Genomic DNA, 144,179 nt, shown 5'->3' with positions numbered 1-144,179 from the left:
AGCGCCGAGCTGATCACTCGGTGCTCGACTGGTCGGTCTGTCGGTCATGTGAGGCTGGCCATGTCACATGACCCTCACTCCCCACTATAAATACAGGCAGCCTGCTGGCCACAGGTTGCCTGTTAATTTTAGGTATCTGGTGATTGTTTTGTTCCTGCATACTTACCTGATCCTGTGTTCCTTGACGATTCTCTGCCTGCTGCTCCTGTACTGCGCATCTCTCCTGGTATCCTGACCTCGGCTTCCACCTGACGATTCTTTGCGGACTCCTGTTGTACTTCGTTTCTCTCCTGGTATTTGACCTCGGCTTTTCCTGACTATTCTTTGCTCATTCTTTAGTACTGCATAGCTCTCTAGGTATTGACCCGGTCCGTTCACGTTCCGTTATTTGTCTTGTCGGTCTTCCCAGCACGTATCCTAAGTTAGGGACTGCCGTCTAGTTGTCCCCTGTCATTAGGACTTGCGAGACAAGTAGGCAGGGCCAGGGGTGAGGGTGGAGCGCAGTGGTCACTATCCTCCCCCCTGTGTGTAGTGTATGTTACCGTCACAGTTACTGGACGCTCATGCGCAATGCCTGTAGGCTCATGCGTCCTTTTGAGGAGGTGACAAACCTAGTCAGTTGCACCGAAGGCACCATCAGCGACATCATCCCATTTGTTTTCTTCCTGGAGCGTGCCCTGCGAAGAGTGCTGGATCAGGCCGCAGATGAGCGTGAAGAGGAAGAGGAAGAGTTGTGGTCACCATCACTACCAGAAACAGCCTTATCAGCATCGTTTGCTGGACCTGCGGCAACGCTGGAAGAGGAGTCTGAGGAAGAGGAGTCAGAGGAGGAATGTGGCTTTGAGGAGGAGGAAGACCAACCACAGCAGGCATCCCAGGGTGCTCGTTGTCACTTATCTGGTACCCATGGTGTTGTACGTGACTGGGGGGAAGAACAGACCTTCAATGAGATCAGTGAGGACGAGGAACGGGACATGAGTACCTCGGCATCCAACCTTGTGCAAATGGGGTCTTTCATGCTGTCATGCCTGTTGAGGGACCCTCGTATAAAAAGGCTGAAGGAGAACGACCTGTACTGTGTGGCCATGCTACTAGACCCCCGGTATAAGCAGAAAGTGGCTGAAATGTTACCGAATTACCGGAAGTCGGAAAGGATACAGCAGTTCCAAAACAATTTAAAAAGTATGCTTTACACAGCGTATAAGGGTGATGTCACAGCACAGCGGGAATCTACCAGGGGAAGAGGTGAAAGTAATCCTCCTCCTACCACAACCACGCCGGCAAGGACAGGACTCTTTACAGACGTGTTGTTGATGGAGGACATGCAGAGCTTTTTAAGTCCTACGCATCGCAACAGCCCTTCGGGGTCCACCCTCAGAGAACGACTCGACCGACAGGTAGCAGACTACCTTGTTTTAACTGCAGATATCGACACTCTGAGGAGCGATGAACCCCTTGACTACTGGGTGTGCAGGCTTGACCTGTGGCCTGAGCTATCCCAATTTGCGATAGAACTTCTGGCCTGCCCCGCTTCAAGTGTCCTTTCAGAAAGGACCTTCAGTGCAGCAGGAGGTATTGTCACTGAGAAGAGAAGTCGCCTAAGTCAAAAAAGTCTAGATTACCTCACCTTTATTAAGATGAATGAGTCAAGGATCCCGAAGGGACTGACAGTGGGGGATGCATTTGACTAAAAAAGGCCTGATGAGCTGCCTTGGGCTAAAAATGGTCCACACGCTGCTGTATTTAATCTCTGCATGCTGGATGACTTGCGTGACTTATCCGCCACCAACTAGGGTTCAAGCAGCAATGTTTTAGTGCACTTTTTGCCTGGAAAACATCAATTTTTCCGGTTGCTGCTACAGCAGCGGCTGCAACAATACCTAGTTTTTCAGGCATGTGTACATGCCTAATTTTTCTGGCCTCTGGTGCTGCACTGTGGCTGCAAAAACAAAACAAAAAAAAAGGCACATACATGTGTCAATTGGCTTGCGTATCACAATGAAGCGATCACCTCTATGAGTGTGTTGGCAATGGCAATGTTGGCACACCCCAGATGATAGGGTCGTTGCTTCATTGTGATCAGGCCAAAAGCGATCGGCTGGATAATTTTGCATAGAAAAAACATTAATTTTCTTTGTGATCATTTAAGGTGATCATTAAAGCCTACTAGGCCAACAATGGGCCCACACTGCAGAATCATTGTTTTCTGGGTCACTTAACTGTCACTGAACTACCTCAGCACGACCATAGGCTTTGAAAATCCGCCATCTTCTGCAATCTCCCAAACGTGCGCACGAGCACAGTCATCACTACACCAAGATTGACGCATAGAGGAATAAAATTTATGCTATGAGTGTGTCAACTATTGACAACTCTTTGCTGTTGTCTAAACTCTATTCGATACACATCCCCTGATAGGGGACGTAACAGGGATTAAACTGATAGGAATAGTACTACTTAACATACCACTCATAGGGTCCTTAAGACACTAGAGGAAATGGGGCTTAGTATAGAGCTAGATACCCTTACACGATTTAGATATTATCGATTAAAGCACGCATTTGACTCAACTGAGAATAAAGAATACTTAATCACAAAACACTCAGAATTTGCAGAATTCTGTTATCACAGTAATGGGACTAAAATATCAATCTCACAGATATATAAAAAAATCAAGAGGGGGCTAGGGGGTGTGATTAAATTTAAAAGTGAAAGTAAATGGGCACAAGAAGCGGAGTCTAATACTTTAGATTGGGGTTGTATCTATAAAAGTATAAAGAGGAGTACTATATCGAGTAATTTCCGGTTGATACCGTTTTTTATTCTCCACCGAACCTACATAACTCCTTGGGTGGTGAGTAGGATGTACAAAACAAAGGACTCTAGATGTTGGAAGTGTAGAATGGACAATGCAGATTTTATTCATATGATCTGGTATTGTCCTCCTATGCAGTTTTATTGGACCCAGGTATTTCAGGAGCTTACCAGAGCAACTGGGTGTACTGTGCCACTGGAGATCTCGATAGCGGTGCTCGGGTATATTAGAGAAATTGGATTGGATAGAAAAAGGGAAATTAAATGGGAAAAAGGGGGGGGGGGGTTATATATCTTCTTCATATATTTTTTCTTTTATGGGAAATGAAACAAGACAAGGATAGAATTTTGATGTTATTAACGATAATTATGTACCAAATACGTGTGCATATTTTTGCACCTTTATTGTCTATCCCTTTTGTGCTTTTGTATTTTTATATGTTGAAAATGAATTATATATAAAAAACAAAAAATAAAAAACATACCACTCATATCGGGTGGCACAGTACATTGCACGGCGCAAATTGGAAGTAAGAGGACCAACCAAGCATCTTTTTCCATCTCCCGGTTCCTAAAATCTATTCAATACACGTCCCCTGATAGGGGACGTAACAGGGATTAAACTGATAGGAATAGTACTACTTAACATACCACTCATATCGGGTAGCACAGTACATTGCACGGCGCACGCGCAGTGCCCCAGAATGGAAGTAAGAGGACCAACCAAGAATCTTTTTCCATCTCCCATTTCCTAAAATCTATTCCATACACGTCCCCTAATAGGGGACATTACAGGGATTAACCTGATAGGAATAGTACTACTTAACATACCACTCATATCGGGTAGCACAGTACATTGCACGGCGCATGCGCCGTGCCCCAAATTAGTAGTAAGAGGACCGTCCAAGCATCTTTTTCCATCTCCCGGCTCCTAAAATCTATTCCATACACGTCCCTTGATAGGGGAAGTAACAGGGATTAGACTGATAGGAATAGTACTACTTAACATACCACTCATATCGGGTAGGACAGTACATTGCACGGCGCACGCGCAGTGCCCCAAATTGGAAGTAAGAGGACCAACCGAGCATCTGTTTCCATCTCCCGGTTCCTAAAATCTATTCCATACACCACACCGGCCCCTGATAGGGGACAAAACAGAGATTAAACTGGATTTTTTTAATAAAAAAAAAAAAAAGAGGACAGCCACTGCGGAGCTGGGTATTTTTTTGCCGCGTTACTGAACGCTCATGCACAATGGCTGTAGGCTCATGCGTCCTTTTCCGGAGGTGACAAACCTGGTCAGTCAAACCCAAGGCAACATCATCGACCTCATCCCATATGCGTTTTTTCTGGAGCGTGGCCTGCGAAGAGTGCTGCATCAGGCCGTAGATGAGCATGAAGAGCAAGAGTTGTGGTCACCATCACCACCAGAAGCAGCCTTGTCGTAGTCGATTGCTGGACCTGCGGCAACGCAGAGAGAGGAGTCTGAAGAAGAGGAGTCAGAGGAGGAAGGTGGCTTTGAGGAGGTGGAAGACCAACCACAGCAGGCGTCCCAGGGGGCTTGTTGTCACCTTTCGGGGACCCTTGGTGTTGTACGTGGCTGGGTGGAGAAAGAGACCTTCAATGACGTCAGTGAGGACAAGGAACGAGACATGGCTAGCTTGGTATCCAACCTTGTGCAAATGGGTTTGCGGTTGTGCAAATGGACTGTTTGCGGTGCGTTAAACAGGGAGTTTGGTCTGTCAGAGTTTGGTCTGTCACTGTGAAGCGGGCGTAACCCTTACACTACCTGATTGATACAACATCATACCTGATGTTTTAAAGCACGTTATTCCAAACAATTTACGAATGTTAGGTGATTTATGCCCTTTATGGATTAAAACCAGACTCTGCGTCAACTACGTAATTTTCCATGGGAGTTTTGCCATGGATCCCCCTCCGGCATGCCACAGTCCAGGTGTTAGTCCCCTTGAAACAACTTTTCCATCACTATTGTGGCCAGAAAGAGTCCCTGTGGGTTTTAAAATTCGCCTGTCTATTGAAGTCTATGGCGGTTCGTCCGATTCGCCCGTTCGCAAACATTTGCGGAAATTCGCGTTCACCGTTCGCGAACGGAAAATTTTATGTTTGCGACATCTCTAATGATAAGCAAATTTATAAGATTAGGCAGAGAGAGGCCAAACGAGTTATAAGAGCTTCTAAAGCACAGGCAGAAGAGAAATTAGCTCAGTCGGTGAAAAAAGGCGATAAGACATTCTTCAGATACATAAATGATAAAAGGAAACTTAAACAACAAATTACCAAATTAAAAACAAAAGGAGGAAGGTATATGGAAGAAGATAAAGAACTAGCTGACTGCCTCAATGAATACTTCTGTTCAGTTTTTACAAAGGAAAATGAAGGAAAATGACCTCAGTTAGGAAAGAAGACTAATGAATCTTTTGATGCATGTGTCTTTACAGAGGAAGAGGTTCTAAGTCAGCTGTCTAAAATTAATGCAAATAAGTCACAGGGGCCTGATGGGATACACCCAAAGCTATTAAAAGACCTCAGTGGAGAACTAGCAAAACCATTAACAGATTTATTTAACCAATCACTGGCAACAGGTGTCACGAATGTTGTAGGGAAGAACACCAAAAGACAACAAGAAGGAAGGGAAAAGACACTAGGCCTCACTGCTAGGGAAGGAAAAGGGTCACCACCTATAAAACCCTGCTCTTGGCCCTAACTCCTATCCGTATGGGCACCTCTCGATGGTAGAGATGCCCGTACACAGGAACCTAGAAAACCCTGGTGGCCCTCAGATGCCCTAATAGTAATGACAGGGCAGAGACAACCCGCTCCTTCCCTGGTGAAGGAACCAGCGGCGCGCTGAGGCCTAGTAAACAACAAAGGTTGGGGGAAATACAAAACACAACAAGCGGAACACTTAACTTCTGAGGCTGATGGATGATGGATGATGGACGACCAGGACTTCACCACGAACCACACTCCAGCTCTTCCAAAAACCAAATGAAGCTGTCAGATAACTAATGTGTAAATAATCTTTCAGACCTTCTCAAACCTGTCACCGGTGTAACAGTACCCCTTCTTCTACGAGTGACCTCCGGGCACCCAGGACCGACCTTATCAGGATGAGCTCTGTGAAATGTTCTCACTAGACGGCTAGCATTAACATCGGTCGCTGGAACCCACATCCTCTCCACTGGTCCGTACCCTCTCCAATGAACGAGATACTGGAGGGATCTCCGGAGAACTCGGGAGTCCACAATCCTGCTTATCTGAAATTCTAAATTGCCGTCCAGAATGACAGGAGCAGGTGGCAAGGAGGACGGATCAACAGGTTCAACACATTTCTTTAACAACGATTTATGAAATACGTTATAAATTTTCAATGCCTGAGGAAGTTCAAGATGGAAGGCTACAGGGTTAACAATGGCAGTGATCTTATATGGACCAATAAATCTTGGTCTCAACTTCCAAGAAGGTACCTTAAGTTTAATGTTTCTTGTAGACAGCCACACAGAATCACCCACTCTCAGGTCCGGACCACTCATACGTCTCCTGTCAGCCGCATGCTTATATCTGTTGCCCATCTTTTCCAGGTTATTTTGGATTTTCCGCCAAATAGAAGACAAAGAAGAGGAAAATTGTTCCTCCTCAGGAATGCCGGAATTATGAGCACCAGAACATGTACCAAACTGTGGACGGAACCCATATGCCCCAAAAAACGGCGACTTATCAGTGGATTCCTACTAGTCTATGGTTATTTATAGCAAACTCAGCTAACGACAAAAATGAAGACCACTGTTCCTGATTCTCTGAAACAAAACATCTCAAGTAAGTCTCCAGATTCTGATTAGTGCGCTCCGTCTGTCCATTCGACTGAGGATGAAAAGCCAAAGAGAAGGACAATTGTACACCCAGATGAGTACAGAATGCTCTCCAGAATCTGGAAACAAACTGAGTCCCTCTATCGGACACCACATTAGAGGGAATGCCATGTAGTTTTACGATGTTGTCGACAAACACCTGCGCAAGAGTTTTAGCATTGGGTAGACTAGGTAATGCAATAAAGTGTGCCATTTTACTAAAACGATCGACAACCACCAGAATCACGGTCTTTCCCGAAGAATTCAGTAAATCCGTGATAAAATCCATGGACAAATGGGTCCAAGGTCTGGACAGGATGGGCAATGGAAGCAGAGATCCGGAAGGCCGAGTATGTGTCACCTTAGCACGTGCACAGGTACCACAGGCTGACACATAGTCCTCAAAACACTTACGCAACCCCGGCCATCAGAATCTGCGAGAGATGAGATCGACAGTCGATCTACTCCCAGGGTGCTCAGCAAGCACCGTATCGTGATGTTCCTCGAACACCTTGTGACGTAATTTGGAGGGAACAAACAATTTCCCCTGAGGACAAGAGTCCGGAGCATCCTCCTGTGCCTCCAACACCCTGGCCTCGAGATCAGGATAAATAGCGGATATAACTACCCCTTCAGATAAATTGGGACTAGGCTCATTAGACTCACCCCCCCCCCCCCCAGAAAAGCTACATGACAAAGCATCCGCCTTGACGTTCTTAACCCCAGGTCGATAAGTGACGATGAAGTTAAATCTGGTGAAAAACAATGACCATCTGGCCTGCCTTGGGTTCAGTCGCTTAGCCGACTCCAAGTAGGCCAGATTCTTGTGATCCGTAATTATCGTAATAGGATGAATTGCTCCTTCCAACAAATGCTGCCATTCCTCGAACGCCAACTTAATGGCCAGCAATTCCCTATTCCCCACATCATAATTCCTTTCAGCAGTTGAGAGTTTTTTAGAAAAAAAAATGCACATGGGCGGCATTTACTAGGTGAAGGACCCTGCGACAATATTGCTCCTACCCCAACCTCAGACGCGTCAACCTCAACAATAAATGGCTGAGACACGTCCGGTTGCACCAGAATAGGGTCCGAAGCAAAACATTCTTTCACAGCAGAAAAGGCCTGTAATGCCGCATCAGACCAGATAGAAATATCAGCACCCTTCCTGGTCATGTCTGTTAAAGGTTTAACCACCGATGAATAGTTCAAGATAAATTTACGGCAGTAGTTGTTAAATCCCAACAACCGCATAAGCGCTTTCAGATTTTCGGGTCGATCCCAGTCCAACACGACACGGACCTTCTCGGGATCCATACGAAAACCTGAGGATGAGAGCAGGTAACCCAGAAATTGCACTTCCTGTACAGCAAATACACACTTTTCCATCTTAGCATACAACTTATTCTCTCTTAGAATCTGTAACACCTGTCTCACATGATCCTGATGAGTCTCCATATTAGGCGAATAAATTAGTATGTCATCAAGGTATACAACGACAAACCTCCCCACCAGATGATGAAAGATGTCATTGACAAAGTGTTGAAAAACCGCAGGAGCATTGGTTAACCCAAAGGGCATGACCAGGTTTTCCAAATGGACTTCAGGGGTATTAAATGCGGTCTTCCACTCATCCCCCTCCTTGATCCTTACCAGATTATATGCCCCCCCTCAGATCCAATTTAGAGAACACCTTGGCACCGACAATCTGACTAAACAAATCCGGAATCAAAGGAAGGGGGTAAGGATCACGGACGGTAATACGATTGAGCTCACGAAAGTCCAGACATGGTCTCAGGGTACCATCCTTTTTCTTTACAAAGAAAAATCCAGCAGCCACTAGGGACTTGGATGGTCTAATATGTCCCTTTGCCAAACTCAGTGATATATTCTCGCATAGCCTTTCTTTCGGGTTCTGAAAGATTATACAACCGAGATTTGGGCTATTTAGCTCCGGGAATAAGATTGACGGGACAGTCATAATCCCGGTGTGGAGGCAAATCCTGATTACCACTCTCAGAGAAAACATCAGAAAATTCAGAAATGAACGAGGGTACAGTTTTAGTGGTAACCATAGAGAACAATGCATTAAGACAGTTGTCCATGCAAAAAGTCTCGCTTGCCAATCGATGTTAGGGCTATGTTTGCTTAACCATGGTAAGCCCAACACCAACGGAGCAGGCAGACCCTACAGCACATAACAGGAGATAGATTCCTTATGCAAATCACCCACTCTTAAATGAATGTCATTCACTACCTGTGACAGGCATTTTTGGGCGAGAGGTGCAGAGTCAATTGCAAAGACAGAAATACTATTCTCTAATGCATTAATAGTCAACCCGTGAATGCGTACAAACTGTCCATCAATCAAGTTAACTCCTGCCCCACTGTCGATAAATGCTTTGATTTTCACAGTTTTGGACTCTAGCGCCACCTCGGCAGACAGGAGAAAACGGGTACTACCAGTAAAAGACAAAAGTAGCTTTTCTTGCGCCCCACCCATACTACCAATAGTAATTTGGGGATTAAACGTTTTTCTCTTTTTGTTTACACCTTGATGCTGCAAGTACAGACAAATATTCATCAAATGTCCTTTCTTGCCACAACAAAAGCAGACTCCTTTCACATGACCCAAGCTTTTGCCAATAGTTCCAGGAGTGTTTCTCCACCATAAGTGTCAAAGGAAGCAGTACCCTTATTGGACAGTACGTCCTGAAGGTGAGGACCTCTAGATCTCTCCCTCAGGCGTCTATCAAGACGTACAGCAAGAGACATAGCTGCTTCCAATGACTCAGGATTTTCATGAAAAGCCAATGCGTCCTGCAGTCTCTCAGAGAGACCCTGGCAGAATTGGCTACGGAGAGCAGAATCGTTCCACTCTGTTTCCGTAGCCCATCTCCTAAATTCTAAGCAATAGGTCTCTGCAGAACGTTCTCCCTGCCGCAAACCCCGTAACTTGGTCTCGGCCTGAGAGATCCGATCTGGGTCATCATAGATAAGACCCAAGGCTCTAAAGAATTCATCTACCGACCGGAGGGAGATTGGGCGTCCTCTTTAAGCAATGAAATAATCATACCCACACGTTGACACTCATCCCCAGAAGAGTATGGACGCAGCCTAAAGTATAATTTACATGACTCCCTGAACCGGATGAAATTTCACTACCCCCAGAAAACCTGTCCGCGAGAACTACCTTCGGTTCAGGGCAGGCCTGGAACCCACCACCGGAACCAGCAGCCTGTGGACTCTGAATCTGCGAAACCATCGCACGGAGGTCTGCTACCTCCAAAGTCAAATTTTGCAGCTGTTTGACCAGCATCCATAGCTGCACAGATCAGAACAAAAAATGGCGGTATTGGCTCTGGATAATGTTACGGATGTTGTAGGGGAGAACACCAAAAGACAACAAGTAGACAACAAGTAGGAAGGGAAAAGACACTAGGCCTCACCGCAAGGGAAGGAAAAGGGTCACCACCCATAAAACTCTGCTCTTGGCCCTAACTCCTATCCGTATGGGCACCTCTCGATGGTAGAGATGCCCATACACTGGAACCTAGAACCTAGTGGCCCTCAGATGCCCTAATAGTAATGACAGGGCAGAGACAACCCGCTCCTTGTCACAACCAGACAGCTGAGAAGCTCTGACAGGAGCCGTCCAGATCCTCCTCCTTGAGTTTCTTTGTTTTGGTTTCTGTTCCTCACCTCGTTAGTCTATCTCAGCTGTCATGCAGTCGGACTGATTACTTCCCTTTAAATTCCTACCCATAAGGCAGTAGTGTGCGGCTGATACAACTTCCTGGAGTGTGTGTGCATGCTGTTCCGAGTTCCCAGTTCCCTGTCCACAGTCGTCTGCAAGATAAGTTCTGTTTATGTATTTATGATTTTCTGTTTTCTGGATCCAGGTGACCCTGACTCCCTCCGTGTCTGTGTAGGGAGCCGGTGGTCGTGTCCCCTCACTATTGTAGGGCCTTCAGGTCTAAGATAGCCGAGGTACGTGGATATGCGCCCATCCACCTTTGGGGTGGTCGCATAGGCTGAGCAATAAGGGAGAGCGGCAGGTCGATTGCAGGGGTCTCCCTTTTGTTCCTTAGTTGTGGGTCCAGTGAGTCATTGTTTGTATTGTATTATCTTGTTTCCTGTACACCATCCGTGACATTATCAGCCGCCAAAACCGTCTCAAGCATGGATCCGGTTACACTTTTGGCTGAACGCTTTCAGGGTCTTTCTTTGGAGGTAGCTGATCTCCGTAAGACTTTTTCTCAGTTTCAAGTGACCGGTTCAGCTTGCGTTCATGGAGTTTGTGCTGAGCCTAAGATTTCGCTCCCGGATACGTTTTCCGGGGGTAGTGAGAATTTTGTACGTTTTAGAGAGGCTTGCAAACTCCATTTTCGCCTTCTTCCCCATTCTTCTGGTGATGAAGAACGAAGAGTGGGTATCATTATATCGCTGCTCAGGGGTAACGCTCAGTCCTGGGCCTTTTCGCTGCCGAAGGGGGCACGGCCCCTCCGTTCAGTGGATGAATTCTTTTTAGCCCTGGGTCAGATATATGATGATCCGGATCGTATTGCTCTGGCTGAGTCTAAACTACGTCTGTTATGCCAGGGTAAACAATCCGCAGAGATTTACTGCTCAGAATTTCGGAGATGGGCAGCAGATACGGGTTGGAATGATGCTGCACTCCGAAGTCAATTTTGCTATGGTCTTTCAGAGGGATTGAGAGATGCATTTGCCTTTCATGAAAGACCTACCTCCTTGAATTCTGCTATGTCTCAGGCTGTTCGTATTGACAGGCGTCTTAGAGAGAGAGGAGAGATCTCTCCTTCCTGTCATACTCAGTCCCGGGACAGTGCAGCGGTCTCATTCTGTGCACAGGGGTCTCAGTCGCTGTCAGCCCCTTCTGAGCAGGAGCCCATGCAGCTGGGGTTGATTGCCTCTGACAATAGAAGATTCAGCCCGCAGGGGAGGGTTTGCTTTTGTTGTGGAGGTATAAATCATCTGGCAAATGTTTGTCCCTCTAGGAGATTCAGGCAGTTTTCTGGGAGTAATAAAGAGACAAAAAGGAAGAAATCTTTTAAGAATGTTCCTTCTGTTACTATTGGCAGGGTTGAGGCGGAAATTGAAGGTTTTCCTTTTGCTTGTAGTTCCCGTTTTGTCCTGCCTGCTAGGGTGGCGCTAGAGAGCAAGAGCATTTTTTGTGAGATTTTTGTGGATAGTGGAGCAGCTGTCAACCTCATTGATAATCAATTTGCAATAACTTATGGTTTCCAGGTATGCACTTTGGGAAGAGATATTCCTGTTTTTGCTATTGATTCAGCTCCACTTTCTCAGAAATCATTAAAGGGCATAGTTCACAATATCCGTTTAATTGTGAATGATGCTCATGTTGAGGATGTGTCATGTTTCGTCCTTAGCGGTTTGCCTACTCCTCTAGTGTTGGGGCTACCCTGGCTCACTAAACATAACCCCACCATTGACTGGCAAGCGAGGCAAATAAATGGTTGGAGTAACTTTTGCAGAGAGAATTGCCTCATAACATCTATTTCTGAGGTTTCTACTAAAACTGTACCACCTTTCCTCTCTGAATTTTTGGATGTCTTCTCTGAGAGTGGAGTTCAGGGTTTACCTCCGCACAGGGAGTATGATTGCCCTATTGATCTCATCCCAGGCGCCAAGCTGCCTAAATCTCGTTTATACAATCTTTCCCAACCTGAGAGGGTCGCTATGCGTGCTTATATCTCTGAGAGTCTGAGAAAAGGACACATACGACCCTCGAAGTCACCTGTTGCCGCTGGTTTTTTCTTTGTTAAGAAAAAAGATGGTTCTTTAAGACCTTGTCTGGATTTCAGGGAGCTGAACAGTATCACTATTCGTGATCCTTATCCGCTTCCTCTGATCCCGGACTTGTTTAACCAGGTTGTTGGGGCGAAAGTCTTTTCCAAATTAGACCTAAGAGGGGCATACAACCTGGTTAGGGTCAGAGAAGGAGATGAATGGAAGACGGCTTTCAATACCCCTGAGGGCCATTTTGAGAATTTAGTTATGCCTTTTGGTTTGATGAATGCCCCAGCCGTTTTTCAGCATTTCGTCAACAGCATTTTTTATCATTTAATGGGAAAATTTGTATTAGTGTATTTGGATAACATTTTGATTTTTTCTCCTGATTTCAAGACTCATAAGGAACACTTATGTCAGGTCTTACTCATCCTGCGGGAGAATAAATTATACGCGAAACTGGAAAAATGTGTGTTTGCGGTTCCAGAGATCCAATTTCTGGGGTTTCTTGTCTCCGCTTCTGGTTTTCGCATGGACCCCGAGAAGGTTCGCGCTGTGCTTGAGTGGGAGCTTCCTGAGAATCAGAAGGCGCTGATGCGTTTTTTGGGCTTTGCCAATTATTACAGGAAATTTATTTTGAATTATTCCTCTGTTGTTAAACCACTCACTAATATGACCAGAAAGGGGGTAGATTTTTCTTCCTGGTCGGTAGAGGCGCGTAAGGCCTTTTCTAATATCAAGGAGAGTTTTGCTTCCGCTCCCATCCTAGTACAACCTGATGTTTCGTTACCCTTCATAGTTGAGGTTGATGCTTCTGAGGTAGGGGTGGGTGCGGTCTTGTCTCAGGGTTCCTCTCCTGCCAAATGGCAACCGTGTGCCTTTTTCTCAAAGAAGCTCTCCTCCGCAGAGAGAAATTATGATGTGGGAGATAGGGAATTGTTGGCCATCAAGTTGGCTTTTGAGGAATGGCGCCATTGGCTAGAGGGAGCCAGACACCCTATTACCGTGTTTACTGACCATAAAAATCTGGCCTACTTGGAGTCAGCCAAGCGTCTGAACCCGAGACAGGCCAGATGGTCTTTGTTCTTTTCAAGGTTTAATTTTGTTGTTACGTTCCGCCCTGGGGTTAAGAATGTGAAGGCAGATGCCCTATCACGTTGTTTCCCGGGAGGTGGGAATTTTGAAGACCCGGGTCCCATTTTGGCTGAAGGTGTGGTGGTCTCTGCTCTTTTTCCTGAATTGGAGGCAGAGGTGCAGGCAGCTCAGTCAGAAGCTCCTGATCTTTGTCCTCCTGGGAGGTTGTTTGTGCCTCTCGCTTTGAGACACAAGATTTTTAAAGAACACCACGATACGGTCCTTGCTGGGCACCCGGGGACAAGAGCCACACTGGATCTCATTGCCCGGAGATTCTGGTGGCCTGCGCTTCGTAAGTCGGTTGAGGGTTTTGTGGCAGCTTGCGAGACTTGCGCTCGTGCCAAGGTCCCTCATTCACGGCCATCAGGTCCTCTCCTTCCTTTGCCCATTCCTTCCCGTCCTTGGACACATCTGTCCATGGACTTCATAACGGACTTGCCTCGTTCCTCGGGGAAGTCTGTGATTCTGGTGGTGGTGGACCGTTTTAGCAAAATGGTGCATTTTATCCCTTTTCCTGGTTTGCCCAATGCTAAGACGCTGGCGCAGGCATTTGTTGACCACATTGTCAAATTGCATGGGATTCCTTCAGACATAGTCTTTGATAGGGGCACGCAGTTTGTTTCCAGATTCTGGAAGGCCTTCTGTTCTCGCTTGGGGGTTCGCTTGTCATTCTCTTCTGCTTTCCATCCACAGTCGAATGGCCAGACAGAGCGTGTCAATCAGAATCTGGAGACATATCTGCGCTGTTTTGTGGCGGAGAATCAGGAGGATTGGTGTTCTTTTTTGTCCCTTGCTGAGTTTGCTTTAAATAACCGTCGTCAGGAGTCCTCTGATAAGTCACCATTTTTTGGTGCAAATGGGTTTCATCCGCAGTTTGGGACTTTCTCTGGAGAGGGCTCTTCTGGTTTGCCTGATGAGGACAGATTCTCCTCGTCTTTGTCATCTATTTGGCAAAAGATTCAGGATAATCTAAAGAACATGAGTGAGAGATATAAGCGTGTGGCGGATAGGAGACGTGTGCCTGGTCCGGACCTGAATGTTGGTGATTTGGTGTGGCTGTCTACCAAGAATATCAAATTGAAGGTTCCCTCCTGGAAGTTGGGTCCTAGGTTTATTGGGCCTTACAAGATCCTGTCTGTCATCAATCCTGTTGCCTACCGTCTTGATCTTCCTCAGACTTGGAAGATTCATAATGTTTTCCATAAGTCCTTATTGAAACCTTATGTTCAACCTATTGTACCCTCGCCTTTGCCTCCTCCTCCGATTATTGTTGATGGAAATCTTGAATTTCAGGTCTCTAGGATTGTGGATTCTCGTCTTGTCCGCGGTTCCCTCCAGTACCTCGTTCATTGGGAGGGTTATGGTCCTGAGGAGAGGATGTGGGTACCAGTGACGGACATTAAGGCCTCTCGTCTCATCAGGGCTTTCCATAGGTCCCATCCTGAGAAGGTGGGCCCTGAGTGTCCGGAGTCCACTCCTAGAGGGAGGGGTACTGTCACAACCAGACAGCTGAGAAGCTCTGACAGGAGCCGTCCAGATCCTCCTCCTTGAGTTTCTTTGTTTTGGTTTCTGTTCCTCACCTCGTTAGTCTATCTCAGCTGTCATGCAGTCGGACTGATTACTTCCCTTTAAATTCCTACCCATAAGGCAGTAGTGTGCGGCTGATACAACTTCCTGGAGTGTGTGTGCATGCTGTTCCCAGTTCCCAGTTCCCTGTCCACAGTCCTCTGCAAGATAAGTTCTGTTTATGTATTTATGATTTTCTGTTTTCTGGATCCAGGTGACCCTGACTCCCTCCGTGTCTGTGTAGGGAGCCGGTGGTCGTGTCCCCTCACTATTGTAGGGCCTTCAGGTCTAAGATAGCCGAGGTACGTGGATATGCGCCCATCCACCTTTGGGGTGGTCGCATAGGCTGAGCAATAAGGGAGAGCGGCAGGTCGATTGCAGGGGTCTCCCTTTTGTTCCTTAGTTGTGGGTCCAGTGAGTCATTGTTTGTATTGTATTATCTTGTTTCCTGTACACCATCCGTGACACTCCTTCCCTGGTGAAGGAACCAGCGTCTCGCTGAGGCCTAGTAAACAAGAAAGGTTGGGGGGATTACAAAACACAACAAGCGGAACACTTAACTTCTGAGGCTGATGGATGATGGATGATAGACGACCAGGACTTCACCACGAACCACACTCTAGCTCTTCCAAAAACCAAATGAAGCTGTCAGATAACTAATTTGTAGACAATTTTCAGACCTTCTCAAACCTGTCACCGGCGTGACAACAGGAGTTGTCCCAGAAGATTGGAAATTGGCAGATGTTGTGCCCAGTCACAAGAAAGGTAGTAGGGAGGAATCGTGAAACTATAGGCCAGTAAGCCTGACATCAATAGTGGGGAAATTAATGGAAACCATACTTAAGGAGAGGATTGTGGAACATCCAAACTCCCATGGATTGAAAGATGAAAAACAGCATGGGTTTACTTCAGGGAGATCATGTCAAACTAATCTTATTGATTTTTTTGATTGGGTGACTAAAATAATAGATGGCGGAGGTGCAGTAGACATCGCTTATCTGGACTTTAGTAAGGCTTTTGATACTGTCCCACATAGAAGGCTTATCAATAAATTGCAGTCTTTGTGCTTGGACTCCCATATTGTTGAATGGATTAGGCAGTGGCTGAGGGACAGACAGCAGAGGGTAGTGGTCAATGGAGTATATTCAGACCATGGTCTTGTTACCAGTGGGGTACCTCAGGGATCTGTTCTGGGATCCATATTGTTGAAGGCCTCAATGGTAAGGTGTGCCTTTTTGCTGATGACACAAAGATTTGTAACAGGGTTGATGTTCCTGGAGGGATACACCAAATGGAAAAGGATTTAGGAAAACTAGAGGAATGGTCAAAAATCTGGCAACTAAAATTTAATAAGTGCAAGATAATGCACCTGGGGTGTAAAAACCCAAGAGCAGAATATAAAATCAGTGATACAGTCCTAACCTCAGTATCTGAGGAAAGGGATTTAGGGGTCATTTTTTCAGAAGACTTAAAGGTAGGCAGACAATGTCATAGAGCAGCAGGAAATGCTAGCAGAATGCTTGGGTGTATAGGGAGAGGCATTACCAGTAAAAAGAGGGAGGTGCTCATGCCACTCTACAGAGCACTAGTGAGACCTCATTTGGAGTATTGTGCTCTGTACTGGAGACCATATCTCCAGAAGGATATTGATACTTTGGAGAGAGTTCAGAGAAGAGCTACTAAACTAGTACATGGATTGCAGGATAAAACTTACCAGGAAAGATTAAAGGACCTTAACATGGAGCTTGGAAGAAAGACGAGACAGAGGGGAAATGATAGAAACTTTTAAATACATAAAGGGAATCAACAAGGTAAAAGAGGAGAGAATATTTAAAAGAAGAAAAACTGCTACTAGAGTACATTGTTTTAAATTAGAGGGGCAAAGATTTAAAAGTAATATCAGGAAGTATTACTTTACTGAGAGAGTAGTGGATGCATGGAATAGCCTTCCTGCAGAAGTGGTAGCTGCAAATACAGTGAAGGAGTTTAAGCATGCATGGAATAGGCATAAGGCCATCCTTCATATAAGATAGGGCCAAGGGCTATTCATAGTATTCAGTATATTGGGCAGACTAGATGGGCCAAATGGTTCTTATCTGCCGACACATTCTATGTTTCTATGTTTCTATGTGGCTGGTGGCCAAGACTGTTGTCTGTGGCTGAGACTGCTGGCACTTTCACTGGTGACTGTGGCTAGTAGCACTGACTGGTGGCTGAGACTGCTGGCACTGTGACTGGTGGCACTGACTGATGTCTGAAATTGCTGGCACTGATTGGTAGTGCTGAGACTGCTGGCAGCGACTGGTGGCGGCTGAGAATGCTGGCACTGACTGGTGGCTGAGACTTCTGGCATTGTGACTGGTGGCTGAGATGGCTGGCACTGACTGGTGGCTAAGACTGCTGGCACTGTGACTGGTGACTGGTGGCACTGACTGATGGCTGAGATGGCTGGCACTGACTGGTGGTGCTGAGACTGCTGGCAGCGACTAATGTCTGAGACTGCTGCCACTGACTGGTGGCTGAGACTACTGGCACTGTGACTGGTGGCTATGATGGCTGGCACTGACTGGTGGCTGAGACTGCTGGCACTGTGACTGGTGGCTTTGACTGGTGGCACTTACTGATCACTGAGACGGCTGGCACTGACTGGTGGTGCTGAGACTGCTGGCACTGTGACTGGTGGCACTGACTGATGGCTGAGACAACTGGCACTGACTGGTGGTGCTGAGACTGCTGGCAGCGACTGGTGGCTGAGACTGCTGGCAGCGACTGCTGTCTGTGGCTGAGAGTACTGGAATTGTGCGGTTGTGTGATGCATGAACGGTAATGGAGGCGCATTGATGTGGAGAGCACACCATAACCTGCAAGCAGCGACGGTGATTGGCCGATGCGCAGGTGTGGGCGGTGCGTGTAGCGCCATGTGATGATTGGTTGGCGAGTCATGCGTGCTGGTGTGTGCAGGGGTGATTGGGTGGCGCGCTGGTGTGTGCGGTGCGGGCAGTGTATGGAGCACCGTGTGTTGATTGGGTTGCTCGCTGCGCATGCGAAGTTCAATTATCGCCACACATGCACAGACGTGAAGCCCTGAGCACACACACCGGGCTTCTATGCTATATACCTCCCTCCTTCCCTATAGTATCTCCTATATAATAAAAGCCCTCTGTGCCTGCCATGTGTCCATGCATGTGTGCCGATGTTAAATGCGCATGCGCAGCACGGCGAATTATCAGCACACACACCGCCCACAATGCGCCAACCAATCAGGACAGGGTGCTCCACACTCCGCCCACACCTGCACGCCGCCCAATCACCTCCGCTGGCGTAGGCGGGATCGGCACTGGAGACCCATCCACATTGGCAGTACACCCAACACAATCTCTGGGCTGGGATCGCACTCTGTGCTGAGGATCTACTGGCTGGGGTGTGCGGCTCCACAGCGGACAGACTCCACCATGAGTACACTACATTGCGGGCTGTCACCCAAGAAGGGGAGGAGCACGCTGTCTGTGGGGACACATTATTAACTGGCAGGCCCTGTACGGGTGCCCAGGGCTGAGTCTCATCTGAGACCGGCTTCCAGCGTGCGGGGCAGCAGCTCCTTACCGACTCATCTCCGCCGTCCTCCTGGTTACACGATGACAGAGCCTGAGGCTCAGAGGAAGGAGGGTCTGTAGCCCGAAACCTCCCCCAGGGCGTGGCCACAATCCCCAGGACACTCCCACAGCGGCATCCAGCGGGCACCAGACCGGGGCTTGAGACCAGGCACTGGGAGTCTCCCACTGTGGCCAACCAATCTCCACCCCTGCAGCTAGCAGGAGAGATCATTAGCTCCACAGCTGGGTACTGGGGGAGCCCTGACAGTGCAGCACACACAACCCCCTCCCCCCAAGTTATGTGGCCCTTTATTTCTGGACAGCTCTACATGCCAGGCGCTCACCCCTGTATACGCTGGGCGTGCAGGTATGGGAAGTGTCTGTGCATGTGTGCAGATTGGCCGGCATGCTGCGCATGCGCATTTAACACATTTAACATGCGCATTTAACGCATTTAACACACATGCACGGACACAGCGCAGGCACAGAGGGCTTTTATTATATAGTATAAGATAGATTATTATGAGGTGTAGATTATAATATGTGATCAGTGCAGGTTCCTCTATGTGATGTCAGCGATCACAGCGCCTATAGATTATTGTATAGAGCGGAGCCACAGTTGGCAGCTGGGCAGTGACAGGGCTGAGGGCGGTGGAGTCATTTAGGTACACTGGAGGGTTGAACAGAGAGGAGGGGTCTCCGGGCTCCACACCCCTTTCCTCAGCAGCCGTTTCCCCCTCATACAGCGCTCACAGGGCCGGTGCAAGGATTTTTGCACACACAAGCGAAGCTACATTTTGGCGCCCCACCCCCCACAACTCGGTGGGCGTGATGTGACATGGAGGGGGATGAGAAATGGGACATGGAGGGGGGATGAGAAATGGGACATGGAGGGGGGATGAGAAATGGGACATGGAGGGGGGATGAGAAATGGGACATGGAGGGGGGGATGAGAAATGGGACATGGAGGGGGGGATGAGAAATGGGACATGGAGGGGGGGATGAGAAATGGGACATGGAGGGGGGATGAGAAATGGGACATGGAGGGGGGATGAGAAATGGGACATGGAGGGGGGATGAGAAATGGGACATGGAGGGGGGATGAGAAATGGGACATGGAGGGGGGATGAGAAATGGGACATGGAGGGGGGATGAGAAATGGGACATGGAGGGGGGATGAGAAATGGGACATGGAGGGGGGATGAGAAATGGGACATGGAGGGGGGATGAGAAATGGGACATGGAGGGGGGATGAGAAATGGGACATGGAGGGGGGATGAGAAATGGGACATGGAGGGGGGATGAGAAATGGGACATGGAGGGGGGATGAGAAATGGGACATGGAGGGGGGATGAGAAATGGGACATGGAGGGGGGATGAGAAATGGGACATGGAGGGGGGATGAAAAATGGGACATGGAGGGGGGATGAAAAATGGGACATGGAGGGGGGATGAAAAATGGGACATGGAGGGGGGATGAGAAATGGGACATGGAGGGAGGATGAGAAATGGGACATGGAGGGGGATGAGAAATGGGACATAGGGGGGTGATGTGACATGGAGGGGGAGAAATGTGACATGAAGTGGGAGAAATGTGACATTTCTCCCCCTCCATGTCACATCACCCCCTGCTTTTTACATTACCCGCTTTGTGTCACATTTCTCCCCCCCATGTCACATTTCAACCCCCTCCATGTCACATTTCTCCCCTTCCATGTCACATTTTTTCCCCCCCTCCATGGGCACAATTTCCCCCCTCTATTAATGTTGTGTAAAAATAAACATTATGCTCCTCACCTGGGCCTGTTGCCGTCTGCAGCAGCTCCCCTTCTCCTCTGTGTGGTCCTGGTATCTTCTCTCTGTGCTCCTGACAAGACTTTGAGGACCTTTACCACTCAGCCAATCAGTGGCTGCAGCTGTGTCATGTTTCAGACCAGTGATTGGCTCAGCGGGAAATCACTGCCCTGACACGTGACACAGCTGCAGCCTCTGATTGGCAGAGTGGGAAAGGTCCTCAAACAACTTCTCAGGACTCGGGCGCCCAGTGAGAAGATATGAGGACCACCACACAGGAGAACAGCGGCAGGAGGCCGTCGGCATGCAAGTGATTAATGAAAAAAAAAAAAAAAGTTTAATTTTTCCGCCCCCCATTATCAGCGCCATAAGGCGGCCGCTTGGTCTGCCTTATTATAGCACCGGGCCTGAGCGCGCACCTCCACACCTTCCATGCAGTGGTGAGTCGTGCGGTGATTACCTGAGCTCGGCTCCCGCAGTGTCATCCTCCTCCTTGGTCCCACTCACCAAATCCTCCATTCCTCTGTCAGCCCTCCGACCTGCTTGCCGACGCAATGCTGTGGGCAGTGTGGCCGCGCGTGGTGTGTAGTGATGAGCGGCAGGTGCCATATTCGATTTTGACGAAATTCGCGAATATTCGATAGAATATTCGTTTTATATTCGTCGAAATCGAATATTCGTCATTATTCTTGTTATCGCGATTAATATGCGATTTAAATAATCGCGTATTGCGATTTTAACTTAAAGGCTACTCTCCTATTGAAATAGCAATGCTATTAATTCAAGTTATAATAATCGAATTTCGATTTTAACTTAACACTGCTATATTCCATATTCGTTAATTCTAGCTTAATATGGAATATAGCAGTGCTAAGTTAAAATCGAAATTTGATTATTATAACTTGAATTAATCGAATTGCGATTTCAACTTGGACCTGGTTTACTATGGTTGGCTTGGTAGAATTAGCGAATATGACGAATGTATTCGTCATATTCCACAAAACGAAGATAACAAAGTATTCTGCATCTTCGTTTTAGCTACCTATTCGTCAACTTCGCTAATTCTATCAATCATATAGGAAAGTTTACTATAGAGACAGCTAAGTTTAATTCGCTATGCGATTATATGACTGCTTTTTTTTTTAAATAAATAGAATAATTATAATACCTGATAATTATTATAATTATTCTATTTATAAATAAAAGCAAAGTAATATAATCGCATAGCGAATTAAACTTAGCTGTCTCTATAGTAAACTTTCCTATATGATTGCTAGAATTAGCGAAGTTGATGAATAGGTAGCTAAAACAAAGATGCAGAATACTTTGTTATCTTCGTTTTGTGGAATATGACGAATACATTCGTTATATTCGTTTTGTGGAATATGACGAATACATTCGTCATATTCGCTAATTCTACCAAGACAACCATAGTAAACCAGGTCCAAGTTGAAATCGCAATTCGATTAATTCAAGTTATAATAATCGAATTTCGATTTTAACTTAGCACTGCTATATTCCATATTAGGCTAGAATTAAATATAGCAGTGCTAAGTTAAAATCGAAATTCGATTATTATAACTTGAAATAATCGAATTGCGATTTTTCACGTAATTCTCAAATCCGACAGTACATTCTAGTATATGGAGACGTTCCCATGGTGATGGGGACGCTCCATGAGCACGGAAGTCGGCAGAAGCGGCAACGGGCACTGACTGGAGCAGCCAGGAAGCCAGAAATTCAAAGGACAGGTAAGAACAACTTTAGGGAAGTGGGAAAGAAAAAAATATAACAATAAACAAAAAATAAAGAATATTCAAAATATCGAATTTATATCACTATATTCAAAATATTTGCGAATTAGCGAAGTGCCGATATTCGCGAAAAATATTCGATATTCGAATATTCGCACTCAACACTAGTGGTGTGCTGCAATTCTAGAGGGATTTTATTATAGAGGATTATATGGTATAAAAGTGGTTTTATTTGAAACTTTATAACTCATAACCAACAATGGCAATACATAACTATATGAAATATAATGAGATGGGAGATCAGGGAGGTAAGGAGAGAAGACAGGGATTGAGAAATTAGGAATTTGAGGAGAAACTGTGTAATGGCATACTATCTTAATTGTTTTAAAGCTTTGGGAGTACACTAAGAGGTTAGGAATGCTGCTAATTATTGGCATTTTGGAGAGTTCCAGAAAGTTTGTCACACTTTCCTGACATGTTGAAGGGAGAGGAAACTGTGTTGGGTTAGTGCTCACAGTCACTATGAAGTTAAGTTGGCTTATTTTATTTATGCAATAAAACATTGAGGGGGCAAGATGTGGATCTCCATAGACTTGGGATGAGAAGTCTTAATCCTATTATACCATGCAGCAATAGAATGTTTTTTTTTTTCTTTGTAATTACCTAGGGATAAGCCGATGATGATGTTTTCTGGAGCAAAAGAGTTGTATTCCAAATATATGAGACTAGGGAGGTCATATCTGTCCAGAAAGCTTGAACAGTCGAGCCTAACCAGTAGGCACCTTTTTTCCTGGAGAGTTTCTTGGAGGTGATGATTTTGTAAGACATAATGGATTCATGACACAATAGAATGGGCCATGAGAGGCTTTATAAAATGTTAGTTTTTTTTTTATCTGGAAAGATATGAAGGCTTACACCTCTTTCCGAGAGAGATATGAATGCTCATTTCAGTGGTAAGTGGTCTGTGAATATAGGTGGTATAGGTAAGAGAGACGTTGGATTTCATATTGGGTGGGTCATCTGTACAGGACAGGTCTTTTATGTAAGCTTACTACTGTTACTGCTTTCGTAAATAAAGGATAGCGTAAAAAGTTTAAAGGGGTTGACTACTTTCCAGCTACTATTGATGAATGTGTTTGTAAGATGATTATATGGCACTTACTAATATAGTCTTTGTTTATATTCGGCACCATTTTATATATTTCATTATGTATTCAGCCTTCCTGGCCAAGTCCTTTGTGCTGGCCACACAGCAGTCCTATCCATAAAATGGCTGCTGATGGAGAGTCATGTGACCAGTCAAATCACAGTCTCCTCCATTAAAATACACTACACCTGCATTAACTCTCCAATTCTCAAGTGCAGAGGGCAAATGTGATGCATTTGAGTGGCAAAGGCCGAGGGATGTGTCTGGAGTTATTTTTGCCTGGTTACATGATCCTCCATCAGCCATCATCTTATGGACATATCCCCTGTGTAGACAGCACAGAAGATTTGCCCAACAAGGGGCCATGACTTATGAAATATAGCAAACAGCACAGAAAATCAACAAAGGCTATATTAGTAAGTGTCATATAATCATCTTACAGACACATTGGTCAATTGCACAGTAGCCAGAAAGTGACCAATCCCTTTAATTTAAATAAAGCTGGTGTTCATTTTTGAAAGGGGATCAAGGTTCCATATTTGATAATGATGTAGAGAGGATAGTGAAGTAGATTTAATAGTAAGGTGATCAGGCAAAATGTGTCCATGTACAGTATATTGCCCAAATTTAAATAGATTTATTAGTGTTGAGCGAGCATGCTCGGCCGAATACCGCATGTGGTCGAGAGCAATGCTCGAGTCTACTTCCCGCACGTTTAGCGGCTGCTAAGCAGCCAATAAACGTGCAGGTAAGTACTGCCCTCACTGTAATGCCAGTAGCCATGTTGGCTACTGGCATTACACTGATTGGCTGGCCGGAACGCGTCATCAGGTGCTATATAGCACCCGATGACGCGTGTTCGGCTCATTCAAAGTCAAGGAAAGCTGAGCATGGGAAAGGGACAGAGAGTGTGGGGAGTGTAATTGAATTAAATTTTTCTACAAAAATGTTTCATAGACCCAAAAGTCCTTGTAAGGACTATTGTGTGTGACAACAGCAATATATGTTTGTAGCGCAACTTGCTCAGTGTTAGGGAGAGCTATGCATAGGAAAGGACAGACAGTGTAGGGAGTGTAATAGGGAGATTTTTTAACAAAAAACTTTTCAGAGACCCAAAAGTCATTTTAAGGACTATTGTGTGTGACAGCAGCAATATATAATTTTAGCGCATCCTGCGCAAAATACCGTGCAATAGGCCGTTGCGGACAGTAAAATTATCCGAGCTACAACTACTGTTTAATGTGTGAGCATCCCTAAAATATCAGTGACATCCAGTGCACTTTTTCCGTAGATGGTGTCCCCTGCGGACAGTTAAATTATCAGTCAGTTAAGAACCACCCTATCTTCCACAAAGTCCAGTCTCAGTAGCCAAGAGTCTAGTCAACACAATCCTCACCCTGATCTTCCTTCCTCCAACCATTTACAGTCTGGCCAAACATGTGATCCCACACTTGGATATTCCGAGGACCTCTTTTCATCGCCATTACATGATTTGGCCCTCTCGCCAAGCATGCTTGAAGAGGGACATGAGAACTTGTGCCCTGATTCCCAACCTCTTGAACATCCACAGTCACAAGAAAATGATGGTCGGGAACAGCAATTAGTATTTAATGAGGTGGATGATGATGAGACACAGTTGCCTATGAGTCAACCACAATGACTGTCTCAAGAGATTGATGAAGAGGATGAGACACAGTTGTCAATCACTGAGGTTGTGGTTAGGTCAACAAACAGGAGGATGATCAGAGTGAGGAAGTGGAAGAGGAGGTGGTGGACGATGAGGTCACTGACCCAACTTGGGAAGGTGGAAAGCCGAGTGAGGACAGCAGTACAGAGGGGAGGGGATCTGCAGCACAAAACAGGCTGGTGGCAAAAAGGAGAAGGTGGGCCACACCACACAGGCCAGCAACTGTTCCATGGAGCAACCCCTTGCGGAAATCTCCCTTGGCAGATATTCACCAGTATGGCACTTTTTTGAGGAAAGTGCGGACGATCAAAGAATAGTTGTTTGCAACCTGTGCCATACGAAAATGAGCCAGGGTGTGAACACTAGGAACCTCACCACCACCAGCATGATCCACCACATGGCATCCAAGCACCCTAATAAGTGGGACGAACGCCCACAATCTGTGTCTGCGGGACACAACACTGCCTCCTCTTCCCCTGTGTTACGTGCTGGCCAATCCCCTGTCAAAGGCTCAGGCCAAGATGCATCCCACCCTGCACCTCGACCTTCGCAAGCACCATCAGTGACCACATCCACTTCCGTGTCCCAGCGCAGCGTACAAATGTCCTTACCCCAGGCATTTGAGCGCAAGTGCAAATACCCAGCCACCCACCCTCAGGCCATAGCACTAAAGGCTCAGCTTTCCAAATTACTGGCCCTGGAAATGTTGCCATTTAGGCTTGTGACACTGAGGCCTTCCGCAGCCTGACGTTGGCGGCCGTCCCTCATTATGCAGTTCCCAGCCGCCACTATTTTTCACGGTGTGCCGTGCTCGCCTTACATCAATATGTGTCTCGTAACATCATACATGCCCTGACCAACGCAGTTACTGGGAAGGTCCACTTAACCACAGAAACATGAACAAGTGCATTCGTCCAAGGATGCTACATTTACCTAACGGCACACTGGGTAAACGTTGTGGAGGCCAGGAGCGAATCAGTTGCTACCGACGCCAAGGATTGCGGGCCATATGTTGATCAGGGTTTCCGCCAGCACCTACATTAGTGGCTCCAACCCCCACTTCTTCTCCTCCGTCTCCTCCTCCACTTCCACCTCCGAATTATTTGCGTGCAGCACCAGTCAGTCATCAGTTGGTAGCTGGAAGCAGTGTAGCACTGCAGTGGGGAAGTGGCAACAGGCCAAGCTGAAGCTTATATGCTTAGGGGAAAAACAGCACACCGCCGCAGAGCTGTGGCAGGGGATAAGAGACCAGACTGAGATGTGGCTCTCGCCACTCAACCTAGAACCAGGCATAGTTGTTTCTGATAATGGCCGTAACTTGGTGACGGCTTTGGAGACACATTCCATGCCTAGCCCACGAGTTCAACCTTGTGGTTCAGCGGTTTCTCAAAACCTACCCCAATTCGCCTGAGCTACTGGTGAAGGTGCGCCACGTGTGCTCCCCGTTTTTCGCAAGTCACCGACAGCTTCAGCCGGTCTGTCAACGCTGCAGCAGCGCTTGAAATTGCCAGCTCACCGGCTGTTGTGCGACGTGAGCATGCGCTGTAACTAGACGTTCCACATGTTGGCCAGGCTTTGTGAGCAGCAGAGGGCAGTAGTGGAATACCAGCTGCAACATGGTCGTCGCCTTTCCAGTCAGCTTCTACTTTTCACAAGCGAGAAGTGCGCATGGATGTCTGACCTCTGTGAGGTTTTAAGAAACTTTGAGGAATCAACACAGCTGGTGATCGGCATTAACGCTATTATCAGCGTAACCATCCCACTTCTGTGTCTACTCAAACGCTCGCTGCTCACAATTAAGGACGACGCTTTGCATGTGGAAGAGGTGGAAATGGGGGAAGACATTACACAGAGTGATAGCCAGACCACCCTCAGTTTGTCTCAGCATGAATTGAACGATGAAGAGGAGGAAGAGCAGGAGACGGTTGCCTCCACTACAGACGGTAGTACCCATGGAAGTTTAATTCCATCTGTTCAGCATAGGTGGGCAGAAGAAGAGGAAGAGGATGAGGAGATTGAGAGTGGGACGACAGCGAAGTCTTGCCTGTTGGTACTCTGGCACACATGACTGACTGCATGTTAGGCTGCCTTTCCCGCGATCCGTGCGTTATGCGCATTTTAGACCACACTGATTACTGGTTGTTCACCCTTCTTGACCCCCGCTACAAAGAGAATTTCTCATATCTTATTCCTCTGGTGGAGAGGATGAGCAAAATGGTGCAATACCAGAAGATCCTTGTTGAAAAATTGCACCAAAAATTTCCATCTGACAACACTGGCGGCAGAGTCCGTAGTTCCTTGGCCAACCGAGGAGGGGAGACAAGGGGAACACACGGCAGTTCCAACAGAGGCAGGGCAACACTCTCCAAAGCCTGGGACAGTTTCATGACACCCTTCCAGCACCCTCATCCTGATGAGCGGCTTAGTGTCACAAGGAGGGAAAAATTTGGGAAGATGGTGAAGGAGTACATAGCAGACCGCGTCAGTGTCCTCAATAATCCCTTAGTGCCTTACAACTACTGGGTGTCCAAGCTTGCTACATGGCATAAACTGGCACTCTAGGGCTTGGAGGTGCTGGCCTTGCCTGCCCTGCCGCCAGCATTTTGTCTGAGTGGGTATTTAGTGCTGCTGGTGGCATTATAACAGATAAGCGTATCTGCCTGTCAACTGAAAATGCTTTCACGTTGACTCTTATAAAAATGAACAAGGCCTGGATTGACCATGACTTCGAATCCACCAGAGGAAAGCGGCTGAATATAAAGGCACTTTAAATGTGTTGTTTATAATGTTCTGAATACACAGTGTTCCCATGCACCCCTTCCACCACAAACAAGGGTATATGGTTGAATCTTACTTTTCTCATGCTCCTCCTCCATCATATCAACATGCTTATTCGTCACATATAATGCCCTCGCATATATGCCCTTTGCACATAATGTTTTACAGGTTCAGCTCAGCTGCAGACCCTCGCATATAATTCTTTAGCGGGTCAGCTCACCAACAGGCCTTCACCTACAATCTTTTACTGGGTCACCTCACCTGAAGGCCCTCGCATTTAATTTTTTAGAGGGTCAGCTCACCTGCAGGCCCACACAAAATCTTTTACAGGGTCAGCTCACCTGCAGGCCCGCACAAAATCTTTTACAGGGTCAGCTCACCAGCAGACCCTCGCATATAATTTTTTACAGCGTCAGCTCACCAGCAGGCCCGCACCTACAATCTTTTAGAGGGTCAGCTCACCTGCAGGCCCTCACCTAATTATACCTAATAGGTAATTTGCGCACATGCTGCCGTGCTTGGATGTAGTAGCCGTAGCTGTTTCTCAGGCTCCCTCTCTGGAATTGAACCATGATTCCCCCGTTACCCATGGTCTACATGGTTTCGGCTGAAAATAACATCGAAAGTTGATAGGGCAGACATCCAAATGGATCGTCGTCGTCACGGGGACGTGCGATCGTCCCCTGGTTATCTAGAGTCACCAAAGAAGCAGCAGGTCCTCACCCATAATGTTTTAGATGGTCAGATCAGAAGGCCCTTGCTCCAAATGTTTTTGAGGGTCACCAGCAAGCCATCCATCATAATTTTTCAAGGCTGTGTATGATGCCCTCCTTTATGTGTAACAAAGGGTGTATTGGAGTGCCTGTTCTTTCTAATTTTTGGCAGCCCTTTCACTTAGTGCATATGCTTTATGAGTGTAGGAGTCCCACTACATGAACAATTGTACCACAATGTGAATGAGGCCCTCCTTTATGTGATATACAGTTTGTATCGTAGTGCCTCTTCCTTGTAATTTTTGTCAACACTTGCACTTTATATACAAGCAGATATACAGGAAAGAATGTTTCCTATCAATTGTTCCTATAAAATCGATTTTTTCTTCGGTTTTGTGCGTATTATTGTCAGTCTGTAAAACTAGTGTACTATTCGGACAACATCGCTCCCATGCTGTTCCAGAACCATTTCGGTGGTGTCTCCATCAATTTCTGACATTTTGCTATGAACCAGGCACCCTCCCCTCTTCAGAGCAGAGGGTACCTGGTTTAATGCTCGGGTTCTCCCATTGACTACCATTATACTCGGGTGCACTATGGTACTCGATCAACACTACTAAGCATGTTTATGAAGGTCATAAAGTACGGCCTTGAGAGGCATTGGGGAAAGGTTTTTTTCAACTGCTAAACAGAATTTTTGATCTATTTTCCTTACAGTCAATTTTCTTAACAATAGTAGCTGCACAGTAGTAAAAAGAGGAGATTAGGAACTACCACACATGACGTTTTGACAGGTTGTGGGTTATAGAAGTATTTTCAAAAATGTCCACTAGATTGAAGAATGTTCTCTGTAACAAACATCTGATGGGATGTTTGCTATAAGTTCCAAGATGGCACTTTGTGGACTAATGTGCGGTTCTCTTTATAGGTATCATTATGAGAGGTACATTATTGATACTGGAATGAGTATTGTCAAGGTTATGAACTGGTTGGGTTCAGTAGGATTACTCATTTTATTATTAGGTGGATCATATACCTGAAAACTTGTACATGTACTCCTTTTCCTTCTCCAAGGAAGGTTGCCAACAACTTAGTTTCTGCCACAGATTATTAGCATCCTCTTGATTTATTAGGTCACATCTATACTTTTCTATCTGGCAAGCTTATGCTATAGAGACATATTGTCACAGTGTAGGGGGAGGGGAGGAACACCAGAATGACAACAGAAGGAAAATGACCAGGAACTAGGCCTCAAGGCTAGGGAAAGGGAAATGGTGACCACCTAAGGAAACCCTAAACCTGGCCCTGACTCCTGTCAGTATGACTAGACCCTGAAGGTGGGAATATTTATACACCGTAAACCTAGACCATAGTAACCCTGAAAATCCCTAGGATTAGTGACAGGGTCTGAGACTACTGGTTCTTTCCCAGATAAATGAACCAGCGTCTCCCTGAGGCCTAGTAAACAACAAGCAAATGGGAGCAACAGAGAAGTACACTTATCTTCAATAGAAAATCAATTAGCAGGAACTCTGATGAGGACCACACACCAGCTCTTCCAACTCCAGGCAGAGAATATCAACCGCATGGTATGAAGTGTGAGTCCAGACAAATAGAGGAGCAGTAATCACCACAAGCTACACCTGAGACAAGAGGTGTGGTCATTACCAACAACACTGCAACAAGTGAAAACAGATAGGCTGTCAGATGACCTAACGTGCAGCCAGTCTCTCAGATCTTCTAACCTCTGTCACTGGAGGGACAGTGACAGTACATCCCCTTCTACGGGTGACCTTTGGACACCCAGGACCAACCTTATCCGGATGGGCCCTGTGAAAGACTTTCACAAGGTGACTAGCATTAACGTCGGCCGCTGGAACCCACATTCTCTCCTCTGGACCGTAACCCTTCCAGTGAACGATGTACTGAAGGGATCTACAGATAATTTGTGAGTCCACTATCCTGGCGATCTGAAATTAAAGTTTACCGTCCACCATGACAGGAGCAGGAGGCAAGAAGGACAGTTCAGCAGGTTCGACATATATCTTCAGCAATGATTTGTGGAAAACATTATGAAATTTTAAAGCCTGCGGAAGTTCAAGACGAAAGGCTACTGGGTTAATAATGGCAGAAATCTTATATGGACCAATACATCTTGGACCCTACTTCCAAGAAGGTACCGTCAACTTAATGTTTCTTGTGGACAGCCACACAGAATCACCCACTCTCAGGTCCGGACCACTCATATGTCTCTTGTTAGACATCCATTTATACTTGTTGCCCCTTTTTTTTAATGATTTAGAATTTTCCGCCAAATAGATGACTAAGAAGAGGAAAATCGTTCCTCTTCAGGTATACCAAAAGTCTCAGTACCAGAAAATGTGTCAAACTGCGGGTGGAACCCATATGCTCCAAAAACAGCGACTTATCAGTGGACTCCTGCCTACGGTTATTTGGCAAACTCAGCCAAAGACAAAAATGAAGACCATTCCTCCTGATTTTCTGAGACAAAAACATCTCAAATAAGTCTCCAGATTCTGGTTAGTGCGTTTAGTCTTCCGTTCGACTGAGGATGAAAGGCCAAAGAGAAGGACAATTGTACCCCCAGGCGAGTACAGAACGCCTTCCAGAATCTGGAAACAAACTGAGTCCCCATATAAGACACCACATCAGAGGGAATGCCATAAAGCTTCACGATGTTATCGACAAACACTTGTGCGAGAGTTTTAGCATTAGGTAGAACTGATAATGCTATAAAGTGCGTCACCTTGCTGAAGCGATTAACAACCCCCAGAATCACCGTTTGTTTATGAGGAATTCAGCAAATCTGTGATAAAGTCCATGGACAAATTAGTCCAAGTTTGGGACGGGATGGATAACGGAAGTAGAGATCCTGAAGGCCGAGTATGTGCCACGTTAGCATGTGCACAAGTACCACAAACTGACACATAGCCCTAAACACATTTATGCAACCTCGGCCACCAGAATCTACGAGAAATGAGATCGACCGTGGATCTGCTCCCAGGGTGTTCTGTAAGAACTGTACAGTGATGTTCCTCGAACATCTAGTGTCGTAATTCGGAAGGAACAAACAACTTCCCCGGAGGACAGGACTCCGGTGCATCTCCCTGGGCCTCCCACACCTCTGCCTCAAGGTCGGGATAAAGGGCGGATATTACCACCCCTTTTGCCAATATCGGACCAGGATCTTCCGAATCACCCCCCCCCCCCCAGGAAAGCTATGCAACAATGCGTCCACCATGACATTCTTAACCCCAGGGCGATATGTGACAACGAAATTAAATCTGGTAAAAACAACAACCATCTGGCCTGCCTTGGGTTCAGATTTTTAGCCGACTCTGGCTAAGCCAGATTTTTGTGATCAATAATTACCGTAATAGGATTAATCGTTCCTTCCAACCAATGACGCCATTCCTCAAAAGCCAACTTAATGGCCAGCAACTCTCTATTACCTAAGTCATCATTTTTTTCAGCCGTTGAGAGCTTCTTAGAGAAGAAAGCACATGGTCGCCATTTACTAGGTGAAGGGCCCTGCAACAAGACTGCTCCTACCCCTACCTCGGATGCGTCAACTTCCACAATGAATGGCTGTGACACATCCGGTTGCACCAGTATAGGAGCAGAAGCAAAACATTCCTTCACAGCTAAAAAGGCTCGTAATGCCTCATTAGACAAGACTGAGACTTTTGAACCTTTCTTAGTCATGTTCGTTAAAGGTTTAACCACAGTCGAGTAGTTCAAAATGAATTTACGGTAGTAGTTGGTGAACCCCAAAAACCGCATAAGCGCTTTCAGATTTTCGGGTCAATCCCTGTCCAACAGAGCACGGACCTTCTCTGGATCTATACAAGAAGCTGAAGATGTGAGTAAGTAAGTAACCCAGTAATTGCACTTTGTGAACTGCAAATACACACTTTTCCAACTTAGTATACAATTTATTCTCTCTTAAGATCTGTAAAACTTGTCTCACGTGATCCTGATGCGTCTCCATGTCAGGAGAATAAATTAGAATATCATCCAGATACACCACCACAAACCTGCCCACCAGATGATGAAAGATTTCATTGATGAAATGTTGAAAAACCGCAGGGGCATTGGTTAACCCGAAAGGCATGACCATAGTCTCAAAATGACCTTAACCGCCTCCGGACCGCCTAACACAGGATTGCGTTCCGGAGGCGGCAGCCTGGCGCAGAGTCACGCATATATGCGTCATCTCGCGAGACGTGAGATTTCCTGTGAATGCGCGCACACAGGCGCGCGCGCTCACAGGAACGGAAGGTAAGAGAGTGGATCTCCAGCCTGTCAGCAGCGATCGTTCGCTAGCAGGCTGGAGATGCATTTTTTTTAACCCCTAACAGGTATATTAGACGCTGTTTTGATAACAGCGTCTAATATACCTGCTACCTGGTCCTCTGGTGGTCCCTTTTGCTTGGATCGCCCACCAGAGGACACAGGTAGCTCAGTAAAGTAGCACCAAACACCACTACACTACACTACACCCCCCCCTGTCACTGATTAACCCCTTATGAACCACTGATCACCCCTGATCACCCCATATAGACTCCCTAATCACCCCCCTGTCATTGATCACCCCCCTGTCATTGATCACTCCCCTGTAAGGCTCCATTCAGACGTCCGCATGATTTTTACGGATCCACTGATACATGGATCGGATCCGTAAAAATCATGCGGACGTCTGAATGGAGCCTTACAGGGGGGTGATCAATGACGGGGGTGATCACCCAATATAGACTCCCTGATCACCCCCCTGTCATTGATCACTCCCCTGTAAGGCTCCATTCAGACGTCCGCATGATTTTTACGGATCCACTGATACATGGATCGGATCCGTAAAAATCATGCGGACGTCTGAATGGAGCCTTACAGGGGGGTGATCAATGACGGGGGTGATCACCCCATATAGACTCCCTGATCACCCCCCTGTCATTGATCACTCCCCTGTAAGGCTCCATTCAGACGTCCGCATGATTTTTACGGATCCACTGATACATGGATCGGATCCGTAAAAATCATGCGGACGTCTGAATGGAGCCTTACAGGGGGGTGATCAATGACGGGGGTGATCACCCAATATAGACTCCCTGATCACCCCCCTGTCATTGATCACTCCCCTGTAAGGCTCCATTCAGACGTCCGCATGATTTTTACGGATCCACTGATACATGGATCGGATCCGTAAAAATCATGCGGACGTCTGAATGGAGCCTTACAGGGGGGTGATCAATGACGGGGGTGATCACCCCATATAGACTCCCTGATCACCCCCCTGTCATTGATCACTCCCCTGTAAGGCTCCATTCAGACGTCCGCATGATTTTTACGGATCCACTGATACATGGATCGGATCCGTAAAAATCATGCGGACGTCTGAATGGAGCCTTACAGGGGGGTGATCAATGACGGGGGTGATCACCCCATATAGACTCCCTGATCACCCCCTGTCATTGATCACTCCCCTGTAAGGCTCCATTCAGATGTCCGCATGATTTTTACGGATCCACTGATATATGGATCGGATCCGTAAAAATCATGCAGACGTCTGAATGGAGCCTTACAGGGGGGTGATCAATGACGGGGGTGATCACCCCATATAGTCTCCCTGATCACCCCCCTGTCATTGATCACCCCCCTGTCATTGATCACTCCCCTGTAAGGCTCCATTCAGACGTCCGCATGATTTTTACGGATCCACTGATACATGGATCGGATCCGCAAAACACATACGGCCATCTGTATGGAGCCTTATAGGTGGGTGATCAATGACAGGGGGTTGATCACCCCATATAGACTCCCTGATCACCCCCCTGTCATTGATCACCCCCCTGTAAGGCTGCATTCAGATGTCCGTATGTTTTTTACGGATACATGGATCGGATCCGCAAAACACATACGGATGTCTGAATGGAGCCTTACAGGGGGGTGATCAATGACAGGGGGTGATCACCCCATATAGACTCCCTGATCACCCCCCTGTCATTGATCACCCCCTGTAAGGCTCCATTCAGACATTTTTTTGGCCCAAGTTAGCGGAAATATTTTTTTTTTCTTACTTGTCCCAAGTTAGCGGAAAGGGAGACATTGTGAGAAAAAAAAAATAAATAATCTATTTCCGCTAACTTGTGCCAAAAAAAATAATAATTCTATGAACTCGCCATGCCCCTCATTGAATACCTTGGGGTGTCTTCTTTCCAAAATGGGGTCACATGTGGGGTATTTATACTGCCCTGGCATTTTAGGGGCCCTAAAGCGTGAGTAGAAGTCTGGGATCCAAATGTCTAAAAATGCCCTCATAAAAGGAATGTGGGCCCCTTTGCGCATCTAGGCTGCAAAAAAGTGTCACACATCTGGTATCACCGTACTCAGGAGAAGTTGGGCAATGTGTTTTGGGGTGTCATTTTACATATACCCATGCTGGGTGAAATAAATATCTTGGTCAAATGCCAACTTTGTATAAAAAATGGGAAAAGTTGTCTTTTGCCGAGATATTTCTCTCACCCAGCATGAGTATATGTAAAAAGACACCCCAAAACACATTGCCCAACTTCTCCTGAATACGGTGATACCACATGTGTGACACTTTTTTGCAGCCTAGTGGGCAAAGGGGCCCACATTCCAAAGAGCACCTTTAGGATTTCACAGGTCATTTACCTACTTACCACACATTAGGGCCCCTGGAAAATGCCAGGGCAGTATAACTACCCCACAAGTGACCCCATTTTGGAAAGAAGACACATCAAGGTATTCCGTGAGGGGCATGGAGAGTTCCTAGAATTTTATATTTTTTGTCACAAGTTAGCGGAAAATGATGATTTTTTTTTTTTTCTTACAAAGTCTCATATTCCACTAACTTGTGACAAAAAATAAAAACTTCTATGAACTCACTATGCCCATCAGCGAATACCTTGGCGTGTCTTCTTTCCAAAATGGGGTCACTTGTGGGGTAGTTATACTGCCCTGGCATTCTAGGGGCCCAAATGTGTGGGAAGTAGTTTGAAATCAAAATCTGTAAAAAATGGCCGGTGAAATCCGAAAGGTGCTCTTTGGAATGTGGGCCCCTTTGCCCACCTAGGCTGCAAAAAAGTGTCACACATGTGGTATCTCCGTACTCAGGAGAAGTTGGGCAATGTGTTTTGGGGTGTCATTTTACATATACCCATGCTGGGTGAGATAAATATCTTGGTCAAATGCCAACTTTGTATAAAAAATGGGAAAAGTTGTCTTTTGCCGAGATATTTCTCTCACCCAGCATGAGTATATGTAAAAAGACACCCCAAAACACATTGCCCAACTTCTCCTGAATACGGTGATACCACATGTGTGACACTTTTTAGAATCAATAAGTTTTTATTGAAAATTTTTGAACATACATAGGTAAGCCTCACACGCAGGTGAGTAGCTCACATAAAGGCATACACATATAACATATATAACTAAACTCCCTTGCAAGGGAGATAACACATAACACATCACAGACAGTTATAGCCGTCTAGTATGTATTACAGAACAACCAACAGTTCCTCAAACGTACCAGTGGGGGGGGGGGGGAGAAGGGAACATAGTATAAAGGCTTGTGGTCAGTCAGGTATTGGGGTTGAAAGGGGGAGGGGAGATGAAGAAAGGTGACGCCTTCCAGACTCGCCAGGTCTTCTCATATTTTGCAAAAGTGCCATTCCCGTCTGAGGAAGCAAAGGCCATTATTTGTTCATAAAGGCATGTTTTGTTAACCCTTTGAGTTACATCCTGTACTGTTGGGGGAGGTATGGATTTCCATTTTGAGGTGATAGCCAATTTGGCAGAAAGGAGGATATGGCAGATCACTCCTCTGAAGACAGTGGGCACTTGTCACGGCTGAGGATGGGGGAAACCCTCAGCAGTGTGCCGGAAGGAAAATGGTCGCTGCTAGGCCAGGACGAACAGGATTAGGGAGCAGGTCACCTCCTAACAGCGTCCCTAACCTGACCCTAACTCCTACCTGCATGGGCCGACCTTGAAGGTAGGAGGACCCATGCGCAGGAACCTCGGATCCCTACTCGCCCTCCGCCGGTCCCTAGGCTAGGAGTCAGAGTAAGACATCCTGTTCCTTCTGGATACGGAGGAACAGGAGTCTAACTGGCCAAGCTGCAAGGAAGGGAGAACAAGTGCAACCTGTGGCAGTGGCAGGTACTTGCCACAAACATCACACTGACCTGCCACAGACAACCAAGCCTGGAACCCATGTGGGTGTACTGCCCACAGACAGCAGGACACAGCACACAAACACACAACACACGGGAACCCAGGACCACAGGTGCAATAAGACAACATAAAAGCAAACACATCTTCCAGACACCAAAGGACATAAATATAGCTTATGACCAGAAGGTTGGCCCCCACTGGCAGTTGTTAAGTAACCAGGAGGATGTCTACAGCCAGCATGGCTGAAACACCTTCTCTGGCTACTGCCTACAACTGAGGCTATATAGGACCAAGAGGCCACACCCAACAGTCAGACACACCCCGTGACTCAGACACACAGAAAGGGAGTTAACCCTTCCAATACCACAGAAGGGAAAACATAACATAAAGGGGAAGTGTCAAAACTACAAACACACTGTGGCTGTTGCCGCAGGCAACGACATGGGTGGCAAGCGTGTCCTGGGAGTCAGCCCGAAGGCCGGGAGACTGCCACCACATGTACACATACAACCAAACGTTGCCACGGGCAACCACAGTGAAGGGAAGAGGTCAGTGCACACCACACACAAGACAGAGTGCACACAGACATACGAAAATGCATACAAACGTGCACATAACTCCAAGGAAACCGCACACATAGCTGTTGTCCACGGCAACCGCACCTGAGGCTAACTACATTATGCCTCAAGCTGCGGTTGACACAACAACCCAAAACCGCGGGCAACAGTATGCGGCTCCCAAGGAGTCACGGCCAAAACCGTGGCCGTGACACTCCCACCCCTCAAAGCCCCCCCACCAAAAAAAAAAACACGTGAGGGACTCACACAAGGGGCTGGGAGAAGGGGACGTCCACTCTCAGAAATGGTTCCCAAAAAGTCGCTGTCAGCTGCATCCTCTCCCAGCACACAACACAGCCAGTCCGACGAGGCCTGCAGCCCGCACCAGCGACACAGGAGAGAGAACCACCGAGAGATGGACGAGGGGACTCTCCACTCACGTCCCCACTCCAGTCGCTGCCAGCAGACACTCCTAACCAGCACGCAGCCGGACCACTTACGGAGTGCTGCCAGCAAACGACCAGAGATGGGAACATGGAGAGGAACGAGGGATCCCCAACACGGACACGGAAGGTAAGGTGGCGGGGAATAAGCCACCAACCGTGCCGTTAACGGAGAACCCCCAGGAACGCTCTCCCTCCGGAGAACGCGCATGCAGGCCACAAGGGGATGGCACTGCATGCTGCACCCTCTTTCGAAGGTATGCATACCGCATACCAAACAAACACCACGTGTAACTAAAATCAGGGGGAACGCCAAACGAGGCAACGATGATGGCGAGGAAACGCCACTCACCGCGCCGTCAGAGGCGAAACCCCCCAGAACGCTCTCCCTCCGAAGAGCACGCATGTACCCCTTCCGCAGACGGCGGTACATGCTTCACCCTCTTTCGAGGGAGCATACTCCCACCCCTCAAAGCCCCTCCCAACAAAAAAAAGGGAAGGTTGGTGAGGCTTAGAAAACAATGGGAGGGGGGGAGGGGAAAGACAAACAAAGGGGACACCAACACGGACAACGGTGAGCAAGGAATGGCGGGGAATGCCACTCACCGCGCCGTAAATGGTGAAAGCCCCATAACGCTCTCCCTCCGGAGAACGCGCATGCACCCCATCCGTAGATAGCGGTGCATGCTTTACCCTCTTCCGAGGGAAGGACCAGGTGAGGAGCCTTTCTGGTCATACTGTCACGGCTGAGGATGGGGGAAACCCTCAGCCGTGTGCCAGAAGGAAAATGGTCGCTGCTAGGCCAGGACGAACAGGATTAAGGAGCAGGTCACCTCCTAACAGCGTCCCTAACCTGACCCTAACTCCTACCTGCATGGGCCGACCTTGAAGGTAGGAGGACCCATGCGCAGGAACCTCGGATCCCTACTCGCCCTCCGCCGGTCCCTAGGCTAGGAGTCAGAGTAAGACATCCTGTTCCTTCTGGATACGGAGGAACAGGAGTCTAACTGGCCAAGCTGCAAGGAAGGGAGAACAAGTGCAACCTGTGGCAGTGGCAGGTACTTGCCACAAACATCACACTGACCTGCCACAGACAACCAAGCCTGGAACCCATGTGGGTGTACTGCCCACAGACAGCAGGACACAGCACACAAACACACAACACACGGGAACCCAGGACCACAGGTGCAATAAGACAACATAAAAGCAAACACATCTTCCAGACACCAAAGGACATAAATATAGCTTATGACCAGAAGGTTGGCCCCCACTGGCAGTTGTTAAGTAACCAGGAGGATGTCTACAGCCAGCATGGCTGAAACACCTTCTCTGGCTACTGCCTACAACTGAGGCTATATAGGACCAAGAGGCCACACCCAACAGTCAGACACACCCCGTGACTCAGACACACAGAAAGGGAGTTAACCCTTCCAATACCACAGAAGGGAAAACATAACATAAAGGGGAAGTGTCAAAACTACAAACACACTGTGGCTGTTGCCGCAGGCAACGACATGGGTGGCAAGCGTGTCCTGGGAGTCAGCCCGAAGGCCGGGAGACTGCCACCACATGTACACATACAACCAAACGTTGCCACGGGCAACCACAGTGAAGGGAAGAGGTCAGTGCACACCACACACAAGACAGAGTGCACACAGACATACGAAAATGCATACAAACGTGCACATAACTCCAAGGAAACCGCACACATAGCTGTTGTCCACGGCAACCGCACCTGAGGCTAACTACATTATGCCTCAAGCTGCGGTTGACACAACAACCCAAAACCGCGGGCAACAGTATGCGGCTCCCAAGGAGTCACGGCCAAAACCGTGGCCGTGACAGCACTTCTGTAATACCAACCAGCAGTAATGCTAAGGAGGGGGAGGGGGTATTTAGGGAATAACTAGAGTCAGTGATTTGGGAGATTAAGGAGAAGACTTCTTTCCAGAAAGTCTGAATAATCGGGCAGGTCCAAAGTATGTGATAAAGCGAACCCTTATTGCCACAGCTCCTCCAACACAAGGGAGAGACATTCGGATATATCAGATGTAACCTTTCCGGGGTAAAGTACCATCTCAGGGAGGTCTTCACAAATGATTCATATTGAGTCACACAGGTAATATTGCTTGAAACGTACTTAAATGTTGCTTGCCATTGTATAGACGTGAACTTAGAGTTTAAATCCCGTTCCCAGGATAGGAGAGGTGTTGTCTTAATAAAAGTGTCTTTACCACCCAGTTGTGAATATAAGGGACGAAGGGTTTTTTGTTTTGGGTTAGGTATAGACCATACTTCTAAGATCCTCCTATTTGCCAACTGGAGAGATGGATTATCCGCTAAAAAATGTCTAATTCTGAGGAATTTGTAAAACTCAGCGTTAGGAACCTGTAAGGTGTTGTGTAGGCATTCAAAGGAAGAAAGGCTATCACCCTGAAATAACTGTAGAGTCTCCATCATACCATATTTGTACCAGGAACTCACTCCTAAATCTGGGATAAGGTAATCTAATACCCCTAGAGGAAAAGGGCTTGAGGCAGGGCAGGACTTTTTGGATGTGAGAGTATGATAACGGATCCAACTTTCTAGAGCATTAGTAGCAAGAAAGCCCAGATTGGGTTTTATAAATGAGTTATTTAGTGAGGCTATCAACAAGGCTTTTAAGTCTCCTCTTGGGACTTCCGTGGAGTCAATATGAACCCATTGTTTAGTGAAGTCTAATTTCCACCAGCTCTCTAATTGGGCAATTTGTGTCGCTAAGTAATAATCCTGTATGTTGGGAAGGCTAATACCACCTAGTTGTTTCCTGATCTGTAGAATTTTAGATGCTATTCTAGGTTTCTTACCATGCCATAGAAAGTTATTCAGCAGTTTATTGCATTGGGAAAAATAGGATAGAGGTAATTTTATGGGGAGGACCCGGAAAAGGTAAAGAAATTTAGGTAAGGTAAACATTTGGAATGTGGCTAATCTACCTAGCCAGGAGATTTCAAACTTGTCATAATCCTCTAGATCCTTCTTTATGCTAGATAGAAGAGGAGGATAGTTGGCCGAGTACAGGTTCTGAGTTGAGGAGGTGAGGTGGATACCTAAGTATTGAATTTGAGTTGGTTGCCAATCCAGGTCATATTTCTCTTTTAGGGATGCCACTATTTGGGGATCTAGGTTGAGAGGTAGGGCTTGCGATTTAGAGGAGTTTAATTTATAATAAGAGAGTTGGCCAAAGTTTGAGATCATGTCCAAGGCTGAGGGTAGGGAAGAGGAAGGGTCGGTAAGCATGAGTATCACATCATCTGCGTAAAGGCTCAAAATATGATTCCGATCTGCGATCTTGACGCCCGACACCTCCCTTCCCATCCTTAAAGCTTGAGCAAGGGGTTCAATTGATAATATAAACATGAGAGGGGAGAAGGGGCACCCTTGCCTGGTCCCGTTGGAAATAGTGAATGGTCTGGAGAGGGACCCATTAACCCAAACCCTAGCTGAGGGATCTTTATATAGGGCCTGTATTGAGGTAAGTATAGGGCCTGCTATTCCCATTTTAGCCAATACAGCAAAAGAGAATGACCAGCATATGCGGTCAAACGCTTTTTCAGCGTCTAGCGTTACAAACAATACAGGGGTCTTTTTTTTGTGTAAATGAGCGAGAATGTTTAGGACTCTTCTGGAGTTTTCATGTATTTGGCGACCCTTAACAAATCCAACCTGGTCGGAATGGACTAGTAGAGGGATAAGAGGGGCAAATCTAGTTGACAGGATCCTAGCGAATATTTTAATATCCGTGTTTAGGAGGGATATAGGGCGGAAATTTTTTGGGTCTTCAGTTGATTTGTTGGGTTTGGGAATGGTCACTATTAATGCTTCTAACATTTCTTTAGGAAAGGATCCTGAATCCCTGGCCGATTGGAATGACTGAAGCATGTATTTAGAAAGTTGGTTAAAAAAAACCTTGTATTAGGCATTGGATAATCCATCTGGGCCTGGGGCCTTATGTGCAGGTAGTTTCTTCACTATAGCTTGGAGCTCTTCCACTGTCACAGGGGCATTTAGAGCGTCTAATTGTACCGGCGTCAATTTCGTGAGGTCAAGTTTGTCTAGAAAGCTCTCAATATGGTCTTTCTGTGGAGGCGTGACTAATGTTTGGGAAGACAAATTATAAAGGGAAGCGTAAAATTCTCCAAAAGCGTCAGCTATTTCCGTTGGGGATGCTATTTTTTTCCCTGATGAAGGGTCTACTAGGAAAGGGATCTTGGATTTAGCAGCTCTTTGTTTTAACCGGCTAGCTAGCAGGCGACCTGCTATGTTATCTTGGGAGTAGAAGGTGGCTTGGGTCTTTTTCAAGCTAACTCATGCTTGTAAAGAAGGCAGGCTGATAGCTGAGCTCTGAGTGACTTCAGGGTTTCTGAATGCGTAGGAGAAATGGAGGATTTGTTGAGTGTTTCCACTATCTTAATCTCTTTAAGTGTTTTGTCTATCTTTTCCCAAAGTTCTCTCTGCAATCTGCTACCAATTTTGATGAAGACGCCCCTAATAAACGCCTTATGGGCGCACCATAGGATGGAGGGATTAGAAACAGAGCCATCATTTAAATGGAAGAACTCAGTTATTGCGGAATCAAGTTCTTTAGAGAGGACAGGGTGATCAATCACATAAGTGTTATTCCGCCAGGGGGAGTAAGGTTTGGCTATATGGGATTCTTTAAGCGTAATAACAATCGGAGCGTGGTCTGACCATGTGATCGAGCGGATGGATGATGAAATCACATTAGCAATCACAGATCTACCCGTTAGGAACATATCAATTCTAGAGTATGATTGACTATCTGCTGAGAAAAAGGAATAATCCCTTTCAGAACCATGCTGGAGTCTCCAGACATCATACAGATCTTCTTGCAGAAACAAGGAATTTAAAGCTTTAGGGGTATCTCTAGAGCCAGTCGTGGAATCAACTTCAGGATCTAAAATAGAGTTAAAATCTCCCCCCCCAGATCACATGGCCAGACCGCAGCCGGCGAACCTTTAAAGCAAGGCGGCGGAGAAATGATACCTGGTGTCTGTTTGGTGCATATACAAATACTAACATGTAGTCCACATTGTTAATAGAGCATACCAGGATGATAAATCTACCGTTAGGGTCTATGACCGAGGATCTCAAAGAGAAGGCCACTGAATTGCTTATGGCCACCGTAACTCCTCTCTGTTTTTTAGTGTAGTGTGATTGGTAGATATACGGAAATTTAGGATGATGGATCCTATGGCCATCTGACTTAAGCAGATGCGTTTCAGTAGCACAAAAGACATCACATTTTTGTTCAATTATTTCCTTCCATAACATAGATCTCTTGAAAGGACTGTTCAGCCCTTTAACATTCAAAGCAGCGATTTTGAGAACCATGATAAGGGAGGAAAAGGTTGTTTTTACGTTTTAACTTACATATATGAAGGATCAATAGGACTGACCCCAGCGTACGGAATATCACTTTTGGACCTGACAGGACCTTGTTCACTGGCACTTGAGGAAGGTGAGAAGAGGAACCATTAATATAACAAAAACCTGGGATAGGGAATAAAAACAAAAAAAGGGAAAAAACAAACGTCCTGAGAAAACACCTGATATTCATCAGGCACTTTGGTGAGGGCTTGTGAGGCGGTTTTTACCCATTTAACCGCACCGAGCCCAAACAAGGAGAGGCAGACATACAGCAGCTTGGCTGGTCAACATCAGCGATTTGGCTTGCGCCTGGGTAATGCTGTTTGCCAGTCCGTGGCAATTGGTCTTAGGCCTTTTGCTTGAAGGTCTGGAGGTTCTGGCATGGGAATGTTCCAATCCGCCAGGAGTTTATGTCCTAGGTCTAGTGAATGTACCGAATGCAAGGTACCCTGATTTTGGATCAGAACTTTAGTGGGGAAGCCCCAACGGTACGGTATGTTGTGGTCCCGTAAAACAGCGGTGAAAGGGGCCAAGGCTCTCCTTTGCTGAAGGGTAGAGGCAGATAAGTCGGCAAATATTTTGACCCCTTCATACGGGGCTGGCAGGGAGCCTTTCTTCCTGGCGGCGTTCATGAGGAGCTCTTTAACTTGGAAAAAATGGACTCGAACCAGGACATCTCTAGGGACAGAATCTGGCAGGTGTTTCGGCCGGGCCACTCTGTGAGCTCTGTCTAATGTCAGATCTTTGTCATCCATAATTGGTAGGAGAGATCTCATTAGGTCTAGTATATACGTCTCCAGTTCTTTTGGCGGTATATCTTCTGGGATGCCTCTAAGTTTGATATTGTTACGGCGGGACCTGTCCTCTAGGTCCACCACCTTGTTTTTGAGTCTCTCGACTTCAGAGGAGAGTTCCTCATGTGCATCTACCAGGTGATTATGCGATGCCGCGAAGTCCCCCATTTTTGTCTCCACATGTGAGAGGCGCCTGTCTGCCTCAGCTATGGAGGCCTGCAGGGGCGACAACAGGGCCGCAAGCTCACTATGCATGGAGCGGCTGAAGACGACTAGCATATCCTTTATCATGCTCCCAGTGGCTACATCATCAGTTGTAGGATAGTCAATTAGAGACGGGGTATCCCGTTCACTCACCCCCGTTAACGGTAATGCGTCTCCATGGAGCCGTTGCTTTTGCTTCGGTGGGCTCTGGCAGGGGGAGCCATCTCTGTCGCGAGGACTGGGGAAGCTGTGCTGGCCAGGCGAGCTCGTCTCCGGTGGAGCTAAGGAAGGCTCGGTTGGAGGAGGTAAGCGTGTCGGGGAGGATTGGGAAGCAAGCGGACTCCTTCGCTGAGGTGGGGAGACAGTTGGTGAGGTCTGATCCGCTGAACCTGAGGAGCGCGTGGAGACCGGCGAGCCCGCGCCATCTTGGTCCCTCAGTCTCTCCACAAAGAAGTCCAGTTTCCCTTGCTTCTTCATCGATTTCTTACCCCTCGCCATCATGGGGGTTAGGAGGGAGGTTAGTGCAGTAAGGTCAGCAAAGTTATATAGGTGCCAACTCGCTGTAGCTAATTAGTCGCTAGATAGGGCTCGGGAGCTCACAGCTCAGGCGGCCATCTCACTCGGCAGGCAAACCACGCCCCTCATGTGTGACACTTTTTTGCAGCCTAGGTGGGCAAAGGGGCCCACATTCCAAAGAGCACCTTTAGGATTTCACAGGTCATTTACCTACTTACCACACATTAGGGGCCCTGGAAAATGCCAGGGCAGTATAACTACCCCACAAGTGACCCCATTTTGGAAAGAAGACACCCCAAGGTATTCCGTGAGGGGCATGGAGAGTTCCTAGAATTTTATATTTTTTGTCACAAGTTAGCGGAAAATGATGATTTTTATTTTTTTTCTTACAAAGTCTCATATTCCACTAACTTGTGACAAAAAATAAAAACTTCTATGAACTCACTATGCCCATCAGCGAATACCTTGGCGTGTCTTCTTTCCAAAATGGGGTCAATTGTGGGGTAGTTATACTGCCCTTGCATTCTAGGGGCCCAAATGTGTGGGAAGTAGTTTGAAATCAAAATCTGTAAAAAATGGCCGGTGAAATCCGAAAGGTGCTCTTTGGAATGTGGGCCCCTTTGCCCACCTAGGCTGCAAAAAAGTGTCACACATCTGGTATCTCCGTACTCAGGAGAAGTTGGGCAATGTGTTTTGGGGTGTCATTTTACATATACCCATGCTGGGTGAGATAAATATCTTGGTCAAATGCCAACTTTGTATAAAAAAAATGGGAAAACTTGTGTTTTGCCAAGATATTTCTCTCACCCAGCACGGGTATATGTAAAATGGCGGGCAAAGGGACCCACATTCCAAAGAGCACCTTTCGGATTTCACCGGCCATTTTTTACAGATTTTGATTTCAAACTACTTACCACACATTTGGGCCCCTAGAATGCCACGGCAGTATAACTACCCCACAAGTGACCCCATTTTGGAAAGAAGACACCCCAAGGTATTCGCTGATGGGCATAGTGAGTTCATAGAAGTTTTTATTTTTTTGTCACAAGTTAGTGGAATATGAGACTTTGTAAGAAAAAAATAAAAAGAAAAAAAACATCATTTTCCGCTAACTTGTGACAAAAAATAAAAAATTCTAGGAACTCGCCATGCCCCCCACGGAATACCTTGGGGTGTCTTCTTTCCAAAATGGGGTCACTTTTGGGGGAGTTTTACTGCCCTGGCATTCTAGGGGCCCAAATGTGTGGTAAGTAGTTTGAAATCAAAATGTGTAAAAAATGGCCGGTGAAATCCTAAAGGTGCTCTTTGGAATGTGGGCCCCTTTGCCCACCTAGGCTGCAAAAAAGTGTCACACATCTGGTATCTCCGTACTCAGGAGAAGTTGGGCAATGTGTTTTGGGGTGTCATTTTTCATATACCCATGCTGGGTGAGAGAAATATCTTGGCAAAAGACAACTTTTCCCATTTTTTTATACAAAGTTGGCATTTGACCAAGATATTTATCTCACCCAGCATGGGTATATGTAAAATGACACCCCAAAACACATTGCCCAACTTCTCCTGAGTACGGAGATACCAGATGTGTGACACTTTTTTGCAGCCTAGGTGGGCAAAGGGGCCCACATTCCAAAGAGCACCTTTCGGATTTCACCGGCCATTTTTTACACATTTTGATTTCAAACTACTTCCCACACATTTGGGCCCCTAGAATGCCAGGGCAGTATAACTACCCCACAAATGACCCCATTTTGGAAAGAAGACACCCCAAGGTATTCGCTGATGGGCATAGTGAGTTCATAGAAGTTTTTATTTTTTGTCACAAGTTAGTGGAATATGAGACTTTGTAAGAAAAAGAAAAAAAAAATCATCATTTTCCGCTAACTTGTGACAAAAAATAAAAAGTTCTATGAACTCACTATGCCCATCAGCGAATACCTTAGGGTGTCTACTTTCCGAAATGGGGTCATTTGTGGGGTGTTTGTACTGTCTGGGCATTGTAGAACCTCAGGAAACATGACAGGTGCTCAGAAAGTCAGAGCTGCTTCAAAAAGCGGAAATTCACATTTTTGTACCATATTTTGTAAACGCTATAACTTTTACCCAAACCATTTTTTTTTTTTTTACCCAAACATTTTTTTTTTTATCAAAGACATGTAGAACAATACATTCAGAGCAAAATTTATATATGGATGTCGTTTTTTTTGCAAAATTTTACAACTGAAAGTGAAAAATGTTATTTTTTTGCAAAAAAATTGTTAAATTTTGATTAATAACAAAAAAAGTAAAAATGTCAGCAGCAATGAAATACCACCAAATGAAAGCTATATTAGTGAGAAGAAAAGGAGGTAAAATTGATTTGGGTGGTAAGTTGCATGACTGAGCAATAAACGGTGAAAGTAGTATAGGTCAGAAGTGTAAAAAGTGGCCTGGTCATTAAGGGTGTTTAAGCTATAGGGGCTGATGTGGTTAAAGGCCTTCTTCCATTCCTTGATCCTTAACAGATTATATGCCCTCCTCAAATCCATCTTAGAGAACACCTTGGCACCGACAATCTGATTGAACAAATCCGGGATCAAAGGAAGGGGATAAGGATCACGGACATTAATGCGATTAAGCTCACGGAAGTCTAAATATGGCCTAAGAGTTTCATCCTTTTTCTTAACAAAAAAGAACACTGCGGCCACCGGGGATTTGGATGGTCTAATATAACCTTTAGCCAAACTCTCGGTGGTATATTCTCACATGGCTGCTTTTTTGGATTCAGAAAGATTATACAACCAAGACTTGGGCAACCTAGCTCCAGGAACAAGGTTGACTGGGCAATCATACTCCCGATGTGGAGGTAACTTCTGGTTTCCACTTTCAGAGAATACATCAGAAAAATCTGAAATAAACAAAGGTACAACTTTAGTGGTTACAACAGAAAGTGATGTGCTAAGACAGTTGTCTATGCAATAATCACTCCAATCATCAATCTGTCTCGCTTGCCAATCAATGGTAGGATTATGCTTACTTAACCATGGTAACCCTAGCACCAAGATTAGCAGGCAGAGTCTCCAGCGCAAAACACGAAATGGATTCTTAATGAAAATCACCCACTTTTAAACAAATGTCCTACAACATTTGTGACAAACATTTCTGTGTGAGTGGAGCAGAATCAATTGCAAACACCAAAATATTTTTGTCTAATGCATTTGTTGTCAACCCATGCATACAGACAAACTGAACATAAACTAGGTTAACCCCTGCCCCACCGTCAATAAACACTTCAATTCCCACAGTTTTGGAATCTAGCGCCATTTCTGCAGACAGGAGGAATCGGGTACTACCCGCAAATGACAAAAGTAAATTCTCAGATTCCCCACCCACACCACCAAGAGTGAGAGGAGTATTAAACATTTTTTTTCTTTTTTCACCTTGACGCTAAACATAAGGACATACATTAACAAAATGTCCCCATTTTCCACAGAAAAAGCAGAGTCTCTTCTTAAGCCTAAAATTCTTACCACCAGGTCCAGGAGTAGCTCCTTCCAGCTGTATTTGTTCTATACCAGACACAAACTCAAGTGTCTCTCTACCCAAAGTGTCAGAGGAGGCTGCCACCTTATATGATAGTACGTCCTGAGAGTGAGGAACCTTAGATCTCTCCATCAGGCGTCTATCAATACGTACAGCAAGGGACATGGCCGCTTCCAATGACTCAGGATAATCGTGAAACGCGAACGCGTCCTTCATGCTCTTGGCTAACCCTTGACAGAATTAACTACGGAGAGCTGGATCATTCCACTCCGTATCTGTAGCCCATCTCCTAAATTCAGAGCAATAGGTCTCTGCAGAACGTTCTCCCTGCCGTAAGCCACGCAGCTTAGTCTCTGCCAGGGAGATCCAATCTGGGTCATCGCAGATAAGACCTAGAGCTCTGAAGAATTCATCTACCGACCAGAGGGACTGTGATCTGGTTGGCAACGGAAAAGCTCTAGATTGAGCGTCACCTTTAAGTAGCAAAAGGATTATACCCACTCTTTGACTCTCGTCCCCAGAAAAGTTAGGACGTAGTCTAAAATATAGTTTGCACAACTCCCTGAACCGAATAAATTTGTCACTTCCCCCGGAAAATCTGTCCGAGAGAGGTACCTTAAGATCAAAGCAGGCCTGGTTCCCGGTGCCGGAACTAGCCACCTGTGGTCTCTGGATCTGTGAGACGGTCATGCGGAGCTCAGCCACCTCCAAAGACTGTTCAACCAGTGCAGAAACCGTATACATCGCTGCACTGACACAAACAAAATTGCGTTTTTTCGGAGGTTAATAATGTCACCGTGTAGGGTGAGGGGAGGAACACCAGAATGACAACAGAAGGAAAATGACCAGGAACTAGGCCTCAAGGCTAGGAAAAGGGAAATGGTGACCACCTAAGGAAACCCTAAACCTAGCCCTGATTCCTGTCAGTATGAATAGACCCTGAAGGTGGGAATATTCATACACCAGAAACCTAGGCCCTAGCAACCCTGAAAATCCCTTGGATTAGTGACAGTGTCTGAGACTATTGGTTCCTTCCCAGATGAACGAACCAGCATCTCCCTGAGGACTAGTAAACAACAAGCAAATGGGAGCAACAAAATGCCAAGAGAAGTACACTTATCTTCAATAGAAAATAGATGTGCAGGAACTCAGATGAGGACCACACACCAGCTCTTCCAACTCCAGGCAGAGAATATCAACCGCATGGTATGAAGTGTGAGTCCAGACTAAATAGAGGAGCAGTAATGACCACAAGCTACACATGAGACAACAGGTGGGGTCATTACCAACAACAACACTGCAACAAGTGAAAACAGATAGGCTGTCAGATGACCTAACGTGAAGCCAGTCTCTCAGATCTTCTAAATTCTGTCACTGGATGGACCGTGACACATATTGCTTGTCTATATATGTGGGCTTATAATTGGATAAAGCAGTGTGATGTTGGATGGATGGATACATTTTTATGCATATGATTTGCATCAGATAAAGTAGATGTGCACATTTGCCCAAACATTTATTCCCATTTTTATTTTAAAACCACACAATGCAGGTGCTCATATAAAGGATGAACTTTTCCCTTGTCTGGTTGTGATTTGTGATTTTTTTTATATCCAACAAAATGTTACCAGCTTTGCATTCAAGCATTTTAAATTTTACCTTGAACCAAGCCATTATATTTTGAGACAACATCCATAAAGTATGTACTGACTATATATTCTTTGACACTACCTGAATATATTCTCCAAATATTTATATGTATTCTTAGTCAAAAATTACATTGCAGCTTCCAGTCGCAAAATGTCTGCAGTCACATTGTACAAAATGCATTACCTATGAGCTCCTAGCAAAATAATCCTTCCCTTTGCAGTCAGATGTAAATATTTATAAATCTTTAGACTTACAGAAAACTCTGTAGATGTTCAGGATGAAGGATTTCAAATTTCAAGCCTCTCTACCATTATGGTTCAGTTTTCTATTAGTTTTCCCAGTGTTTAATATTTACTACCTCGAATACCTGGTGCTGAACACAAGACTCTCATTTGTCATTATTGTGATGCTTTTATAGATTGGATTGACTGATGAATGAGGCGCTTTCACATTTTGCATATGAATGATATATCAGTACTATTGTCATGCTTTGCCAAATTACATTGTTGCAATTTGTTATTGAAAAGGAAACATAAAATTGTCAAAGAGTTTGTATCTTGCGAATATGATTGACTCGATCACATTTTGCTGTGAAGGACATAAGATCTATCTTATTTTGTTTCATAGTGAAATTTATTTTTAGTATAATTCTATATGACATTTTGTCTTCCTAACATACAATGTAGATCATATATCAAACTGTGGAAAACAGAAAAATTACATTCATACATCATACTATATAGTGCTGAAAAGCTTAGACACATGTATCAGTGTGAAGTAGTGCTTTGAAACACATTTCATGGATATACTGTATAAACAGTTTTTTTTGGGAGGTGTCTAGCCATTCACAATATACTACCATATGCATCTAATAATACTTTATTTGTAAAAAAATAAATAATACTTTCTCCTGTCAAGTTATGGTCAATTAATTAAATGGTATACCATCATTTGTATGAATTCCTTCACATAATAATAATAATAATAATAATAATAATAATAATAATAATAATAATAATAATAATAAAAATCATTATTATCATCATTATTATAAGCATACTGATAAACTACTTTTACACAAATCAAATTCATTACAAATTTCCCAATATATTGTAATTTTGGAGAATCCAAAATGTTTGTGATTAATCCCACACTAATCGCTCAGTAAGCAACAACTATTTTACAGATCAAAAGATAGAGAAGAAGGCACCTGCCACCAAAAAGATATAATTTTGGACAGTTTTCAGTTGTATGAGTTTTTAAAGGCTGTTTGTTACCACCAGCTACCATCTGTTTACTCATAGTCATATATATCACTGTCACTTTGACATTACAAATGCTGTCTTGACATTAAAAAGTTTGATAGAGGATGGCTACAGTCCTAGGAAATTTTTGGAAATACAAATAACTACTTATAACTAGAGATGTCCCGAATAGTTCGCCGGCGAATAGTTCCCGGCAAACATAGCTTGTTCGCGTTCGCCGCGGCAGGTGAACATATGCGATGTTCGGTCTGCCCCCTATTTGTCATCATTGAGTAAACTTTGACCCTGTACCTCACAGTCAGCAGACACATTCCAGCCAATCAGCAGCAGACCCTCCCTCCCAGACCCTCCCACCTCCTGGACAGCATCCATTTTAGATTCATACGGAAGCTGCATTCTTAGTGAGAGGAGGTAAAGTGTAGCTGCTGCTGATTTAATAGGGAAATCAATAGCTAGGCCAGTGTATTCAGTGTCCACTACAGTCCTGAAGGACTCATCTGATCTCTGCTGTAAGGACAGCACCCCAAAAAGCCCTTTTTAGGGCTAGAACATCAGTCTGCTTTTTTTTTTTTTTTCCTGTGTAATCTAATTGCAGTTGCCTGCCTGCCAGCGTGTGTGTCAGGCTCACAGCGTATACTTTGCCCACTTGCCCAGTGCCACCACTCATATCTGGTGTCACAATAGCTTGCATTTAAAAAAAAAAAACTTTTTTTGACTGTAATAATCATTTGACTGTAATAATCAGTCTGCTTTTTTTTTTTCCTGTGTAATCTATTTGCAGTTGCCTGCCTGCCAGCGTGTGTGTCAGGCTCACAGCGTATACTGTGCCCACTTGCCCAGTGCCACCACTCATATCTGGTGTCACAATAGCTTGCATTTAAAAAAAACGAAAACTTTTTTGACTGTAATATAATAGCAGTCAGTTTCCTTCACACGTGTGCGTTTCAGGGCCTGCCAGGGCACAGTGTCACACCAGTGCAACTCATATCTGGTGTAACAGTGGTGTACATAAAAAAAAAATATACAATTTTGACTGTAATAGATTGAATAGCAGTTAGTTGTCTGCAAGCGTGGGTGTCAGGCCTACAGAGTCTACTCTGCCAACTTCTGCCAGTGCAAAGTGCCACTCATATCTGGTGTCACAGTAGCTTGCACGCATAGTACAACTTAACTAATCTAAAAAAAAATGACAGGCAGAAGCAGGCCATCCCGCAGGGGCCGTCGTGGATGTGGTGCTGTGATTCCCTTTGGCCCTAGAATAATGCCCAGTGTTCTGAGGCCACGTACCCTGAACTCGAAAAGTTCTGAGGACATAGTTGACTGGCTAACACAGGACACCCAATCTTCTACCGCTTCTGCTCGGAACCTTGACGTACCATCCTCCTCCAGCTCAGCTTCGGGCACCTCTCAAGTTACCACTCGCCGGCCTGCGCCACCACCAACACTAGCACCACAGCTGCTTCACTTGATCTGTCAGAGGAGTTATTTACACATCAGTTGGAAGAAATGAGTGATGCGCAACTATTATTACCAGAGGATGTAGATAACAGAGATATGTCTCAGTCAGGCAGCATTACACACATGGACGTACGGTGTGATGATGATGATGTTGTACCCGCTGCTGCTTCCTTTGCTGAGTTGTCAGATACAAGTGAAGCGGTTGATGATGACGATATGTTCGTGGATGTCACGTGGGTGCCCGCTCGAAGAGAAGAAGAACAGGGGGATAGTTCAGATGGGGAGACAGAGAGGAGGAGGAGACGAGTTGGAAGCAGGGGGAGGTTGTCGCAAGGAGCTAGTGGCACAGTCAGACAGCATGCATCGGCACCCGGGGTCAGCCAGACAGCACGCCAATCAATGCATGCTGTTGCCACCACCAGAATGCCGTCATTGCAAAACTCAGCAGTGTGGCATTTTTTTGCGTGTCTGCCTGTGATAACAGCGATGCCATTTGCAACCTGTGCCAAAAGAAACGGAGTCATGGGAAGTCCAACACCCACCTAGGTACAACTGCTTTGCGAAGGCACATGATCTCAAATCACAAACGCCTATGGGATCAACACATGAGTACAAGCAGCACACAAACTCAAAGCCGCCATCCTCCTCCTGGTCCAGCATCTTCAGCCACGTCAACCACTGCTGTCCTTCTTGCCCCCTCTCAACCATCCCCACTCCGCCTCTCTCCTTCAGCAGTTCCTGCTCATCTGCCCACAGTCAGGTGTCTGTCAAGGAAATGTTTGAGCGTAAGAAGCCAATGTCATAGAGTCACCCCCTTGCCCGGCATCTGACAACTGGCTTGTCGGAACTCTTAGCCCGCCAGCTTTTACCATACAAGCTGGTGGAGTCTGAGGCCTTCAAAAAATTTGTAGCTATTGGGACACCGCAGTGGAAGGTACCCGGCCGAAATTTCTTTTCACAAAAGGCAATCCCCAACCTGTACTCTATTGTGGAAAAGGAAGTCATGGCATGTCTGGCACACAGTGTTGGGGCAAGGGTCCATCTGACCACTGATGCCTGGTCTGCAAAGCACGGTCAGGGCAGGTATATCACGTACACTGCGCATTGGGTAAACCTGCTGACGGCTGCCAAGCATGGAATGGCTCTGCAGAGGAGTTGGTGACACCGCCACGACTTGCAGGCATGCCTGCTGCCACCTCCTCTACTCCTCCTACTCCATCCTCTTCGCTAACCTTTGGCTGAGTCCTCTTCTGCTGCTGCGTCTTGCTCCACATCAACTGCAACCCCACAGCTCCCCAGAGGCTATTCCACATCCCGGATACGACAGTGTCACGCCGTCTTGGGGTTGACTTGCCTGAAAGCAGAGAGTCACACAGGACCAGCACTCCTGTCCGCCCTGAACGCACAGGTGGATATTAGCACTATATTCGAAATATTCACGAATTAGCAAAGTTGCGATATTAGCAATTAATATTCGAATATTTGCGCTCAACACTACTCCTGAAGAAAAAGTTGACCGAACCACCTGTCATAGGCTATCCAAATTACAAACAGCCATTCCATCTCTACACTGATGCCAGTAAGAAAGGCCTGGGAGCTGTCCTGTCTTAACTGCAAGAAGGTAAGGTGAGAGTAATTGCTTATGCTAGCAGATCTCTTAGAGGTGCCGAGAGAAATTACCAGAACTATAGTTCCTTCAAGCTGGAATTCCTCGCACTTGTGTGGGCTGTCACTGAAAAATGTAAAGACTACCTCGCATCAACCCCGTTTGTGGCCTATACTGATAACAACCCACTGCCGCAGATCAACAGAGTCAAGTTGCCAACTACAACTTTGTGGTCAAGTACAGAACAGGCAAATCAAATGAAAATGCAGATGCCTTATCCTGTCTGCCTATCAGAGAAGATCCTACTGAACATGAAGACATTTGGTAAGAAGTAGAGATGCTGGCTTTCTATAAACATTTCAACAAGATGTTATCACCATCAAAGACCAAGGTAAACAAGTCCTCAACTTCCAACAGCAGAGAAATCTAGAGCCCAAGTTGAGAAAGAAAGGTTTTGTCAAGTTGCAAGCAGAGAGAAGAGTATTAGGTAAGCTACAAGATTTCTTCACTAGTGGAAGAACATCAGAAAGAATCCGCAGAAAAAATGCAGATCCGGAGCTGCTCCACCTATGAAGACACAGAAAGCAACTCTTCATGCAAAAGGGACTAATGTTGAGAAGAACCCTAGATCCCATCACCAATGATCGGCTGTATAAAATGATCGTACCACGCCGAGATGCTAGAATTGACCTCAAAATGTACCATGACAGGTCAGGACACTTTGGTAAACAAAAAACAGAAGCTACCATCCGTAGAAGATTTTATTGGGTTGGAATGAGAGAAGATATTGAAAATTGGTATCGGGAATGTTCCACTTGTGCTATTGGAAGAAGTGAGAGACATGATCAAAGAGCACCATTACATCCCATTGTAAGCAAAACACCTCTAGAGCAGGGATGGCCAACGTGAGGCTCTCCAGATGTTGCAAAACTACAACTCCCATCATGCCCGGACAGTCTATAGCTATCAGCCTACAGCAGGGCATGGTGGGAGTTGTAGTTTTACAACAGCTGGAGAGCCGCAGGTTGGCCATGCCTGCTCTAGAGATAGTGGCCATTGATCACGTAAAGCTAGAACAAAGTCCTTCAGGATATACCTACGCCATGACGATAATTGATCATTACACCAAATTTGTAGTAGCTGTACCTGTTAAAGACTTGACAGCCAAAACCACCCAAACGTTTTCTGGAAGAATTTCCTGTTGCCCTATGGATGCCCTGAAAAAATTCTCACAGGTCAAGGATCTACTTTTGAATCCCAACTCTTCCATTAACTATGTTCACTCCACAATTGTCAGAAGATGAGAACAACAGCGTACCATCCTCAAGGTAACGGACTTTGCGAAAAAATTAACCAAACCTTGATTGAGATGTTGAGAGCTGAACCACCTGCTAAATGAACTGATTGGCCAACTCTACTACCTCAATTGAAGTATATTTACAACAACACCATCCATTGTTCTAATGGATACACTCCATATTACCTTATGTTTGGCCGTCAAGGAAGATTACCTGCAGATCTCACCTTGGATGTACAAGTTCCAGATTCTATCAATCCTTTACCACAAACTGATTGGGTCAGTGAACATCAAAAACGTCTAGCTGATGGCCAAGAGATTGTCCAGATTCGCATGGTGAATGTACGCCAAAAGCAACAGAAAGACTATGATCAGTCTGCAAAAGCAGAACCCTTAAAAATTGGTAACCATGTGTGGCTGAAAAAATAATCATCGCACCAGTAAACTGCATAGTAAATGGGAAAGAGAACCCTACATCATCACAGCTATTCCTAATCCTAAAATTGATATCTACGAAATCGCCAATAAGAACAGAGCACCACAAATAGTGCATCGCAACCGTCTCAAGCTGTGTTTAAAAGAAAGATATGGCACTCATATATCCGGAAGTTTGCTCAAACATTTGATTTTATTATATTCAAATATTCTGCAGGTCACAAATTACAAAAAATCATGCATCTAAAATCAAAATACAAGATACGTAAATTGTAGTAGAAATACACAATAAAACCATTAAAACGTCACTAAAATGACGATTATTATGTTAAAAGCTGAGGAATAGGGTATTCGTTGAACCTATGTGCCTAGCAGCAAATGTAGTCAGGTCATCAAATAAAGGTGATCCTTCGGTCTGGGTGTCGATCAGACCATCACCATATATTCGATAACCACAGAAATTCAATAACCGCAATTCACAATATACTCTGGTTAACAGATAGAATAGTCATTCAAACCAGAATCTCGATTGGATGGTCACCACATATCCGGCATTAGTAGTCGCCATTAAACATGTTGGAATGCATTTGTATAATTTTCCCAGATAGCAGGACGTGGTTTCAGTTCGATTATTGGCTGTGAGTTACAAGTGTTGTATCGATCCAACACTATATATTTGGTCAGCTCACAAAGTCAATATTCCGTTATAGAAACTCTATATCAATTTCACAGATTAATTTGAATAATTCGGGATTCCAGCTCTCTGGTGGCGTCCCACCTCTTTATGAGCTGTACTATTCCCTTACCTCCAAAGCGCAAAAAAGGCTTTCCTCTGGTCTCTGCTGTTTCAGCGTCCCTTGTGCTTAAGTCCTGGGTTGCTCCAATTAGGGTGGAGTGGAACAGTGTAGCTCCAGGGATTTATTTAGCAGACACGTGGCAATCTGTTCTCAGCCAGCAGATAAGAGAGAGGTGCAGGTCCTGGTGGTCTGTAGCGTACGCAGAAATGGTGGTATTAGAGGGTCCAAATTTCTCCCAGACGCGTTTCGAAGTCTTATGGGTTCTGACTTCTTCCTCAGTGGTAATCTGGAACCCACCTTACCACCTTTTCATATCCCATTTCCTGATTGAAATCCAGTGAAAACAAAATCCTGTCTTGGACCATGATAGCGGTTAAATAGAAAGTCTGGCCTGGATTTTGATGTACAAAGTCACTTTGATGTTATTAGTGTTGTTAATCAAAAATATTGCATCTATCCATGGTTTTTGACTAGCAGATCAATGTATTGTGTCAAAATCTTGCTTTTGGAGAAAAAAAACACAAAAAAAACGCATGGTGCAGTAATGGTGCGTTTTTCATGCGTTTTTTTCCCCAATGCGTTTTTTTTGTCCAATGCTGCTGAAAAGACATTCCTAACAAACTGGATAAAGGATTTGAAGTTATCTTAATTCTTTCTCAAGATATACCCTTTTTTTAGTTACTAAAATAATCCTCATCATGTGAATAATCACATAACTGATTTTAAAAAATATACTTGAATAGATAAAAACATGTTAAAACTTTAATGATTAAAACTTAGTAGTTAGAACTTTCGTAATTAAAACTTTCGGACTTATATGTGATGCGAAGGCTTGTTTTGATGAATATGAGAATATGGTTGATAACGAGGTGGGTGCTTTCCACCAAGGAACAGTCGGACGTACGTAATAAAAATACCATCTGACTGTGCATTAGTGGACAAGCACCTACCCAAGAGCTTCTTATATTTATAAGAAACCAAAAATTTCAAGTTCGGCATTTAATCCGTGTGGGATAAGGGTATCCAACTCAAAAATCCATCTCGATTCTATTCTAGACATTTTATCCACATAGTTCCCACCCCTCCAATCCAATTCGACCTTTTCTATTGCTGTAAAGCTCAAATTTTTTGTTTGTTGGTCATGGTATTCTTTGAAGTGTTTTGAGAGTGGGTGATCCATGTGGCCTTTTCGGATATTATTTAGATGACACTCATAGTGTTACACGTGAGATATTCCTTTATTTTATGTCTAAGTTGGTTTGTTGGGGATATTATCTCAAGAGTTTTTCGTGGAAAGCATGTCGTTCGGCAGTTAATACACACACCACACCTATAGAAACCATGAATTTGTAACATATTCTGTATTGTGTTCTTGTTGGTCTTCTTCCTCTTTATCGTAGGGGCTACCTTAAGACCCAAATTAGGAGCTTTACTGTACACGATCTGCGGTATACTCGGGATCAGTGAACCTATCACTCTATCTCCCTTTAAAAAAAGCCAGTGTTTTTTAACTATTTGTTGTATTTTTCTATACTGGGCATTAAAGGGCAAGACCATTCTTATAATTGCCTCATCCTTATTTGTTCTTCTCCCTTGTGCCTGGTCAAAAAATGCATTTCTATCTAATTGTCGCACTTTCATCAGGGATGAATCAACTATTGCTTGAGGGTATTCCCTAACTGTAAATTGTTCCTTCATTTTTCAGACCTCCTCTTCGAATTGTTCATCCCTAGTGCAATTGCGTTTTATACGCCTAAATTGCCCATAAGGTATATTTAGTAGCCACCTAGGAAGGTGGCCACTTGTATAGGGGATAAAGCAGTTTTTTGCTACATCCTTCAGAAAAGTATTACATATTACCTTCTCACCTTCAATCCGGATATTTAAATCCAAGAACTCAATACTTTCATCATAAATCTTTGATGAGAGGTATATATTCCTGTCGTTCTTATTCAATGTATCTATGAAGGAAGTTAGAGATCCCCCATCCCCATTCCATATTAGGATAATATCATCAATGTACCTATACCATAGCACCAGGTCCGTCCCCAGCCGAGGTAGAACAAACCTCTCCTCCCAATCTGCCATAAAGAGGTTGGCATAGCTGGGGGCGAACCTGGTGCCCATGGCGGTACCGCACTTCTGGACAAAATAGCTTGACCCAAAGCGAAAGTAATTGTGGGATAGGATGAAGTTCACACTATCCTCCAAGAAGGCTATTTGTTCTTTCTTTAGTCTGCCCTCCATTGTCAATTGATCCCTCATGGCTTCTATTCCTTGTTGGTGATTGATAATAGTATATAAAGACCGCACATCTAGTGTGCATAATGTCCATTCGGGGTTAAAGGTCAGCCTCTCTAAAATCTCTATAATTTGCATCGTGTCTCGAATATATGTCTCCATATTTTTTACGGTCGGCTGAAGATGACTGTCTATATATTTTGACAGATTACTTGTAATAGAGCCTATCCCAGACACGATCGGTCGGCCGGGTGGCTGTATGGGATTCTTGTGAATTTTCGGCAGACAGTAAAACATAGGTATCCTTGCTTGTGTATCACATATGAAATCATGCTCTTGTTTGTTTAGTATGCTTCCGGAGACTCCTCTTTCACATAATTGTTTGAGCTCCTCTTTGTATACCTCAGTTGGGTCAGATTTCAATTTCGTATATGTGATCTCATCCTCTAATTGTTTCATACATTCCGCATTGTATTCTTCCACTCCCCAAATTACGATAGCCCCCCCTTTATCGGCCGGTCTAATCACCACATTCTCTCTCGTTTGTAATTCTTTTATAGCCTGAATCTCCTGATTTGTAATATTACTACCCCTATTGTTATTTTTAATCTTCCTCAGGTCGTATTCGACTGATTGACGAAAGGCAATGATCTCTTGACTCAACTCCTGTATAGGATATTTTCTCTATTTCTTTTTTAGGTTGGTGTGTGTATATTCTTGTGTAACTATCATAGGCCTTTCCACTGGGTTCTTAAGGTGATATTTCTTAAGGCACAGTTTTCTCACAAATTTTTCGATGCCAATATATGCATCAAAATGGTTGAGCTTTTGTGTCGGTGCAAATTTTAGCCCCTTATTTAATAGTGCTGTTTGAGTTTGTGTTAATATCACATTACTTAAATTTACCACTAAATCCTGTGATGGGTCCTCTATCTGTGTCTTTGTGTTCCTTTTCCCTCTTCCACTTCGTATCCTCTTCTTCTTCCCTCCCAATGGGTGTCCCTGTGTTCTCGTTCTAGTGATCTGTGTCTCCTACCGTTCTGTGTCTCGTGTCGGACTAGTGATCTGTGTTTCGTGTTCTGTGTTTCGTGTTGGGCTGGTGATTTGAATGAAGGAACAATTTACAGTTAGGGAATACCCTCAAGCAATAGTTGATTCATCCCTGATGAAAGTGCGACAATTAGATAGAAATGCATTTTTTGACCAGGCACAAGGGAGAAGAACAAATAAGGATGAGGAAATTATAAGAATGGTCTTGCCCTTTAATGCCCAGTATAGAAAAATACAACAAATAGTTAAAAAACACTGGCATTTTTTAAAGGGAGATAGAGTGATAGGTTCACTGATCCCGAGTATACCGCAGATCGTGTACAGTAAAGCTCCTAATTTGGGTCTTAAGGTAGCCCCTACGATAAAGAGGAAGAAGACCAACAAGAACACAATACAGAATATGTTACAAATTCATGGTTTCTATAGGTGTGGTGTGTGTATTAACTGCCGAACGACATGCTTTCCACAAAAAACTGTTGAGATAACATCCCCAACAAACCAACTTAGACATAAAATAAAGGAATATCTCACGTGTAACACTATGAGTGTCATCTACGTAATAAAATGCCCTTGTAATAAAATCTATGTAGGGAGGACTAAACGGATGTTAAAGACAAGGATTGCGGAACATCTAAATAATATCCGAAAAGGCCACATGGATCACCCACTCTCAAAACACTTCAAAGAATACCATGACCAACAAACAAAAAATTTGAGCTTTACAGCAATAGAAAAGGCCGAATTGGATTGGAGGGGTGGGAACCATGTGGATAAAATGTCTAGAATAGAATCGAGATGGATTTTTGAGTTGGATACCCTTATCCCACACGGATTAAATACAGAACTTGAAATTTTTGTTTTTTTATAAATATAAGAAGCTCTTTGGTGGGTGCTTGTCCACTAATGCACAGTCAGATGGTATTTTTATTACGTACGTCCGACTGTTCCTTGGTGGAAAGCACCCACCTCGTTATCAACCATATTCTCATATTCATCAAAACAAGCCTTCGCATCACATATAAGTCCGAAAGTTTTAATTACGAAAGTTCTAACTACTAAGTTTTAATCATTAAAGTTTTAACATGTTTTTATCTATTCAAGTATATTTTTTAAAATCAGTTATGTGATTATTCACATGATGAGGATTATTTTAGTAACTAAAAAAAGGGTATATCTTGAGAAAGAATTAAGATAACTTCAAATCCTTTATCCAGTTTGTTAGGAATGTCTTTTCAGCAGCATTGGACAAAAAAACGCATTGGGGGAAAAAACGCATGAAAAACGCACCATTACTGCACCATGCGTTTTTTTTGTGGTTTTTTTTCTCCAAAAGCAAGATTTTGACACAATACATTGATCTGCTAGTCAAAAACCATGGATAGATGCAATATTTTTGATTAACAACACTAATAACATCAAAGTGACTTTGTACATCAAAATCCAGGCCAGACTTTCTATTTAACCGCTATCATGGTCCAAGACAGGATTTTGTTTTCACTGGATTTCAATCAGGAAATGGGATATAAAAAGGTGGTAAGGTGGGTTCCAGATTACCACTGAGGAAGCGAGTTGAGCGAACACCTGGATGTTCGGGTTCGAGAAGTTCGGCCGAATTTCCCGTAAATGTTCGGGTTCGGGATCCGAACCCGAACCGAACTTCGTCCCGAACCCCATTGAAGTCAATGGGGACCCAAACTTTTGGGCACTAAAAAGGCTGTAAAACAGCCCAGGAAAGAGCTAGAGGGCTGCAAAAGGCAGCAACATGTAGGTAAATCCCCTGCAAACAAATGTGGATAGGTAAATGAATTAAAATTAAAATAAAAAAAATAAAAATGAACCAATATCAATTGGACAGAGGTCCTATAGCAGAGAATCTGGCTTCACATCAGCAGAGAATCAGTCTCTTCATGCCATAGCAAAGAATCTGGCTTCATGTCAGCAGAGAATCAGTCTCTTCATGCCATAGCAGAGAATCTGGCTTCATGTCAGCGCAGAATCAGTCTTCATGTCATAGCAGAGAATCAGGCTTCACGTCACCCACCACTGGAACAGGCCACTGTCACACATTTAGGCCACGGCACCCAGACAGAGGAGAGCGGTCCCGTAACAGAGAATCTGGCCTTATGTCAGCGCAGAATCTGTCTTCATGTCATAGCAGAGAATCAGGCTTCACGTCACCCACCACTGGAACAGGCCACTCTCACACATTTAGGCCCCGGCACCCAGACAGAGGAGAGCGGTCCCGTAACAGAGAATCTGGCCTTATGTCAGCGCAGAATCTGTATTCATGTCATAGCAGAGAATCAGGCTTCAAGTCACCCACCACTGGAACAGGCCACTGTCACACATTTAGGCCCAGGCACCCAGGCAGAGGAGAGAGGTCCCGTAACAGAGAATCTGGCCTTATGTCAGCGCAGAATCTGTCTTCATGTCATAGCAGAGAATCAGGCATCACGTCACCCACCACTAGAACAGGCCACTGTCACACATTTAGGCCCAGGCAGAGGAGAGAGGTCCCGTAACAGAGAATCTGGCCTTATGTCAGCACAGAATCTGTCTTCATGTCATAGCAGAGAATCAGGCATCACGTCACCCACCACTGGAACAGGCCACTGTCACACATTTAGGCCCAGGCAGAGGAGAGAGGTCCCGTAACAGAGAATCTGGCCTTATGTCAGCGCAGAATCTGTATTCATGTCATAGCAGAGAATCAGGCTTCACGTCACCCACCACTGGAACAGGCCACTGTCACACATTTAGGCCCAGGCACCCAGGCAGAGGAGAGAGGTCCCGTAACAGAGAATCTGGCCTTATGTCGGCGCAGAATCTGTATTCATGTAATAGCAGAGAATCAGGCTTCACGTCACCCACCACTGGAACAGGCCACTGTCACACATTTAGGCCCCGGCACCCAGACAGAGGAGAGCGGTCCCGTAACAGAGAATCTGGCCTTATGTCTGCGCAGAATCTGTATTCATGTCATAGCAGAGAATCAGGCTTCACGTCACCCACCACTGGAACAGGCCACTGTCACACATTTAGGCCCAGGCACCCAGGCAGAGGAGAGAGGTCCCGTAACAGAGAATCTGGCCTTATGTCAGCGCAGAATCTGTATTCATGTCATAGCAGAGAATCAGGCTTCACGTCACCCACCACTGGAACAGGCCACTGTCACACATTTAGGCCCCGGCACCCAGACAGAGGAGAGCGGTCCCGTAACAGAGAATCTGGCCTTATGTCAGCGCAGAATCTGTATTCATGTCATAGCAGAGAATCAGGCTTCACGTCACCCACCACTGGAACAGGCCACTGTCACACATTTAGGCCCAGGCACCCAGGCAGAGGAGAGAGGTCCCGTAACAGAGAATCTGGCCTTATGTCAGCGCAGAATCTGTATTCATGTCATAGCAGAGAATCAGGCTTCACGTCACCCACCACTGGAACAGGCCACAGTCACACATTTAGGCCCCGGCACCCAGACAGAGGAGAGGTTCATTCAACTTTGGGTTGCCCCGCAATATAATGGTAAGATGAAATTAAAAATAGTATTGAATGAGGAAGTGCCCTGGAGTAGAATAATATATTGTTAAGGGGAGGTAGTTAATATCTAATCTGCACAAGGGATGGACAGGTCCTGTGGGATCCATGCCTGGTTCATTTTTATGAAAGTCAGCTTGTCCACATTGGCTGTAGACAGGCGGCTGCGTTTGTCTGTAATGACGCCCCCTGCCGTGCTGAATACACGTTCAGACAAAACGCTGGCCGCCGGGCAGGCCAGCACCTCCAAGGCATAAAAGGCTAGCTCTGGCCACGTGGACAATTTGGAGACCCAGAAGTTGAATGGGGCCGAACCATCAGTCAGTACGTGGAGGGGTGTGCACAGGTACTGTTCCACCATGTTAGTGAAATGTTGCCTCCTGCTAACACGTTCCGTATCAGGTGGTGGTGCACTTAGCTGTGGCGTGTTGACAAAACATTTTCAACATCTCTGCCATGCTAACCCTGCCCTCAGAGGAGCTGGGCGTGACACAGCTGCTTTGGCGACCTCTTGCTCCTCCTCTGCCTTCGCCTTGGGCTTCCACTGGTTCCCCTGTGACATTTGGGAATGCTCTTAGTAGCGCGTCTACCAACGTGCGCTTGTACTCGCGCATCTTCCTATCACGCTCCAGTGTAGGAAGTAAGGTGGGCACATTGTCTTTGTACCGGGGATCCATCAGGGTGGCAACCCAGTAGTCCGCACACGTTAAAATGTGGGCAACTCTGCTGTCGTTGCGCAGGCACTGCAGCATGTAGTCGCTCATGTGTGCCAGGCGGCCCAGAGGTAAGGACAAGCTGTCCTCTGTGGGAGGCGTATCGTCATCGTCCTGTGTTTCCCCCCAGCCACGGACCAGTGATGGGCCCGAGCTGCTTTGGGTGCCACCCCGCTGTGAACATGCTTCATCCTCATCCTCCTCCACCTCCTCCTCATCCTCGTCCTCCAGTAGTGGGCCCTGTCTGGCCACATTTGACCCCTCTTCCTCCTCTTCCTCCTGGGCCACCTCCTCTTCCATCATCGCCCTAAGTGTTTTCTCAAGGAGACATAGAAGTGGTATTGTAACGCTGATAACGGCGTCATCGCCACTGGCCATGTTGGTGGAGTACTCGAAACAGCGCAACAGGGCACACAGGTCTCGCATGGAGGCCCAGTCATTGGTGGTGAAGTGGGTCTGATCCGCAGTGCGACTGACCAGTGCGTGCTGCAGCTGAAACTCCACATTGGCCTGCTGCTGCTCGCACAGTCTGTCCAGCATATGCAAGGTGGAGTTCCACCTGGTGGGCACGTCGCATATGAGGCGGTGAGCGGGAAGGCCGAAGTTACGCTGTAGCGCAGACAGGCGAGCAGCGGCAGGGTGTGAACGCCGGAAGCGCGAACAGACGGCCCGCACTTTATGCAGCAGCTCTGACATGTCGGGGTAGTTGCGAATGAACTTCTGCACCACCAAATTCAGCACATGCGCCAGGCAAGGGATGTGCGTCAAACCGGCTAGTCCCAGAGCTGCAACGAGATTTCGCCCATTATCGCACACCACCAGGCCGGGCTTGAGGCTCACCGGCAGCAACCACTCGTCGGTCTGTTGTTCTATACCCCGCCACAACTCCTGTGCGGTGTGGGGCCTGTCCCCCAAACATATGAGTTTCAGAATGGCCTGCTGACGTTTACCCCGTGCTGTGCTGAAGTTGGTGGTGAAGGTGTGTGGCTGACTGGATGAGCAGGTGGAAGAAGAGGAGGAGGAAGCTGAGTAGGAGGAGGAGGAGACAGGAGGCAAAGAATGTTGCCCTGCGATCCTTGGCGGCGGAAGGAAGTGCGCCAAACAGCTCTCCGCCTGGGGCCCAGCCGCCACTACATTTACCCAGTGTGCAGTTAGGGAGATATAGCGTCCCTGGCCGTGCTTACTGGTCTACGTATCTGTGGTTAGGTGGACCTTGCCACAGATGGCGTTGCGCAGTGCACACTTGATTTTATCGGACACTTGTTTGTGCAGGGAAGGCACGGCTCTCTTGGAGAAGTAGTGGCGGCTGGGAACAACATACTGTGGGACAGCAAGTGACATGAGCTGTTTGAAGCTGTGTGTGTGTCCACCAGCCTAAATGACAGCATTTCATAGGCCAGTAGTTTAGAAATGCTGGCATTCAGGGCCAGGGATCGAGGGTGGCTAGGTGAGAATTTACGCTTTCTCTCAAATGTTTGTGAGATGGAGAGCTGAACGCTGCCGTGTGACATGGTTGAGATGCTTGGTGACGCAGGTGATGGTGTTGGTGGTACATCCCATGTTTGCTGGGCGGCAGGTGCCAACGTTCCTCCAGAGGCGGAGGAAGAGGCCAAGGCGGTGGCAGCAGCAGAAGAGGTAGCAGGGGGAGCCTGAGTGACTTCCTTGTTTTTAAGGTGTTTACTCCACTGCAGTTCATGCTTTGCATGCAGGTGCCTGGTCATGCAGGCTGTGCTAAGGTTCAGAACGTTAATGCCTCGCTTCAGGCTCTGATGGCACAGCGTGCAAACCACTCGGGTCTTGTCGTCAGCACATTGTTTGAAGAAGTGCCATGCCAGGGAACTCCTTAAAGCTGCCTTTGGGGTGCTCGGTCCCAGATGGCGGCGGTCAGTAGCAGGCGGAGTCTCTTGGCGGCGGGTGTTCTAATTTTGCCCACTGCTCCCTCTTTTGCTACGCTGTTGGCTCGGTCTCACCACTGCCTCTTCCTCCGAACTGTGAAAGTCAGTGGCACGACCTTTATTCCATGTGGGGTCTAGGACCTCATCGTCCCCTGCATCGTCTTCCACCCAGTCTTGATCCCTGACCTCCTGTTCAGTCTGCACACTGCAGAAAGATGCAGCAGTTGGCACCTCTGTTTCGTCATCATCAGAGACGTGCTGAGGTGGTATTCCCATGTCCTCATCATCAGGAAAAATAAGTGGTTGTGCGTTAGTGCATTCTATCTCTTCCACCCCTGGGGAAGGGCTAGGTGGATGCCCTTGGGAAACCCTGGCAGCAGAGTCTTCAAACAGCATAGTAGACTGCTGCATAACTTGAGGCTCAGACAGTTTCCCTGATATGCATGGGGGTGATGTGACAGACCAATGGGCTTGGTTTTCATGCGCCATCTGTGCGCTTTCTGCAGAAGACTGGGTGGGAGATAATGTGAACGTGCTGGATCCACTGTCGGCCACCCTATTGACTAATGCCTGTACCTGCTCAGGCCTTACCATCCTTAGAACGGCATTGGGCCCCACCAAATATCGCTGTAAATTCTGCTGGCTACTGGGACCTGAGGTAGTTGGTTCACTAGGACGTGTGGCTGTGGCAGAACGGCCACGTCCTCTCCCAGCACCAGAGGGTCCACTAACACCACCACGACCATGTCCACGTCCGCGTCCGCATCCCTTATTAGATGTTTTCCTCATTGTTCCCGTTCACCACAATTTTAAGAATGGCAAATTTGGGAATGCTTTTTCAACCCAGAACAAAAAGTCTGCTTTTACGGTCACTACAAATAACTTGACCAGCTAAAACTGTGCAGATTTGGTTGAATAGAGATGTGAGACCTGTTTTTTTTTTGCGCTGTGTGACAGTTATAGGTTTAATCACAGAATGACACTTCTATCAGCACGCTAGCGTGTGTCTTAGGTTTTTCTGAATGACACTATCAATAACTTCAATGTAAGATTTTCTTTTTGGGATAGATTTCAAGTAGGCCTCAAATACCACAAACTAGTTATTTTGAGAATGGCAAATTTGGGAATGCTTTTTCAACCCAGAACAAAAAGTCTGCTTTTACGGTCACTACAAATAACTTGACCAGCTAAAACTGTGCAGATTTGTTTGAATAGAGATGTGAGACCTGTTTTTTTTTGCGCTGTGTGACAGTTATAGGTTTAATCACAGAATGACACTTCTATCAGCACGCTAGCGTGTGTCTTAGGTTTTTCTGAATGACACTATCAATACCTTCAATGTAAGATTTTCTTTTTGGGATAGATTTCAAGTAGGCCTCAAATACCACAAACTAGTTATTTTGAGAATGGCAAATTTGGGAATGCTTTTTCAACCCAGAACAAAAAGTCTGCTTTTACGGTCACTACAAATAACTTGACCAGCTAAAACTGTGCAGATTTGGTTGAATAGAGATGTGAGACCTGTTTTTTTTTGCGCTGTGTGACAGTTATAGGTTTAATCACAGAATGACACTTCTATCAGCACGCTAGCGTGTGTCTTAGGTTTTTCTGAATGACACTATCAATACCTTCAATGTAAGATTTTCTTTTTGGGATAGATTTCAAGTAGGCCTCAAATACCACAAACTAGTTATTTTGAGAATGGCAAATTTGGGAATGCTTTTTCAACCCAGAACAAAAAGTCTGCTTTTACGGTCACTACAAATAACTTGACCAGCTAAAACTGTGCAGATTTGTTTGAATAGAGATGTGAGACCTGTTTTTTTTTGCGCTGTGTGACAGTTATAGGTTTAATCACAGAATGACACTTCTATCAGCACGCTAGCGTGTGTCTTAGGTTTTTCTGAATGACACTATCAATAACTTCAATGTAAGATTTTCTTTTTGGGATAGATTTCAAGTAGGCCTCAAATACCACAAACTAGTTATTTTCAGAATGGCAAATTTGGGAATGCTTTTTCAACCCAGAACAAAAAGTCTGCTTTTACGGTCACTACAAATAACTTGACCAGCTAAAACTGTGCAGATTTGGTTGAATAGAGATGTGAGACCTGTTTTTTTTTTGCGCTGTGTGACAGTTATAGGTTTAATCACAGAATGACACTTCTATCAGCACGCTAGCGTGTGTCTTAGGTTTTTCTGAATGACACTATCAATAACTTCAATGTAAGATTTTCTTTTTGGGATAGATTTCAAGTAGGCCTCAAATACCACAAACTAGTTATTTTGAGAATGGCAAATTTGGGAATGCTTTTTCAACCCAGAACAAAAAGTCTGCTTTTACGGTCACTACAAATAACTTGACCAGCTAAAACTGTGCAGATTTGGTTGAATAGAGATGTGAGACCTGTTTTTTTTTGCGCTGTGTGACAGTTATAGGTTTAATCACAGAATGACACTTCTATCAGCACGCTAGCGTGTGTCTTAGGTTTTTCTGAATGACACTATCAATAACTTCAATGTAAGATTTTCTTTTTGGGATAGATTTCAAGTAGGCCTCAAATACCACAAACTAGTTATTTTCAGAATGGCAAATTTGGGAATGCTTTTTCAACCCAGAACAAAAAGTCTGCTTTTACGGTCACTGCAAATAACTTGACCAGCTAAAACTGTGCAGATTTGGTTGAATAGAAATGTCAGGTCTATTTTTTAGGCGCTGGGTGACATGCTCAACTTGCCCCTGATGTAATATATGGCCAAAAAATAACCACACTGATGATGGTTAAATGCACTTGGGTGACACAGGCTCAGCCTGCAGCTGATGTAGTATATGGCCAAAAAATAATCAGACTGTTGATGGTTAAATGCACTTGGGTGACACAGGCTCAGCCTGCAGCTGATGTAGTACATGGCCAAAAAATAACCAGACTGTTGATGGTTAAATGCACTTCGGTGACACAGGCTCAGCCTGCAGCTGATGTAGGATATAGCACAAAATAACCACACTATCGATGGTTAAATACACTTGGTGATAGCTCGTGCTGGCGCACCACAAGTCACAAAATGGCCGCCGATCACCCCAGAAAAAAAGTGATCTAAAAACGCTCTGGGCAGCCTCAAAAAAGTGAGCAAGTCAATAATAGCACTTCAATGATCCACAGCTGTAGATCGATCACAGAATAAAGTCTTTTGGAGGAGTTAATCTGCCTAATCTCGCCCTAACGTCGCAGCTGCAACCTCTCCCTATGCTTGAATCAGCAGAGTGACGTGCAGCGCTACGTGACCCAAGCTTATATAGAGGCTGGGTCACATGCTGCACTGGCCAATCACAGCCATGCCAATAGTAGGCAAGGCTGTGATGGCCTCTTGGGGCAAGTAGTATGACGCTTGTTGATTGGCTGCTTTGCAGCCTTTCAAAAAGCGCCAAGAAAGCGCCGAACACCGAACCCGAACCCGGACTTTTACGAAAATGTTCGGGTTCGGGTCTGTGTCACGGACACCCCAAAATTCGGTACGAACCCGAACTATACAGTTCGGGTTCGCTCATCCCTAGTCAGAACCCATAAGACTTCGAAACGCGTCTGGTAGAAATTTGGACCCTCTAATACCACCATTTCTGCGTACGCTACAGACCACCAGGACCTGCACCTCTCTCTTATCTTCTGGCTGAGAACAGATTGCCCCGTGTCTGCTAAAGAAATCCCTGGAGCTACACTGTTCCACTCCACCCTAATTGGAGCAACCCAGGACTTAAGCACAAGGGATGCTGAAACAGCAGAGACCAGAGGAAAGCCTTTTTTGAGCTTTGGAGGAAAGGGAATAGTACAGCTCATAAAGAGGTGGGACGCCACCAGAGAGCTGGAATCCCGAATTATTCAAGTTAATCTGTGAAATTGATATAGTGTTTCTATAACGGAATATTGACTTTGTGAGCTGACCAAATATATAGTGTTGGATCGATACAACACTTGTAACTCACAGCCAATAATCGAACTGAAACCACGTCCTGCTATCTGGGAAAATTATACAAATGCATTCCAACATGTTTAATGGCGACTACTAATGCCGAATATTTGGTGACCATCCAATCGAGATTCTGGTTTGAATAACTATTCTATCTGTTAACCAGAGTATATTGTGAATTGCGGTTATTGAATTTCTGTGGTTATCGAATATATGGTGATGGTCTGATCGACACCCAGACCCAACGATCACCTTTATTTGATGACCTGACTACATTTGCTGCTAGGCACATAGGTTCAACGAATACCCTATTCCTCAGCTTTTAACATAATAATCGTCATTTTAGTGACGTTTTAATGGTTTTAGGCCTCATGCACACGACCGTTGTGTGCATCCGCGGCCGTTGTTCCGCTTTCCGTTTTTTTTCGCGGACCCATTGACTTTCAATGGGTCCGTGGAAAAATCGGAAAATGCACCGTTTGGCTTCCGCGTCCGTGATCCGTTTTTCCAGTCCGTGAAAAAAATATGACCTGTCCTATTTTTTTCATGGACAACGGTTCACGGACCCATTCAAGTCAATGGGTCCATGAAAAACCACGGATGCACACAAGATAGTCATCCGCGTCCGTGATCCGTGTCCGTGATCCGTGTCCGTTTTTCCTATCATTTTCAATGCAAACTTTACTTAGTTTTTTTTTTCACTTTTCATATCCGTGGATCCTCCAAACATCAAGGAAGACCCACGGATGAAAAAACGGACACGGATCACGGAACTACGGAACCGGTTTTTGCGGACCGCAAAAAAAACCGGTCGTGTGCATGAGGCCTAATTGTGTATTTCTACTACAATTTACGTATCTTGTATGTTGATTTTAGATGCATGATTTTTAGTAATTTGTGACCTGCAGAATATTTAAATATAATAAAATCAAATGTTTGAGCAGACTTCCGGATATATGAGTGCCATATCTTTCTTGACTATCTTTTTGTATTAACCTTTTGGTGTGTGGAGTTCACACTGAGATATTGAGCACCATCCCATCCCCATTGATTAGTAGAGCCACCCCATTCTGCCAATACATGTGTTTAAAAGAATCTCCAATCCAAGAAGAGACTCCATCCACAGAACCATTGTCGGAAAAGTCACCTGATCCAGAGGAACCAATACAGTCTATTGGTAAACTATTTTTAGACTCAGATCCTCTACACTGGTTCTTTACACCATGGCTTAACATTTTTGTACCTGCAAAAACTAACGCAGCCCCACTTCACCTAGAAGAACTACCTCGCAAAGGATCCTCAGAAACTCAAGATGTACCGAAGGACCCTGAACCAAGGCTGAGTCACAGCCACTTCGAGTATCTGAACGACCTACCAAGGGAAAACTACCTGCCCGATACCCGGATTAACTGTTTGTTACATTCCTGCATCATTTGGAGCTACAGAGCCAAAGTAAGAGACTTATTGCTTTGATTATTTGCCTTGCTCTAAGGGACTCTCTAAAGACTCCTTTGCTAATGTTTTTGCAATGTTCAAGTCATGTGCCCGGAGATGGACTTTGACGCACTAGAGCCCTTTGTGATGTTCTACAACCATCTTGCTTTGTGCACAGGGAATGGACTCATGTACTGTGAGCCTCCTGAGAAGTTTCCCTTTTTGTTTTTACTTTATGGACTATCCTGGTCTTTACTATTCCACTGTACCAGGTCAGCACCCCTAGTTCCCTAGTTACAAGAGAGACTACGGCCGTTGTTACCTAATCTATGTTGTAATGATCCTGATATATATTTGCCTAACCCAATTCTCTTGCAGCCAAAGAAAAGAGAAACCGCAGGAAGGAGTTAATGGTATTGTGTATATGCATGCTCTTTTTGTATTTTTCAGGTGATGCATCATCGTTGCAAGAGTGCGTCGAGGACGACTTACATTAAACAAGGGGGAGGGGGTGCATTGTCCTGAAACACACTGCTTAATGTAATTGTGTTTCATGTAAACTGTACTTGTAAATGTGTTCTCATAAAGTTGCAAAGGGAGGGGGAGGTTATAACAAGCCTCCCAGGGCTAACTCTGCCCCACACTCAGTGCACAGTGCAGGAAGAAGAAGGTCAGTGTGTGGTGATGTCTGAGGACAAGCTGAACCTCAGCAGCCATTTTGCAGAGATATAAAAGCTCTATAGTTAGTTCCATGCACCAGCCTATAAAAGGGAAAATATTACAGTATCTCCAGGCAACCTAGAGAGGGAATGAGGATATTGACAAAGGAAGGTAACTGTCATTTATCAGACTCCAGACTCCTTTGCATCAGGTGGAGAGATTCAGAGCTACAAGCTACCCATTATAATTAAAGACAAAAGGGCCATTTGTCTGAGTATAGTATTCCTAGAAGAGGATACAGAAGTACAGCATTATACAGTACAACAGAGTTCATCCCTCCAACCTGGAGAAACAAGAGAGAGAAAGACTGATTGTCATAGAGGACTATTCCTTATGCAACTTCTGGGAACTAATGTGAATCACTGTAAAAGCTGCCTTAATGTAAATGACTTTTGCATACATTGATGACCTGTGGATCAGCTTCAGTAAAGTACTGGGAGTTTGTTGAAAGCTCTAGTCTAATTCTATATCATCATTTCAACTACTACCACCAACATTTGCACCTAATGGTGCTGGCGTCACGGACCAGGGGCCCAGCCGCAAAAGCAGAACATCAATTACCATCAAGGGCACCTCAACTTCCATCTGGCTGGTGTTCCCTGCAATCGAGAGTGCCTCAGAGCATTTCATGTTGTCTTCCCATCCACCCTACGCCAGTCCAGGGAGGCATCTGCTAACTGTTAGTACATGAACTATTGCACCCATCGGCCCACCGTGAGCCTCACGTGTTTCCCCTGTGGTTTGGTATGCTACAACACCGGAGGGGCTGTACCAGTATAAGGTGTTACCCTTTGGTCTGCATGGCGCCCCCGCCACTTTCCAAAGGCTAATGGACATTGTGCTCTGACCACATCGTCTGTACTCTTCGTCTTACCTGGATGATTTTGCCATCCACAGTACCAACTGGGAAAGTCACCTGCCAAAAGTGCAGGCTGTAGTAGACTACCTTCGAAAAGCTGGACTAACCGCTAACCCCAAAAAATGCGCGATAGGATTAGAGGAGATAAAATACCTGGGGTATGTCATTGGGCGCGGAGTGATCAAACACTAAGTAAACAAAATAGAGGCGATAAGAAATTGGCTCCAACCTGTCACCACTAAACAAGTAAAGTCGTTCCTAGGAATGATAGGCTATTACATGAGATTTGTTCCCCACTTTGCCATTATAGCCACGCCCTTGACAGAGCACTTGAAGGGATGAAAATCAGTGATGGTTCGCTGGGATGAGCGGGTGGAAGAGGCTTTTTCCACTCTGAAGTCGTCCCTGTGCCGGTCACCAGTTTTGATGACGTCCAACTTCAATAGGGAGTTCGTGGTACAGACAGATGCCTCTAAAGTAGGCCTCGGTGCTGTACTCTCTCAGGAAGTCAACGGGGAGGAGTATCCCGTTGTCTTTTTAAGCCGCAAGCTCACCCCAGCTGAAACCAGGTATAGTATAGTGGAGAGAGAAAGCCTGGCTATCAAGTGGGCACTCGAGTCTCTCTGCTACTATTTGTTCTGCCTGCTGAGTGACCACTCCCCTCTAAAGTGGATGAGCCAGGCCAAAGAGAGAAATGGCCGAGTCACCAGGTGGTTCCTGTCCTTACAGATTTTTAAGTTCTCTGTGGAACAGGGCAGGCCGGTTGCAGGTAAACCTGGATGCCCTGTCCCGGGTATACTGTATTTCAGGTGTTCACCCCCTCAGGGTTGAACAAAGGGGGGGGGGGGGTATGTAAGAAGGTACCTGGAATCATCGGGATAGAAGGTATGTGTCACCGAGGTTCCTGGCCTCGGTTAAGTAAAAGCCGGTATTTTATGTGTCAGCAGAAGTTATTGCTAATTATCACCTTGAGATTTAGCATGGCTGTCATAGCTCATCTGGGACATCTCTTACTGGGAGTAGTCAAAGTGCTGGGTGGGTGACTACTACCCATGTTACAGGCCGGGTTTTGCCAGGCATAAAAACCAGCCAGCACTGCAAGGTGGGTGGATTTACCTCCCTCTGACAGTGAAGCTCAGGAGTCTGTGTGCTGTGAACTGAGGGCTGTGCTAGGATTTGCGGTTTGAGCCGGGTTGGAGGACTCAGGCCCCTCTAAAGGCGAACAGGCCGCCTATGGAATTGATGGGGCTGAACTGCTAAGAGGGTGTGAATTAACACCCAGGAGAAAAGGTGACTTTTATTGTTTATGGACTTTCCTTGTGTGTGAACAAACACCAATCCACCTGCGTTTTGTGATACACCTTATCTGGAATTTGTTATACACCAATGTGTGAATAAACACTGCTGTTTGATTCAAGAACTGTGTACTTTGCCTCTATACTGCATCTGCTAGTCCTAACTACCAGAGCAAATCCCCACAGCGCGCATTATGTGAATATTACATTGCCTATATTCGCAATCAAGAAAATAATTTACAATAATTTTTCAAAATATTCGCAAAATATCGAGAATTTGAATATTGCCCGGCCGCTCATCACTAGTTATCTAGTTACCAGACATCTATGTGAAATCAGCTGACGACTGTGTAAAAGGAGTGTGCTTCTTCTTGACGCTAACATCGACCTATAAAGCGGGGTTTACACTTGAGTTATTTGGTTACTTTTGGCCCCGTGCCCAAATAAGTGAAGTGTGCAGTGATTCTAAGAGCGACGCCTATCATCTGCATGTCATACTGACAGTATTATTTGACTACCACAGCAGACTCTCTATGCGTTTTACTGCAAGGCACAGTGTTCTACACCACTATAAAGGCTCTCTGCAGCAAGGAAATAGCAGTTTTTTTAACGCGATTTGCTGTAAATAAAGTCAGATCGAACCAAATCTTTTCTGAAATTTTGGCGAACCAGTTGAATTGAATTTTTGAAAAATTCGCTCATCTCTAGTGACAACTCCTTTAATGGGATTGTATGAATTAAAGAAAGATGAGTAAAAAGGCAGGGATGGTGTTAAAATAATAAAAGAACATACACTGACTGGTTCCAACCCCTTCTGCTCCAGTGCTGACTCTCCAATCTTCCCAAGCAGGCATTGATTTCACACCTGCAGTACCTGTATACCCAGCAAATCTTTGTCTCGTGCAGTATACCACTGAAGCCAGTGATTGGCTGTAGCGGTCACATGCAGCATACGGGATGCTATCACTAGTGGTCATGAGGATGAACAGATCAGAGCAGCAGCACAGGAACAGAGGGGGTTGGAACCGGCGAGTTTTGTTTTAACACCATATTTACCTTACAACTCCTTTAAGAAAAGATTCACAAAAATCACAACATGAATGCATTTAACACATGATTTCACTCCCCAAAAAGTAATGTGTTCCAGCAGAAAAGAGAAATGCTTTATTCTATAAATGGCCTTTTTTGAATAAGTTGTTAAGTGTAAAGCCATTAACCACTAAACACAGAACATTTTAATGTTAAATTTTAATGTTAAAAAATCCCAGCAATTCCTCTGCTAATATCTCATTTTATTTTAACCTGTTTTGAGCAAAAAGTATTACTGTGTGGCTCCGAGATTAGTCATTTCTCATCCTTCTTATCCCAATCCTGAGTCTCTGATTCGTCTACAGTAGGACACAAAAATAGTAAAGCCACACCCCCTCATATAAGCCACACCATTCATGTAAGTCCCACTACTCAGGCATTTACCTGTGAAAAAACGACAGTGGGAAATTAACCCTTTTGGAATCTGCTGGATTTCTTTTACTTTCTTTCAGGAACATGCAGACCTACAAACATCATGGACAAGTGTATTATATATACAGATGAAGCCAAGCTAAACTTTATGGTTAACGCGTTAAGTAAAAAATGGCACAAAAAGGTTAACTAACTCTCAATATATTTCAATGGCTTTTGTCAAAAGATGCCACGAGATAACACAGTGACGTGTTATCAGAGTCAATTTTAGCTTAGCTACATCTGTATAATAAAAAATAAAAAATCATTTTAGGTTCAGTGCTCCTTTAAATCACAGTGCTAGTATGTGACAAGGACTTGGGTAGGGGTGTCAGTACCCCGGGTGTAAAGTCTGGGTGGGGGGCGCATCCTGATTAAATGTTCTGCTCATCTCCGGTGCTCCCCCCTCAAGCCACACATCATACTGCTGGCTGTGTGAGAGGAGCTGTGAAAGCCCAGGAATCAGCCTCCAGCACAGCCAGCAGCACTCATGTGTGTGGGAGTGGGTTGTCAAGTCAGGGAATCAGGGAAGTATTTAATTTTTTAATTTTTATTTTTTTCATGAAGCTGGAGAGGGAGCATGGGGCCACAAGTAGAACATAACTACTGTGAGCGGGCACAAAATTGGGCATAACTACAGTGAAGGAGCACAAAAGTGGCCTTAACTACAATGAGGGGACATAAAAGTGGGCATAACTACTGTGAGGGCACCACAAGGTAGGCATAATTACTGTGAGGGGGGCACAATGTGGGCATTTCAGCTGTAAAGGAGGCACAATGTGGGCATAATTACTGTGAGGGGGCACAATATGGGCATTAGTACTGTGTGGTGGCATGAAGGGGAAATGCCCTAGATAACCCTATTATACATTGGCATGGCTCGATCTTACAGGACCAGCACAGTGCCTCCTCGTAGGTACAGTCACCATCCCTTCCTTATGTGATTATTCTTTTTTCTTTATCACCACAGGGACCTTGTTCTGGATCCAGCGGACATCACGCCAACACACCAGTGACACCCTGGATGAGGTAGGACCAGTTGGTTCTTTAATTTATTACAAAGTGTATTAGTACCGCTGTGTACCGTATGATAGATTTTATTTGGTAATACTGGGTGAGTATTGTTATGCATTGGGTGGTGTTAGTGTGAGGGGGTCACCGTCTAGGGCCCCCAAGATGAGACGTATGATACTTCAATATTGAATACATCTGTGACTACATTGAATAAGCTATGAGTGAGACAACATGCAGTTTGTGTGACTGGCCATTAGAGGCCCTTAGTCGGGCAGCCCCCTTAGAACTAATGGAGCGAGATGTTGACAATTAATATAAAAAGAAAAGTAATCTTATAGCTGCACAGGATTTGCTTTCTTATTGAAATGGACTGTTAAAATTAGCTTCTTATTTATTTTGTGCATTTTGTTATTTTGTTGCCATGTCCAAACTTCCTGGAAAAAGCTAGAGGGGCTGGAGAAAGGAACTGGCAGGGGGACAAAAAGTCGGCAGTTAGAGAGCAACAGATTTAGACGTGTCTGCTAAATTGTTTACCTGAGGTGTCCTGTGATCAGCCAGAGATTGAAGACTTTATCCACAGCAAGCAAGGGACGATTGTTGAATTTCTGCTGCCTGCTAAAGAGGACCTGTAGTCTTAGTTTATAATCAGGAGCTGAGGAGACCAGAGGCCTGTCTGTCCTAAGGCCAGCGCTGGATCATCCATCAAGAAAACCAAGCTACCATTCAGTGGCGTACACACAATCCATGGGGCCCCAGTGCGAAATTGATCCATGGGCCCCCCTAACCCGCCGCCGCACCCACCCCCACTACAGCCCCTACCATTCACCCAACATGCCTCCAGTCCCAACAGTACCACTTTGTGCGGTAAAGTCTGATTTTGAATGCCAATCTTGCTGTCAAAAGCAATCAAGCTCTACCTCTGAGCGAAATGCCAGGGGTAAGAGTTGGGAGGTATGTACATTATATGTCATAAGCATACAGAATGAAAAAAAAATGATGCCTGCTGTACTTACTCCACCAAAAACAAACTTTATTTAGGGGCATTAACAGTTTGGTGTTCTTCCAAAAACTATCCTCATCCTTCTTGAAAAGAGACATACCTACAAAATAAGAAAAGGCAGACACATTCATACAGGAAATTTAATTCTGTTGTGATAAACTAGTCTATGAAGCTAATTTTCATTCAACAATTTAAAAGACATTTTTATTTACCATCCTTTTGCCTTTGCCTCTATTGTGACAATTTTTGTACAATTGGACCAAGAAAAAAAAAAAACTCAACTTACTCAAATTCTCCGCTGGTTCCAAACCGTATTTTATTTGCTACAGCCAGCTGGATGAAGTCTGAACCTGCAGAAATAAGAAACAGCAATAACTTACCACTTTATTCTATTTCCACTGTAGTTTAGACACATAATAGAAGTAATTTACTTAAATCTTCCATAACGAGGAATCTTATTCATGAAACAGGATTGCAAGACAAACAATGGTAACTTCCAACTTGGTAAATTCAAACGTGATGCCTTCCAGCTTCGTAACATTAAAATCTTCTTTAACAGAACTTTTCAACAAACATCCACAACACAACGAGAAGATCGATCTGCAGAAAGTAACCAAAGAACAACCATGTATTAGCACCTTTTAGTAACAATAAAGAATAAACTGTTAAATAACTTGGTTAGTACAACAATTTAAAACCATGCAACAAAGGTTAGTATAAACTCAAAACTGCAAGCCAAACTAAGGGCCAAAACGAGGCCCGAACTCAAGGCCGAACTCAAGGCTGAACACAAGGCAGAACTGAGGGCCGAACTCAAGGCCGAACACAAGGCAGAACTGAGGGCCGAACTCAAGGCCGAACACAAGGCAGAACTAAGGGCCGAACTCAAGGCCGAACACAAGGCAGAACTGAGGGCCGAACTCAAGGCCGAACTTAAAACGTACGAATCTCTTTAAAATGGACGCTGCCGTGCTTTCATTTCAGCAAAGTTGTCCACAATGGCTTCAATGTTAAGTCTTCTAGCTCTCTGATTTTCAATACTTAACAGAGCTAGGCCAGAAAGTCTCTGTTGGGACATGGTGCTTCTCAAGTAATTTTTTATAAACTTTAATTTTGAAAAGGACCTTTCTGCTCTTGCAACTGTAACTGGAATGGTGAGGAATAGCAGCAACGCTATGCACACATCTTGTAGATTGGATGACAAGGCACAATTTTCAACAATTAGAAGGTGAGAAAGGTCCTTTACAGTGGAGCATCTACGAATCTCTTCCTGAAATGTTGATCGGAAGCTCAGAAGCTGTTCTGGGAAAGCTGGTGACATGTTCTCTGGGTAGCATTCCTGTAGCTGTGAAGCAGCTTTGAACAAATCATCATCGGTTTCAGAGGCAAGTACTGTAGGCTGTATTATATTAAATCGCTGCATGACATTGCTCATTCCAGCAAATCGGTTAGACAACTGGTTGGTCACAATGTCTAAACACCTATAAAACACACCGGTTTTAAAGTATTGTTCTGGATCCTGCAACCTTTCATCTATTGAAAGTTCATCAAAGTGACGCTTCACTTTTCTTGCTCTCTTGTTTTCAAACTGCGGCTGGATGTTCCACTTTTCTGCCAGTTCTACCGCTGTTTGTTTTGCTCCATCAAAATTATCCCTATATTTTGAAAGGACTTGAGCTGCCTTTTGTATAAGATGTGCTGCACTGGATAAATCTATATTTTTTGACTGCGACAATTTAGAAACCACATTTATGGTGTCAAAAATCTTGCTTTGCAGGACAACGAGACAAACAAATTGAAAAGATCCAAATTTTTTTCTAAGGCGAGCAGCATCATCCCTTTCTTTTGGCTTGGATGACATCAAGTTTATTTTTGTTAAAGCTTGCATAATGTCCACAAAACGAAAGCGAGATGACCATCGAGTGGGGCAAAGTTTTTTCAAAGTAATTGAGAACTCTGTAGAGAATGATGAAAGAATGTTCCATCTGCATATGCTTTCCCCCAAAAAAACATACAATTCTTGGACCACTTCAAAAAAACTAGAAATTTCTGGTATGTTCCCAACAGCATCCTGAAGTACCAGGTTGAGATTTTGAGCTGCACAATGTACATACAATGCATTTTTTTCTCTCTGTGCAATTCGAGCCTGAACACCAGAATACACCCCACTCATTGTCGCTGCCCCATCATACCCCTGGCCACGACATTTTGTTATATTGAGGCCGTTGCTCTCTATGCACAAGACAATGTCATGTTCAAGGCCTGCAGCACTCTGGTCCTCAACGGCATGAAACCCTAGGAAAACCTCTTTGATCAGCACACTAGTTGCTCTCTGGCTTTCATCTCTTTCCACAGAAACATATCTTATTATTTGACTCATTTGGTCCACTTTTGATATATCCTGTGTAGTATCCATTATAATAGAAAAAAAAGGTGCCTGTTTTATTTCAGACACAATGATGTTCCGGACCTTATTTGAAAGTATGTCTATAATTTCATTTTGGATTCTAGGACTCAAGTATCTTACTGATTTTTGGGGTAACTGGAGGAGTTGCTTTAGAACAGGGTCATTCTCCGCCAGCAGCTCTATAATGGAGAGATAATTCCCATTGTTTACCTCGCCAAGTTTTTCTCTATGACCACGGAAGGAAAGATTAGCCATTGACATTGTCAACGTTACATTGACAATCCTATGTAATATTTGTCTCCAATAGTTTTTTTCCTGTCTAATTTGCTTTTCATTTCCCTCATCTATTGTTTTGTTCTTCCTCCACTGTTCATACACTACACAGGCTTCTATATGAGTTTTGGAAGACTCATGAGCCTGAATTCTTGCAGAAAGCCTTTGCCATTTCTGTATTCTTTTTGCCCATGCAGGTTCAAATCCTGTCTTTTTACGGTCCCCAAACAGCCAGCATGGTTCACAGTAGGCTACGTTAAGTTTAGGTGAGTAGCATAGCCACATCACAGGGATCTTAAGGCCTGTTTTTGTAACTCGTACATAATAGCTTTTAGAAAAGCACCTTCTCTCATCATCTCGTGGAAAAGGTCCTGGAGGTCGGCACGGGCCATGAGCTATTATAAATCTTTTGATATTTGAATCCATTATTGTAATAGGGTAATGTCCCCTATCAGTAACATGTTTCTCTCCCACAACAATACTTTCTATAGAAACCTCTGTAGATTTTAACAATTCAAAATCATCACCTGATTTGGTGCTTTCTGTTGACTGCACTATTTCTTTAGTTGGTAGACTTGTGCTGCTACCTTTATCGGGATTCTCGTCACCTGCTACATCTAAAGAACTGGAGTAAGTGCACTCGCTGATTTCCACCTCTCGGACATCAACAGCACTTTCCACCTCTCTGACATCAACAGCACTTTCCACAGACATTTCACTTTCAGTGTTACTCTGTACAGGAGGAACACTAGCAGGTGTAGGAGTGGAAAAGTAGCTGCTTATTTTTGGAAGTTTGGAAGTTCTCAAACTGTCTTCCCTTTTCTGTTTACGTTTCTGAGCACCACTCTTATGTTGATAGGATGCCATACTTTGAAGAATTAGTTTTCTGTAAATAAAGTAAAAAAAAAAACCTTAACCTAATTATTCTTATAATTCCACCATAAACTGCAGCCCTGAATATGCGTCCCCAACTCCTCCATGTGTCTCTCCAATATGGAGCATGCTGGTATAACCTGTGCATCTCCTGTATATAATTATATATGTACAGCTGGTATAACCTGGACATCTCCTGTTATGTATATAATTATATATGTACAGCTGGTATAACCTGGACATCTCCTGTTATGTATATAATTATATATGTACAGCTGGTATAACCTGGACATCTCCTGTTATGTATATAATTATATATATGTACAGCTGGTATAACTTATACATCTTCCTGTATATAGTGATATGGACCATGCTGGTATAACCTGGTATCTCCTTATATGATTATATATGTACAGCTGGCATAAGTTATACATGTTAGTATACCAGAAGATGTATACCTTATACCAGGTCAGCTCACATATAATAATATACAGAACATACCAAGGCCAGATAGTAACTCTTACCTGAGCTGGCTCCGGCTGAAAGCTGCTGAATCGACCTGCTGAAAGTCAGTGGCAACTGGCAAGGCTGAATGCTGGAGGCTGAATGGGCTCAGTGTGTGCTCTGGCTGGCTGAATGAGTGCTGCTCCTTGGCCAGGTTTCATGCTGGCAGAAATGTCTGGCAGAGAGAGCGAGAATGAGGTGGGGTGAGTGACTGTAGTATAGAGAGTCAGGCAAGGGGGTAGTGGCAGACGAGCAGTGACTATGCCTAAGCCGGACCCGCCGTCCCATCATCTTTAACAACAAAAAAGGGGGACTTATTATGGCCGTCCGTCCTGGCCTTGCGTCGGACCAGAAGTCTAAAAACCAGACTGTCAGGCCTAAAACCGGACGTTTGGCCACCCTAAAAGCAGCAGTGTCAGAGAGACTGAATACAGCAGCAGCCATTACAGTCAGATTAGAGACAAAGCTGCAGAGTAGCTGTAATCTGACTAAAATGGCTGCGGCTGGCCTCAGTGAGTCTCTCTGCCACTGCAAAGAGACCTCATATCAGATACCTCAATCCCCATCAGACCTCGGATCAGCCCAAAGACCCCCACTCAGCCACCAGATCAATCATCAGCCCAAAGACCCCACATCAGCCCAAAGACCCCGCCCCCCATCAGCCACCAGATCAATCAGCCAAATTGCCTTGCTTTGATGGGATTGCCAGATTGGGGCCTGGGCTGATCTGATCATCTGAGGGGTCTTTGCTTTCAAAGACCCCTCAGATGATCAGATCAGCCCAGGCCCCAATCTGGAAATCCCATCAATAAATTCGGGACGCCCCCCAGGGCCCCACTGCTGCGGGTCATTGTTCTCAGCAGGCCAGGGCCCCCTACCCGAGTAGTCAGTGTGCCCTGTTGAGGGCTTTTCCTGCCAGAGTGCCAGTGACTGCAAATCCTCTCCCCCCCCCCCCGGTCATCTGCCAGGGGCCAGGGGGGGGGGGCCTGGGGCCCTCACTACTATTCCAACTACAAGTTCAACTACTACTAGTCTCCAATCATCAGCCGAATTGCCTTGCTTTGATGGGATTGCCAGATTGGGGCCTGGGCTGATCTGATCATCTGAGGGGGTCTTTGAAAGCAAAAACCATCTTTGCTTTCAAAGACCCCCTCAGATGATCAGATCAGCCCAGGCCCCAATCTGGCAATCCCATCAAAGCAAGGCAGATGGCCCCTGGCAGATGACCGGGAAGGGGGGGAGGGGGAGGGTTTACAGTCACTGACACTCGTCTCTGGCAGGAAAAGCCCTCAACAGGGCACACTGAGGCCCCCAGGCATCCCCCCTGGCAGATGACTGGGGGGGGGGGGGGGTTTACAGTCACTGGCACTCGTCTCTGGCAGGAAAAGCCCGCAACAGGGCACACTGAGTCTGACTGTAAACCCTCCCCCTGTCATCTGCTTGGGGGCCTCAGTGTGCCCTGTTGCGGGCTTTTCCTGCCAGAAACGAGTGCCAGTGACTGTAGTCTGTAAATCCTCCCCCCCGGTTATCTGCCAGGGACTGCCAGGGTCCACTCCGCTCCCCCAACCACCCCCCCCCCCCACCGTCAGGGGGGATGCCTGGGTGGCTGGGCCCCTCACTACTATTCCCAATTTCAATGAAGAAATTCAAGTTGCGGCATATAGCCCACGGGCTGGCTTTTACTTTACTTACTTACCGTCGAGTTACCGGCTGGCAGGGCAGGGGAACTTCAGTTCTTCCGGTCGGTCCGCGCCTCGGCGGTCCTCTTCTCGTCCTCTCTCAGTCACGTCCGGATCCCGTCTGAGTTCAGGCGCGCGCCGCGCACGCATGTTCCCGCCAGACCTGCACAGGAGTTCACACAGGTCTCGCGGGAGTTCACGGGCCCGGCGCCAGAGGAGGGCGGGGGGCGGGGGCAACTTAACTGGGAATCGGATGCCAGACGCAGCTGCAGCAGGGCCCTGGGGTGCCGGGCCCGGTCGCAACTGCAACCCCTGCGACCCCTACATGTACGCCACTGCTACCATTCAGGCCTGCACTGGAGATCTCAACCTAAAGCATTTTCCACTCGGTTAGTGCGCACTTTGAATGGGACTTAAATCCTGAGCTCAGGTCCCTCCCTGCAATCAGGGTGAGGACAAGTTTTGGCGCCACTGTAGCAGTTAAAGCTTTACTGCGACAGCAAGGGAGTCCACGTCCCAGCTCTGGAGTTACAAATGGCCATGTGGAAGTTCAAGGGAGTCTAGCTGAGGTGGGGTGGTGGGCATTACCGGCATCCGGGAGGGATAGTGTAGGATTTTTTTCTGTATTTGGCCTCTGTGAGCCACAGTACCCCTCAGCCGAGATCCCAGGTACACAGACCCTAAATTTGGTGTTGATTCCTAGTGGCTTCAGTTCTCTGTGTTTGGTTAGGAGATCCTGCCATATTTAGCGCCATTTAGGCAAAATATAAATCCTTAAAGGTACAGTACCTAAATTAGGGAATCCCGGCTGGGGTCCCACTGTGGACAATCTTGGGTTGCTAGCAACCCAGAGAGATTGTAACACCATTTCAGTACACCGGAGCACACCTCACTCCATGTGGTCCGGCTGGATCATGGTGTACATTATATTGTATATAGTTTTCTCCTCTAGAGTCAGTAAAGTTCTTTTGGTTTTACATAGCTCACTGTCCGTGCAATTCATTCTTGTGTGGTTCACAGTATCCCAATGGACTCTCTCAGGTTCAGCTCTTAAAAATTGGCATGGTCGGCAGGATACAGTGACACCCATGCAGGCAAATGCAGAGGGAGCGGCTCAGCCTGGCCTACAGGCTGTAGCAGTGAATTCAGGGGGTGGCGAGGCAATGGCGCCCATCGCAGCCCACAGGGTAGCACCTCCACAGGCCCTGATGGGACACCTCCCGACGGGTGCTCTGTTGAATCACTTAACAAAATATGACGGGAAAAACATGTTGCTATCCGACTGGGTAGACCGGGTTAGGGGAGCCATAAAGATGTATAACCTGGCCCCCAACATATGTTCGGAGGTTGCCATTAATGCACTAGAGGGGCGGGCTAGACAGACCATCATGGTTAGGCCCCCGGAGGAGCGCGACACGTTTGATAAAATTGTGGCCTATCTCAAAAAGGTACATGGGGGGTTGGCAGAGGTCACGACTCTACGTCCCCAATTCTTTAGCCGGACCCAGAGCGAGGATGAGGACCTACAGGACTATGCAATGGCCCTGCAGGAGTTAGGGAATAACCTTGTTCGTTGAAACTCTAGGGCTCTGGGTGATCCCGTAGGTGGAGACGATCCCTTGAGGGACCATTTTGTGGTAGGGATCGGGGATGAGCGGCTAAGGCAGCAAATGTCCGAATACATAATCCAGAACCCGGACAAACCATTTGTGGAAGTCTACACAGAAGCAATCGCACTCCGAATGACCACGGGAACCTTCAAGGCTGTGTCGGCTGTGTCGGCCTTGCGAATGACTGGAAAAGTGCAGGAAGAATCCTCTGGAGAGGTTGTCTAGGATAAGCTGTGTGAGGCAGTGACTGTGCTGTGTGCCGAGATGGCTTGATGGAGGATGACGGCAGCTTCGACAAAGAAGAGTGCCCCCATGGCCGTACCAACCCCCCCACAGGCAGCAGAGGAAATTCCTATTGGACAAAACCAACAAAGGGAACGGTGCCGGGTCCACTGCTGGAAGTGCAAGGGGCTGGGTCATTATGACCGAAACTGCTCCTCGGACCTGGCAGACGAAGGAGAGGGGCTGCCTTTAAACTCCCAGGCGCCGCTGTGACAGGGCGGTCTGCGGCGGAGACTGGGAGACGACGTCCTATCCTCGGGAAACAAGACCTGTACTCCGAAAGTCCATGGCTGGAAGTAGACTTCGAGGGGCAGAGGGTTTGCTGCCTGGTGGATACCGAGTCGTAGTGTACAATTATGCCCTATGACTATTTTGAGGCCCATTTCGGGTGCAAGATGAGACCAGAAGCTGGCAGCCTGATCTGCTTGGTCGCGGCCAACAACGAGAATTTGGTAGTGAAGGGGGTGGTATGGATGAGGATAAAAATATTTGATCAAGATATGGGAACCAAAGGGATGATTCTAGTGACACATCCCCCCAGGCGAGGGTTGACCGTGACATTAGGGATGAATTTCCTGCGGGAGCTAGACCACCAGCTGTTTGCTAAGAAGGGCCCCCGCTACTGGCAGCGTGCCACGACTCATCGACCGACACAGAGAGTCCTCCGGCAGATGGTGAAGAGTTGTGGCTTGCAGAACCACGTGGCTCCATGCCAGTCTGTGGGGGATGTAAGGGATCCATCGCACGCCACAATGGTGTTTGGCCACCATCAGGAGCAGGTAGTTATGATGGCCGTGGACACCAACCGGAGGCTAGAGGGCTTGGAGGTCATGGTAGAACCCGTTCCCAGTGGAGAAGAGAGAGCGAAACCGTTGCTAGCTAGAGCCTTAACAACCGTGAGGGATGGTCGAGTACCTGTCAGATGCATCAACCTGCAGGACCAGGAGGTCATCGTGCTACCCGGGACCCTGCTAGCCGAAGTCAGAGTGCAGGACAAGGAAGTGCTCCGAAAAGAGGAGTTTACTCTCCAGCCAAGTCATCAAAAAGTATGGACTTTTTCCGCACGCTGTGGGGACGGCCCTGGAAGAAATCTCCACTGCGGATTGGAATGGCCGGAAGATTATGGAGCTCATGGGTATGGCTCCCGATCAGTGAGAGAAGGTAGAGGCCCTTCTGTGGGAGTAACAAGCTGCCTTCTCTTACCATAAGGCGGATTTTGGGTGTGCGACAGCAATAGAACATCAAAAAATCCCCACCGGGGACTCCCCGCCGATCTGAGAGCAATACCGACAGATCCCACCCAAGGTCTATCAAGAGGTGAAAATCATGCTCACAAGTATGCTGGATAACGGGGTTATTCAGGAAAGCCAAAGTCTGTGGGTGGCACCAGTGGTACTGGTCCGAAAAAAAAGATGTGTCTTTCCGGTTCCGCGTTGATTACCGGAAGCTGAACGAAAATACGGTACGGGACGCTTACCCCCTCCCGAGGATCGAAGAGACGTTGTCTGCACTGGGAAGAGCACAGTTCTCCACCCTCGACTTGGCCAGCAGATACTGGCAGGTGGCTATGGCGAAGAAAGATAAGGCGAAGACAGCGTTCATCCTCCCGATGGGGTTGTATGAATTCAATCGGATGCCATTCGGACTAACCAGCGCTCCGGGTACATTTCAACAGTTAATGGAGCACTGTCTGTGAGACCTTAACTTTGAATCGGTATTGATCTTTCTTGACGATGTGGTGGTCTTCTGGAAGTTCTTTTCAAGACCAACTGGCCAGGCTGCGGCAGGTCCTCCAACGCTTAAGGGACCATAGGCTGAAGATAAAACCGAAAAAGTGTTAACTCTTTCGTAAAAGCATTGAGTAAATGGCCATGTGGTGACCCCAGAAGGGGTGCAACCCTCTCCTGGAAAAGTGGAAGCGGTTCAGAAGTGGCCACGACCGAAGACCCTACGAGAACTCCAGGCATTTTTGGGGCTGGCGGGGTACTACAGTCAATTTATCCCCAAATTTGCACATACTGTGGGGCCCTTGAATGAATTGCTCCGGGGGACAGCCAACGGCCCTAAGAACCGTCCAATTTTGTGTGGGGAGAGGCAGGAGAAAGCACTAGATGAAGTGAAGGATGCTCTGACAAAAGCCCCGATCTTAGCTTATGCTCGGTTCGATACCCCATTTCTGTTGTACACGGATGGGAGCCTGCATGGCCTGGGGGCCGTGCTAGTGCAGATGCAAGATGGTCGGGAGTGGGTTATGGTGTTGATTCTTAGTGGCTTCAGTTCTCTGTGTTTGGTTAGGAGATCCTGCCGCATTTAGCGGCATTTAGGCTAAATATAAATCCTTAAAGATACAGTACCTAAATTAGGGAATTCCCGGCTGGGGTCCCACTGTGGACAATCTTGGGTTGCTAGCAACCCAGAGAGATTGTACCACCACTTCAGTACACTGGAGCACACCTCACTCCATGTGGTTTGGCTGGATCACGGTGTACATTATATTGTATATAGTTTTCTCCTCTAGAGTCAGTAAAGTTCTTTTGGTTCACATAGCTCACTGTCCGTGCATTCATTCTTGTGTGGTTCACTGTATCCCAATGGACTCCCAAAGAATTGCTGGGGTGCGCCGCGTGTGCCGCTTCGCTGCCCTTGCTTTATGTAAATTTGAGCTGCACGGAGGTGCAAATCTGAATCTGCCCCGGGTGCAGGAAAGCCTGTCTACACCTCTGTGTTTGGATTATTCTTGTATATCTTCTCTGAAGCTTATAAAACTCCATCAACTAAAGATCATAATATATTATGGCCGCATAAAACTTTAACATGTAACAGTGTAAAATTATCATGTTAAAACTAGATAAGAGATTTTTCATGTTGATTATTGGTTTGTGTTGATGGAGAATACTTTTATTATAGGATTTTTTTTTTACTTTCCAGCACTGACAAGTATAAAAATGCTATTTTTCCCAAGCTATAACATCAGAGAAATTGTGGGCGCTGAGAATGACAATATAAATGAGTTTCGTTATGTTCCCTGCAATGGATCGATATATCGTATTGCATTAATACAGTAAATTTCTGTTTACAGGAGAAGCTTTGGGAGAGTACTTCAGTGCGCTTTTTCACTGTAAAATAGGTAGCTAATAAAAAGAGCAGAAACACTGTTTTTAAATCAATTATATTACTTTGCCAATTACTATGTTCTATTGATTCAGCAGTATAACTAACACTTGGATTCATGTGTTTAGGCTTTACATGCCTATATTGCTTGCTTTTTTTATACTGCTGCAATAAATGCTATAAAACAGACCCATTTTTAAGCATTAAATTTGCCGTCACTTTTAATCAATGATAACTAGACGTAAAGACGTAGAAAGCGTTTATGCATTTTTATGTTGTGTTGTCTTGTGATTTAACCAGCTAACAGTTAGTAACCTCGGTATGGCTGCTAAAATCCCACAGCAGTAGACCCAGCCACTGCTACTGGGAGCCTGACAAAGGGGGCAGGGGCAGGGGCTAGTACAAAACTCTCCTCCCTCAAGCACAAATTCTGTAATCAGCACTTAGGTAAGGAATATTTCTACATAAGGCCTCTTCTTGCCCCATACCTTCATGCCTGCTTTCTGGTGATATAGGCAGAGAAGTCAGTCTAAGGGGAAAGTTCATGTCCTGTCTATCCTAAAGTACATTGCCAAGATTATAGATATTAAAGGGGTTTTGAGAGATTTTGATATTGATGGCCTATCCTCAGGCCCAACAGCTTGGCAGTTCCACTAATCAGCTGTACCAATGAATGTGATGTCACTGGCTTAGTCAGAGGCCGCAGCTAAGGCTTTTTCAAACAGCTGATCGACAAGGGTGTCGGGGTCAGATCTCCACCAATCACATACTCATGACAAGGATCAGGTTCTGGAGTAATTTAATAGGAGGTGAATGGAGTCAGATTAGGGAATGTTATAGGTCACCCTAAACAGATATTTTAGGGCACATGTAACCCCTGACTGATGCAGCCATAACTTATTTTTCTGTTCATATGGCCAAATCAGGGCTCGTTTTTTGTGGGACAAGTTGTACTTTCTAATGGGATCACTTCTTATTCCATATTTTGCAGCTAAAAGCTAGAAAAAAAATCTATAAGGGGTGGAAATGGAAAAAAACAGTACTAAATGGGATTCGTTTTGACCTCATTCCATATGCAATAAAACTTATTCTGTGGGTCAGTATGACTACTGCAATACCTTTTTTTTTTTTTAAATGCGTTAAAAAAAAAAAAAATTAAAAAGAAAGATTATGGACTTCCGGGAGGGGGAGCTTTGGAATGGCCGTGATTTAAAAGGGTGCAGAGGATATTTTTGAGCCTCCTACTGGCCTGCATCAGAGTGGGTGAGAGATGGTGGTGGCAGGATAAGGGGTGGACAAGGGTCTGTGACACCCAGACAAGCTTTTCATCAACCCCAGAGGTCCCAACAGTCCCACGGCATGCTCTCTCCTTCACGGATGGACACCGCCTTTATCTAGAGGTGCAAACTTCTGGTTCTGTAGCTGCAAAGTTCAGCGCGTTCTTGCTCTTTTCAGCGGATCATACGGCCTTACAGACAGTGCCCAAGATATCTGCACAAGGTGAACATCATACCCTTTCTGGCCACTAAGGTACTGGAGCCCTCAGTGACTTCAGTCTTATTCTGTGGTGTGCCACTGCCATTAAAAGTGTGACAGGCAGTGCATATAGGCTGTGGCAGGCCCATTGTTTGCATAGCCAAGCTCAACAGTGGAACAAATGCAACAGCTCACTGCAAACCAAGCTCAACAGTGGTGGAGGGGCAGACAGCCCTGTAAGTGAGGGGCACCATTTTCCACAGTACTAGTGCGTCCTGGGCACCTAATGCAGAAGTACTCAGCTGGCCTATAGACAGCTGGGGGATGCCATCTGCATGGGAGCAATAACAAGAGCCATATCAAACCCTCTTCCACATTGATTTTGTAGACTCCAGTTCAGGAGAGACACTATAGGTTTTGATCTTGTTATCATGGATAAGTTTATAGGCCAGAGTGCCATCTCCTCTAAAAAGGCAATAGAGTGCAAACATGCAGTCAAAATCAGACACCATCACCTCAAGGGACATTTGACCCTGTGATGGAGCAAGCAACGAGACATCGACCTGTCATCTTTAAGGTCCTTAACTATCAAGATAAACTAAAGATCATGGCGGCGTACTGACAGGCTTCCTCGGTCACATTCGAGAACTCTAAGCTATTGCTATTCCATGATTTCTCTGCTACACTAGAAGCAAAACGCAGGGCACTTGTTCCGGCCTGTAAAATACTGGTGGAGCAGAATCTTCGCTTCAGTCTACAATATCTAGCAATCCTGTGTTTAAATATGAATGGCAAGGCCTGGGTGCTTGAGGACCCTCAAAAAAAGGCCCTGGATCTCCTCCGTCCAACCAGTCAGGCTTAACCTAATTCCACTTCCTCATGAAGGCAGCAAATGTAATGGCTCTGTGCTATTTTGCATAACATATTCTCTTATTTTCTAGGTTTATTTAGTTGGGATCAATAGATCCTCATTTACATAATTTGATGTTCATTCTGTTTTATATTCTCAATGTTTGGTTCTCTTTTTTTCCTGGGGTTTTGGTCCTGTGTGCTATCTTGTAATGAGGTTAATGCTTTGTTGGAGACCCTGCCTGCTCACTGGAATGTGTTAGGATCACCATTTACAATTTTACTTTCTCAATTGTCCCCTTATGGGCATAGGTTAAATTGCTGATACTGCGGTACATGCTAGCTCCACAATTTCTACAGTATGGTGAAATTATGTACGTAGAATGTCAATGGACTAAATTCTCCGGTCAAACCGAAATTGCGATTTTGGACACCCTCGATTGTCCAGGGGGCTGGTATTCCATGGTTAAAGTGTGTATTGAAGGGACTATTTACAATTTACAATTTAGTGAATGTCTATGCTCCTAACACACCTAGTTCTTTTTTTTGCTCCCCTCTTGGAGGTTATTTCTAGTTAGGATAAGTCTAATATGATTTTTGGGGGCAACTTTAGTTTGGTCCAATATTTAGTTATGGACAAGTAGAATGCCAAATCAGTCCCACAGGCCGCTACTCAGAACCCTATACAATTACTCATGGACAGGCTCAACCTATTTGACCCTTGGCACCTGCAACACCCTGTCGATCATGATTATAAAAATGTCTCTCATGTTCATAATTCCCAAGTGAGGTTAGATTACTCACTTCCCTTCTCCCGTTCACTGCAATCTCTTCTCTCCTCCTCAACAATCATATATATATATATATATATATTTCAGATTATGTCCTGGTCCTCTTTAAAACAACGATGCATAATATAATTCGGTTTAATAAGTGATGGCGATTTCCCTCACACCTTTTCCATTCTGCAGACTTTAAACCTCTGTTAGCTGGGTTTTGGGACTCATACAAGGTAGATATTGCTGCACACTTGGATGACATCAATCTGTTTTGGTTTTATATCTAAGGCAGTGATAAGGGGTAAATTCATTTCTTACATATACCATATGTGTAAGAAACTAATGGAATCCACGTTTGCATCTCAAAAGCAGCTTTTGATATGGCTATATACTGTAAATGTAAAAAACAAAAAATCTCCATATTCTGACATCTCTAACTATTTAATGATTTTGGGATATGTATACATTTTTTATCACTATTTATTAAATAGAACTTCATGTAGTAAGGAGTGTGACTTTTGGAAATACCTTTATTTATAATCAGACGGGTATAGGTATGTATATACCAACAGTTGTGTACTACAGTTACCAAAATTTCTTTACAGGGGAGTAGTGACCCCCTAAAAGAAAAACATTCATGGTGACAGGATAGAAAAAGAGGTTCCGGCGGAGGGACCAAGGTCTTGTGGAAAGGGCAGGGCAGAATTCACTTACCCTAGTTGCCCTACAGACTGCTTAGCCCAGGGCGACCCCCTGATGGTGGAGGTTCCCTGTCCCCGAACCTAATGCTATCCAGTCCCTAATAAACCCTAATCAGGGAAAGGATAATTACAAAATAGAATGTGGATGGTTATCCTGTTAAGTGGATACCACTACCACTTTCTAAAGGGAAAAAACCCAATAAGAATCCCGACGCGTTTCGCCTAGAACTTTTCAGGCTCATCAGGGGGTGATTTCCTTATCAAGATAGATACAACACACATGATACAGAATGTGATACAAAAGTGATACTTAGCTCCAAGCCAGATGTGAACAACAGGTTTTTTAGACCGCCAGAAAATAGGGCTGTCCCACTAATGATACCTAGAGAGAATATATGAACACAAAGTCAGTAAAAAGCCCATATCCTGCAGAAAAAACTATCCAATAGGGTACATCTGGACAAGAGAAAACCGAGTCCTACTTACATGCGGACAGGTGGTGGATTCCCCACAAAAAACCAAGCTGCTTGGGCCAAACTGTCTCTGGCCGTTGTGGCACCATTTATTTGAACACAGCGCTTCCCCAGTCCGGACGCCGGAAGTAGGCCTCTGGCGTCCGGGCGTTAGACCTGGGGAAGCGCTGTGTTCAAATAAATGGCGCCACAACGGCCAGAGACATTAGGGTTTATTAGGGACCGGATAGCATTAGGTTCGGGGACAGGGAACCTCCACCATCAGAGGGTCGCCCTGGGATAAGCAGTCTGTAGGGCAACTAGGGTAAGTAAATTCTGCCCTGCCCTTTCCACAAGACCTTGGTCCCTCCGCCGGAACCTCTTTTTCTATCCTGTCGCCATGAATGTTTTTCTTTTAGGGGTCACTACTCCCCTGTAAAGAAATTTTGGTAACTGTAGTACACAACTGTTGGTATATACATACCTATACCCGTCTGATTATAAATAAAGGTATTTTTAAAAGTCACACTCCTTACTACATGAAATTCTCTTTAAAACTAATGTGACAGAGTATCTTTGCAAAAAATCCCAATGTTTGGCAGTAATTTCCTATTTATTAAATAGTTTTTTTTAAAGGCAATGCAAAGTCAAGGTAATTTTTTATTTTTTTTTCCTATTTTGCCATATACCATATGGGATATATTTTTTTTAAACTTTATTTTAATAGTTTGGTCATTTTAGGACACCCAAATACCAACAATCCTTAATTTTTTTAATTGTTTACTGGTTTTTGTTTGTAAAACAGGAATGGAGGTGATTTGAATTTTTAATTATGTTTGTTTGTTTGTTTTTAAGTATTTTTTTTTTTTCACATTTATTCTGAGTCCTCCTAGGAAACTTTAATATGTGATCATATCATTGCTTCCACCATAGACTGCAATGATTTACTATTAAAAACTATAGGAGAATTAGTGAGTTCCTATTAAAACCTGCTATAGTTAGGGTTGGTTGGAACTTTACTATGGCAGGCTTCGGAGGTAGGGTTGAGCAAATCAAAGTATCCAAAGTGGACTTCGATCCAAATTTCAAGGAAAATTCGATTTGCTGTAAAGCCGAATTTCCTCGTGCTTCATGGTACCTAGAGTTGAGCGGACACCAGGATGTTCGGGTTCGACGGGTTCGGTGGAACTTCACAAAAAAGTTAGAGTTCGGGACCCTAAGTTGACCCGAATTTGACCCCGAACCCGAAACCCATTGAAGTCAATGGGGACCCGAACTTTTGAGCACTAAAATGGCTCTAAAAATGTCATGGAAATGGCTAGAGGGCTGCAAATGCCAGCAAAATGTGGTTAAGAGCATGGCAAGTGCTCTGCAAACAAATGTGGATAGGGAAATTACTTCAAATAACATAAAATACGTAAAAATTAAAACTAATAATCTTGATATAGGAGGACAAGGTCCATATGGAGTAGAAGGTTGAGGAGGCGGTGGATGTGGCGGTGTAGGTGGAAGCGGCGGTGGAGGAGGAGGTAGCCTACACTGCTTTTTTGTTTTAATTTTTTTTTTTAATTTTTTTTTTTTGGGTACACCCCAAAACATTGGGAAATATAACCTGTGATAACCCCCTCCAGTCGTGCTAAACACACGTTCAGACAATACACTGGCTGCAGGGCAGGCCAGCACCTGAAAGGCGTAAAGGGCAAGCTCAGGCCATGTGCCCAATTTGGAGACCCAGAAGTTGCAGGGGGCAGAACCATCAGTCAGTTCCTGTAGGCGTGTGCAAACATACTGCCCCACCATGTCGCACGTCCCCGTGATGTTCATGATCCAATTGGATATCTGATCTATCAACTTTCGATGTTCTTTTCTGAACCTACCATGTTGATCACGGTTATTGGCGAATCAGGGTTCCACCCCGGAGAGGGAGCATGAGAAAGAGAGACCACATCCAAGGGAGATCAATGGATAAAAATTCTTTTTGATCGAGTGGAAATATGGGAAAAGTTATTGAAGCACAAATGTGGGACAAATTATTGAAGCGCAAATGTGGGACAAATTATTGAAGCGCAAATGTGGGACAAATTATTAAAGCACAAATGTGGGACAAATTATTGAAGCGCAAATGTGGGACAATTTGTTAAAGTTTAAGCATTGAATGAAAGGAGGTGGCGCTCATGAATTAAAGAAGAATTTCTGAAATTTTATTCCCTGTCACCTATGCAGAGCAGGGGTTTCCATCCGGCAAAATTTGTAAAATGTCACCTGACAATGTAACATACGATTTTTTTAAATTTATGTTCCTGACACCTATGCAGATGTGCCCCCGTGACTTCCACCATCCATTTGGATATCTTCTCTATCAACTTTCGATGTTATTTTCTGAGCCTACCATGTTGATCATGGTTATCGGCGAATCAGGGTTCCACCCCGGAGAGGGAGCGTGAGAAAAAGAGACCACATCCAAGAGAGATCAATGGATTAAATTTTTGGGGGATCGAGCGGAAATATGGGAATAGTTATTGAAGCGCAAATGTGGGACAACTTGTTAAAGTTTAAGCATTGAATGAAAGGAGGTGGCGCGCATCAATTAAAGAGGAATTTCTGAAATTTTGTTCCCTGTCACCTATGCAGAGCAGGGGTTTATTCACGTCCGAAATTGTAAAATGTCAACCCAAGAATGTAACAGATAAATGAGTGAAATTTATTAACCTGTCTACTTGGTAGAGCAGGGGTCTAGGACAGAAAAAAATTGTTTATTGTCACCCGAAAATGTAAAAGAAAAATTATTGAAATTTGAAAGCTGTCAACTAGGTAGAGCAGGGGTATATTACACCCAAAAATTTGTGAATTTCACCCAAAAATGTAACAGACAAATTAGTGAATTTTTTTTAACCTGTCTACCAGGTATAGCAGTGGTACATCACACCCAAAAATTGGTGAATTTTCACACGAACATGTAACAGACAAATTAGTGAATTTTTTTAACCTGTCTACTAGGTATAGCAGTGGTACATCACACCCAAAAATTGGTGAATTTCACCCGAAAATGTAACAGACAAATTTGTAATTTTTTTTAACCTGTCTACTAGGTATAGCAGTGGTACATCACACCCAAAAATTGGTGAATTTCACCCGAAAATGTAACAAACAAATTAGTGAAATGACATAAAATAAGATAGAATACGTACAAATAAAAAAATAAAAACTTGATTTATTAGGTGGAGGGTCATATGATGTAGGAGTTTGAGGAGGCGGTGGACGTAGTGGTGTAGGTGGAACCAGCGGTGGAGGAGGACGAGGTAGCCAACACTGGTTTTTGGTTTTATATTTTTTTTTTAAAATTAGGGTACACTCCAAAAGAGTGTGAAATATCCAAAATGAGCAATTGCGCTGTAGTACAACAATAGCTGGTTAAGACCGATATACATGTCTATTCTGCACAAGGTACGGACAAGTCTTGTGGGATCCATGCCGGGTTCATTTTAATGAATGTGAGCTGGTCCACATTGGCTGTGGACAGGCGGCTGCGCTTGTCTGTGATAACGCCCCCTGCCGTGCTAAACACACGTTCAGATAATACACTGGCTGCAGGGCAGGCCAGTACCTCCAAAGCGTAAAGGGCAAGCTCAGGCCATGTGCCCAATTTGGAGACCCAGAAGTTGAAGGGGGCAGACCCATCATTCAGTAAGTGTAGGCGTGTGCACACATACTGCTCAATCATGTTGGTGAAATGCTGCCTCCTGCTAAGATGTTCCATATCAGCTGGTGGTGCTGGTTGTTGTGGCGTGCTTATAAAGCTTTTCCACATTTAGGCCATGCTAATCCTGCATGCTGAGGTGCTGGCGGTGCCCCAGCTGCATTGGCGACCTCTTTCTCTGCCTTCGACCTTGTGCTTCCACTGTGCCTACGCTGCCAGGTGGGAATGTCAGCAGCGCATCTACCAGCATGTGCTTGTACTCACGCATCTTACGATCACGCTCCAGTGACGAAATTAAGGACTGTATGTTGTCCTTGTAACGGGGATCCAGCAGCGTGGCCACCCAGTAATCAGCACAAGTTAGAATGTGGGCAACTCGGCGGTCGTTGTGGCATGTAATCGCTCATGTGTGCCAGGCTGCCCAGAAGTAACGAAAAGCTGTCCTCTGCGGGAGGTGTATCCCCCCAGCCACGCACCAGTGATGGCCATGAGCTGGTCTGGGTGGCACCCTGCTGTGAACAAGGTTCCTCCTCATCCTCCACCTCATCATCCTCCAGAACTGTGCCCTGGCTGGACAATTGTGTGCCTGGCGTTTGTAGGTGCAGGAACCCACCCTCGGAGCCAATTGTGAATGACTGTCCGGAAACCCTACGAAATGATCCCTCTTCCTCCTCCTCCTCCTGTGCCACATCCTCTTCCATCATCGCCAGCAGCGTTTTTTCAAGGAGTCATAGAAGTGGGATAGTAACGCTGAGAACGGCGTTATCGGTACTGGCCATGTTGGTGGAGTACTCGAAACAGCGCAACAAGGAACACAGGTCTCGCATGGAGGCCCAGTCATTGGTGGTGAAGTGGTGCTGTTCCACAGAACGACTCACCCGTGCGTGCTGCAGCTGAAACTCCACTATCTCCTGGTGCTGCTTGCACAGTCTTGTGCTTACTGGTCCACGTATCTGTAGTGAGGTGCACCTTGCCACAGATGGCGTTGCGCAGTGCACACTTGATTTTGTCCCCCACTTGGTTGTGCAGGGAAGGGATGGCTCGCCTGTAAAAGTAGTGGCGGCTGGGCACGACATACTGTGGGACAGCCACCGCCATAAGGCCTTTAAAACTCTCCGTCTCCACCAGACGGAATGACAGCATTTCAAAGGCCAGTAATTTAGAAATGCTGGCGTTCAGGGCCAGAGATCGTGGGTGGGTAGGGTGGTACTTCCTCTTCCTCTCCAGTGTTTGAGAGATAGAGAGCTGAACGCTTCCATGGGACATTGTGGAGATGCTTGGTGACCCAGGTGGTGGTGTTGCTGGCAGATCCTCTGTTTGCGGGGTGGCAGGTGGCACTGTCACTCCAGAGGTGGATGAAGAGACCGAGACTGCAGCAGAAGAGGAAGCAGGAGGAGCCAGAGACCTTTCTTGGTTTTTGAGGTGTCTACTCCACTGCAGCTCGTGCTTTGCACTTAAATGCCTAGTCATGCAGGTTGTGCTCAGGTTGAGAATATTTATGCCTCGCTTCAGGCTCTGATTGCACAGCGTGCAAACCACTTGTGTCTTGTCGTCAGCACATTGTCTAAAGAACTGCCAGGGAACTCCTTGGAGCTGGCTTTGGTGTGCTCGGTCCCTTGCTGCAGTGGGCAGTAGCAGGCGTACTGTCTAGGGGATGGCCGCTCCGCTTTTGCACCCTGCTCCCTCTTCTGCTGTGCTGGTGGCTCTGTGCGACCACCGCCTCTTCCTCCGAACTACATAGGTCACTCGCATGACCTTGATTCCATGTGGGGTCGAGGACCTCATCGTCCTCCACATCATCTTCCACCCAGTCTTCACCCCTGCCTTCCTTGTCGGTCTGCACACTTTTGAAAGCACCAGCAGTTGGCACCTGTGTTTCGTCATCATCCGAGACGTGCTGCTATGGTCCTCCCATGTACTCATCTTGAAACATAAGTGGTTGGGCATCGGTGCACTCAATCTCTTCCACTTCTGGGGCAGGGATAGGTGGATGGCCCTAAGAAATCCTGCTAACAGAGTCATCAAAAAGCAGAAGAGACTGCTACATGACTTGGGGCTCAGACTGCTTGGCTGATTTGCAAAGGGGTGAGGTGAAAGACTGATGTACATTGGCTGCAGGTGCCAACTCTGATCTTTTAACAGGAGACTGGGTGGGAGACAATGTGAAGGAACTGGAGGCACTGTCAGCAACCCAATCTACTACCTCCTGTACTTGTTCTGGCCTCACCATTCGTAGAGCCGCATTCGGCCCGACCAAATATAGCTGCAGGTTCTGTCGCCTACTCGCACCTGAGGAAGGGGTTTCACTTGTGCGTGTAGCTGGCACAGATCGACCACGTCCTCTCCCTGCAACAGGAGCTCCACAAGCAGCACCACTACCTGGGCAACATCCCTTATTTGACGCTCTCCTCATATTTCTCAACTTTCGGATCTTGCCCTAAATGGGTGTTTTATTAATAGCAGAATAGAACCACAGTATGTAAAGGTTGTATCTCACACATACAGATGCAGTCTAGGCCGCAATTCAAGTTTTTTGCCCAAAAAGTGTGTTTTATTAATAGAAGAATATAACCACAGTATCTAAAGTGTGTATCTCACACGTACAGATCCAGACTAGGCCGCAATTTAAATTTTTTTACCAAAATGGCTGTTTTTCAAATATCTGAATAGAACCACAGTATCTAAAGTGTGTATCTCAAAATGATATATGCAGCAAAGGCTGCAAAATTATGTTTGTTGCCCAAAATGGGTGTTTGTAAAATCCAGAAACATTACATCCACAGCCGTCCCTCTGTCCAGGCTACTACTCACCTCCTCATAAAAACAAATCAGGTTAGTCTGACAACTTCTGTCCCTGGTAAACCCTTGTTGGCTATCACTTATAATATTATTTACAGTCACATACTCCTGTATATAGTCCCTTAAGAGTTCTTCAAAGATTTTTCCCACAACAGAAGTTAAACTAACTGTTCTATAATTACCTGTTAAGGACCTTGATAATTTTTTGAATATGGGCACCACGTTTGCCCTGCGCCAATCACTTGGCACTGTACCAGTACCTAGAGAATCTTTAAAAATTATAAACAGGGGCACAGCAATGACTGAACTGAGATCTTTAAGCACTCTTGGGTATAATCCATCTGGACCCGGAGCCTTGTTTACATTTACCCTATTCAACTTGTCTTGGACCATATCTACAGTTAGCCAATTGAGTATATTACTGGATGTACTAACAGCCCCAGCACCACAGATATCCGCAGAGCTAAAAAATCCATTTAGTAACTCTGTCTTTTCCTTATCTTCAGTGACTACCCCCCCCTTTACCAATATTAAATAGTTAAGAATTCATAAATTCTGCAAGGGTGTGTAAACTTATGAGCACAACTTGTATATATAGCTGGAGTGTGTCTAGGCAGAGGAAAACAAAAGTAGAAGGAGGTAGATCAGAGTTGTGAGATGTTGAAAGGAACAGGTCAAGTGTATTCCACCATGTAGCTGCCGTATCAGCCTCTTGGCTCTGGCCAGGCCAAGGGAGCACAAAGACCAGAACAGTATTACAGCAGCACAGCACAGACCAGGGAGTCTACGTCTGGTATAGAGAGTCTAGTGGAGGTTAGAGCTAATTTAGCCAATGGACTTCACAAGCAACAGTGACCAGCAGAAACCTAAAAGTATCTGGACACAGCCAGATGATTAATGCACAAAATTAGCCTTTACCACATACCTCTATGGACATAGTGGACCGTAGTTATTCAATGAGCATCCTTTCCAAATAATGGAGAGGAGGACTGATGCCTGCCATTAGGGAGACCGCTCTGTGGATTGCTAAATACAAGTAAGAAGTTGACTATATCCAGTACCTGAGTGCTAGAGTGTAGACAAAGTATAGACTATTTGTCCACACTCTAGCACTCAGGTACTGGATATAGTCAACTTCTTACTAGAGACAATGAAAACTCCTCAAAGTACAATTACCAAGCATGTTTCTAGGAATACAGTGGAACCAATATTTATATTATTGCTTTACTATACCTATAAACTTTACTGACTACCTGAAGATAAAGAATTGATCAAGTAAAGTTCAACTGTTTTACTATAACTGACTCCTCATCTGTTCCACTACCAATCTTTGCACCTAACTGTGCTGGCGTCACGGACAACCAGGGTCCCAGCCTCAAAAAAACACCCTAAACACCTATACCATCAAGGGCACCTCAACTACCATCTGGCTGGTGATCCCTGTACAGAGAGTGCCCCAGAGGATTTAGCACTGTCTTCCCCATCACTGCACGCCGGCCCAGGGAGACTCTGCTAACTGTGAGTAAATATCTACTACCCCTATCGGCCCACCATCGCTCAAGTGTTGCCCCTGAGGCCCGGTCGCTGCAAGAGCAGTATCCTTAAAGGGCTTTTTCTTGGTTTGCATCAACATCCTTTAAGATAATAATTTATGAAGGTAGCTGTAGTTTTGTAATGTATTTCTTTTACCTTTATTGCTCCTATCTTCAGTTCTGGGATGTGGTCACATATCATGTCAATGCGGCTCTTTCTTATTTCCTGTGATGCTATGTCTATTGGTGTGTCCAAGCAGCACCAGGAGCAGATAGGGAAGTGTTCATGTAACTAGTTGGGTGGGAGGAGCTATAAGTAGCTGGGTGTTGTTAGGGGCATTTCTAAAGCTGTGGCAGAGAAAGGAGAAGTGCATTGTGGGTTTGGTTGGATATAGAAACAAGAAGTGCCACATAAAGGACGGAAACAAACCAGAGTGATTTGTTTATAAGGTGAAAATGGGTCACATTGAAAAAAAGCATAGGAAAGATGTACATGACTTTGACAATGCATCACCTCCATCTTAATCTTATCCGCCATGGACCTATAAACCTATCTACTGAAGTCATGCATCCTACAATCATTCAGGGGGAGGGGGGGAAGGTTGGGGGGTGTTTATCTTTGTGTGTTAATAGGAACTTAAAAAAATATTCTTCCTGCAGACTGCCCAGAGACAAGACCCCCTTGGAATGTGGAGGAGGGAGGACAGCATGGGCTTTTCACTTTTTGCCCAGGGATCTCCTGTAAGCATAGGGGTGGTTGGGGGTTAGTAATTATTTATGCCCCTACTTGCCCCTGGGCTGATCAGTCAGGAGGATTTATCATAAGAGCTGGCAGAGGAGCTGGGGAGTTGTTGTACTGTACAGTGAAATTTGGATGGACCAGGTTCATGCTGAGGCAAGAACCTGGTGCCACAAGAAGGGAGAGTAAAGATTGGGGATCACCTGCTGTCCACCATTAGCCAAGAAAACTATCTTCCAAGTGTTAGAATACCCAGGACTATTGTGGATCGATTTGTTGGTTTCAGAGTACCAGGTGGCTCCCCCAGATTTGTCCATTTTTCTGTTGGATTAAGCCTTGGGAGCTAGTGCCGGCCACGTTCTGTGGAGCTGTTTCCCAGTAACAAAATAAAGTTAGATAAGTGCACCATCCTTCAAACCCCATTATGGCCAATAGAGTAAAGGAGTTGGAGATGGTGATCTAGTGTGTCAAAAACCACAGAGAAAATCAACAGAAAGTTGATTTAGCTGTCAGGAGATAATTTGAGAATTCAGACCAGATTATGACCAGTCCAGAATAGAGTTAACAAAACTGTAAAAATGAAAGTGTGCATAAGGGGCAGAATGAAAGTGACCCAGTCCTAGCTGGCAATAAACAATATAGGCCCTTTTACACTTATCATAGTATGTACTGTATGCACATAACTCAGACTTATGCTGACACAGGAAGGTGATCTGACATGTGGTACAGTATCTGAAGGGGAAAAGGAAGAAGATTGCTTATGTTAACTGGTGTGAAGCTAGTGAGACTTCAGATATTTATTTTTATAAGTTGGTAGAAGCTTTCAGTGATCCGGCAGCCAATGGGTGCACTCTTTTACTGCCAAAGACATATACTGTATGTCACAACAGTGGCTAAATCTAAAGCTAAGATCTTGATGTCATATTAAGCACACAACCCCCAGAAGCATGAAAGGTTGTTCTTCCTGGTTCTAGTATGGAAGGGAAAAAGATGCAAGTGACATCAGTAAGAAAGATTCCAGCCTGCTACTGTCATAATTCCCTCATATAAAGTCTCTAGTGACTCCAAGGGAAACACATTTTTCTGTATGTTATCACTCCTCAATCAAGGTTAATGCAGCATCCTACTAGACAATGGTAGTGACTGTGGATAGGGGTTTAAAGTGTCTTAGCCTATTTCTGATGTTTCTGTACTGTTTTATAATGCCTATCAATGATTGATGCCATAACATGGAAAATGTTGTGTTATGACGTTAATTATGATCTGTAAGCTAAACCATGGATTTATCCTGCCCCAAAATGTTTCTAAAAGAAAGGTGGAGCTTAAACTTTTAAGCTTGGCTTCTCTTTGGCTGAGTAAGTCATTTGTTGTTTAGACCAGACAGGTGAAGGACTAATTGCTAATTCTATCAGTCAGCATTAGGCCTCATACACACAGCCATTGTGCGGCCATTCTGTGCATTGGGGACCGCAATGTGCGGTCCCCAATGCATGGGCAACATACGTGCGGCGGCCGGGACGGATTGAAACCCATTCAACTTGAATGGGTCCATGATCCATCCGCACCACAAATGAATAGAACACGGTTCCGTGTCTCTGTTCCACACCGGAGCTCCAGATTTCGGACCCATTCAAGTGAATGGGTCCACATCTGTGATGCGGGGAGAACGCGGCTGGTGCCCGCATATTGCGGACCCGCTGTTTGCAAGCTGCAATATGGCCACGGTCGGGCAACAGTTGTGCGCATGAGGCCTTAGTCAAGTTTGACAGCAAGATACTCCAGTGAACCCCCGAAACTGAGTATACCAGATGTACTTTCCTACAAGTTGGGAGCTTACAATGCTGCTTTTGGAGTCTGCACCACACAGTTTGGAATTGCATACATTGCAGAAGATATTTATTTAGATTTTTGTTAAACCCCAGCTGGAATAGTATATAAGGAATTGATATGTAAGGATTTGCATCTCAGGGGGACTTTGGTGGTAAACCATGGTTCAGCCAGAACTTTTTTGGAACTGCTGTACAAGATGTCTGTAAGTTAACCTTGTTTGAATTCCACTTTAGTCTCCTGCTTTTCATTCCATACCTCACACAAAGGGCACTCCACTTTTATCTGGCAGAAGACTCCACATAGGAAGTGCCCTGGGGAAAACTACTAATACTCCTGTAGATCTACTCATCACTTTGCTAGCAATCGGAATGAGGGAGGAAGACCCAGCCATTGTGAGTACCATGACAACTGCTACCACCACCACTGTTTAATAACAAAGAGTGGGAATATTATCAGCTACACATATAATCATCCCCAATCATCATACCTAAATCAGGACATCTGTACACTATGTCATTAATAGATATATTAGGTGATCGAAATATAATATGATTTTTAAAATGTATTTTTATAATTCAGATTTTATTTTTGTTTGCCAAAAGTGTGAAAAAGGTCCTGACAGACAAAATTAAACGGGTTCTCTAAGACTACACAATTGCTGACTATCCTTGGGCTAGACCACTTATTTTTCAATATTAGATCGGGGGCTCCGCACCCCTGTTGATCAGCTGATTGAAGGAGCTTACTGTCCTTTGAAAAATGTTCCCATCCTAAACCTTATTTAAAACTTTAACTTTCAGATTTACTGAATGTTCACTGACATGTTTTATAGTCAATTATCTCAGAAACTTCTTTTGACATTAAAGTGATTATTTTTAAGGATGATCACAATGAACAAAGCAATCCATACCTTCGCAGCAGCAAATATAAGATATACATAAAAGTGATTTATGCAGACACAGAGTACCATGATGAAACTCAATAATAAAGGCATCCAGCTATGGAAGTTAATAAAATCCTGAGCTTACTAATTACTTCAGTCACTTGACAGTTGATTGAAAAGATCAGTTTCAAAGAAGATCAAGAACCTAGAAATCGATTTTCATTTTTTTTATCATTGGTGTTACTTTCCATTTTGAACCTTTGATATTAAAATAAAGTAATCTACACCTTTTTGTGAAATTAATCTCCAAGAGATTATATGAACTTCCCACATAGCCCTCTTGTAGTTCTATATCAAATGTTATTTTATTTAATTTACAGTTCCCTTTTATTCTCTGTATATCATCCCTCTTGTTCGTTTGCAATTTTAAGTGGCCCTCTAAAAAGTTATCACTGCTGTGCTCTTTGCTTAGCTCCCATGCACTGCTCACTCTGATGTTTCCCAATCACCTGGTGGTCTGCGCTTAGTCCCATCTCACCTTAGATATAGCCAGAGGGGACACTCCCCTTAAGTCACAGGATATGGTAGCAAAAACGTATGGTACAGTATTGTATCTGATTGAATATCTGAGTGTCACTATTTCCTTTTTTGAGACTGTGAGAGATAGCCAAACCAGTTCTTGGCAATTTTCAGCAGTCCTATATAAATAAATGGAGGGCAGTTGTGCATGCACTGCAGCTCTCAGTTCACTTTGGGGTTCCCGTTATACAGATGGGTGCAGGTCTCACCTCTGGGACCCTCACCAATGTCTAAGAGGAGACAACCCCTTTAAAGTACACACATGCAGAAAAAAGGATATGCTTGGGGGTAGCCTGGTGATTCAGTGGTTGGCTCTGTTTCTGGTAGAAATAGGGTACTGTGTGTTCGAATAAGCTCAGGGAAGCATCTGCATATCATTTTTACATTCTCCCAATGTTTCTGTCACATTTCCTAAGATATTTTGACTCCTTCCACACACTAAAACATAGATGTATATCTATATAGCACTATAGTATGTTGGTACAATATAAAATAGATTTCTCACCTTTGTCCACCCTCAACTTTCCACAAATTTCATTAGACTCCAATTTCACAGAATGCAAATTCAATATGTTATTACAATATGCTATCAAAGCCTTCAACAGGCTGAAATTTGCATTACAACCACTGGGTGGCTACATATGGACACACATAGCGTAAACAAACCCCGACAGAGTGTCACAAATCATGTTTAATTTTTCAAAGTTGGTCATCTCACATCACTCATCTCGTGATATGTCAAGCAAAGAGAAAGGAAGGACACATTGAGTATGAACATAAACTATTTTGATATTACTATATATTTTAACATCATTACCCATTTTACCTAATTAAAGGAAATCTGTCACCAGGAAATTCACTGTTAAACCAGGAACAAATCTACGTAGGGCCAGCTCAGCTAAATGTAGCGATCCATTGCTTTAATCCGGATAAAAAAAATACTTTTAATCTACATGCAAATGAGAAGATAAGCACACTGAGGGTGGACCCAAGCCACTCTGCACCCTTGCTCCTCCTTCTTCCTCTGCCAGCACCTCCATCTCATTGAATAACAAGGCCAGGTTCCTGCATAGACATTTTGCCTAGCCCCTGTCAATCAAGTAGGAGAGGGAGCAGGATGAGCAAGGGTGCACAGAGTGACTTGGGCCTGCCCTCAGTGCACTGAACTGCTCATTTGAGTATAGATTAAAAGTAATTTCTCTCCAGAATGAAGCAACAGATCGCTAAGCTGATCTAGGTCTACAAGGCATTGTGTCTGGTATAAAAAAAATACCACAGCAGTTAAATTTTTGCAGTTAGGCCTCATGCACACAAACCTATTTTCTTTCTCTGTCCGTTCTGTTTTTTTGCGGACCATGTGCGGAACCATTCATTTCAATATGTCTGCAAAAAAACAGGAGTTACTCCGTGTGCATGCCGTTTATGTATGTCCTTATTTCCATTCTGCAAAAAAATAGATCATGTCCTTAGTGATGGACAAATATTGGCCGGGACTATTTGCGAATGCGCGTTCGCGATCAAATGTTTGTGAACCGCAAGTTTGCGGTGGGCCCTATTCACTTTAATGACAGGCGAACCTAAAAACCTTCAGGTCATTTTTGCAGCCAGCAAACACTTACTAGAAGTACACAAATAGTCCCACAACATGGACAGTGACATAGAAGAGGGGGATCATTGACAAAAATGCCCACAAAAAATATGTATTTTAATCAGGGGCCATTTTTATGCATTTTAAATAGTGATTAGCGAGCATGCTCGGCCGAACTGCTGTTCGGCTCGAGCATCGCTAGGCTCGGCAGATCCGAGTGCTCGGCCGAATGATTCAGGTGCTCAAATACAATTTAATACAATGGAAGTCAATGGTAGACAACCAGGCATCCCCTGATCGGAAGAGAAGAGGGTGTCTGGTTCATAAAAAAAGGTTAGAAATTGATGGAAACCCCATCAAAAACGTTTGGCAACAGCATTAAGAGGATAGCTGGATGCGTCTTAGACTCCTATTATGTACGACATACAATAGATAACCACACAAAGGCTAAATACCAAAAGCCAGGTATGTACAAGCCATCCATCTATCCATGAGACAGATAACAGCCAGCATACCTTACAATGGCAGCCTTGTGCACTATGAGATATTCCAAACCAGCTATCATCTGACTGAGAACCAATAGAATTCAAAGTTATTTTGCATCTGTTTGATGGCTTGGGTGGACCTGCACACCTAGATCAATATCATTAGGGTGACAAAAAGTTTTTCGATTGTCCTAACATAATATTCAATAACCTTCCTATACAGTTTTGTCATGTAAAAACGAATTTGCATAAACATGGGCATATGGGAAAGACATGCAAATCTGCTTTGTTTTTCAGCTGTCATAAGACTATGAAAACCATTAAATGGCGCTATAGAGTTATGAATAGCGCCCTCTATTTTACATGACAAAACTGTATAGAAAGGTTATTGAATATTATGTTAGGACAATCGTAAAACTTTTTGTTGCCCTAATGATATTGATCTAGGTGTGCAGGTCCACCCAAGCCATCCAACAGATGCAAAATAACTTTGAGATTTACTGGTTCTCAGTCAGATGAGAGCTGGTTTGGAATATCTCATAGTGCACAAGGCTGCCATTGTTAGGTATGCTGACTAAGCCTATCATCTGTCTCACGGATAGATTGATGGCTTGCACATACCTGGCTTTTGGCATACAGCATTTGTGTGGTTGTCTATTGTATGTTGTACATAATAGGAGTCTAAGATGCATCCAGCTGTCCTCTTAATGATGTTTCCATTAATTTCTAACCTTTTTTTATGAACCAGACACCCTCCTCTTCCGAGCAGGGGGTGCCTGGTTGTCTCCCATTGACTTCCATTATACTCGGGTGCTCGGCCCGAACACCCGAATACTTTGGTGCTCTCTTTTACATTACTAGTCTTAAAGGAAAACTTTAAAAAATGTGCCCTGCTGGAGCCTAGAAAAGAATTATTTTAGGTCACGGGAGTACAGGCCCCAAAAATTAGGCATTCACCTGACAGGAAAGAACTTGTGATTCCTTGGCTGAAGATACATTAGGCGGTCACTGGATAAAAATAGAAATGTAGGCCACTGGAGTAGAGGTCCCCAAAAATAGTGTCACAGCCAGACAGCTGAGAAGCGCTCACAGGAGCTTCTCAGATCCTCCTCCTTGAATTTCTTTGTTTTGGTTTAGTTTCTCATCTCGTTAGTCTATCTCAGCTGTCATGCAGTCAGACTAATCGCTACCCTTTAAGTTCCTCCCCATAATGCAGTAGTGTGCGGCTGATACAACTTCCTGGAGTGTGTGTGCATGCTGTTCCCAGTTCCCAGTTCCCTGTTCCCAGTCGTCAGTCGTCATTCGTCTGCAAGATAAGTGCTGTTTATGTATTTATGATTTTGTCTTTTCTGGATCCAGGTGACCCTGACTCCCTCCGTGTCAGTGTAGGGAGCCGGTGGTCGTGTCCCTTCACTATTGTAGGGTCTTCAGGTAATAGATAGCCGAGGAACGTGGATATGTGGCCATCCACCTTTGGGGTGTTCGCATAGGCTGAGCAGTGAGGGAGAGCGGCAGGTCTATTGCAGGGGTCTCCCTTTGTTCCTTAGTTGTGGATCCAGAGAGACATTGTTTATATGGTATTGTCTTGTTTCCTGTACACCATCCGTGACAGCGGCAGGTCTATTGCTGGGGTCTCCCTTTGTCCTTAGTTGTGGATCCAGAGAGACATTGTTTATATGGTATTGTCTTGTTTCCTGTACACCATCCGTGACAAATAGGCATTCACCGGACAGAAAAGAACTTTGGCTGATGTGGCTGGAGGTACATTAGGCTTTCACTGGATAAAAATCTTACTGTAGGCCACTGGAGTACAGGCCCCAAATATTTGGCATTCACCTGACAGAAAAGAACTTGTGATTCTGTGGCTGGAGGTACATTAGGCAGTCACTGGATAAAAATAGAACTGTCGGCCAGTACAGGCCCCAAAAATTAGGCATTTACCTGACAGAAAAGAACTTGTGATTCTGTGGCTGGAGGTACATTAGGCGGTCACTGGATAAAATTTTTACTGTAGGCCACTCATCAGGGCTTTCCATAGGTCCCATCCTGAGAAGGTGGGCCCTGAGTGTCCGGAGTCCACTCCTAGAGGGAGGGGTACTGTCACAGCCAGACAGCTGAGAAGCGCTCACAGGAGCTTCTCAGATCCTCCTCCTTGAATTTCTTTGTTTTGGTTTAGTTTCTCATCTCGTTAGTCTATCTCAGCTGTCATGCAGTCAGACTAATCGCTACCCTTTAAGTTCCTCCCCATAATGCAGTAGTGTGCGGCTGATACAACTTCCTGGAGTGTGTGTGCATGCTGTTCCCAGTTCCCAGTTCCCTGTTCCCAGTCGTCAGTCGTCATTCGTCTGCAAGATAAGTGCTGTTTATGTATTTATGATTTTGTCTTTTCTGGATCCAGGTGACCCTGACTCCCTCCGTGTCAGTGTAGGGAGCCGGTGGTCGTGTCCCTTCACTATTGTAGGGTCTTTAGGTAATAGATAGCCGAGGAACGTGGATATGTAGGCCACTGGAGTACAGGCTCCAAAAATTTGGCATTCACCTGACAGAAAATAACTTTGGCTGATGTGGCTGGAGGTACATTAGGCGTTCACTGGATACAAATTTTACTGTAGGCCACTGGAGTACAGGCCCCAAATATTTGGCATTCACCTGACATGAAATAACTTGTGATTTTGTGGCTGGAGGTACATTAGGGGGTCACTGGATACAAATTTTATAGTAGGCCACTGGAGTACAGGCCCCAAAAATGTGTCATTCACCTGACACAAAAGAACTTGTGATCCTGTGGCTTGAGGTACATTAGGCGGTCACTGGATAAAAATAGAACTGTAGGCCACTGGAGTACAGGCCCCAAAAATTTGGCATTCACCTGACACAGAAGAACTTGTGATTCTGTGGCTGGAGGTACATTAGGCGGTCACTGAATAAAAATAGAACTGTAGGCCACTGGAGTACAGCCAGACAGCTGAGAAGCGCTCACAGGAGCTTCTCAGATCCTCCTCCTTGAATTTCTTTGTTTTGGTTTAGTTTCTCATCTCGTTAGTCTATCTCAGCTGTCATGCAGTCAGACTAATCGCTACCCTTTAAGTTCCTCCCCATAATGCAGTAGTGTGCGGCTGATACAACTTCCTGGAGTGTGTGTGCATGCTGTTCCCAGTTCCCTGTTCCCAGTCGTCAGTCGTCATTCGTCTGCAAGATAAGTGCTGTTTATGTATTTATGATTTTGTCTTTTCTGGATCCAGGTGACCCTGACTCCCTCCGTGTCAGTGTAGGGAGCCGGTGGTCGTGTCCCTTCACTATTGTAGGGTCTTCAGGTAATAGATAGCTGAGGAATGTGGATATGCGGCCATCCACCTTTGGGGTGTTCGCATAGGCTGAGCAGTGAGGGAGAGCGGCAGGTCTATTGCAGGGGTCTCCCTTTGTTCCTTAGTTGTGGATCCAGAGAGACATTGTTTATATGGTATTGTCTTGTTTCCTGTACACCATCCGTGACAGCGGCAGGTCTATTGCAGGGGTCTCCCTTTGTTCCTTAGTTGTGGATCCAGAGAGACATTGTTTATATGGTATTGTCTTGTTTCCTGTACACCATCCGTGACATTATCAGCCGCCAAAACCGTCTCAAGCATGGATCCGGTTTCACTTTTGGCTGAACGCTTTCAGGGTCTTTCTTTGGAGGTAGCTGATCTCCGTAAGACTTTTTCTCAGTTTCAAGTGACCGGTTCAGCTTGCGTTCATGGAGTTTGTGCTGAGCCTAAGATCTCGCTCCCGGATACGTTCTCCGGGGGTAGTGAGAATTTTGTGCGTTTTAGAGAGGCTTGCAAACTCCATTTTCGCCTTCTTCCCCATTCTTCTGGTGATGAAGAACGGAGGGTGGGGATCATTATATCGCTGCTCAGGGGTAACGCTCAGTCCTGGGCCTTTTCGCTGCCGGAGGGGGCACGGCCCCTTCGTTCAGTGGATGAATTCTTTTTAGCCCTGGGTCAGATATATGATGATCCGGATCGTATTGCTCTGGCTGAGTCTAGACTACGTCTGTTATGCCAGGGTAAACAATCCGCAGAGATATACTGTTCAGAATTTCGGAGATGGGCAGCAGATACGGGTTGGAATGATGCTGCACTCCGAAGTCAATTTTGCTATGGTCTTTCAGAGGGATTGAAAGATGCATTTGCCTTTCATGAAAGACCTACCTCCTTGGATTCTGCTATGTCTCAGGCTGTTCGTATTGACAGGCGTCTTAGAGAGAGAGGAGAGATCTCTCCTTCCTGTCATACTCAGTCCCGGGACAGTGCAGCGGTCTCATTCTGTGCACAGGGGTCTCAGTCGCTGTCAGCCCCTTCTGAGCAGGAGTCCATGCAGCTGGGGTTGATTGCCTCTGACAATAGAAGATTCAGCCCGCAGGGGAGGGTTTGTTTTTGTTGTGGAGGTATAAATCATCTGGCAAATGTTTGTCCCTCTAGGAGATTCAGGCAGTTTTCTGGGAGTAATAAAGAGACAAAAAGGAAAAAATCTTTTAAAAATGTTCCGTCTGTTACTATTGGCAGGGTTGAGGCGGAAATTGAAGGTTTTCCGTTTGCTTGTAGTTCCCGTTTTGTCCTGCCTGCTAGGGTGGCGCTAGAGAGCAAGAGCATTTTTTGTGAGATTTTTATGGATAGTGGAGCAGCTGTCAACCTCATTGATAATCAATTTGCAATAACTCATGGTTTCCAGGTATGCACTTTGGGAAAGGATATTCCTGTTTTTGCTATTGATTCAGCTCCACTTTCTCAGAAATCATTAAAGGGCATAGTTCACAATATCCGTTTAATTGTGAGTGATGCTCATGTTGAGGATGTGTCATGTTTCGTCCTTAGCGGTTTGCCTCCGCACAGGGAGTATGATTGCCCTATTAATCTCATCCCAGGCGCCAAGCTGCCTAAATCTCGTTTATACAATCTCTCCCAACCTGAGAGGGTCGCTATGCGGGCTTATATCTCTGAGAGTCTGAGAAAAGGACACATACGACCCTCGAAGTCACCTGTTGCCGCTGGTTTTTTCTTTGTTAAGAAAAAAGATGGTTCTTTAAGACCTTGTCTGGATTTCAGGGAGCTGAACAGTATCACTATTCGTGATCCTTATCCGCTTCCTCTGATCCCGTACCTGTTTAACCAGGTTGTTGGGGCTAAAGTCTTTTCCAAATTAGACCTAAGAGGGGCATACAACCTGGTTAGGGTCAGAGAAGGAGACGAATGGAAGACGGCTTTCAATACCCCTGAGGGCCATTTTGAGAATTTGGTTATGCCTTTTGGTTTGATGAATGCCCCAGCCGTTTTTCAGCATTTCGTCAACAGCATTTTTTATCATTTAATGGGAAAATTTGTATTAGTGTATTTGGATGACATTTTGATTTTTTATCCTGATTTCAAAACTCATAAGGAACACTTACGTCAGGTCTTGCTCATACTGCGGGAGAATAAATTATACGCGAAACTGGAAAAATGTGTGTTTGCGGTTCCAGAAATCCAATTTCTGGGGTTTCTTGTCTCCGCTTCTGGTTTTCGCATGGACCCCGAGAAGGTCCGCGCTGTGCTTGAGTGGGAGCTTCCTGAGAATCAGAAGGCGCTGATGCGTTTTTTGGGCTTTGCCAATTATTACAGGAAATTTATTTTGAATTATTCCTCTGTTGTTAAACCACTCACTGATATGACCAGAAAGGGGGTAGATTTTTCTTCCTGGTCGGTAGAGGCGCGTAAGGCCTTTTCTAATATCAAGGAGAGTTTTGCTTCCGCTCCCATCCTAGTACAACCTGATATTTCGTTACCCTTCATAGTTGAGGTTGATGCTTCTGAGTTAGGGGTGGGTGCGGTCTTGTCTCAGGGTTCCTCTCCTGCCAAATGGCAACCGTGTGCCTTTTTCTCAAAGAAACTCTCCTCCGCAGAGAGAAATTATGATGTGGGAGATAGGGAATTGTTGGCCATCAAGTTGGCTTTTGAGGAATGGCGCCATTGGCTAGAGGGAGCCAGACACCCTATTACCGTGTTTACTGACCATAAAAATTTGGCCTACTTGGAGTCAGCCAAGCGTCTGAACCCGAGACAGGCCAGATGGTCTTTGTTCTTTTCAAGGTTTAATTTTGTTGTTACGTTCCGCCCTGGGGTTAAGAATGTGAAGGCAGATGCCCTGTCACGTTGTTTTCCGGGAGGTGGGAATTTTGAAGACCCGGGTCCCATTTTGGCTGAAGGTGTGGTGGTCTCTGCTCTTTTTCCTGAATTGGAGGCAGAGGTGCAGGCAGCCCAGTCAGAAGCTCCTGATCTTTGTCCTCCTGGGAGGTTGTTTGTGCCTCTCGCTTTGAGACACAAGATTTTTAAAGAACACCACGACACGGTCCTTGCTGGGCACCCGGGGGCAAGAGCCACACTGGATCTCATCGCTCGGAGATTCTGGTGGCCTGCGCTTCGTAAGTCGGTTGAGGGTTTTGTGGCAGCTTGCGAGACTTGCGCTCGTGCCAAGGTCCCTCATTCACGGCCATCAGGTCCTCTCCTTCCTTTGCCCATTCCTTCCCGTCCTTGGACACATCTGTCCATGGACTTCATAACGGACTTGCCTCGTTCCTCGGGGAAGTCTGTGATTCTGGTGGTGGTGGACCGTTTTAGCAAAATGGTGCATTTTATCCCTTTTCCTGGTTTGCCCAATGCTAAGACGCTGGCGCAGGCATTTATTGACCACATTGTCAAATTGCATGGGATTCCTTCAGACATAGTCTCTGATAGGGGCACGCAGTTTGTTTCCAGATTCTGGAAGGCTTTCTGTTCTCGCTTGGGGGTTCGGTTGTCATTCTCTTCTGCTTTCCATCCGCAGTCGAATGGCCAGACAGAGCGCGTCAATCAGAATCTGGAGACATATCTGCGCTGTTTTGTGGCGGAGAATCAGGAGGATTGGTGTTCTTTTTTGTCCCTTGCTGAGTTTGCTTTAAATAACCGTCGTCAGGAGTCCTCTGATAAGTCACCATTTTTTGGTGCATATGGGTTCCATCCGCAGTTTGGGACTTTCTCGGGAGAGGGCTCTTCTGGTTTGCCTGATGAGGACAGATTCTCCTCGTCTTTGTCATCTATTTGGCAAAAGATTCAGGATAATCTAAAGAGCATGAGTGAGAGATATAAGCGTGTGGCGGATAAGAGACGTGTGCCTGGTCCGGACCTGAATGTTGGTGATCTGGTGTGGTTGTCTACCATGAATATCAAATTGAAGGTTCCCTCCTGGAAGTTGGGTCCTAGGTTTATTGGGCCTTACAAGATCCTGTCTGTCATCAATCCTGTTGCCTACCGTCTTGATCTTCCTCAGACTTGGAAGATCCATAATGTTTTTCATAAGTCCTTATTGAAACCTTATGTTCAACCTATTGTACCCTCGCCTTTGCCTCCTCCTCCGTATATGGTTGATGGAAATCTTGAATTTCAGGTCTCTAGGATTGTGGATTCTCGTCTTGTCCGCGGTTCCCTCCAGTACCTCGTTCATTGGGAGGGTTATGGTCCTGAGGAGAGGATGTGGGTCCCAGTGACGGACATTAAGGCCTCTCGTCTCATCAGGGCTTTCCATAGGTCCCATCCTGAGAAGGTGGGCCCTGAGTGTCCGGAGTCCACTCCTAGAGGGAGGGGTACTGTCACAGCCAGACAGCTGAGAAGCGCTCACAGGAGCTTCTCAGATCCTCCTCCTTGAATTTCTTTGTTTTGGTTTAGTTTCTCATCTCGTTAGTCTATCTCAGCTGTCATGCAGTCAGACTAATCGCTACCCTTTAAGTTCCTCCCCATAATGCAGTAGTGTGCGGCTGATACAACTTCCTGGAGTGTGTGTGCATGCTGTTCCCAGTTCCCAGTTCCCAGTTCCCTGTTCCCAGTCGTCAGTCGTCATTCGTCTGCAAGATAAGTGCTGTTTATGTATTTATGATTTTGTCTTTTCTGGATCCAGGTGACCCTGACTCCCTCCGTGTCAGTGTAGGGAGCCGGTGGTCGTGTCCCTTCACTATTGTAGGGTCTTTAGGTAATAGATAGCCGAGGAACGTGGATATGTAGGCCACTGGAGTACAGGCTCCAAAAATTTGGCATTCACCTGACAGAAAATAACTTTGGCTGATGTGGCTGGAGGTACATTAGGCGTTCACTGGATACAAATTTTACTGTAGGCCACTGGAGTACAGGCCCCAAATATTTGGCATTCACCTGACATGAAAGAACTTGTGATTCTGTGGCTGGAGGTACATTATGGGGTCACTGGATACAAATTTTATAGTAGGCCACTGGAGTACAGGCCCCAAAAATGTGTCATTCACCTGACACAAAAGAACTTGTGATCCTGTGGCTTGAGGTACATTAGGCGGTCACTGGATAAAAATAGAACTGTAGGCCACTGGAGTACAGGCCCCAAAAATTTGGCATTCACCTGACACAGAAGAACTTGTGATTCTGTGGCTGGAGGTACATTAGGCGGTCACTGAATAAAAATAGAACTGTAGGCCACTGGAGTACAGGCTCCAAAAATTTGGCATTCCCCTGACAGAAAAGAACTGGCTGATGTGGCTGGAGGTACATTAGGCGTTCACTGGATAGAAATTTTACTGTAGGCCAGTACAGACCCCAAAAATTTGCTATTCACCGAGCAGAAAAGAACTTTGGCTGATATGGCTGGAGGTACATTAGGCTTTCACTGGATAAAAATCTTACTGTAGGCCACTGGAGTACAGGCCCCAAATATTTGGCATTCACCTGACATAGAAGAACTTGTGATTCTGTGGCTGGAGGTACATTAGGCGGTCACTGAATAAAAATAGAACTGTAGGCCACTGGAGTACAGGCTCCAAAAATTTGGCATTCCCCTGACAGAAAAGAACTGGCTGATGTGGCTGGAGGTACATTAGGCGTTCACTGGATAGAAATTTTACTGTAGGCCAGTACAGACCCCAAAAATTTGCTATTCACCGAGCAGAAAAGAACTTTGGCTGATATGGCTGGAGGTACATTAGGCTTTCACTGGATAAAAATCTTACTGTAGGCCACTGGAGTACAGGCCCCAAATATTTGGCATTCACCTGACATAGAAGAACTTGTGATTCTGTGGCTGGAGGTACATTAGGCGGTCACTGAATAAAAATAGAACTGTCAGCCAGTACAGGCCCCAAAAATTAGGCATTTACCTGACAGAAAAGAACTTGTGATTCTGTGGCTGGAGGTACATTAGACGATCACTGGATAAAAATTTTACTGTAGGCCACTGGAGTACAGGCTCCAAAAATTAGGCATTCACCTGACAGAAAAGACATTTTATGCCGCTGTATATACATAAAACAAGACATTCTTTGTTCTGTGTGGTAGCGGATATGTGTGGGCTGGCATGAGGAAATTCAATTACACGTGGTCGTCACAGGTGTTGAATTCCCCTGAGATACATGCCTCATTAATTTATAGAAATTTGAGGTAGTCTACACTGTCTTGAGCTAGGCGAGTGCGCTTATCGGTCACGATTCCCCCTGCTGAGCTGAACGTCCTTTCGGACAGGACACTCGAAGAGTTCCATGGCAATTTGTGCGAGCTCTGGCCTAGGTCAAGCCTGCACACCCAGTAGTCCAGGGGTTCCTCGCTTCTCAGAGCGTCCACATCAGCCGTTAACCCGATGTAGTCAGACACCTGTCGGTCTAGGCGTTCCCTGAGGCTGGATCCGGAGGGCGGCTGTCGATGGGATGGCTGCAAGAATGATCTCATATCCGTAGTGACCAACACATCTTCAGACCGCCTTCTTCTTGCAGGCGCAGTAAGATTGGTACCCGCACCTGTTTCGCTGTGGGTGGAAATTCCTCTGCCAGTGCCTGCAACAGCAGAATTCAGCATCTCTTGCAGCAAGTCCTGGAAAAGCTGCATTCTGCCAGCCCTCTGTGATTCTGGTAACATGTCTGCCATTTTGTGTTTGTACCGGGGTCTAAGTACGTTGCCACCGAGTACTGGTCCTTGCCCTTTATGCTTTTTATACTGGGGTCCCTCTGAAGACACTGGAGCATGAAGGCCCCCATTTGCACTAAATTGGAAGTGGCGGCGCATCCTGGCTCCTGCTCATCGCCCAGGAGAATGTCGTCCTCGGTCTCCTCCTCCCAGCCACGGACAACACCATGGATCCCCAAAAAGTTTGAAGTCCCCCTCAAAGCCTGCTCTTCTTGCTCCTCCTTCTCCTCCCCCCAGCCACCATTCTCTTGCTGACTTGTCTCAGATGGAGTAGCCTTCCCCCCCTGGGAATTCATTCAGCATTGCGACTTCCTCATCTTCCTGCTCCTGCTCCTCGATGGCTTGATCAATGACACGATGCAATGCACGCTCCAGAAAGAAGGCGTAAGGTACGATGTCACTAATGGTGCCCTGGCTGCAACTGACCAGTTTGGTGATCTCATCAAACGGCCACAGAAGTCTGTATGCGTCACGCATGAGCAGCCACTGGCACGGTAAAAATAAACCAAGCTCCCCAGAACCTGTCCTGCTGCAGAGTTAATACAGGTAGTCGTTCATGGCACGTTGCTGCTGGAGCAGCCTATCAAGCATATACCAGGTGGAGTTCCAGCGCGTCGGGCTGTCACAAACCAAACGTCTGACAGGCAAGTGGTGTTGCCGCTGAACGTCTTTCTATAGGTGTAGTAGAGTAATAGAAATCCAACAGACCCAACAGTTATGTCATGCATGCTGCTGATTCTCTGTAATTCAATCACTTATTGAAAGAAGCATGTTCAAAATAATAGCAGTGTGGAGTTTAATTGGTGAGGTCATTCATTCTTTGAAAAACAGGTGGCAGTTATTGCCCTTATTTAAAGAAGGAAGGCAGCAAATGTTGTACATTTTGGTTGCAGTGCATCTCTCTCTGAAATTCTGAGGAAAATGGGTCGTTCCAGACATTGTTCCGAAGAACAGTGTACCTTGATTAAAAAGTTGATGCTGCTCAACTAAAATGATCGCAAATGCTTTAAAATGGCAACCAAAACCTGAAAGATGTGGAAGAAAGCAAAAAAAACTACCATTCAAATGGATAGAAGTATAGCCAAAATGGCAAGGACTCAGCCAACAATCAGCTCCAGGAAGATCAAAGAAAGTCTAAAGTTACCTGTGAGTACTGTTACAGTTAGAAGACACCTATGTGAAGCCAAACTATCTGCAAGAAGCCCCCTGCAAAGTCCCACTATTGAAAAAAAGACATGTGCTGAAGAGGTTACAGTTTGCCAAAGAGCACATTGACTGCCTAAAGAAAAATAACACAACATTTTGTGGACTGATGAAAGTAAGATTGTTCTTTTTGGGTCTAGTGGCCGGAGACAGTTTGTCAGACGATCCCCAAACACTGAATTAAAGCCACAGTACACTGTGAAGACAGTGAAGCATGGTGGCGCAAGCATCATGATATGGGGATGTTTCTCATACTAAGGTGTTGGGACTATTTATTGCATACCAGAGATCATGGATCAGTTTGAATACATCAGAATATTTGAAGAGGTCATGCTGCCTTATGCTGAAGAGGAAATGCCCTTGAAATGGGTGTTCCAACAAGACACCAACCCCAAACACACCAGTAAACGTGCAACATCTTGGTTCCAGACCAATAAGATAGATGTTATGGAGTGGCCAGCCCAATCCTCGGATCTTAATCCAAAAGAAAACTTCTAGGTTGACATCAAAAATGCAGTTTCTGAGGCAAAACCAAGAAATAGAGAAGAACTGTGAAATGTAGTCCAATCATCCTGGGCTGGAATACCTGTTCACAGGTGCCAGAAGTTGGTTGACTACATGCAACACAGATGTACAGCAGTTCTCAGAAACAGTGGTTATACAACTTAATTTTAGTTAAGTGATTCAAAGGAAAGTAAAATCTTCAAACATTTTTCAGTTTATATAGTGAATGTTTGAGTTTGTAAAGACGAATACAAACACTGCTATTTTTTTGAACAGTCTAATATTCACTTCTCTTCAATTGTTTTAGAGGAACAACACAAATTTGATAGATTTTTCTTCATGTTTTGATTTGGAATAGAATGTGTAGTGTTCCCAATGCATTTGTGTGTATGGAAATAGAAGCTTTTAGAAGGATTTTGAACTTTATTCACTTTTTTAAACACACTGCTATTATTTTGAACGCAACTGTAGCTCTGGGATGCCCTTCTGGGAGAAATATTTACTTCCGGGGACCTTCCATTGCAGTGTGCCATTGGCCACAAATTTTCTAAAGGCCTCCGAGTTCACCAGTTTATATGGCAGTAGTTGGAAGGCTAGCAGTTCCGACAAGCCAGTGGTCAGCCGTTGGGCATGAGGGTAATCCGGCGTCATCATCTTTTTACACTCGAACATTTGGGCCACGGAAGCCTGCCTTATGCCAGATGAACGCAACGATGGCACGGTGGAAGGTGGAGTGGAGGACAAATGGGAAGAGAGAGGAGATGGAGAAGAGGCAGGACGTGGAGCGCCGGGAGTGTGGCTTTGTGGGTTCTGATGGCATTGCTCCCACTGGGCTCGGTGATGTGAGGCCAGGTGCCTTCTTAAGGCGGTTATCCCTAGGTGAGTGGTGAGCTTACAGTGACTTATGCATTGACAGCACAGGCTGCAGATGGCAACACTATTGTCAGCAGCTGACAAGTTAAAAAAAAGCCCACACGGCAGAGCCATGTGCCAGCGTCCTGGAAGCGCCAGAAGTGACCGTGCATGGAGGATGGCTAGCTCCAGATACATTTACAGTCTGCTTTTTGCCTCCTGTGCCCTGCGAGCTGTGCCTGCTTCTCCTCCTTCTCCTCCCTCTCTGCTGCTCCTTCTCTCCCTCTGAACTCCCCTCCTCTTCCTCTCTTGTGGGCACCCATGTGACTTCCATCGACACGTCATCATCCTCACCATCACCACCACTAACATTTGAGATCTCGGAGTAGGCAGCAACAGCGGGGATCTCCCTCCTTGGGCTGATCTGGGTACTGTCGTCAGACCGCTGGGTGGCGGTCGTTGCTACCTCCTCTTCCTCATCCAATGTCAAGAATGGCTGTGCATCGGTAAGGTCTGGGAATGGATGGGAGAATAATTCCTCTGACTCGTGTGGAGGGGCTATGGTGGGGGTGGATTTGGGGGCGCACACAGCTAAGAGTGAGGCGGGTGTAGATACAGAGGATGAGGAGGGTGCAGAAGCGAAAGGCTGAGTGAGCCACTCAACCAACTCTGGTGCGTCCTTTGAAGTAATCGCACGCGCCTTCTCCAACTTCCCACTTAGGCTCCGGCCTGGTGCACCTGCCCGACCCCTACCACCCCTGCGGAATGGCCTGCCTTTTTCTCTGCCTGTCATTTTCAAAATGACCCTGTGCCTAAGTTCCTAGTGAAGAGCAGTATTTGTGGAAGCAGGTATATTGCAGGCCTCAATCAATATTTGGTGGAAGTAGGTATATCTAACCCCTTAATCAGTCTTTTGTGGAAGCAGGTATGACACACCCATCAATCAGTTTTTTGGGGGGGCAACGGGTATATCACACCCATTGCAATTAGTTGTTCCAATATCGTTTGTCCCTCTATATAGCTGCGGTATCGCAGCAGAACTGCACACAACTGCTGCACAGTTCAAATACACTATATAGAAAGTATATTATAGGTATATCACACCCCTGCATCTATCAGTTTTTTGGGGGGTCTACAGATATATGACACCCGTTGCAATTAGTTGTTCCAATACCGTTTGAACCTCTATATAGCTGCGGTATCGCAGCAGAACCGCACACAACTGCTGCACAGTTCAAATGCACTATATAGAAAGTATATTTTGGTATATCACACCCGTGCCTCAATCAGTTTTATTTGGGGGCAACTGGTATATCACACCCGTTGCAATTAGTTGTTCCAATAGCGTTTGTCCCTCTATATAGCTGCGGTATCACAGCAGAACCGCACACAACTGCTGCACAGTTCAAATGCACTATATAGAAAGTATATTATAAGTATATCACACCCCTGCCTCAATCAGGTTTTTTCGGGGGCAACTGGTATACCACACCCATTGCAATTAGTTGTTCCAATAGAGTTTGTCCCTTTATATAGCTGCGGTATCGCAGTAGTACCGCACACAACTGCTGCACAGTTCAAATACAATATATATAAAGTATATTATAGGTATATCACACCCCTGCCTCAATCAGTTTTTTTGGGCGCCAACTGGTATATCACACCCGTTGCAATTAGTTGTTCCAATAGCGTTTGTCCCTCTATATAGCTGCGGTATAGCAGCAGTACCCCACACAACTGCGGCACAGTTCAAATGCACTATATAGAAAGTATATTATAGGTATATCACACCCCTCAGTATATCACACCTATCGATATCACACATATACCAGTCTTTAAAAGAACTTTTGTGGCCCTATTAGCTAGCATTTGGTGTCCCTAACAGCCTGTCCCTGCTCCACAAAGCAACCTCTCCCTACACTGACAAAATACAGAATGTAAAATGGCAGCCAGATCGGGTTCTGTTATAGGGTGGGGGTGTGTCCATGTGCTGAAACATCACAATTGGTTGTCCTGTCCCACCTGATGGATGTGTCATGGGTCAAAGTTCGGCGCAATGCAAAAGAATATGGTGCGCGCGAACATCGCCATATGTTTGCATGTTCGGCAGATCGCGAACGCTAAAAGTTTGCCGCGAACTGACCACTGGGCGAACTGCAAGACCATCACTACATGTCCGATTATTGTTCACATTACGGATTAGGATAAAAGTGTTCTATTAGGGGCCAGCTGTTCCGTTCCGCAAAATTTGAAATGCACACAGACGTTATCTGTATTTTTGTGGATCGTTTTTTTGCGGACCACAAAATACATACGGTCATGTGCATGAGCCCTTAAAGTAAGACATTGACTCACCAATTATTCAACCGGTGGGTGGGTCTTTCTCAAGCAATTGATCATATTATGCAGTGTGGTTTATATACAAAGGATAGAGCATCATCTACTAATTATACAAATGATCAAAAACAAATCATATACTATATTGAAATTAAGTATACCCAAATATAATACAACCATATCAGCAATAACTTGAAGAGGTTGTCTCACTTCAGCAAATAGCATTTATTATGTAGAGAAAGTTAAAGGGGTTGTCTTATCATGGACAATGGGGGCATATCGCCAGCAGTGGGACCCGCACCTATATCGAGAAGAGAGCCCCGCAAGGTGGTGGCTGGAGGACTCCGGTCCGGCCACCACCAAGCTGGCTCCCCATAGAAGTAAATGGGAACGTACCGCGCATGCGCAGCCTCGCTCCCATTTATTTCTATGGGGCCCACGGAAATAGCAGAGCCAGCTGGGCTATTTTCACCGGCCCCATAGAAAATGAATGGAGGGCTGCTGCGCATGCGCAGTGCATCCTCCTTCACTTGCGGGGCTCCGTTCTCGATATAGGTGCGGGCCCAGTGGTAGGACTTGCACCTATAAGACAATGGAGGCATATCCTAGTGATATGCCCCCATTGTCCATGATGAGACAACCCCTTTAATACATGCTTGCTTGATAAATTTTTCCATCACATTATACACTGCTCATTTCCGGGGATGGAAAAATGAATCCAGCCAGCAAAGGAGGCAATATCGACAAGCACAATAGATTAGTAAGTGCCTTGTATTAACTTTCTCTACATGATAAATGCCATTTGCTGAAGTGACACAACCCCTTTAATGCTTACTAGAATATAATGTATGGAAGTGCAGACCAGCTAAGCAACATATTTTAAAGTGCATGGTGTTCTCGGCATCCTGCGTTCCAGAGTATGCATTCTCAAGCGTTGCATAGTGCAGCTGCGGGATGAAAATGCCCTTGATGCCCGGAACCATTTTCTTGCTCCGCTACACAGTAATCGTTTATGTCAGAGCATTTACTATGGAAACTCTCACATCCAGGCTAAGCGGAACATACAATTATGATAAATGATAAAGTGGCTCTGTGATTAGCACTGGTGCCTTGCCCTGCTGGGGTCCTGAGTTTGAATCCTTCCAATGGCAATACTGCATCTGCATGGAGTTTGTATATGCTCCCTGTGTTTGCATTGGTTTCCTCCCACACCCCAAAAGCATACTGGTAGGTTAATTTGGAATTTAGATTGTAAGCTGTAGTGGGACACGTACTGGTGTGTGTGATGAGCAATGTTTACAGTGCTCCATAATATATTGTTGCCAAGTAATTAATTTTATTTGGTGCCATAGAATGCTGAAGTAGTCTGCAACTCAGCCATTCCAGCCATTGTGAAATTACAACTCCTAGCATACAGTACTTCATTCACGTCTCGGGAAATCCTGAGAACAACCAAGTAAGTGTGCATGCTGGGAGTCATAGTTTCACCACAGCCAGTGTACCACATGGCTTCTGAAAAGGAATATTCAGCCTCCACAGGGGGTTACATATCCATTTCTAAACCTGGTATTCAACTGCACATTGATTTACTTCACATCCTAGAAAGAGTATGGGAATCTATGTACTGTGTGCTTTTTGCTAAAGCTCACATATACACAGTACCCTTGAACATTTCTATGCTAAAATATTTCTGTGCATTTATATATTATATTTCCTTCTTTATTTCTTGCTGGTAAAGTGCAAGAATATCCAGCAGAGCCAGGCACAAAATATATTCACCCAGATTAGTCTTTCTCTCTATAGACTTAGAGGCTCACAATTAGTGATGAGCGAAGCGAGATCCGTCTCCGTACAGCATTAAAATATGCGGCTTCCGATGAGCCAAAGTAAGTTGTTCGCGAAGTCCCACGAGACTTTGTTGAATAACTTCGGAATGTTGAATAACTTCGGAATCCACTTTAAAACTTGGATCCGAACTCGGCTTCTGTTCCGAGGTACCAGTCAGAACCGAAGCTGAGTTCGGATCCAAGTTTTAAAGTGGTTTTCCACTGTAAAAATCAAATACCGAAGTTATTCAATGAAGTCACGTTCGACTTCGCAAATAACTCCCTTCACCTGATTGGAGGCCATACATTTTAATGTTGTACGGAGACGGATCTCCGTACTGCATTAATCCGAAGTTGTGAGTGAAGCAACTTTTGATCTAGGATCCGAAGCTCGCTTTGCTCATCACTACTCACAATCCAATTTTTCTTTTCAGCAAGCACTTACCTTAACCCCTTCACGACCGCCATACTGCTATATACCTGCTATCTGCACATACCCTGTGCAGATAGCATATATATAAACGTCATAGCAGCTTTTTAATCCAAGCGCTGTACAGTGCTTGGATTAAAGTTTCTGCCCCTGCACTGCCACTGTCACAGACAGTGTAGAGTCCAGTAATGCTGGCAAGGGACCAATTAGAATTGTCCCTAGTCGGCAATCGCTCAGATTGTGCAGACAAGCCAATCGGAGTGCGGCAGTGTAAAAATGACGGTTTCAAGCTCTGATCTGCACTCTGTAGATCAGAGCCTGAAATAAGACACTATCTGATCCGTGCCCCCTATCTGTGCGCCCTGATGAGTCCTGCCTGCCCCATCCGTGCGCCCTGCCTCCAACTTTGCCGGCCATGCTCTGTCCGTGCAGCCATGGCTCCAACTGTGCCCGTCTGCCCCATCTGTGTCCCCTGGTGTTTCCCCTTGCTATATCTGATGGTGGCGGCTCTGTTCCTGAGCCACCGCCATCATCAGCAAGTGTCAGCTGTATGCTGACACTCTGCTGTAACCCCTTAGATGCCGGGATCAGAGGCATCCATAGGGTTAATAGAGGGAGGGGGCTCCCTCTTTCAACCATCGGGCTGCCACGCTGTAATGGCAGTGGCCTGATGGTTGCCATGGCAACCATGCACCTTGCAAAGGCATCCAGTGTTACCAAGAGCATTGCGAAGTATAGTAAATCCATCAGCCCCACTGGATGTTCAAGATACAAGTGGAACTTGATAAAAAAAAGTGTGAAAAAGAAAATGTAAAAATAAAAAGTCAATTAAAAATCCAATAAAAATAAATAGCCTTTTCCCATATTCCCACAAAAAATAAGCGCTCAAACAACTAAGTTGAGAGAAAAATAAAAAAGTTATGGGTCTTAGATTTTGGTGATGCAAAAAAAAGTTTCATAAAAAATGATATAAAAGTGGCAGAACATGAAAAAAAAAAAATTTGGTGTCGCCATAACCGTATCAACCCACAGAATAAATTATCTTATGAAATATACCACATGGAGAGCCCCATAAAACAAAAAAAAAAACAAAAAAAAAAACACTGGCAGAATTGCAATATTAGCTTACTTCATAAAAAGTGATTAAAAAGTCATATGTGCCCAGAAATGGTACCATTAAAAACTACAGCCCATCCTACAATAAATGGGCCCCCACACAGCTCAGTCAACGAAAAATAAAAAAAGCTATGGCCATTTAATACCTACTTCAGCAAATGCCATGTTAGAAAATGCAGATGCCGCTCCTTTCCTTTTGCATTCTGCCGTCTGCTCATACAGTAGTTTACTACCACATATGGGGTTTTGCCATATTTAGGAGAAAATGGGTAAACAAATTATGGGTCCATTTGCTCTTGTTATCCCTTGCTAAAGTAAAAGATTTGGGCTTAGGCAACTTTTTCCTGTAAAAACTATAATTTTTATTTTTCACAGCCAAGTGTTTCTAAATATTATGAAAGGCCTCTAAGGTAAAAGTTAGTGTTGACCGAGCACCAAAGTGCTTGTGTGCTTAAGTGCTCTGGCCGAACACATCGGTATGCTGGTGTGCTCTACCGAGCACCAGAGCACAATGGAAGACAATGGGAGAACCCCAGGCACCCCCTGAAGAGGGAGTCTGGTTCACAACCAAAAAATTTTAAATTGATGGAAACTCCACCAAAATAGTTTGGAAACAACATTGGGATGTATCTTGGATTCCCATTACCTATGACATACAATAGACAACCACACAAAGGCTATATGCGAAAAGCCAGGTATGTGCAAGCCAACAATCTATCCATAAGACAGATACAGTCAGCATACCTTACAATGGCAGCCTTGTGCATTATGAGACATTAAAAACCAGCTTTTTTTATTTATTTAATTTTTTTCCTCAGATAGGGATACTATACGATCATTAAACTACCGATCATACTTCTCCCACCTATCATCATCTGGGAACAATTATTTTTCATTTTCCAACCTTCTTAAAAAGAATAGTACATAATACAAGAGTAACAATCTACTACATTAATCCACTTCCTCACTTTCCATATCCCTTCTGCATCAACCTCCCCTTTCCTTTTTTATCCCACAGATAACACATATAACTTCACTAAAACTATTCGTACACTATCTCTAACTGTTAATTCTTTCATTTTAAACACATATATATTTCCTACATACCACAATATTTCTTTTATACAAGCCAACAACAACCACAACACTCTCACCTTCACCCCATCACTCATACCTAAACCAAACATAAATAATTCAAAGGACAAGAAACTGATTCAAGTTATTTCTTTACATAATGGTCCCACTCTTCTAATCAACTCCCTCACAAACTTACAATTTCAGAATAGATGTACAATACTCTCACTTCCACCACAACCCTCACTAGGACAAAACTCACTTATTATTAATCCACAATTCCTCTGAAACTCTTTTACTGGTAACACCCCATGCAAACTCTGCCAAACCACTTCACTCTGTCTATTCGTGAACCCATCCATCCTAACTTTCTTCCATACCTTCTCTATATCAGCACCCCTTACCATATTTATTCCACACTCTATCTCTTTACACTCTATCATCCTGTATACCAAACTTTTATTATGCAGCATTCTCACATCTACTCCACATAATTCATACTTGACCAAAAGCTTATACACCCACATATACCATACTGGCACCCCAAACTAAATTGGACATCTCAAATCCCTCACACACCACTTCAACCGTATCAAGTAGGTTCCAAATAAATATGTATACATACATGAGTATTTCATCTCTATCTTAAGTAAAAACTAAATAATATTAACCACAAAATATACCTCCAAATTTGGAAACTCCAAACCTCATTTACTTATCCTTTTAACTAAGGCTACTTTCACACTAGCGTTCGGGGCTCCGCTTGTGAGCTCCGTTTGAAGGGTCTCACAAGCGGCCCCGAACGCATCCTTACTGCCCCAATGCATTCTGAGTGGATGCGGATCCGCTCAGAATGCATCAGTCTGGCAGTGTTCAGCCTCCGCTCCGCTCAGCAAGCGGACACCCGAACGCTGCTTGCAGCGTTCGGGTGTCCGCCTGGCCGTGCGGAGGCAAACGGATCCGTCCAGACTTACAATGTAAGTCAATGGGGACGGATCCGTTTGAAGTTGACACAATATGGCTCAATTTTCAAACGGATCCGTCCCCCATTGACTTTCAATGTAAAGTCTGGACGGATCCGTCTGAACTATTTTCACACTTAGAATTTTTTCTAAACTATAATGCAGACGGATCCGTTCTGAACGGATCCAAACGTCTGCATTATAGGAGCGGATCCGTCTGTGCAGATACCAGACGGACCCGCTCTGAACGCAAGTGTGAAAGTAGCCTAATACTTCCCTCTTGCTCTCTCCATCTTCGATCCCCATAGGAACACAAAAAAAAATAATTCTATTCAGATTTCTCAACATCATATAACCTGGTGGAAAAACGATTGCAGTATACAAAAAATAGGCAAGATAACACTTTTAATCACCATTATTTTACGAAAAAAGGACAAATCCCTCATCCACCAATTTTTTTTTACTTCTTTTTAACTCTCACCTTCACCTCTTCCCAACTATCCTTTCCTTCTAATTTCTCATCAAATTTCACACCTAAAACCTTAATCGGACTTTACACCACGCTAACTCTCACATCCCTCCCAAGCACTCCTCCAAAAGCTTTACATTCACTCTTATTCCAATTCACACGAAAAGTAGATGCTCCACAAAATATAGACACTAACAATTTCACCCGTCCTACTGAACACTCGGAATCACATAACACACACACATCATCCATATAACCACTCACCTTCCATTCACTCCCACCACCTCCTGGTATTTACACTCCATGAATCACCTTATCTTTCCTTAACAAACACAACAATAGTTCAATCACACAATAGGTGACAATAGGCACCCTTGCCTCACTCTTGAAAACATATTTATTCTTCTACCAATACAACCATTTAACAACACTCGAAAAAAAAATCAATTATACATACTTCTCACTTTCCACACAAACTCAGCTGGAAATCCCATTCTTAACAACACTCTATACACAAACCTCTGAGCCAACCTATCATATGCTTTTTCAAAATCCAAACTTAGCAAAAACACCTTCTTCTTCCTCTCCATACAGTCCCAAAATTATCTCGCAACATACACATATTTTCATGAATCCTCCTTCCTGGTATCGCACAACACTGTCCTTCCCCTATCACTCTATCAATCCCTTTTTTTATTCTATTTCCAAACATCTTCATGTAAATCTTATAATCTCAATTAAGTAACGTTATTGGTCGCCAATTCCTTAAATCCTTACAGTCACCTTTTTTCGGAATCAAGGTAATCACCCCTGACCGCATACTATCAGACATTTTTCTATTCATCCACATAAACTTATACAATGCTACCACATCAGTTCCTACCACATCCCACATCTTTCTATAGAATTCAATGGGAAGACCATCCTCCCCTGGTGTCTTATTTGCTGCAATACTACTAACCACCCTCCATAATTAATTACTTGTTATATCCCTCATAATCCCCACTCTTTCTTCTTAATTCAAGCTCTTACCTATCACACTTAACACATCCCCTTCCAACCTCTCATCCCTCCATTTCTCAGCATACAATTCTTCATAAAATTTTGCAACTTCTTCCTTCACTTATTCTCCACTCACCTTATTACCACTCTGATTATAAAATACATTTATGCACTGCCTCTTTCCAAACACCTTTTTTTTTATGTGTGCATTTTTCATTCTTCTCAAAATTTTCAAATTTTGCCCTGTAAATTATACTTCTTTCTTTTTCGATCAAAAATTCTTTGATCTCAAGTTTCACTCCACCAATATCCTCACTTACATCAACACCCCCTCTTAATTTATACAAATACCTTAACCTAGCATTCAATCTCACATACTGATCTCTTTTTGCCATCGCTATTTAATAATCTAAATTCTTAAAAAAAGACCTTGTTTTCATTTTCACCCAATCCCACCACTTAGACATATCATTAAACTCACTCTTTCTCCTACACCAACCTTCATACAATCTTCTATATTCCATTTTAACATCCTTATTAGTGATGAGGACAGGGGCAATATTCAAATTCGCAATATTTCACGAATATTTTGTAGAATATTCTTCATATATTCGCGAATTCGAGAATTCAAGATTATATTCTTGATTGTGAAAATCGCCAATGTATAATTTGCATAATGCACGCCAAATACCGGTGTGGGTCACTTATGCTACATTTTTCAAGCTGGTATAAGTTTTCTGAGGCTGGAGAAAATGGTTGGCACGGCAGAACATTAGACTAGATTTATATGCAGATAGAGTGTTCCAATATATTTGCGCTTGCGAATTTTCGTCAATTAATGATGTGCATAATTTTTCGCATTACATGCAACTTGTGACATCACAGCACTATGTCTGTAACATGTATGTATGGACAGCAGAACCTATCAGCTACACTATAGATCAATCTTACCTACGCTGACTATCTCCCCCTAACTATCTGAATTATATATATAAGTTAACTGTCTAATGTAATACAACAAAGCACAGAGCACAGCAATGACACTGTTGTCTCTTTCATAACTGCAATAAACTTTAGAAAATAGCTGCTCGGGAGGTTCTTATATAGTAAGGGGTAGGAAACTTTTCTATTGGTTGCTAGGGATGTTGCTAAGCTGTGACAAAGCCTTGTCATTGGCCCACAAGCTAGAAGAAGGGAGGGATGATCACCTGATGTGTAGTGTGTTAAAAAACAAACAAAAAATTAGCTTTTTGAATATTTATCCTCATTTTCCAACAAACTCACATTTAATTTCCACAATCCACGTCCATACACTCCTCTTGATTCTATATCCAACTCACATGTCACACATTCATGATCCGAAAAAACAACTTCTTTCTGTTTATAACTTAAAGGGTTTCTATCACTTCGTTTCACCTATTTAGCTTTCAGACACTAGCGATCCGCTAGTGTCTGCTTTATCTAACCATCCTAATATAACTGTTTATTGGGCAGCCGTTTAGCTAAAAAAATAACTTATATAGATATGCAAATTAGCCTCTAGGTGCTATGAGGGCGTGATTAGCACCTAGAGGCTCCGTCTACCTTAACAAACTGCCGCCGCCCAGCGCGTCCCTCCAGCCCGCCCATCTCCTCCGGAATGCGATGCTCCTCGTATTCGGCGCATGCGCAGTGAATGTCTGATCGCTTCCCTGCTCCGACATCTCCACTGCGCCTGTTCCTCGGAGCACTATGACGTCATCGGCGCAGGCGCAGTGGAGATGTCTGAGCAGGGAAGCGATCAGACATTCACTGCGCATGCGCCGAATACGAGGAGCATCGCATTCCGGAGGAGATGGGCGGGCTGGAGGGACGCGCTGGGCGGCGGCAGTTTGTGAAGGTAGACGGAGCCTCTAGGTGCTAATCACGCCCCCATAGCACCTAGAGGCTCATTTGCATATCTATATAAGTTATTTTTTTAGCTAAACGGCTGCCCAATAAACAGTTATATTAGGATGGTTAGATAAAGCAGACACTAGCGGATCGCTAGTGTCTGAAAGCTAAATAGGTGAAACGAAGTGATAGAAACCCTTTAAAGGACACACATTTTATGATACAAAACAATAGTCTAAACTGCTATGAAATCTGACACTATCCTTCAACTTAGGTTCAACTTTACATACATTTTGCATATCATTTAATTTAAAATCCGAAAGTTAACCCTTTTCCAGACTCATCAATATGACACTTATTAAAATCTCCTGCAAGAATTAATGGCATTCTCCCAGGGATAAATAATCTCACCTTCTCAAACAAAAGTTTCCATTCATTCTTATTTATAGGTGCGTAAATATTAATCACACAAAATTTCACATTTTTATATTCAAAAATTGCTAATATACACATCCATTCTTCTATTCAGGGCCAGTGCTACCATAAGGCAGATCAAGCGGCTGCCTTAGGGCGCACCCTGGGGGAGGGCGGAAAAATAACCCTTTTTTTTTTAAATCACTTACTTGTGAGTTGCACCGCAGCACCGCCGGCCGCCCGCCCCGGCCTGCGTGCGCCGTGCGGCCCTGGCCCTCACTCACAGAGCGGCACGGGCCCAGCAGCACGGCAACACGGTCACGGGGTCAGGCCAGGGGGGTGTGACTGCACCCGGACCCTTCCACGTAAGCACAAAGCCGTCCATTTCTTTTGAATTTAATTTGGCGACTGACTGTGTCTGTGAGTCTGACTCACACACAGCCAGATTGCCGTAGCAGCAGGACAGATGGGTAGGGGGGGACTGAAATGTGACACAATAGGGGGTAATGATGTGATTATGATGTGACACGAAGGGGGTGATGTGACATGGTTTGGAGGGGGAGAAATGTGACATGGATGGAGGGTGAGAAATGAGACATGGAGGGCTGATGTAACACAGGTGATTTGACATGGAGGGGGAAAAATGTGACATTGAGGCCTTGAGAGGGGAGAAATGTGACATTGAGGGAGAGAAATGTGACATTGAGGGGGTGAAATGTGACATGGAGGGGGAGAAATCTGACATGGAGGGGGAGAAATCTGACATGGGGGTGATGTGACAGAGGGGATTATGTAAAAATAAGGGGGAGAAATGTGACATGGAGGGCTGATGTGACATAGGGGGGTGATTTGACTTGGAGTGGGAGAAATGTGACATGGGGTGCTGATGGCTGACATGGGGGCATGATGGCTTACATGGGGGCATGATGGCTTACATGGGGGGCTGATGGATGGGGGTGATGGCTGACATGGGGGCTAATGGCTGACATGGGGGCATGATGGCTTACATGGGGGGCTGATGGATGGGGGCTGATGTCTGACATGGGGGTCTGATCTGAGGTCTGATTAACATTGGGGGTCTGATTGCTGGTCTGACCTGAGGTGTAATGGAAAATATTTTTTTCTTATTATCCTCCTCTAAAACCTAGGTGAGTCTTTGAGGGCAAAAAATACAGTCCTTAAACCAGCGCAAATCATTACAATTATTTAATTCATTAGTGAATAATTTAATGTAGATGTGTTGTTTAGTGTCTATAAAAATCTTTTTTAAATGGTGGCTCCACTTTATCCTGTTAAGTCCATTATCGGGATTAGTAAAAAAAAGTTTGTGTCTCCCACTCCCTAGAACCAGCATTACTCTTATCCATACATTGTGAGTCTGGTAGGACAGCTCATATTTATTGAAGTCAATGGTGCTGCTCTGGATTGGAATACTAGATAAAATCCACATGGTTCTATTTCAGTAACAACAAAAGTAAAATAACAACAACATTTTTTTTTAACTCTGGACTATTTCTTTAATTTGGTGATCTTGGCATATTGAATTTTTCCATTTTATTAAAAGTGAAATAACAGTTTATTTAATTGGGTTATGCCATGAACTACTTTTCAATCTAAAGTTTATTTTCATCAAGTACTCTAGCTCCCATTCCTCTTTGGATTGTTTTTTTTTCTATTTTTTTTATTTCTCAGTGCTCTGTGTAACTGGATTTACAGTATAACAGACACAACTTGTGCTAATGTCCATCTTTTGTTACAACAAATTCATCCTTACGTTTATCTGTCTGCCTGTTTATCCATCCATCCATAATTGACACTGTACCTGACATGTATGGATGTAGCAGAGTTACCAGTCACAGTGATAACGTGTTAACTAGATGTGATAACTCATCAAGTGTGTGTGTGTGTTAACTCTGCTGTATTTGCATTTGCATAGACTTGCATAAGAATTACGTAGCTGACACTGCACAACAGCAACTGAAAATTGAAACTGATTTGCCACAGGGCGCTAAGAACTCTATTTGGGCAGTTATTTGGGGAAAGTGATCCTCACGCTGTTGAGCTGTAGACATTTACTTGTATCTCTGACAAGAAATCATTAATTTAAAGCATGTTGTCAAAATCACCTTAAAACATTTTCGCATTGAGCTACAGAGATTGTGTAATTAATTCACCCCAGGTGGATAAAAAAAATACAATTATTAATTCCCAGTCATCGCTCATAATTTGAAACACTGTTCAATACAAAATAAATAACATATTTTATAGGGTTATCTAGCTTTATGTGAATAAAACATATACTTTATTGATTATTTCATTTTTTTAGTGCTAATTCATTTTATAACATATGTTTAGAGGGTTTACAGCTACATTTATTTGCCACCCATTACACAAATTGTATTTTTATACATATTATAACATTCTGGCTGACACCGCTAGCAATGCTTAGAAGCTTACTGAAGAAAGATTTATTATTGATGTCAGTGGGAGCTGTATAAGGGTATGTTCCCATGATGGAATATTTGCTGACATGTATTTTCCACAGAAGAAGGCCTCATGCACACGACCGTTGTGTGCACCCGTGGCCGTTGTGCCGTTTTCCGTTTTTTTTCGCGGACCCATTGACTTTCAATGGGTCCGTGGAAAAATCGGAAAATGCACCGTTTTGCAGCCGCATCCGTGATCCGTGTTTCCTGGCCGTGAAAAAAATATGACCTGTCCTATTTTTTTCACGGCCAACGGTTCATGGACCCATTCAAGTCAATGGGTTTGTGAAAGAACACGGATGCACACAAGATTGGCATCCGTGTCCATGATCCGTGGCCGTAGGTTAGTTTTTATACAGACGGATCCGAAGATCCGTCTGCATAAAAGCTTTTTCATAGCTGAGTTTTCACTTCGTGAAAACTCAGAACCGACAGTATATTCTAACACAGAGGCGTTCCCATGATGATGGGGACGCTTCAGGTTAGAATATACTAACAGAACTGTGTACATGACTGCCCCCTGCTGCCTGGAAGGTGCTGCCAGGCAGCAGGGGGCAGCCCCCCCCCTGTAGTTAACACATTGGTGGCCAGTGTGGCCGCCCCCCCCCTCCCTCCCCTGTAGTTAACTCATTGGTGGCCAGTGCGGCCGGCCCCCCCCCCTTCCCTGTAGTTAACTCATTGGTGGCCAGTGGGCCCCCCCCCTCCCCTGTAGTTAACTCATTGGTGGCCAGTGCGGCCGGCCCCCCTCCCTCCCCTTTAGTTAACTCGTTGGTGACCAGTGCCCCCCCCCCTCCCTCCCCTGTATTTAACTCGTTGGTGGCCAGTGGGCCTTCTCCCCTCCCTCCCCCTCCTAATTAAAATCTCCCCCCTATCATTGGTGGCAGCGGAGTGTACCGATCGGAGTCCCAGTTTAATCGCTGGGGCTCCGATTGGTAACCATGGCAACCAGGACGCTAATGCAGTCCCGGTTGCCATTGTTACTTAGCAATTTGTAGAACCATTATACTTACCTGCGAGCTGCGATGGTCTGCGTCCGGTCGGGAGCTCCTCCTACTGGTAAGTGACAGGTCCGGCCGAGAGCTCCTCCTACTGGTAAGTGACAGGTCATGTCACTTACCAGTAGGAGGAGCTCCCGGCCGGATGCAGACATCACAGACATTGCAGCTCGCAGGTAAGTATAATGGTTCTACAAATTCTACCACCAGATCAATCAGCTGAATTGCCTTGCTTTGATGGGATTGCCAGATTGGGGCCTGGGCTGATCTGATCATCTGAGGGGGTCTTTGAAAGCCAACAGCAACAGGGCACACTGAGGCCCCCAGCCTCCCAGGCATCCCCCCTGGCAGATAACCGGGGGGAGGGTTTACAGACTACAGTCACTGGCACTCGTTTCTGGCAGGAAAAGCCCGCAACAGGGCACACTGAGGCCCCCAGGCAGATGACAGGGGGAGGGTTTACAGTCAGACTCAGTGTGCCCTGTTGCGGGCTTTTCCTGCCAGAAATGAGTGCCAGTGACTGTAGTCTGTAAACCCTCCCCCCCCGGTTATCTGCCAGGGGGGATGCCTGGGGGGCTGGGGGCCTAGTGTGCCCTGTTGCTGCGGGCTTTTCCTGCCAGAGATTGCCGCTACACCCCCCCCCCGGTCATCTGCCAGGGGGGATGCCTGGGGGCCTAGTGTGCCCTGTTGCTGCGGCCCTGCGGGCTTTTCCTGCCGTTGGGCTCGCAACCAATCCCCCCCCCCTGGTCGTCTGCCAGGCCAAGGGGGGATTGCCTGTGGGCCTAGTGTGCCCTGCAGGCTTTTCCTGCCAGAGATTGCCATTGCTGAGCTACACCCCCCCTTCCCCCCACGCCCTGGTGGTCATCTGCCGGGGGGGGGGGGAGGCTGGGGGCCTAGTGTGCCCTGCTGCTGCGGCCCTGCGGGATTTTCCTGCCATTGGGCCTGCAACCAATCCCCCCCCCCCTGGTCATCTGCCAGGCCCAGGGGGGGTGCCTGGGGGGCCTAGTGTGCCCTGCTGGCTTTTTCTGCCATTGCCATTACCCCCCCCCCTCCAGGGGGGATGCCTGGGGGGCTGGGGGCCTAGTGTGCCCTGTGCGGGCTTTTCCTGCCACTGCCAGAGTGAGAGACGACGAGGACGACGAGTAGTGCCAGCTGAGCCCTCAGCCCAGGGTCCGGTCCGCTCCCCACCCCCCGGCTTTTACATACTTACCGTAGAGTTACCGGCTGGCAGGGCAGGAAAACTTGTCTTCAGTTCTTCTGTTCTTCCGGTCGGCGTCCTCTCTGAATCACTTCCGGCTCCCGTCTGAGTTCAGGCGCATGTTCCCGCGAGACCTGCACTGCACAGGAGTTCACACAGGTCTCGCGGGAGTTCACGGGCCCGGCGCCGGCGGAGGAGGGACTCAGGGAGGAGCCGGAGGGAGTCGCCGGACTAGTCATCGGATTCGGAGTCATTGCCATTTGCCAGAGAGTCAGACACAGTCACGCAGCTGCAGCAGGGGGCGGGGCCAGGGGTCCGCAGGCGGCCGGGCCCCCTGGGGTGCCGGGCCCGGTCGCAACTGCGACCCCTGCGACCCCTATATGTACGCCACTGGCTGAAGTATTCAGGCAACCCGGCCTGCTTTGAAAACTAAATTTTTTTTTCAATGGTCAGCTAAGCAGCAGGCACTCTCCCATAATTTTTTAAATGGTCAGCTCAGCAGCAGGTCCTCAACCATAATGTTTTAGAGGGTCAGCTCAGTAGCAGGCCCTCGCATATAATTTTTTTGAGGGTCAGATCACCTGCAGTCCCTCGCATATAATGTTTTACAGGGTCATCTCAATGGCAGGCCCTCACCTACAATCTTTTAGAGGGTCAGCTTACCAGCAGGCCCCCCCTACAATCTTTTACAGGGTCAGCTCACCTGCAGGCCTCACCTAATTATACCTATTAGGTAATTTGCACGCATGCTGCCTTGCTTGGAAGTGGTAGCCATAGCTGTTTATCAGACTCCCTCTCTGGAATCAAACCCTGATTCCCCGCACTGAAAATTACATCAAAAGTTGATAGGGCAGACATTCGAATGGATCGTCGCCGTCACGGGGACGTGCAATCGGGCCCACGTTATCTAGAGTCACCAAAGCGGCAGCAGGCCCTCGCCCATAATGTTTTAGATAGTCAGATCAGCAGGCCCTTGCTCCAAATGTTTTTGAGAGTCATCAGCAGGCCATTAATCATAATTTTTCAAGGCTGTGTATGATGCCCTCCTTTATATGTAACAAAGGGTGTATTGGCGTGCCGATTTCTTGTAATTTTTGGCATACCTTTCATTTAGTGCATAGGCTTTATGAGTGTAAGAGTCCCACTACCTGAACAATTGTACCACAATATGAATAAGTCCCTCCTTTATGTGATATACAGGTTGTATCGGAGTGCCTCTTCCTTGTAATTTTGTGGCAGCACTTGCACTTTATATACAAGTAAATATACAGGAAATAATGTTTCCTAACAATTTTTCCTCTAAAATACATTTTATCTTCGGTTTTGCGCGTATTATTGTCAGTCTGTAAAAGTGGCGTACTAATCGGACAACATGGTTCACAGCAGCGACCTGGGAGTCCAAGATGCATCAAGACATCCTCCCCATGCTGTTCCCGAACCATTTTGGTTGTGTTTCCATCAATTTATGACCTTTTCCTATGAACCAGTCACCCTCCCCTCTTCAGAGCAGGGGGTGCCTGGTTTAATGCTCGGGTTCTCCCATTGACTTCCATTGTGCTCGTGTGCTCTACCGAGCACTTGAGCATCCTGATGTGTTCGGCCCGAGCCTCCGAGCACCAGAGCACTATGATGCTCGATCAACACTAGTCAGAAGGAAGGAAAAATTAGATGCACAACGGATCTTGTCTGTGTAGCAGCTGTAAGGCCTGCATAGTCCCATCAGAATTGGCTTGTGATTTGGTAGCCAATAGCAGGAGTGAGTACAAAACACAGAAGACATACAAATATTCCATTCACGTGTCATCTCTGTTTTGGATCCACTCCAGTTTTTTTGGGCATTAGCAATACTGATGGATTACTGACCAAATTCTGACCGAGTAAAGGCGGATGCTCCACAGACAGGATCCGTTTTTTGGGGGTTATAGTTCTGATGGATCAGAAGAAGGGAAAAATAATCAGTGACGTCAACACAAACTTCCTGCTGACACCCTCTCCACTCTGTTGGGTGGCTCTACTTGTATAAGCGTTTAATAGAATAGGTTCTGTAGATATCTATGTGGAGTCAGCTGATGACGGTGTAAAAGGAGTGCACTTCTTCCTGACGCTAACATTGACCTGTAAGGCTGAGTTCATAACTGAGTTATTTGTTCAGTTTTGGCCCCGTAACTGCCCAAATAAGTGAAGTTTGCAGTGATGAGCGACGCCTGTCATCTGCATGTCATACTGACTCACAGTATTGTTTCATTACCACAGCAGACTCCCTCTGCGTGTTACTGCAAGGCACAGTGTTCTACACCACTATAAAGGCTCTCTGCAGCCAGGAAATAGCAGTTTTCAAATGCGATTCGCCGCGAATAAATTAAGATCGAACCAAATTATGTCAGGAATTTCGGCGAACCGGCCGGATCGAATTTTAATCTGCTTGATAGCATTTCCCAAACCACTCTGCTATGTTTCTTCTTGAATCACATGTCTCAAAAGTGGCCTTGATCGAAAGCATCTCTTCATCAATCAACTTTCTGAAGTTTACGTTGAAGACTTGCAGAGGTATTGGATTCGTAATCAGAGTATACCAGAAGGTCAGAGACCAATGGGAATTTATATGTAAGCTTTATTTTAAATTTGGATTTTACTGCTCTGCTCTTTCAGATAATGAAAAGACAGGTCATTGTATATATTTAAGAAGGGTGAAGAATTGTAATTCATTTTGTTTGACCTTCATGTGGATAATTGAATACAATGACTGTCCTATTTAATACAAGGCTAATTAGACTGACAAAGGTGCAATGGAAAGCAGTAGAAAGTTTCTAAGCTTTTAATTGTAGTGATTCGCTGTATTAATAGCAGAGGACTTAGCATCTCCATAGAACAAAGAACTATTCATTTCAATTATTTAAATCAGTTAATATTACATCAGGGGAGAATATTCATTTATTATGGTCATAAATATGTTAAATAAAGGATCATTCAAAGGCCGGTTTCAGAGGAGCGTGCTTACTGAGAGAAAAACGCTCTGTGTGGGAGCGTTAATTACAGTAGTGGACTCTGCTCCTTTCACCGCACTGCCTGGCATCATAATGATATATAATTAGAGATGAGCGAATTTCTAAAAAATTCGATTCGGCCGGTTTGCCGAATTTTTCGAAACAATTTGGTTCGATCTGAATTTATTGGTGTCGAATTGCGTAAAAAAATGGCTATTTCCTGGCTGCAGAGAGCCTTTATATTGGTGTAGAACACTGTGCCTTGCAGTAACACACATAGGGAGTCTTCTGTGGTAATGAAACAATACTGTGAGTCAGTATGACACGCAGATGACAGGAATCGCTCATAGAATCACTGCAAACTTCACTTATTTGGGCAGTTGCGGGGCCAAAACTGACCAAATAACTCAAGTGTCAAGAAGAAGCGCACTCCTTTTACACCGTCGGCAGGTGATTCCACATAGATGTCTACAGAACCTGTTCTATTAAATTCTTATACAAGTAGAGCCCCCCTTGCCCTTCCTCTAATCCTACAGAACAATAACCCTGGAGCATCCGCCTTCACTCGGTCAGCATTTGGTCAGTAGTTGCTAATGCCGAAAAAAACAGGAGTGGATCCAAAATAGAGATGACACGTTAATGGAATATTTGCATGTCTTCTGTGTTTTATACCTACTCCTGCTTTTGGCTACCAAATCATAAGCCAATTCTGATGCAAAATATGGATCATCTCATGCAGGCCTTACAGCTGTTACATAGACAGGATCCGTTGTGCATTTTTCCTTCTGACAGATCAGTAGAAGGGTCAAATAAGTGATGCCAGCCAGGCCTAAAGGCAAAATAGTGGCCCAGTCATGAAGTGGGGGGGGGGGGGGGGTACGAAATGAATAGTCCACAGAGTGGCATTATGACATAGTGGTGAGGTGGAAGCAGCATGAGGAGACCACAGAGTGGCCCAATGACAGAGTCTGTAGGTGGCAGCAACATCAGGAGAAGGCCCCAGAGTGGCACAATGATAGAGTGTAGAGGTGGGTGCATAAGCAGCATCAGGAGGCCACAAAGTGGCACAATGACAGTGTGGAGGTAGCGGCAGCATCAGGAGGCCACAGAGTGGCACAAAGACAGTGTGGACGTGGCGCCAGCAGAAGCATCAGGAGGAGGCCACAGGGTGGCACAATGACAGATTGTGGAGGTGGCAGCAGCATCATCAGGAGGCCATAGAGTGGCACAATGACAGAGTGTGGAGGTGGTGGCAGCAGCATAAGGAGGAAGCCACAGGGTAGCACAATGACAGAGTGTGGAGGTGGCGGTAGCAGCATCAGGAGGCCACAGAGTGGTAAGGCGACATAGTGTTGAGGTAGTAGCAGTATCAGGAGACCACAGAGTGGCAAGGTGAAATAGTGTGGAGGTGGCAGCAGTATCAGGAGACCACAGAGTGACCCGGTGATAGAGTGGGGAGGTCGGTGGCAGTACCAGTACAAGCTGAAGATGGTGGGTAAAGAAGGAGCACCTGGCATCAGATGTGTGGCATCAGGCTGGTGGCAGCATCAGAATTGTAACTGAGGCAGGTAGCCAGAAGAAATGTGTCTCTTTTGTCAAAGTGTTGGTGTGGCACCATGGATGATCTAGTCTGATGCATCAGACATTGGTGGGTGGAAATCCTGGCTGATTCATGCCTGCTTTATCTTGACAAAGGTCAGTCTCTCCACATTTTGGGTGGACAGGTGAGTTTTTCCTGGGGTAACTATGGCCCCCGCCACACTAAACACCCGCTCTGATGCCATACTACTGGCCGGGCAGGACAGCTTTTCCAGGGCAAACTTTTCCAGGGCCAGTTGCAGCCACAAATCTAGTTTGGCTGCCCAGTAGTCCAGCGTATGTTCAATGTGGGGTGGCAGGCTGCTGTCAAAGTATGCTACCACCTGCTGGTTCAGGTCCTGCTCCAGGTCTAGCTGCTGCTAGTGAGTAGTTTCTTCACTAGGCGGGTGAAGAAAGCTGCTCATCAGCGACTCTAGACTCAAATTGCTGTTGATGAAGCTGGAACTGTTCCTATCCCTCCCCACCCTGCCACAGAAGCCATGGCAGAGGAACGTGAGCGCAGAGGGCCTCCCACGGTCAGACATGCGAGATAGGCAGCTGACTACATAGGATGTCTCTATAGTAGTCCTCCCTCTCAGCGATTGTAAAAAAGGCCCCCATTTTGGACCGGTAGCAAGGGTCTAACAAGGTGGAGAGCCAGAAGTCATCCCTCTGCCGAATGGTAACAATTCGACTGTCACTACGCAAGCAAGTGAGCATGCATCAGGCCATTTGTGCAAGTGACTCGGAGGGACTCCCTGCCTCCATCTCCACTGCATACTGCCACTGTGTGTCTGGATTCTCTGCCTCGTCTTCCTCATCGTCCTGTGTGAGGGTGTGCTTTGCGTTGTAGTGTAGTGGCTGAAGTGCATGCAAAGTTTCCTGGCCATTTTTAGGATAAGTATTTCTTGATGAAGGAACCGCTTGACAACCAGATTGAACACGTGTGCTATGCAGGGTGCATGGCTCAGCCCTCCTTGACGCAGTGACAACACTATGTTCTTCCCATTGTCGGTCACCATGGTTCCGATTTTGAGTTGTCGCGGAGAAAGCCAGGATTCGATTTCTTGATGAAGAAAACAGACCAGTTCCTCCCCTGTGTGACTCTGTTCGCCCAGGCAAGCGAAGTGCAGAACAGCGTGACACCACCATGCCCTGCACATGTGGTATGCTGGAGGGGCACTGTGAACTGTCCCTGCAGTGGTGTCTGAGGACACGGTGGAGCATGAGGAGGCGGATATTGTCGCAGGACCATTGGCGTGAAAACATGGAGGCAGAAGCGGCGTCACCTGGCCAAGTTGCTGGTGTGGCTGTGCAGGAACCACATTCATCCAGTGGGCCGTAAAGGACATGTATTGTCCCTTACCGTAGTTACAGTTCCACACGTCGGCGCTGCCGTGCACTTTGGCAGACACCGACAGGCTCAAGGACTGGCCCACCTTCTGTTCTACATGTGTGTGCAGGGCTGGTACTGCCTCTTTGGCAAAGAAATGACAGCTTGGGACTCTCCACCTTGGCTCAGCACAAGCCATCAGTTCTCTGAAAGGTGAAGAGTCCACCACTTGGAAAGGGAGGGACTGCAGCACCAGCAACTTGGCCAGAAGCACATTCAGCTTCTGCGCCGTTGGATGAGTGCACCCATACTGTTGTCTCTTGGCAATCGATTACTGATGGAATGACTGACGAGGAGGAGGAGCAGGAGCATCAGGACCAGCAGATGATGGGAAGGACAGACAGCTCCCTTCGGCTGAGGTGGTGAAGCCTTGACTGCCCAAAATCGGGTGTGTGCCACTGGGTCATGCAGCGGTTGCTGCGGCAGGCTGGACCACCACATCGGAGCCAAGATTCTCCCAGGCCACTTTATGGTGATGCTGCATATGTTGACGCAGGGCCGTGGTGCCAACATTGGCACACTGGCCACGCTTCACTTTCTGCCCACAGATTCTACAAATGGCCATGTTCACCTCCTCCAGCGGCCACACCGCCGAGTAGGTGATTTTACCCCCAACACTACACACTGACTGACTGCTACCACCGCTGCTTCCATGAACCCCTGCACCACTACTTTCCGTGCAAGCAGGCTCCTGTGAAGCGGGTGGTCAACTCTTGGCACGTTTAGCTTCCGACCTCCCACTGCTGCCACCCTGCTGACTCCCGGCCATGCTAGCGACTTGCTAGCTCCGTCGCTGCCTCACGGGAAAGCTGCCACCCTCTTCTCCCGATGATTATGAAGCCCCAAATTCTGCCAAGTACTTCTAGCTACATCATCATCATCGAGTACTGTCGGCACATTACTGATGTCCTCCTCAACGGTCTCTAACGCCACTCTCCTCATCACTACTTGCCCGCCTACCAGAGGAAGCGAAGGGTGTCTCCTCCACATCTTGGCTGGCCAGTAGCTGCTGACGGTCCTTTAGTAGCTTGTCCTCGCTGTATAGTGGAGCTGAGCCCACAGCATATGATACTTGTCTGGCTGAGGGAACAGAAAAGGACAGAGGCAGGTTGAGGAAAGGTGATGGCACAGGGCCTGCTTCCAGGCCATGCCAACTAAGGGTTGCAATTTATATAATTATATTTTCATCCGCACAATGCTTCATTTTGTGTAGGATGCCTTTGTGGTGCATGTGGACCGCGCCGGCATCCTCCATTGTATGCATTTTTTTGCTGGGGATAGTCGGTTACTGCGGTCCACATGCGGTGGGACTGCTCCCTCAATGAAAAACACGCTACAGTGTTTAGGGTTTGAGCAGCTCCCCCATATTTGCCACTATATTTCTGTGATTTTGTTTTATATGTAGTGTATGTGCCTTTACCTGGCATTTAAACATTCTTTTGCACCTGGTAACCTCCATCACACGGTCTGATATGGGTGTGGCTTACAGTCTTGCTTTGTTCACATTGCATTAGTTGTCCTGCTATCCGGTTGTGTGGAAGCTTGGCTGTGAGCTGGATTTCATCACCTTCAGACCTTGTTCACACCATAGTTAGCGTAGTGGTACGACCCCTTGCCATGCTGAGTGACCGTGACGTGGTGCATGATGGGCTCCGATATTTTCCTGACAGGAATATATTGGCAAAAGTCTCAGCTTTTAATATCTACTTGTATGACTAGCTAGTATAGTCAGTGGCATATCCTTTTGGTGCATTTTTTTCAACCATTCAAGAACCGCTGGGTTTCTGGTCAAGACAAGACCGCTAGATTACACCCGGAGCTCAGGCCTCTCGCTGCAACTCCTGCTGCCACGCCCCCTTACTCTGTTGCGACCTGCATTTAGGCCTCTGCCACTCCCCTGTGCAGGGACTGGCACTTCTCTGTCTGACATACTGTTAGATCAAATAAATAAATAGGAAATTAAAACACCCCAAAGAAGTCTGTAATTTTCTAACTTCACCACACAACGGCTAATAAGACTTTTTTTTTTTTCACGAATACAGGCCAAATAGGGCTTTAGAACATATAACTGCACAGCTAAACAGCAAATAGGCCCTTATTTTTTTCTCACTTCACCACACAACGGCAAATACTTTTTTTTGTGTCACTAATACATGCAAAAAAGTGCTTTAGAACATATAACTGCACCGATGAACAGCAAATATATATTTTTTTGCCACTAATACACACCAAAAAGGGCTGTAATTTTCTCACTTCATCACACAATGGCAAATACTTTTTTTTTGTGCCACTAATACATGGCAAAAAGGGCTTTCGAACATATAACTGCACCGCTGAATGGCAAATAGGCCC

The sequence above is a fragment of the Bufo bufo genome, chromosome 2 (genome assembly GCF_905171765.1).
Source record: "Bufo bufo chromosome 2, aBufBuf1.1, whole genome shotgun sequence".
NCBI classification, from domain to species: domain Eukaryota; kingdom Metazoa; phylum Chordata; class Amphibia; order Anura; family Bufonidae; genus Bufo; species Bufo bufo.
Note: the sequence above shows the minus strand (reverse complement) of the source record.